The sequence below is a fragment of the Schistocerca nitens genome, chromosome 8 (genome assembly GCF_023898315.1).
Source record: "Schistocerca nitens isolate TAMUIC-IGC-003100 chromosome 8, iqSchNite1.1, whole genome shotgun sequence".
NCBI lineage: Eukaryota > Metazoa > Arthropoda > Insecta > Orthoptera > Acrididae > Schistocerca > Schistocerca nitens.
In genome coordinates, this window is record NC_064621.1 from 448,740,998 (window position 1) to 448,885,176 (window position 144,179).

At 42.2% G+C, this 144,179-nt stretch overlaps 1 protein-coding gene across 1 annotated transcript; it reads right to left on the reverse strand.

Annotated features, from left to right (window-relative positions):
- Positions 1 to 9,575: 9,575 nt before the first annotated feature.
- Positions 9,576 to 112,940, reverse strand: LOC126198690 (myrosinase 1-like). The gene is made up of 11 exons (XM_049935186.1): positions 112,788 to 112,940; positions 78,095 to 78,228; positions 62,696 to 62,830; positions 60,767 to 60,889; positions 58,345 to 58,528; positions 44,487 to 44,581; positions 39,115 to 39,259; positions 26,091 to 26,239; positions 18,113 to 18,247; positions 15,793 to 15,899; positions 9,576 to 9,794 (listed from the first exon to the last, which is right to left on the reverse strand). Exons 1-11 carry the CDS (start codon positions 112,936 to 112,938, stop codon positions 9,668 to 9,670), a joined length of 1,485 nt encoding a protein of 494 aa, XP_049791143.1. The 5' UTR covers positions 112,939 to 112,940; the 3' UTR covers positions 9,576 to 9,667.
- Positions 112,941 to 144,179: the final 31,239 nt, after the last annotated feature.

The window sequence follows — 144,179 nt, forward strand, 5'->3', positions numbered from 1 at the left end:
ACCGAATGGTAGGGTGCGGGTGGCACAACCTCGCCTGTTGTTAGGCTCCCCACCTCGTCGCATACGTCAACATGGGGTCCTCCCAACGGCGGGTGGAGGCCTTATAACACAACCGTACGCCGATTTCCCGGGGGAGGAATGTGGTGTCACCTCCAGACACCACACTTGCTAGGTGGTAGCCTTTAAATCGGCCGCGGTCCGCTAGTATACGTCGGACCCGCGTGTCGCCACTATCCGTGATTCCAGACCGAGCGCCACCACACGGCAGGTCCAGAGAGACTACCTAGCACTCGCCGCAGTTGTACAGCCGACTTTGCTAGCGATGGTTCACTGACCAATTACGCTCTCATTTGCCGAGACGATAGTTAGCATAGCCTTCAGCTACGTCATTTGCTACGACCTAGCAAGGTGCCATTATCATTTGTTATGCATTGATGCATGTACAGTCAGACCGATGTTCACCAATTATGGACTAAAGTTAAGTATTTCACCATCTGCGTCCGTTTTTCTAAGTTCTAATTTCCTTGTCATTTTCTAGACCTCACGCCAGCCTGTGTGAGCTTAAACGCATGCCTTTCGGCTTCCTCCAAACCCCGTGAATTGGCTCCTGCCAATTCACAACATAAATCAGCCATTTCTACTTCTTTTGCTTGTTGAAGACATTATGGACTTTTTTAATTGAAGACGAAGTGTAAAAAGGTTTTTATAAATTGCCCTAAAAGGTTTTGAAACAAGTTCATAATCTGCATTCTTCTCCAAATCTCCCAGCTGAATAGTCTCTTCACAACAGAGAAATCCTATATACAGCCGCCGGTGTAATGAAAGGTAACGTAAACTTGCATTCTCATTGCATTTCTGTAGACGGTGCTGTGTCTCCAATCGTGAATGCAATAGTGCGACTTGCTTCGTCTTTCACAGTGCCTCCAAGGACCGGTTCAATTTTAGACGGTGCGCGCTCCTTCACTTAACGGCAACAGGGGTTGGCAGCCATGGGAATGGCCCTCAGAATTGGCGGCAACTACTGCGACGGCACTGGAATATTCAACTGCTGTCGTGAGAAGCGACAGACTTGTAGAACTGGTTGTAGTTTAATCGTCATAGACAGAAGTAGTAGTGGTCGCTTATCAATGCACTTAAGCCGTGGCGAGCAGGCGCCGGTGTTATTTTGTTCATGTATCATTGAGTTCGACTGTGGTTGAGGTAAGTTATCTTTGCTTTTCGCGTATCTTATCTTCCGGGTCGGCGGGCGAAGTGAGTCGGTTGTTAGCCTTCGACGGGTAACCCTCGAGGTCTCGTGACATTTCTCGGGGAGACGATGGTCAACCGCTGCCGAACGAGCATGATGGCCGTTACACGTTGTGGTGTGAAATTGGTTGGGCGTTTTGCGACATGGGCAGCTTGGAGATACAAGTTCTGTGACTTCGCTGGGAACAAAATTTGATGGGAAGCAGTGAAGCTGTGGAACCCGCTCCCTCGTATTGTGTACCTGATGTGGAGTAAGTCGTCGTAATTGTTCGTTCACCGACGCACTCGGAGACTTTAAACTCCATTGTTATGGTGAGACTTTCATAGTCGCACCTTAAGACGGTGTGGAAGAGTTCAGTTGGCCTAGTCAAATGGTGGCCGCTATTTGAAAATTTTCTCAGAAGTTTTACTAGTGATTTGTGTCTCTTGCAATCAAATTAAAGGTTCTGCTGAGTGTTTCTATGTTTCAGAGTTATTGGAGTGTCTTTGTGATTCGGGCAGAAACTTTTTATTGTGCCAGCGCCTTGGCGGGGCGTGAAATGTCATCCGAGGTCTAGGCCTGCCAGTGTTTAAGAACCTGGCCACAGCCGGAGTTGTTCACTTATCGTCTTCCAAAGTTTAGTATTTATCTTCCTTCCGTCAAGGCGGGTTAAACTGGTAGATACATACATTCTATGTAACCTGTTTGTATACGAATTTGTTTTCTTAAATATTACGGACTAGCAACTGGCTAAACCTTAAATTGCATAGCATCTGTTGAGTTGCTTGTGCAGCTTTTTCTAGTAATTTTTTACTAACACGTCTGAGCACGTGAACATGTATTTTTAAAAGATCAGTGTTTCTGTTGATAGTTTTTTTATTTATTTAAGTGATTCTATCATGTCATGTAATGGCATCTTAGCTTGGCACTAGTGTTCAAGTGTTCAAGTGTTAGTAAGTCACCCTTTACCTGTAACTGTTTTCATTATATCTATTTTGAGGGAAGTCCTATATGAGAGTTTGAAGTTCTCAGGTTTGTCAGTAACCCTGTTTTCTTAATTTGGAGCTGTTTGTTAGACTACTCAGTACGTTGGGATTCTAACTGTATTTCCAAAGTTTTTAATTGTCAATGTTTTTAAAAGGGGTAATGTCAATAAACTGTCTTAATTATAAATCGTGACTCCCAACCATTATTCCAGCCCGCTTCCTCTTTTATGGTATTTAAGATATGGTGTGTAAGTGTGGTACTATTAAGGAATCATGTATCAGCGCTCTCAGCCATACAACCCCACGGATTTAGCATCAAGTAGGTCAGTCAGGTTTTGGGCCGGTAAAACATTTGGACGTAGGACGCTTCACATGTTATCGAGGCTAATTCGGAAGCTGGATAGTATCAGGACGCGATTCTCCACCCGGATGTCCAATAATACAATTTCGGAGACTGAATCATGTGTCCAGATGACGATAAACGTGCACAACGTATCCAGCTCGTAGTGCCCATTCTTGGGTAGACAGCAGTGAACCAAATGGAATGACCTGCGGTGTCTACTGAAGTAAATGCGACTGAGTACGCCTGTGACCAGCTGAAACGTACAGTACGCGGGCACGGGTCGCATCGTCACACACTTAGAAAATACCAAGATGATCGCTGAGGTGCAACACGCTGTTTAGTGGTACTCAGCAGCACACTTTTATTTCACAGACGTACATTTTCGAACAAACTGCCTTTATTTTTGTTATTTCACAAGCAGCTTAAAAAAAAAAAAAAACATTTCGTAAGACTTATTTCTTTTCCTCCGAGTTCCTTGGAACATAATCCCACAAACCCTCGCGAATAGGCAGCAGCTGCACATGAAAATAAATGTGTGTCTACATCTACAGCTACATACATAATCGAAAAGCCACCGTATGGTGTATGGCGGTGGGTAGCCTTCATACGCGCCCTAACTTATGTAGTCCTGTGCGAAATGTACGTTGGCGGCAGTAGTATCGTTGCCCAGTCAACGTCAGATCCCTGGTTCAAATGGCTCTGAGCACTATGGGACTTAACTTCTGAGGTCATCAGTCCCCTAGAACTTAGAACTACTTCAACCTAACGAACCTAAGGACATCACACACATCCATGCCCGAGGCAGGATTCGAACCTGCGACCGTAGCGGTCGCGCGATTCCAGACTGTAGCGCCTAGAACCGCTCGGCCATCAAGGCCGGCTCAGATCCCTGTTCTCAAACTTTTCTCAATAGCGTTTCGAAGAAAGAACATCGTCTTCCCTCCAGGGATTCCGATTTCAGTTCACGAAGTATTTGTGGGGTGCTTGAGTTCTGACCGAAAATACTGGTCACATATCTAGCAATATACCTCTCCACTGCTTCGATGTCTTCCTTCAACCCAATCTGGTGGGGATCCCAAACATTCGAGCAGTACAAAGTGTCGGTCGTCCTAGTGGTGGTTTCCTTTATAGATGAGCTACGCTTACTTAGAATTCTCCCAATAAACCGAAGTCGACCATTCGCCTTTCCTACTACCGTTCTTACATGTTTGTTCTATTGCATATTGCTTTGAAACGTTCGTAGTCGACCTGACACGACACGACCGAATTCCACTTGTTACTACAGAGAGAGTTTTGCCTTCTTCCAGCTCAACCACCATCCCAGTTCCCTGCACTCCATTTTACCTGTTTCACAGCCGAGCACCATTCGTCTTTTTAACCTGGGCAGCGCCATACCGTTCGCCTTGTTGGACCTGCCGGCCAGCAGTCAACCACACAAGTAAATTAATCTCCTATCACCTTCAGAAGGCCATGTAGCTCGTCCACATACGCGTAACGTTAGATTGTGACGGGGGAATTTGGTGCATGTTTCGTGCATTTATATGAGTTTTACATTATGTTAGTTCGATCAGTCACTGCAAGATGGCACCACAGGTAAATACGACAGGATACGAATATGGCAATGTAATGGGTACCAGACCACATGGTGTCTGTAATACTGTGCAGTTCATTGGCTGGTGTTGTTGTTGTTGTTGTTGTGGTCTTCAGTCCTGAGACTGGTTTGATGCAGCCCTCCATGCTACTCTATCCTGCACAAGCTTCTTCATCTCCCAGTGCCTACTGCAACCTACATCCTTCTGAATCTGCTTAGTGTATTCATCTCTTGGTCTCCCTCTACGATTTTACCCTCCACGCTGCCCTCCAATACTAAATTGGTGATCCCTTGATGCCTCAGAACATGTCCTACCAACCGATCCCTTCTTCTAGTCAAGTTGTGCCACAAACTTCTCTTCTCCCCAATCCTATTCAGTACTTCCTCATTAGTTATGTGATCTACCCACCTAATCATAAGCATTCTTCTGTAGTGAAAGCTTCTATTCTCTTCTTGTCCAAACTATTTATCGTCCATGTTCCACTTCCATACATGGCTACACTCCATACACATACTTTCAGAAACGACTTCCTGACACTTAAATCTATACTCGACGTTAACAAATTTCTCTTCTTCAGAAATGCTTTCCTTGCCATTGCAAGTCTATATTTTATATCCTCTCTACTTCGACCATCATCAGCTATTTTGCTCCCCAAATAGCAAAACTCCTTTGCTACTTTAAGTGTCTCATTTCCTAATCTAATTCCTTCAGCACCACCCAACTTAATTCGACTACATTCCATTATCCATGTTTTGCTTTTGTTGGTGTTCATCTTATACCCTCCTTTCAAGACACTATCCATTCCGTTCAACTGCTCTTCCAAGTCCTTTGCTGTCTCTGACAGATTACAATGTCATCGGCGAACCTCAACGTTTTTATTTCTTCTCCATGGATTTTAATACCTACTCCGAATTTTTCTTTTGTTTCCTTCACTGTTTGCTCAATATACAGATTGAATAACATCGGGGAGAGGCTACAACCCCGTCTCACTCCCTTCCCAACCACTGCTTCCCTTTCATGTCCCTCGACTCTTATAACTGCCATCTGGTTTCTGTACAAATTGTAAATAGCTTTTCACTCCCTGTATTTTAGTCCTGCCACCTTCAGAATTTGAAAGAGAGTATTCCAGTCAACATTGTCAAAAGCTTTCTCTCAGTCTACAAATGCTAGAAAAGTAGGTTTGCCTTTCCTTAATCTAGCTTCTAAGATAAGTCGTAGGGTCAGTATTGCCTCACGTGTTCCAACATTTCTACGGAATCCAAACTGATCTTCCCCGAGGTCGGCTTCTACTAGTTTTTCCATTCGTGTGTAAAGAATTCGCGTTAGTATTTGCAGCAGTGACTTATTAAACTGATAGTTCGGTAATTTTCAGGTTTGTAAACCTGTCATTTTCCCAAGAGCTACATTTTTTCATTGTTACACAGTATTATGCCAGCCGTCCGTAGGCACCTGTTGCAGACACATTTCGTGGGAAATATCTTGGTGGTGCATTGAGGAACAGTTCAACAATGACGACATTAGCCGGCCGGAGTAGCCGGGAGGTTCTAGGTGCTACAGCCTGGAACCGCGCGACTGCTACGGTCGCAGGTTCGAATCCAGCCTCGGGCTTGGATGTGTGATGTCCTTAGGTTAGTTAGGATTAAGTAGTTCTAAGTTCTAGGGGACTGATGACCTCAGAAGTTAAGTCCCATAGTGCTCAGAGCCATTTGAACCATTTGACGACATTAATTGCCCGTTTTCGGGAATGTGAATTAGTTACAGACAAGAAGGGAGAACCGAGAGACCGGCGATTTTGACGGACGCTAAACTGCCTGAGGTGAGGGATGCGATGCTGCATTAGCATTCAAACGTTTGAGGAGACTATCTGTCGCGGGTCAGATTTCGTATGGTAGAGCACGGAAAGCAATGCAGAAGTTGAAATTTCGAGGATATTATGTTCACAGTGTGTAGGAATTGAAGGCACCGGATAAAGAAACGCGATTATCGTATTGTAGTCCTATGTGATTTTGGGGATGGAATTTCACAACTGGACCGTGGTTCCTCACTGGTAAGGCGTGGTTTAGGTTAGTGGATACATGAATAGTTTATTTCTAGTTACTTCCAGGTACACGAGGACGTTGATAATTGTCACACATACAATGAAACAGTTCATCTCGATGGCGAACTGTTTAGTGTTCGAATCATCTCGGAAGGATTATTGCCACCGCGTTCTGACGATTTAACGTCTCTGGACTTCCCCCTGCTGGACTGTCTTGAAGGGTCTATAAAAACAGGTCACACATAGTGGCGGAACTAAAAATTAAGATAGCTATGGAGGTTAACTACTTGAGCGCCAACGTACTCCGCAGAGCGGCATGTAACATCATAAAACAAGTACGCGCATGCGTTACTGAGCAGAGTAACCATTTGTAGTATATGATATACACAATGTATGTAAGATTATGAAATAAAAAGTATTATAAATATGTATATATACTTCGGTAATTACGCTGCACGTGACTTTTCAAATACCCTGTAATTTTGAGTAATTTGAATGTCGAACAGCGTCTCTGCTTCACCTTATTATCAGCTTACAGAAATACTGTTTTTGCAGATGAAACTTTTCGGTTTAATATAGGTTGGCTATGTAACAAATACAGTGACGTTAGCGTTTCGTAAATTTTACAAAGGATGATCTCAGTGATTTGTGTTCACATTGGAATGTTTCTATATCGCTTGTGAAATAGTGGAATCACACGAAAGTGGATAACATCCTCAGACAGGTCAAATAGTTCCATGGGTCTTCAGTATGAAGGATTTGTGAGCGATCTCATATTTCTCACTGGTGATGAAAATGAGAGTCACTAAGAAGAGAAGAAAAACCATCCTTACTTTCTCGTTAAAATCTGTTTCATACAAACTTTGAGTCAATAAACTGGGGAGAGGAAGATCAGAGTTTTCTTTGTTCAGTATCTCCTATAACGTTGAAATAGCTGGAATGTCTATCTTCATTTCTAATGATAAGAGTGTCAGATGACGATACGCTCCAAAAAAACAGAAATATAATCGCTGAGAATGTATTGGATAACATAAGGGTAGCGCTTTAGAGAAGTTTTTGTATGCCCTTCCTTCTGATTTAATGTTTGAGGGGCTTCGACCCCTCACTTACGTAATGAAATGGAGCTCTTACAGCCGTCCTTTCCATGTTATTTATTATATGGCTACTGCGATTCCATCAATGGCCAACATCTATGAACTGGTTTCCGTGGACTGTAACTACGTTGTTGTTGATGGTTGGAGACACAACATCATATTTACAGTGTATACAAACCAGTTCGTAGTTGTTGGTTACTGATGGAATCGTATGTAGAATTGTACACTCCTGGAAATTGAAATAAGAACACCGTGAATTCATTGTCCCAGGAAGGGGAAACTTTATTGACACATTCCTGGGGTCAGATACATCACATGATCACACTGACAGAACCACAGGCACATAGACACAGGCAACAGAGCATGCACAATGTCGGCACTAGTACAGTGTATATCCACCTTTCGCAGCAATGCAGGCTGCTATTCTCCCGTGGAGACGATCGTAGAGATGCTGGATGTAGTCCTGTGGAACGGCTTGCCATGCCATTTCCACCTGGCGCCTCAGTTGGACCAGCGTTCGTGCTGGACGTGCAGACCGCGTGAGACGACGCTTCATCCAGTCCCAAACATGCTCAATGGGGGACAGATCCGGAGATCTTGCTGGCCATGGTAGTTGACTTACACCTTCTAGAGCACGTTGGGTGGCACGGGATACATGCGGACGTGCATTGTCCTGTTGGAACAGCAAGTTCCCTTGCCGGTCTAGGAATGGTAGAACGATGGGTTCGATGACGGTTTGGATGTACCGTGCACTATTCAGTGTCCCCTCGACGATCACCAGTGGTGTACGGCCAGTGTAGGAGATCGCTCCCCACACTATGATGCCGGGTGTTGGCCCTGTGTGCCTCGGTCGTATGCAGTCCTGATTGTGGCGCTCACCTGCACGGCGCCAAACACGCATACGACCATCATTGGCACCAAGGCAGAAGCGACTCTCATCGCTGAAGAAGACACGTCTCCATTCGTCCCTCCATTCACGCCTGTCGCGACACCACTGGAGGCGGGCTGCACGATGTTGGGGCGTGAGCGGAAGACGGCCTAACGGTGTGCGGGACCGTAGCCCAGCTTCATGGAGACGGTTGCGAATGGTCCTCGCCGATACCCCAGGAGCAACAGTGTCCCTAATTTGCTGGGAAGTGGCGGTGCGGTCCCCTACGGCACTGCGTAGGACCCTACGGTCTTGGCGTGCATCCGTGCGTCGCTGTGGTCCGGTCCCAGGTCGACGGGCACGTGCACCTTCCGCCGACCACTGGCGACAACATCGATGTACTGTGGAGACCTCACGCCCCACGTGTTGAGCAATTCGGCGGTACGTCCACCCGGCCTCCCGCATGCCCACTATACGCCCTCGCTCAAAGTCCGTCAACTGCACATACGGTTCACGTCCACGCTGTCGCTGCATGCTACCAGTGTTAAAGACTGCGATGGAGCTCCGTATGCCACGGCAAACTGGCTGACACTGACGGCGGCGGTGCACAAATGCTGCGCAGCTAGCGCCATTCGACGGCCAACACCGCGGGTCCTGGTGTGTCCGCTGTGCCGTGCGTGTGATCATTGCTTGTACAGCCCTCTCGCAGTGTCCGGAGCAAGTATGGTGGGTCTGACACACCGGTGTCAATGTGTTCTTTTTTCCATTTCCAGGAGTGTATTTAACCCAACCATCAGTGTCAGTTAAGGTTTGGACATGGTGTACTGAATCATCGAAACTGCTAGCCATATAACAAGTAACACCGCAAGAACTATTGTAGGTGTTCCATTTTATTACAGTTTAGAAAGGAAGTATGCTGGCACGCAATATCTCTTATACAGTGGCTGATATCCTGAGAGAGCGACAGCTCTGTTAACTATCACTGATTCACACGAGATATCCAAATAACAGACAGGAAGTTGAGTAAGATATCAGTAACATAACTGTGATGTTCACATGACAGCTCATGTTCATTTCGTGGAACCTGCTAATGCGGTGTCTGATATTTCAGCCTCTGAAAAGCACCTTAAAGATGCTGACGTTTTATGAAAGACACAAATATGTCCCAAAGTAAATCACAGATAGAAAAATGAGAGGGAACCACAAATAACCCAGTAAAATTTTGTTGGTTGGGTTGCAAATTAAAACGCCGGTGTACAAGAAGGGATTTTCTTCTTTTTTGTCTGGAAAATATATAAGAATAACATTTCGTCTTCAGATGTTGGTGGTGTCATTGTTTTATCGACGAAAAAGAGATTACTCAGGAACGCAGTGACGAGGTAAGGTAGTGCTGCCGATAGTAGTCCTTTTTATAATAGGAACCACGCTATTAACTGTGTGTGTCATTATTTAATTGTAGAAGCACTTAATATTTAGAACATTTTTTTGGAAATTTTTCATGGTTAATTTACATCGAGACAATTACTGGAAGTATTCTTCTGGTACACTCATATTCCTGTAGATGCCAGCAAGAAACCTTGCCGAGGCCTTTGGTGTCCTTGTCCTCTCAGTACTGTTGAAATCCACGTGGTAGATACCGAATTTCACACTACAAACAAGAACAGAAGCATATTAAACATCAACAGTTATTATTTATGTTATTGACGAGTAGCACAGAACAGTAGTGCAAAACCACGTACCACACACACACGAGCACACACACACACACACACATACACATACACACACACACACACACACACACACACACACACACACGCACACGCACACGCACACGCACGCACACAGTATCAGTATCAATAGTCGGATTACTTCAGTCTATATTTCTCAAGACGACAACATGATAGTACAAAAGTGAAGTCATGGACGAAATACTATTCGCTCTCCAGCGAGAAAAAATTTTGGCAGTGTAGTTACGAAGAAATTCGGCCTGATGGTTCAGGTGTAGGCAGTTTGAAAGGTTATATTCTGTGTAATAAGAAAAGCAGGGAAGACGACGTTTAAGGCTTCGACGATATTGGAACATCAAAGAAAGACCACTAGATGCTAACTAGGAGAATGGCTGAAGGAACCAAACATTTTTGTGGTAAAAAAGCCATTCCGAAACTTTCGTTATTTAGTTACGTCTTCCATGGACTATTTACAGAATAAATCGTAATAATGTGGAACGAGTCCTTTTACATTCACATCGCAAATTAAACCTATCTAACCAGAATTATTTCTGGTGGGAAGCAAGTTACTATTTATGCGGTAATGGTCTTAGGTGATTTTTTAATCATTTTAGGTGCAATATTTATACAAAAATTTGTTTTCAAAACATACTTTGTAACTTGGCTTCATTCTATGGACTAAATTAACTAATTACTAAATGTTCTTTATTGTAACAAATGATAAAATTATTTTTCAATTATTATCATCCAAAAGAACAATAACAATAGTCAATTATACTGTGAAATATAGCAAACTCATCACATTCGTGTTTTCTGGCGGTCACGAGTGGCTGCACACTGCCACATTTACTAGCTTATATTTTCATACTCATGACCAACAGCTGGCAGCACTTGCGCATGATGGAAATGGTGAACATTCACAAATGTATACCTCAAGTTCCCAAAGGCAAAAAAGGAAAAATACTTCTGTTGCAGTTAAGACATATTAAAAGTTAATGTACACAAGTGCAGCAAAAGGGTCTCAAAGGGTTAATTTGCAACTGTGGCTACATGCAAAACATTTATATGGTTTTTCTTTCTTTTGTTTTCTGTGGATTCATGAAGGTAAATTCCGTCTTTGCAACTAAATGGGAGGCAGTTTGCTTTTGCGATATGTGTTTCACCTCTTTCATTTATGAAGCAGTTTTTATATACATACAAAAACTAAAAGCATTATGTAGTAGTTAAAAGTAAGTTATATATTACGTTTTCTCTTGATTTTTAGGTTAGAAACAACTTTTGCACCACAAGTTTCATGAAATAAAGATATCGTTTAGTTACTGATTTTTTTTTAAAAGACGCAGATGTATTTTTTTATGTAGTGAAACAGTCCCAAACCCCTAAAGATGTTCATTTATTTACTGCTGACTGGTTTCGACCACTGTTCTGGTATTCATGAGATAGCTTACTACTAGGGAGTCTGCTGAAGCTGGCGAGGACAGGGCGCCAGTTTAGGAAGTGCGGTTGGGACTGTTTTATTAGGGAAAAAATTTAACATTCCAATAGAATCAAGACAAAATGTTTCAAAAAATTTTAAATACAGGTGTATATTTTACACATTACAACAACAGAAATTCTTCTACGGAATAGAAGGAGCTGTCAAGAAGAATTTTTTACACTTTGTTTACAAATTTTACTTTGCTGTCTATCAGACATTTTATATCGCTGGGTAAGTTTTGAAAAATATTAGTTGCCGCATTGTGCATCCCTTTTTGTGCTAAAGATAACCTTAATGATGTGGGGGTAATGAACGTCATTTTTCCTTCTGGTACTGTAATTATGTACATCATTGTTCCTTTTGAGCTAGAGTGGAAAGTGATTTAGGGAAATCGCGGAGAATATAAAATTCTTGTTCACGACATCGTAAGTCTACCAGTTCCGATCACAGACACAAGTAATACGTCATAAAAAACAGGGATTGTTATTCCATTGTCTCTTATCACCCTCCCACACTGGTATCAAGATACAGTTTTCACCAGCTCTCATCCCATTTGTATGTGTCACAATCGTCGCGAAAGACAATGTACCTCCTGCGTCCATATTTTCCAAGCCATATAATGAACATTTGTGGACCAATTGTTGGAACGTTTTTTTGTGCTAAAATATAGCCTCACAAGCACGTTGATGGGAGGACAAGAACTGATGTTCCGAGCTCTTTAGTTCAATGCTGTAGGGAACACAGGCAAATATCACGATGCGACATTTCAGGACATACCCAAACGAAGTCCTGACATTCGTCTGGTGCGAAAATACGTTAATACAACGCATTAACTTATTCATTGAAAATAACTATGGCTAAATCATGACTGATAATGTGATCACTTGTAACTGTCTGCCTTCACATGCCCAGAGAACTATTAGTCCGGTAGTTATGAGGTGCATTGCAGCAGAGACTATTATGTGGTGCACGAAAACCGGTGAACCGGAATTTTCGAACTATATCTCTGCAGAAATCACAGAAGTTGGAGCAGAAGAGGCAAGATAAAGTCTACGAATTTATAAAATGGGCTTATCGCTAGTCAGTGAGTGATCCGTCTCTCTTCACAGATAGTAGGTAAGTGACCCACAGTGATTTCGCATCACCGCAATTTAGCGGAAATTATCTAAGAAACATAGTAATAGCTCTGTGATTCGATGTAACTAACGTTTAAAGCCGATTTTTTATTTGCCACTGCCTCGTAATATGTCTGTAATGCAATAACACAAGCTTTAATCGTGCACTGTGGTACCAACTTCACTCTGAGGTAGTATCCTGAACTACCCATGAACAGATATTTACACCGTTTGCAGTGTTTATATTGAAGTAAAGTGAAGAGAGAGACATTTCATTAAATCCTTTGTATAGAACAGTTTATTACAGTAAGAATTCGCGCAAATGGAGATTGTTTCAAAAGGGAGTGCAGAGGAAATATTAACCTACACAGCTCTTGAACCCCAAAGAATCATTAGTGGACGATGCGGCGATAAATGTAGGCTGGATTTAAACAATAATTATCAAGTCTACTCTTTTCACTTACAATGTCACCTGGAACAAAGAGTTTACAACAGACGAGCAACTACTCCCCACATGCATTTTATTAGAGATAACGTTACAGGTGGCTTCAAAATAACATCGCGCTTAATCGAACTGGAAGTCAAATTATGTTGTTTTCTTTAGGGTGGTTGGGGTCTTCAGTGGAAAATATTTCTGTTTAAAGGTAAAAAATCACCTTTATTTTCTGAGCAATGTGAGAAAAGTCACAAAAATATGTAATCGTATTACTTGCTACATTTGCCGCATACGATTTCTCCCTCCATCTTGTTACACTCTGGTATGGACCATCTTTATCGTATACTGCACAGTTTATTCCTTTGGAAATTTTTCCCACATGCTGGACAGTTTAACACGAGTTTGACTTCAACAAGATTATTTTTAACTTTTCTCTAAATTTCCGCTCTCAGCCTCACACAATACCTCTCAATCTCGGACGTTCCACACTCATTTCATTACTCGTATACAGGATTTCATTTCCAGGAAAAAATGCATGTCGTTTCATTCCTCAAACCTCTTTTTCTTAGAATTGTTTTCCAGCTTATGTATCTCAGAGACGATTATGAGCTCCCATTTTCCCGTACACTCTAAAATTTCATCCCAAAACTCAGTCTTACTTGATTATAATCTGAATTCATGCCTGTACCAGAGAATTCTTCCTTAGTCAGTATTTAGATCCTAGCTGTCTGACTAGCAGAACTATTAATGTGACACCTTCGCAAGTCACCCGACTATTTGCAACAGTATTATTTTCTTTGGTGATTTTGGTACAGGGTGTTTGCTACCGCCAGGTGAAACCAATCACTGAATTAAATAAACACTTCTTGGTTGTAACCCTTCTTCAAGATACTCTGTTTAATTAGGAAAGCAATATGTACAGTCATACACACAGGTTGCCATCACACGTGGATAAGAGTGAGGAAAAGACTTCATCCACTGGTAACGCATCAGTAATCAGTTACCCACCTTCACATTCACAACAATGCAAACATCTGTACCATCATTTAGAGTCTTTGGGACCACTTAGACTAGTCTAACAGGGTACACCAAGAATGTGCAAAGAGAAAGATTAGAATAGTTAAGAGTGTGATGTGAAGCGTATGAAAAGAGAATGTATGAGATCATTTACACTAGCCTAGCAGGGAGTACTGTGTGCATGCAAAAGATGTCGGGGCCAATGGTTACAGGCTTGTTGGAATGGAAACAGCATGTAAGAGAGTTGTTGAAGGACCTTCATGGCAAGCAGCCGTGTAAAGTCGCTGATATGAAAGAAGAACCTGTGTAATAACATTCATCAACAGTCTGTCAGGTAGAAACTATGAATATTATTCGGCTCTCTGCGTATCAGCCCTATAGAGACCGTGCTGATGACATGAGGCAAACAGTCATTATTTGGTCACTCAATTTTTGAATGGAACGGGAAGGCGCGTTAATGGCACAATGAAAAGTACAAACAGCACCACTCTTCAGTTTCGCTAAGTACAGCTGTAGAGGAAGATGCGAAAGACAAAATAGTCATGTTGCGATATTTAGAACTTTCATACGCTGTGCATACACTAATTTTAACTGTCCAGATGTTTTCCTTTCCTTTAGTCTCCTCATGACTGTAATCAGTGAGATCTCTTCCAACACTCTCTTACCTCCAGGGTAACAGACCAAGCTCTCCTCTTATAACCATTATCTGAAAATGCTACTGACAGAATCTTGGAGGCTTACTCTGTAAGCAACTTCGGACCACTGTATCGAACCATGTGTTAGCCAAACATAAGGTATGGCTCGAGTCGAGCTTGTGAGTTATAACTTAAGTAGCAAAAAAACCCAAATAACCACCCTCAGCAACGAAGCACGTAAAATAGGAAAGGGAGAAACAAAAGGCTTGTAGGCTTTTTACGTCTACCTTCAGTATATTAACCCTTTCGCTATGGTGAACTTCTGTAGAAGTCGGGAGTGAATGTGCCGCCCATCCGGTAGACTGCTGTAGCAGTTCCGCCTCGCGTAACATTTCTCCGCTTCCACATGTGTGGAAGTTTGACCTATGCACCATCTAGCGCTTTATTCGAAGTCTCTAGTTAACAACACAGTCACTTGTTAGCAGCTGCATTCAGTTTCAAAGCGTTGGTTTCGCTTGAGTAGCACTGCTCATTTCGCGCCTTGTTTCTAATCTGAAGTGTAGTGTTGTTAACGTCAGTTAATTCCTACTAGAAGTGATATGTCAGATACGCTCTTTCTCTCAAACTGGGTATTGACTGTGAAGATGGAAGCGAATCATCATCCGAATATGAAGATGAACATGAAACACCTATTGTAGCTGCTTTGCAGGACGTACACGTGGTACTCCAGCTGTTCCATTGACATCCCCAGACTTGGATTTGTGCACAGACACGGCACACAATATCAAAAACATGTGTGATTTGTGTAAATATTTTCCCGAATAAATACATAGTGTAAAGTCCAATAATTGAGATAACACTACGAGTGTGAAAGCAGGACAGAATAACATCGCGGCAAGCGCGAAAACTGCGCCGTACTGCGGGCACGGTAGGGTGGGTCTGGCTCTCGTCTACAACGCACGGAACAACAATCACCGCGCCGGCGTGAAAGGGTTAACAATAGCGTGTCTCTACTTGCTGACGATATCGGTACAAATCGGTAGAAATCGGTAGTTTAATACGTTACAAACGTGTAACGTGTCTGTGGAAGCAAGAACTAAGGAGGTGTCATGAAGGACTTCGTAGCCTGATTGTTGGTAGTATGGAAAGACACTGATGTTTCATAAATCGATAGAAACTGAACTTAGAGAACTAATATGTCTCTAATTCATGCCATACGATATAACGTCGTCTTACCGGAAACCAGAATTCCATTCCAAGTTGTCCAGAAGGCTCCACGCTGTATATCCGATTACATTGGCCCCATCTTCGTTAATAGCTTTCAGCATTTCTGCCAGGTATTGCTGAAATAGAGTATGATATTCTGTAAAGTGCATTAAATGGTATCAAACTAATGACGTTAAAACTAATTTGTTCCATGTAACGCAAGCAGTAAAATAAATTGCTGAATCTATTCTGACGTGCCAGATAAAAATAATACGCATATTCTCTCAAAATTACAATCGTACTTCCAGGCAGGTTAAAACTGTAGGAGAGATGTGTTGGCAAGAACATATGTTGTGCAGGCACTTCATGTGACGTTCCTGGAAAGCTCTGAGCAGTTACCCACGAAATGAAAAAAAAATCCAAGTTTGAGACTGGATCTGGTACAGAGCTTCAATGTGACAGGATGTTTCAGCTTCCACCATCAGTTGGCGATTACACAGCCTGCTGGTGTTCAAGTCATGGGGCATCTATCACCTTCTCGACACAGAATCTCGGGAACTAGCACAGAAATAAGTCAATATTTCACTCTTGTCTTCCAAAGAGAGACGCAGCTACTTGTCAGGCAGCAGTGAGAAAGAGTGGCAAATCGCCACGGGGAATACATTCTTATAGTGTAGACGTGGCTCGTTCATGATACGACGGGGCCACAGCAACAGTACTGTTCTGGAAATACAGACTTCTAGTTGTTCGGACATTCTGTTCAGCGCTCATGACCAGTACTTTAGAACTTTATTACAACTACATAACTTATGTAAGACACAAAAATTAAATATCATGTGAGCATTGTGGACACCATTTTTCTCTCAGGAAACATCATGATAACACCGTGTACATCTCCTCTAGCCTTGATAGCGGCCTCAATTCAGCGAGAAACGTTTCTTCAGGCATGACGTGCAGTAGAAGATACTCATAGACGATTAGAGCCTGTAGACGTGCCATGTTGTGGAAACGTTGACTGTCAGTTAATCAGCTGTTCCAAGTAGCTCCCGATAGCTTTTGTGGCATTAAGATGGAGGGCCAGTTGAGGTGCAATAGGATGCCGCAGTGAACGTCAAACAAGAAATGTGTATTTAAAGCCCTATGAACACTGTTTTCTCATCTTGGAAGACAAAAGTGTCTAAAGCACACTCGTAACAGACATGTAAAAAATAGGGCAGAAGTTGGTGGCTGAGAACAAATAATCATCCTAGTTCATGTTTACTGCAATTTGAATGAGAGGACTCAAATAATGGTACAAAAACCAGGCCCAAAACATCACAGAGCAAACATCTCTCTGGAAGAATACCTTGAACACACTATGCGTTAAATGCCTCTTTGGGCTATCAGGGCACTTGGCACTTTGCATCATTTAAAAGAAGTAAAGTCACTACTCATTGGATCACAATGGATGCCTCCAGGCAGTCACTGTCCTGTTTCTGTTTTGGTGGGCCCATTGAAGAGATGTAGCCTTATGTGCCACGGTGAGCAACGCATTTCGCCAGGAATTCTTTGCACTTTTTCATGATGAGTAGTGGATAGCACTTCGGGTTCATCATATTTTCCCAGTATTTCACTTTCGACTAATTTCAGGGAGCATTGACATTTTTTGGGATTTCTGCGACTACCTGTATGTAGTAATTTCCTCAGAGACATGTGAAAGACAGTAATATAATGCATGACGACGTTGTAAGAATTGTTAACAAGACTGTCAGTGAAACACAGTATATATCTTACAGCGTATGGTACTTGTGTTGGATGAGCCTTTCTGGCACTATCCAAACGCACCGCAATTATCTGAACCTATAGATGTACGTAATACTGATCCCACACTTATAAGGAATACTGAGGATTCAGTCAAGCAGGAGTTCTGTAAGCTAATTGCTGCAAGTAAGTTCTCCTTCAATTCTATCTCTGTTCCACAAAATTGAGCCTTATGCCAAATTTAGAGGTTGTGCCCCAAGAAAAGCATCCATAGTAAGGAATAAAACTACAAAAAATTCGCCGAAAACTTGCGCTGCAGGCACAGAAAATCTAAAAACTTTTGATTCCAAACTTCAAAACTCTTTTTCGTAATCGCTCGTTTCATTTTCGTCTGCTGTAATGGCAGGGTAGGACAGACTGCCTCGTGCTCATAGAAGTTTATAGAATACATTTCGACAGAATCATAAATCGCAATTTAAAAAAATCTTATTCCGTACACAATAGGAGAAAATATGATGGAAGAGCGACTGCCTTCCACAATTGTTCCATTGTACATTGATGACAGTACAGACAGACAACTGAGCGTTTGCTGTAAATACAATTCACTTACGCCATAGTAGCTGATACGCTCTTGATCATCCAGGTCTCCATAGTCAGCGTAACCATTCTCTGTAACGATGATTGGGTAGTTCGGGTACCTTGTAGACACCCAGTCCAAAACTCGGCGGAAACCCCATGGCACGACCTAGAATCAGTCATCAAACGAGCAGTATTAGATAAATCAAAGTGTGCTGCTCCTTTTGGTACACCAAACAGTGTTAAGCTGGTATTGTGACTGATGGTAACAAGGAGTAATTTACGTGCTTATTTGGAAAGTATTGGTTAATAAGAATGTCAGCATCTTACTTAATAAATAATTGGCGTTTCATGGTAAATGTTACGGTTCGGAAAAGATGTCCCATTCATGAATGAGACAGGAAATAAGACAAGAAGGAGCGTAGTGCAATATCCTGACAACTGGCCGCTTGCCTTGAGCTTACATTATTTCTAATTACTAACCTGTATTCGCTAAATGCTCTCATAAGTTATGAAACGTATCTGCCGCAAAATTTAAAAGGTTCTACGAATTGCATTCAGCAGTCTCACCTAACAATTTCTTCATAAACTGTAAATATCAATATAGTTACTACAGTTTTCTGCACATATTCCCATCAGATCGGTATTGTCATGTAACTTTCGATAATAATGCTTGTTTACACTTTGCATTAAGACATGTAGCTGCCAAGTGATGTTTTCACAGGCAGACATATGAAGCTTTATGTGTGTGTGTGTGTGTGTGTGTGTGTGTGTGTGTGTGTGTGCTACGGCAGGTACTTCGCTTTTTTGAACATTCGTTTTGTTTTTTGTATTTTTTCTCATAATATTTGTTATATAACGTAGTGGACATAGGTACATAAAATGCGCTAAATAAGTACGCCAAGACCTAAATTACTGTGACCTCGCCTCTTATTAAATAGAAATGAATAAAGAAAAATTGATAAAAATATTGGGCAAGTAAAAATTTCTATTTCACTTCACGCCGCTTTTCGAAATTCGACATTTTTTCAAAAATTTTCACCACGGAGCATTTCGTAATGCTACCGAAAAATAATTTATTAAAAGGGAGATTCCGTACTACGCTCAAGTCTAGCGCCAAGCCTAAAAAAAGACGGTGCCCCCATCCTTCGTTCTGCTAAAATAATAAAAGCGACTTCTGAGGAGTGTTACTTTCTGATAAGCAATCGAAATGGCCTTGCATTTACTTCTGGGAAGCTTAAGCCAGATTCATTCTGGGTAATCCATGCAAATAGTTAACGTGCAAAAAATCAACGGTACTTCAGAATGGATTCTGTTGGTACTAACGACGTAATGGCGCACAAAATCTGCAGATCGCTTGTGGGGAAACCTTGGGGCCCTACTGGACTGGGACACCATGGCAGCTGTACTGGCAGCGAAAAGGACGCTACTGTGAAACACATCCCATCTACTGAACAGGCGCCCATAGCTGTTACAGTACGCATTTTAGATCCGACTTTTACTGGCCTTTTTTCTTGTTTTGGCCCATACTGCCACCTCCAAGACTGTAGTATCCAAAGATCTTGGTGTAGAAGATAAATATTTGACAGTATCGAGGATGAACAAGTGCTCATATCTCTTAAGGTACGCATTTTAGGGCCACGTTTCCTAGCCATTTTTGTTTCTTTTGATCCATACTAGCGCCTATGTAAGTTGCCTACGCTACGATCTTGTCAAGATTAGTAATGGTAGAAATTTTTCACTGTCACAGGTGTTCGAAAGATTTTCTCTTAAAACTTCAGTCTTTTCCGGACCAGGCTCGCTTACGTCAAATTTATATATGTACCCTTATCTATCATAAGGATACAAGCTGAACATCAACAAAAGCAAAACGAGGATAATGGAATGTAGTCGAATTAAGTCGGCTGATGCTGAGGGAATTAGATTAGGAAATGAGACACTTAAAGTAGTAAAAGAGTTTTGCTATTTGGGAAGCAAAATAACTGATGATGGTCGAAGTAGAGAGGATATAAAATGTAGACTGGCAATGGAAAGGAAAGCGTTTCTGAAGAAGATAAATTTGTTAACATCGAGTATAGATTTAAGTGTCAGGAAGTCATTTCTGAAAGTATTTGTATGGAGTGTAGCCATGTTTGGAGTGAGACATGGACGATAAATAGTTTGGACAAGAAGAGAATAGAAGCTTTCTAAATGTGGTGTTGCAGAAGAAGGCTGAAGATTACATGGGTAGATCACGTAACTAATAAGGAGGTAGTGAGTAGGATTGGGGACAAGAGAAGTTAGTGGCACAGCTTGACTAGAAGAAGGGATCGGTTGGTAGGACATGTTTTGAGGCATCAAGGGATCACCAGTTTAGTACTGGAGGGCAGCGTGGGGGTAAAAATCGTAGAGGGAGACCAAGAGATGAAAACACTAAGCAGATTCAGAAGGATGTAAGTTGCAGTAGGTACTGGGAGATGAAGAACCTTGCACAGGATAGAGTAGCATGGAGAGCTGCATCAAACCAGTCTCAGGAGTGAAAATCACAACAACAACAACCTCTATCATCTGTGAGAGTTTGTAACATGGAATCACACTGTGTGCATAAAAGAGATTTTTGAATTTTTATTTAAAAGTAATTAATTATGAAATTAAATTTAATATCGCAAACATGTAATTGGAACAAAAAGTAAGAAACCAGCCTTATCTATTTACATTTTTATCTGTTAAAATAATTCAGTTACATCTGAGGTCTTAGATCCATTAGCATCAACTGCTGCAGCAAGAGATGCAGCTGAGCTATTTCGGTCTGGAAGTAGATTTTAAGGAAAACTTTCATATGCCGGATGGTAATGTTGTTTATCTGTGTTTCAATATTCTTGTGATTGGAGTAGATCATCAGGAACAAGCTGTGAGGACACTGAAGATCGACAATTTCCACTATCTCCAACCACACAGCGTCCGGATAGTGCTTTACTGTATATAGTTTGAATGTGATTGTAAAGTGAAACGGCGTGTTCTTTGGAATGCACTGCATTTACGACGCTCGTGTTTCCCAACACACTTTTCGTCTGTTCACACTTTGAACAGTCCTGAAATGAAGTGTTCCAGATTGCTGGTCTCATTTGAATTCTTTGGTTACAGCCTTCTGCTTGTCGTACGAGAGATTTTAGCTTGTTGGGATAACCTCCTCACAGATTTTGTTGGACTCCGTATCATGATGTCGGAAATGTCGTCAAGCTTTAGTTCTGTTGAAATTGTGGGCCTACAAATTCATTGTGCGTCATGAGCTGAACGTGTTGTCTGAAATTTGTGAATGAAATCATATACTGTATCACTATGTGAACACCACGAAGCAGGAGAACGCAATCTAAACTGCAGCCTCATATGGTCAGAAAAGTTTCCACCTGCACAGAAAATCTCTTCCACTAATACCACTTTCTCTGTAATAGTAAGCATTCTCACTACACTCAGCTTACGGAAGAACTAGACAATAACACAAGTAATAGGCGCAACGCACACGTAACAGTAGAATACTCTCCCACTGCAGGTTCACGGAAGACGAGCAGTGAGACTTGGATGTGTTGACACCCTCACACACTGAACTAGACGAGACAAGCGAGGCTCCGTGTTGCGAAGAGAGTTTGCGGACGCACGGTATATTGCCACAAAAACCCTGTTCTGTGCATCTTAACTCCAGAGGCTTACTTCATATATGGATCTGTAATAATTATATAACAGCACTTCCTGATTTTAAGAGTCTCTATGAGGCAACTCCTTAGCGTTAGATGTTTTGTTAGCGATTTTGATTACTGAAATACAGTGAGAATATTAGAGATGGATAGTGCTAATTAAATAAGTTTTTTTTTGACTATGGAGAAATAGAATGAACTCTATAGATGTAGCAGTCAGGGCGAACAGGCTTAGATGGTGGGGTCATGTTACACGCATGGGAGAAGCAAGGTTACCCAAGAGTCTCATGGGTTCAGCAGTAGAGGGTAGGAGGAGTCGGGGTAGACCAAGGAGAAGGTACCTGGATTCGGTTAAGAATGATTTTGAAGTAATAGGTTTAACATCAGGAGAGGCACCAATGTTAGCACTGAATAGGGGATCGTGGAGGAATTTTATAAGGGGGCTATGCTCCAGACTGAACGCTGAAAGGCATAATCAGTCTTAAATGATGATGGTGATGATGAGAAATAGAAGGAACTGAGTCAAACATTTAATATTGAGCAGAGGAAAGCCTGATTTTTCTTTTGGTCAGAATGTTTTTTCGTTTTATGAAAATCTACAACATAGTTTCATTCACTACAAACGATCTGCGATCTGATCATATAGAAGTCTTAAAATAATATCTGTGATGCATTTGTGGGATATGAAAAGTTCTTAAAATGATATAAAGCTACAAGGGACGCAAACTTTTGAAAATTAGGAAAGCGCCGAGTTTCACATGCGAAAAATGACCAAAGTAAATCATTATATTGGGAAACATTGTAATTAACAAAAGACGTGGATGGTTCAAGAACTGACATTTGTTGCAATGGAAAACATACTGATCAAATGTCCAGATGACAGAATGGTTGTAGAACTCGAACACAGTAAACAGTTTGTAGCTAGCGGCTTAAACAGGCTCATTCTATATAATTCAGACCAAGAAACGTAGACGTGTCGAAGCAATGTTCGTAATCTGGATAAATTCATATGTTTGAGAAAAAGAGAACAACAATTAATTAATGCTTTTAGCAGTGGGAGCACTGTGGAAATTGTATATCAGAACAGTGTTTATAATGTTAAAGATAGTTCCTAACTGTGTGAAAAGGGTGCCTATAAATTTAGACAATGTAATACTGTTACTACACTTGGGCGCGCGAACACACACACACACACACACACACACACGCACATGCGTTCACGTGCATATTTTACACAATACACGCAAGAAAACATTTCCTTATAATAGCTACCCACGCCAAGGAATAATCTGGCAAAGGAGCCCAACAAGATCTGAGAAGATGCAGTAAGCAGCAAGGAAACCAATGACGAGACAGGCTCCCGTCGCTTAGATGTTGTTACAGCTCTTCAAAGAACCTGTAGTAGCGGTGACCACCGAGACACCCTGATAGCTAATGAGCAACACTGTTTGGGCCTCGAGACTGTGGAGGCCTTTTCGTTTTAATATTTTTAGCATAGTGCAGCAGAGTCAGAAACTGTAAAATATAATTATATTACAAGTTGCATAAGCAAATAAAATTTACCTAGGTTTCGCCTATAATAATGTAGCCTTCTTCAGAATGTCACAACATAAAATTAACATTAAAATATGCCAGATACTGGCCTTGTCAAACTTAAAATGTTGGTGCTACATTACATAGTCGCGTCACTTCACTCATGTTTCGTCGATAGGCCACACCAACGGGCCAGACAGGTGGGGAGTCGTAACTCAGCGCCCGCGGCGCCCCTGTCTGGCCCGTTGGTGTGGCCTATCGACGAAACATGAGTGAAGTGACGCGACTATGTAATGTAGCACCAACATTTCAAGTTCGGCAAGGCCAGTATCTGGCATATTTTAATGTTAGTTTTATATTGTGACATTCTGAAGAAGGCTACATTATTATAGCCGAAACCTTGGTAAAGTTTATTTGCTTGTGCAACTGGAGGCTGAAATGTAATATAGTCCGTTTTGTTTCACCATTCATATTAGTCCGCTGGGTGTTTCTCGGTCTACCAACACATGCCCGGGTGACCTGTAGGAACCAGCCCTCACTGTCACCTTGTACAAGACAACTTCCTCGAACAGTTACCAAAGAAGTAGCTACAAGATGCAGAAATTGTGCTAAGCCTCTTGGCTCGAGTATGTTTTGTACATTTTTTATTCTTTTATTCCTTTTTTCCTTTTATGTCAAAATTTGTGTCGTTTCACTCGTGTACAAAGTTTCGGAGCAGCTTTCCCACATTTTCATGCTAGATTACTCTTAACTTAAAAAAAAAAATAATTTAATCTCTGGCTCGTTTAATGGCACGAAAATAGAAGTACGGCACAACTAAGTTTTTTGTGACAAGCTGTTCAGGAAATGTATCATTATTGTACGTAACTGGTCGATATAGTGAAAGCTTTCGTTTTGAGTGTGGCCCTATACGGATATGAAACTTGGGCAATTGGAAGAGAAGAGAGAAGACGGCTAGAGGCCCTGGAGATGTGATGCTATAGAAGTATTATCAGCTGGAGAGACAAAGTAACAAATGGAGAGGTGCTTAGAAGAGTACAGGAAACAAGATCTCTGTGGAGGCACATCCAAACAAGAAGAGATAAACTTGTAGGGCCCATCCTACGACACAACAACATCATTGGAACAATATCAGAAGGAGCTATTGAGGGAAGGAATCGGCGGGGACTACCAAGGATATCATACATGTAACAGATCATGAATGACGTTCTATGTAACACATATGTGCAGATGAAGAGGAAAGCAGACAGAAGAGAGGAATGGCGGTCTGCTGGAAACCAACCTCAGGGTTGAACACCAAAAGGAAAAGAACTGGTCGATTAAAGCTTGCCACTCGAATTTCATTTAATTATTTCATATCAAGGGATTTTTCATGCGCCACAAATTACTTATTTACATAAGTTGTACCTTGTAAAGGAGACGAGAGCAGCTGCAGTCTCCAGAATCCATTTTGTGAACAAAGTGCTAAAACCAATATTAGTCCGGACAGGATGTAAAATGTAGACTGGCAATGGCAAGGAAAGCGTTTCTGAAGAAGAGAAATTTGTTAACATCGAGTATAGATTTAAGTGTCAGGAAGTCGTTTCGGAAATTATTTGTATGAAGTGTTGCCGTGTATGGAAGTGAGACTTGGACGACAAATAGTTTGGACAAGAAGAGAATAGAAGCTTTCGAAATGAAGTGCTACAGAAGAATGATTAAGATTAGATGGGTAGATCACAAAACTAATGAGGAGGTATTGAATAGAATTGGGAAGAAGAGGAGTTTGTGGCACAACTTTACCAGAAGGAAGGATCGGTTGGTAGGACATGTTCTGAGGCATCAAGGGATCACAAATTTAGCATTGTAGGGCAGCATGGAGGGTGAAAATTGTAGAGGGAGACCAAGAGATGAATACACTAAGCAGATTCAGAAGGATGTAGGTTGCAGTAAGTACTGGGAGATGAAGAAGCTTGCACAGGATAGAGTAGCATGGAGAACTGCATCAAACCAGTCTCAGGACTGAAGACCACAACAACAACAACAACAACAACAGGATCGAGACGTGACTGTACGAAGGTCCTGCTTACCAGACTTTGCGCCAATGATCTACATCAAACTCCGACCTTCCTTGCAGTGTCTCATGGAGACAGGCCATGTGCCACGGTGAGTAACTCATCTGTTGGATTGAGACATTGAGCTCGACTGTCCTCTTGGTACCATTGGGGGGCAGTGGACATTTTGCCGGCACTGAGTGTAACGCCCTCAATTGTCTCATCAGCACAAATATGTCACAGACTGCACAACACCATCAGAGTCACTTACTGTCAACAGACACACATAAAACAGAAATCATTCTCATTGTTTACGGAAGAATAATTTTTTTCAAACTGGTCGCGCAATCTACCAATCGGGGTTCCTAGCCAACAACGGCATACGACTCTTTCCTTTTTTTGTAGGTAAGGCTGTAAATCTGCTATCCTTTCTTGCTAACCGAAAAACCACCGCAAGTTCGTGATCAGTTAGAATGCTAAAGAAGAGACGGTGCACTACGGATAATTCTTTACCCTAGCTTTTGAAATGTGTCACATTTCATAGAAAGAATATGTAATAACAATTTATTCATGTTCAGATCCTAGTTTTTATTCTTGACAAGACAGCTTTGAACCACCACCATGTATGATGATGTGGCAAGAATTCATAAGAGATAAAACATCATATACTCGTAGCTCAGCTGTGAAGTAATAACGCATAGATTAAAAGGACTTCCGGGGCAGACTCAAGGTTTCCATGCTGTGAGGGTGCGATAAGCTCAGCATGTTAACTTACCGTGAGCCAGAAGGCGGAGCTGATAGGGTAGGTGTAGTTGGGCATCCCGAAGGCTCCCGAGTCACGGTCCATTGATGGAGAGATACCATACTCTCGAGATGACACCATCATTGTTGTGTACGAATTCAATCCAAGGAAATCCGCAGATCCTGTGACAGACATGCCAAATTTTGAGATATTCTTATGTGAAAGGTAACTTTGACTCAATACATCATAATTTACGAGGTGCATTCAAGTTCTAAGGCCTCCGATTTTTTTTCTCCGGACTGGAAAGAGATAGAAACATGCGCATTGTTTTAAAATGAGGCCGAGTTCATTGTCAATACGTCCCAGAGATGGCAGCACCGTACGGCAGACGGAATTTTACCGCCAGCGGCGAGAGTGAGAACTGTTTTAATTACTTAAAATGGCGACGTTTTCCTAACTTGAACAGCGTGCAACCATTCGTTTTCTGAATTTGCGTGGTGTGACACCAATTGAAATTCATCAACAGTTGAAGGAGACATGTGGTGATGGAGTTATGGATGTGTCGAAAGTGCGTTCGTGGGTTCGACAGTTTAATGAAGGCAGAACGTCATGTGACAACGAACCGAAACAACCTGAGGCTCGCACAAGCCGGTCTGACGGCATGATCGAGAAGGTAGAGAGAATTGTTTTGGGGGATCGCCGAATGACTGTTGAACAGATCGCCTCCAGAGTTGGCATTTCTGTGGGTTCTGTGCACACAATCCTGCATGACGACCTGACAATGCGAAAAGTGTCATCCAGATGGGTGCCACGAATGCTGACGGACGACCACACGGCTGCCCGTGTGGCATGATGCCAATCAATGTTGACGCGCAACAACAGCATGAATGGGACTTTCTTTTCGTCGGTTGTGACAATGGATGAGACGTGGATGCCATTTTTCAATCGAGAAACAAAGCGCCAGTCAGCTCAATGGAAAGCACACAGATTCACCGCCACCAAAATTTCAGGTAACTGCCAGTGCTGAAAAAATGATGGTGTCCATGTTCTGGGACAGCGAGGGCGTAATCCGTACCCATTGCGTTCCAAAGGGCACTATGGTAACAGCTGCATCCTATGAAAATGTTTTGAAGAACATATTGCTTCCTGCACTGCAACAAAATCGTCTGGGAAGGGCTGCGCGTGTGCTGTTTCACCAAGACAACACATCCGCACATCGCGCTAACGTTACGCAACAGTTTCTTCGTGATAACAACTTTGAAGTGATTCCTCATGCTCCCTACTCCCCTGACCTGGCTCCTAATGACTTTTGGCTTCTTCCAACAATGAAAGACACTCTCCGTGGCCGCACATTCACCAGCCGTGCTGCTATTGCCTCAGCGATTTTCCAGTGGTCAAAACAGACTCCTAAAGAAGCATTCGCCGCTGCCATGGAATCATGGCGTCAGCGTTGTGAAGAATGTGTAAGTCTGCAGGGCGATTACGTCGAGAAGTAACGGCAGTTTCATCGATTTCGGGTGAGTAGTTAATTAGAAAAAAAATCGGAGGCCTTAGAACTTGAATGCACCTCGTATTATCACATTCTGAAAGATACAGATATATGTATAAATAGTTATAAATGGGGATCAGACTAAATAGTGCCCATTAAAGAAAACTCGTTACTCAACGCTGTCTGAAGGTATTAGATAGTAATTCCTGGAAGAATGGAATCCTTCATTGTACAGCAATTAAATAACCAAAATATTTGTTTTATATAAAATAGTAATTGTATTCGTATTAGCTTAGTCATATCAGTTTTTGGCTTCTGCTAGTCATTCTCCGACTAATAACATGCGGTTATGACAGTAAGAGCAAAACCTCAAGTCTAGCTACATCAGTAGTTAAGTATTTCACAACAGTTCTCTCTGGATCCAGGGTATCGATGTAATTCCAGTGATTACAGTAAAACACATTGGCAGTAATCCACAAAGTTGTCCAGAGTAGGGGGTGTGACTATAATAGCAGTGACATCGATCCGTGGTATCTGTTGTGTAGCTGTTTTCCCTGGGCGCTACTCTCCATAGATTCTTCAGTCTGATAGGTAAGGAACTAATACGGGATTTAGCAGCGGCATGGTGATTTCATTAAACAACGAAGTCAGGAGGATGTCATGTACATTTAGTGCTTCTGAAAAGAACAAATGGATTTGTGTAACACATCAATAGTCAAGAAGCGTTAACGAAATAATAACGTTCAGAGACACAGAAAACCAAGCACATTAAGCATCTGGTAAACAGCATTCCGCGACACTTTGAGCTTCAGTACGATATATTCAATGTTTTCTGCTGTGTTTTGGTCAAAATTTTTCGCATTAATCTATGGCTAACAGTAATGTGTCTTACCTCTACAATATTTGGAAGTGATTTGATAGAACCCTTCCAGAGTGATCAAAAAATAGTTAATTTTTTAAGGAATTTTATTTTCTTGTAGGGGCGGTGGGGGGCATATGGGAGGGCTTTGGGATTGAGTACTATTAACTTGTCCCTGCTGCAGCAGTTACGCTGATATGCAAAGACTAGCACTGATGGACTGATGTGGAATGCTGCATCGTACTGGGACTGAAAACCAAACCAATGGCACATGAGGCTTTCTTCCCTCGCTGGTGGGACCCTATGGCACCTGCAGTCCACCCACGCCATCTGTCACTCGGCTCGGCTCATTAGCTGGTGAGCGTAGGAGACATCTAGTGTGGCTTGTGTTTTTCTTTATTTTTTTTTATTTTTTATTTTATTTTATTATTTTTTTTTTTTTGACGGGTAGGGGGTCATCAATCTTGTGACTGGTTTGATGGGACCAGCCACGAATTCCTCTCCTGTGCCAAACTCTTCATCTCAGAGTAGCACGTGTAACTGTGTCCTGGATGTACTGGATGTATTCCAGTCTCTGTCTGCCTCTACAGTTTTTACCCTATACACTCCCGCTATTTACATGGAAGTTATTTACTGATGTCTTAACTGACGCCGTATCATCCTGTCCCTTCTTCTTATCAGTGTTTTCTACATATTCCTTACTCTCCGATTCTGCACAGAATCTCTTCATTTATTACCTTACCAGCCCACCTAATATTCAACATTCTTCTGGAACACCTCATCTTTCTCTTATGATCATTTCAGGAGTGTACCATGAACATCAGGAATCCGGTAAAACATGAAATCTCCATCCTGCAAGAATGGGACCAAAGGATGACTGGAGCCTATCGTTCAGTGTGACAGAAGTGCAACCCTTCCCTAAATTGCTGCAGGCTGGACAATCAACAAGTGTCAGCTTGCAAAGCATTCAGTGGAACATCATCGATACGGGGCTTTCAGAGCCAAAAGCTGACTCGTGTGTCCTTGATGGCAGAACGAAACAAAGCTTTATGTCTCGACTGGCCACGTTGACACCGACATTAGACAATTGATTTCTGGAAAGATGTTGTCTGGTCGGACGAGTCTCGTTTCAAATTGTATCGAGCGGATGGACGTGTACAGGTCATGAATCCATGGACCCTGCATATCAACAGGGTACAGTTCAAGCTGGCGGAGGCTGTATGATGGTGTGGGGCGTACGCAGTTGGTGTGATATGGGACTCCTGATACGTCTCTATACGACTCTGACATGTGACACATACATAAGTATCCTGTCTGATCACCTGCATCCATTCATATCCATTGTGCATTCCGACGGACTTGCGCAATTCAGCCGGACAATGCGACACCCACACATCCACAATTGCTACAGAGTGAGTCCAGGAACACGTCCGCTGGCCACCAAACTCCCCAGACATGAACGTTATTGAGCGTATCTGGGAGGCTTTGCAGCGTGCTATTCTGCAGAGATCTCCACCCCGCCGTACTCTTACGGATTTATGGAGTCAGTTCTCTCCAACACCACTTCAGACATTAGCCGAGTCCATGCCACGTCGTGTTGTGGCACTTCTGCATTCTCGCGGGGGTCCTACACGACGCTACGACACCCGTTTCTTTGGCTGTTCAGAGTATTTCTAAGCCTTTCGGGGTTCAGTATTGATCTTGAACTTGTTGTAATACATAAAAATTTCAATGCAATTTCTAAGCCTTCTGGCGCTTGGTGATTGCTGATTTTGATATTGTTGTAAATTTTTTAAATAGAGAATTTTAAAGTGATTATTGATGTTGATCATGTTATAATTTTTTTAAAAAAAGGAGAAAAGTTTCAAAACAAATTTTTAAGCACTGTGGTTATTGGTTGTTAATAACTGACGTTTCCCTTCATTCCGTTGTAAGGGCAGATTTTAAATTTGGTCACGAAATAAATCTAGATGTCGTCATTCACAAGTGATGTTGAACCTTGGGCTTGGCCCTTTCATGAATTCCTGCAGCCACCAATGGCAGAACATTTCCGTAAACAGGTGCTATCATCTAGATCCTTCTTCTTGTCAAATTTTTCCAAGCATGTCTTTCTTCTCCGATTCTGTGGAGAATCTCTTCGTTTCCTGTCATTCTACGTCTGAGGCTCTTCTGTTCTTTTCCGGTTACCCTTCCGTCCACAATTCACTTTCGTACAGTATTATGTTCCAGATATAAATTCTCACAAATTTCTTCCTCAAGTTTTAACAGATGTTTATCACTCTAGAACCTCTTTTGGCCAGGAACAGCTTTTTGTTTTTTGTCCTCTTTGCTTCGCAATGCGTAACTTTACTTCCAAGGAAACACAGTTCCTTCTCCTTGTCTATTTTGTGGTCCACAATTTTAATTGCGTGCTTCTCATTAATCTCAATTTTGCTACTCGCCTTTGTCTTAAGCACTTTAAGTCCCACAATACCCAACACTAGGCAACCCCGAAATACCCACCCACCCACCCACACCCACTCACACACACACACACACACACACACACACACACATATATATATATATATATATATATATATATATATATATATATATATATATACGGATTTATGGACAGCCCTGAAGGGTTCATGGAGTCAGTTCCCTCCAACACCACTTCAGACATTAGCCGAGTCCATGACATATATATATATATAACCCAGCAAATAGTATTGGAGGGCAGCGTGGAGGGTAAAAATCGTAGAGGGAGACCAATAGATGAATACAAGATGTTAAGATGTGTGCCGGCCAGTGTGGCCACGCGGTTACAGGCGCTTCAGTCTGGAACCGCGCGACCGCTACGGTCGCAGGTTCGAATCCTGCCTCGGGCATGGATGTGTGTGATGTCCTTAGGTTAGTTAGGTTTAAGTAGTTGTAAGTTCTAAGGGACTCATGACCTCAGATGTTAAGTCCCATAGTGCTCAGAGCCATTTGTTAAGATGTGTTTGAAATCTTATGAGACTTAACTGCTAAGGTAATCAGTCCCTAACCATACACACTACTTAACCTAAACTGTCCTAAGGACAAACACACACACCCATGCCCGAGGGAGGACTCGAAACTCCGCCAGGACCGCCGCACAGCCCATGTTTGCAGCGCCTAGACCACTCGGCTAATCCTGCGCGAGATGAATACACTAAGCTGATTCAGAAGGATGTAGGTTGCAGTAGGTACTGGGAGATGAAGAAGCTTGCACAGGATAGAGTAGCATGGACAGCTGCATCAAACCAGTCTCTGGACTGAAGACCACAACAACAATCTGCGCCACACAGTTAAAGGGTCTCTTCTTCGTAATTGCCATCTGTCGCGAAGCAGATGTTTAAAATTTGGCTCAAAGGTGCGCACAACTCCCTTCTGTAATGGTGTAAGAATGTGGTGCCCTGCGAATCCACACTCGGTCTCGGCAGTGCTTCAAACAGCAAGATGTTGACACATAAGGGAAAAAAAAGGCCATAGGTCGGAAATTCATGTGTAGTGTAAGTAAGGTAATCATGTGAACTTGGCACAAGAATTTTACCCACTGCCACAGGAAGGTTATAACACTCGCTGTTACCCATATTCTACATCTTTTCTTGACGCCTATGGCATGGGAGCTAGAACCGCTACTCCCAGCGTTAAAATCTCGAGGTTTTACTGTGGACGGATGAGGAAAACAATTCACGCACGCACTCGCTCAGAATCGACACAAAAATGCCCAATGTGTTCGCATAATGGGCGTCAATGAAATCGACCCTTCTCATGCATTTCGTGGTCGTAAACGACAGTTCGCAGTTCGATGAGCAATAGAACGGCACTTTTGACAATATTTGACACTACTGACTCCAGCGGACGATACAAATCTTCTGTAATAAAGTAAAATAGTATGGCATGAATGGCTGGGAGGCCGCTACGAGAAAGTTCAACCATCTAATCGGAAAGGTTTTCCCAATCCTCCGCGCCCGCCGGCACCTTACTTTTTTGAGGCATGAGAACTGGGTGCGTGCAGTTATCTTTTAACTGTAGGTGACTGTAATGGATGTGCGTGTAGTGTAGTGTCATGTTCGTGTCGGAGAGGGTGAAACACGGCGGCGGCAATAGCTTATCTGTTACCGCGCGCCGCGGAATTTGAATCCCCGCCAGATGTCATGGACGTCGAAGACCCCTAAAGGTCTCTGCACCATCACGCCGTAATCTGTGGCGGCGCGCGCCTCCTGGCCCGCTTTTAGTGTGAGGGCGCCACAGTGGAACATGTGGTTCCAGCGGCCAATAGCGGCGCCCCCGGTAGACTACTTAAGCGCCTGCCTCTCGCTCAGCCAGTTGCACCCCTCAACCATCCTCCACACCTACAAATCCTTAATCCGTCCCATCCTCTGTTATGCCAGTCCTGCCTGGATATCTGCCCCCCCCCCCCCCCCACCACCAAATTCTACACTCCTGGAAATTGAAATAAGAACACCGTGAATTCATTGTCCCAGGAAGGGGAAACTTTATTGACACATTCCTGGAGTCAGATACATCACATGATCACACTGACAGAACCACAGGCACATAGACACAGGCAACAGAGCATGCACAATGTCGGCACTAGTACAGTGTATATCCACCTTTCGCAGCAATGCAGGCTGCTATTCTCCCATGGAGACGATCGTAGAGATGCTGGATGTAGTCCTGTGGAACGGCTTGCCATGCCATTTCCACCTGGCGCCTCAGTTGGACCAGCGTTCGTGCTGGACGTGCAGACCGCGTGAGACGACGCTTCATCCAGTCCCAAACATGCTCAATGGGGGACAGATCCGGAGATCTTGCTGGCCAGGGTAGTTGACTTACACCTTCTAGAGCACGTTGGGTGGCACGGGATACATGCGGACGTGCATTGTCCTGTTGGAACAGCAAGTTCCCTTGCCGGTCTAGGAATGGTAGAACGATGGGTTCGATGACGGTTTGGATGTACCGTGCACTATTCAGTGTCCCCTCGACGATCACCAGTGGTGTACGGCCAGTGTAGGAGATCGCTCCCCACACCATGATGCCGGGTGTTGGCCCTGTGTGCCTCGGTCGTATACAGTCCTGATTGTGGCGCTCACCTGCACGGCGCCAAACACGCATACGACCATCATTGGCACCAAGGCAGAAGCCACTCTCATCGCTGAAGACGACACGTCTCCATTCGTCCCTCCATTCACGCCTGTCGCGACACCACTGGAGGCGGGCTGCACGATGTTGGGGTGTGAGCGGAAGACGGCCTAACGGTGTGCGGGACCGTAGCCCAGCTTCATGGAGACGGTTGCGAATGGTCCTCGCCTATACCCCAGGAGCAACAGTGTCCCTAATTTGCTGGGAAGTGGCGGTGCAGTCCCCTACGGCACTGCGTAGGATCCTACGGTCTTGGCGTGAATCCGGGCGTCGCTGCGGTCCGGTCCCAGGTCGACGGGCACGTGCACCTTCCGCCGACCACTGGCGACAACATCGATGTACTGTGGAGACCTAACGCCCCACGTGTTGAGCAATTCGGCGGTACGTCTACCCGGCCTCCCGCATGCCCACTATACGCCCTCGCTCAAAGTCCGTCAACTGCACATACGGTTCACGTCCACGCTGTCGCGGCATGCTGCCAGTGTTAAAGACTGCGATGGAGCTCCGTATGCCACGGCAAACTGGCTGACACTGACGGCGGCGGTGCACAAATGCTGCGCAGCTAGCGCCATTCGACGGCCAACACCGCGGTTCCTGGTGTGTCCGCTGTGCCGTGCGTGTGATCATTGCTTGTACAGCCCTCTCGCAGTGTCCGGAGCAAGTATGGTGGGTCTGACACACCGGTGTCAATGTGTTCTTTTTTCCATTTCCAGGAGTGTATATGTCCCTCCAGATCCTTGAGCGTCATGCACTCCGCCTCGCCTTCCGTATACGCCTCCCGTCCCCCACGTGGATGCTCTATGATCTCATTCCTTTCCCCCATCTGCTCCTATTCCTCGAACATATCCACATTCTCTACACCTCCCGCCGTCTTGAACCCCCTCACTCCCTGGTTGCTCCTCTCCTCTCCAATCCCCGGCCCCTGCCACGTCTTCACCGTTGTGTCCCCCCTAACCTCCATCTCTACACCCTACACCTCCTTATCCAAGGTGGCTTCCATCAACTCCCCGTCCCGGATGATGCCCTCTCTCCCTCCATTTATCCCTCCTATCAACTCTGATCCTCACTCCCCCTCCTTTCCACTATCCTTTTCCCGGGCTCCCTCTCCCCCCCTTCCATCCTCTTTCTTCCCCACCTCCCCTATCTTTGCCCCCTTCTCTCCCCAAGTCCTTTTACATTTCCCTCCTCTGCCTCCTCTCATTCCCTCTCACGTCTGCCCTTCTCCCCCTTTATTAGTCCTCTCCCTCCTTGGTTCCCCCCCCCTTTTTCGTTTCTTCCTCTCCTCCCTCCTTGTTTTTCCCCCTACTCCAGGTCTCCCCCCCGCCTTCTGCCTTGAATCGGGAGTGCCATCTTTGTGCCGCCATTTTCGTGCAGTGTTTTACGGTGTGTTTTTCCAGTGAGTGCTCCGTGTTGTGTCTTTTGGGAGGTGTAGCGAACAGCCATCATACTGTCGCTGGGTGTGCTTTTTTTTTATCTCTTGCAAACAAAAACCAGACTGTCGCCATGTTTTTTAATTGTGTGTCCACTGTGTTACTTGTCTGATTCCTGTGTATTTTAACAACATTGCCAACCCCTTTTGCTTTCTGTTTTAACTTTCCACATTTTTACGCCATTTTACACTTTAAATCACCATTTTATCGCCTGTTTTTCCTTGTTTCTTTCTTCTTCCTTTTTTTTAAAAAAAAAGTCTGTAGGCTGTAGAGCAGCGTAGTAAGCTGCTGCCAGCCCGCCCCCTTCGGGGGCAATTGAAAATCAATAAAGAAAAAATGGACGTGTTTGTTACGTTTCCTTGTGACTCCGTTGTTCGGTCTTGTTGTTGTACGTTCTGTCCTTTGTTGGTCGTGTCCGTCCTCTCACGTTGTGTTGTTGTTCGCGGGCCTCTCCGCGAGTCCCGCCGTGCTTTCCGTCATTTCAACCCCAAGATCGTCCCGGTCGCAGTTACAACAGCTTACTCCTCTCGAAAAGCATCATGGGGGCGGCCGAGTTTAACGTCTCCATCCGACGGACGGATCACCATCAGCAGCGTCATAAGGTCTCAGTTGAACCCAAGACATTGCCGCAAAGTCTAACGATTAGGAACTTTAAATTCTCTCCCTGTTGGCCAAATATTGGCAATGAAAATTTCTTCCGCCACCAGGATTCGAACTGGCTTACCTCAGGGTCAATCACCACCACACAAGCGTGCGTTAGTGAAGTCGGCCAAGAAGGTGGGTGCTCTTCTAAAGACAGTGTGGAGCAGCATCTTAATTGAACGTAATCGCTCCCCTTTGGACTGTAGCGCGACCGCACATTTTGCTCCTGTGTACTGGATGAAACCACTAGTGACAGTTCAAAATCATTCCATGTGATATCAAGCAGCAAAGGGTGCTTATGGTTTTCCGGCTTTCCAGTGTCACACCGTCTTACAGCATGGTCAGGTGGTGGAGGAGTGGTGGGTGGATAGGGGGGGGGGGGGATGGTTGTGCGACATTGACACATGCGTGAATAAAATGTCAAAGTGTCCCTGAATGTTTCAACACCCTCGACGACACTTTAAAAATGTCTCTGTACAGAGGCAGCCATTCACTAATGCCTAAATGCTGAGACAGCCCTTCCTGCACTCATAACATTTCGCATGCGGCCAGTAGACGCTAGCTCAGCGACGCAGAGCCACTCAGCTGAGTATGTCTGTCTCATTGACGTCTAGGAATGAGTCAATTGATGTCTTTTTACAGGGACGATTATAAAGTTCCCAATAAAGGTACTTGGGTGGCATCGTAAATTTGCCGAACTGGGGGTCTTTGTGGGACCCACTATCGTTATTCAGGCATGTGTCAATGTCGCACCCTCCCGCCGTTTCTGTTCCAAAACTAGAATTATATAATAATACCTTCAGCTGCTGGCGGGCGTTGATATATATGAACGGGGACAGGTGAAAATATGTGCCCCAACCGGGAGTCGAACCCAGGATCTCCGGCTTACATGGCAGACGCTCTATCCATATGAGCCACCGAGGGCACAGTGGATAGCGTGACTGCAGGGACTATGGAAATCCGTATAAGTATATAGTTCTGGCAATACCGGCCATGACCGCCCTCTTATGTGCGGATGCACACATATTACCCGAACTATTACGGGACTAGGTAAGAATGTCTTCCACGAGTAATGAGTATATCGGGTGGGGACACTACGAATGTAGTGTGTGGACATATATGATGAGAATATGGGTCACGCGGGAGGCGTGCGCAAGGTAGTCCCTGCAGTCGCACTCTTCTCTGTGCCCTCGGTGGCTCAGATGGGTAGAGCGTCTGCCATGTAAGCAGGAAATTCCGCGTTCGAGTACCGGTTGATATATATCAACGCCCGTCAGCAGCTGAAGGTCCTAATACATAAATCGATTCTAGGCGGCTGCAGGTCATCAATGGTGTCTGTTCTTTCGAACATGTCCGAAAGAACAGACACCATATCCATATAAGTATATAATTCTCTGCCATTCTCTCTCCCTCTCCCGCTTACGAAGTGCCCCCCCCCCCCTTCCACCGACACAATCTCGCGACAGGACACAGGAGGGCACGAAACAGTGGGGTTGAAAATTTATGAACATCCTTTTCTACCTCCGATCCGGTTCCAGCTTCTGTATGATTTTGCGGCTAAAGTTTACAAGGTAGCGAACTGTAATTATGTTGCACTCTCATTAACAACATCCTTCCCAGAGGGACAGTGGGTCCTTGGACATTAACTGTTAAGGAGAGCAGAGAACAACCACGGTTCAGAATTTTGTAATCTTTACCCTAGAACGTGCGACATGACCTATGTTCATCAACTCACCTGCCACAACACCTACTGCCTTTCACAATATCTGGCTCCAGATCCGAATGCCATGAATTATTTAGATAACATTGTCTGACCAAAAGCTTCTTCCTTCCATACAAAGACGGCTCTCATTTGCTCCACTACAAACACAGGCTCGTGCCACACGTGCTTCACTTGCTAACTCGAAAGCAAGTGGCATAATGTCCTGTAGCAAAAGCCCCTCCTTCGCAAACCTGTGTCCACTGTATTCAGTCTGCAGAACACTCGTTGAACCCCTCTAGATTGACACACACGCGTCACTGCTGGCTGAGTGACCCACGCATACGAGGCATGGCCGGAAAATAAGTGTATTAGAATTTTAATTTTTTTAGAAAAATCGTATCTGAAAAAAAGTTAATAGGATACTGTTGATATACGTTTACTATTTTCCCACAAAATACTTGTCAATGCATTGGGTGAGCTGTGGCACAATTTTCTTTATACCCTCCTCGAAGGACTCTCCCACCAGTTCCGTACCCACTTTCGAAAAGATGTTAATCTGAATGCCCCAAGTCAGAAAATAGAATTGTCGGCGGAGGGGGGGGGGGGAGTAACTAAAGTAATTAGTCCAGGAGTGCGTTAGTGGTTAAGACAGTGTGAGCAAGGGCTTTGCCATGCTACAGGGACATTTCTCTCTCCTCCCGTCAGTTTTCCTTACTTTTTGTTTTGAATGACTCCAACAAAATGATGCCTTTTTTTGTCCTAGAACACAGAGAGTAGGAGTTTTTGCCCGAAATTTTGGTTTTGAATTCGTTTGGTAGGTGGGTGACTTGGACGACAGTCTTTTTGTCTCAAGCGTATAATGAGCCACCCACGTTTCATATCCAGTCACAACAAGGCTCAGAAATTCCTCCCTTTGCAATTCAAGTCGCTCCAGAAACTCGTGGTCGCTACTGAGATGTCTTCCTCGTGCTGCTCTGTCAGCTGTATTGGGACGTACTATGTGCACAGTTTCTGCTAACCCACGTTTCTGTGGAAGTCTTGTATCAGAGAATTCTAGAGAGATCTGGAAAAATCGCAGAAATGACAGTCACTGTAAATCGGTGGTCTTAACAAACAGTTCCCTCGATTGTCTGCACCAATTCATCAGTCAAAATGGAAGGTCTTCCACTCCTTTGTTCGTTCATTTGTTCTGTCCCCACTATACTACCTACACCTCTTACCCACACTTACTCTATACATAACATCTTCGCCGTAACCGTTTTGATTCACGAAAAAATTTCGGTAGGTGTTATTTCTTCCGCGAGAAGGAAGCGGAACACAGTATGTGTCTGGCACTTGGCAGAATTTCCTACCGACATCTTTCACACAGCTGGACATTACAACATGGGCTTACGTACTATCGTATTCGTGCAGTGTTTTGTCAGGTGAGCGGATTTTCCTCTAACACAAAGGGTTCCCAACCATCAAAAAACCACATTACACTTACTCTCTGAATATGCATCGTACACTCGACACGTGAGTTCCCTCAGTTTAGCGTACAAGGTGCGGTACGCTCATTCCTAATGACTGTAGTACTAACGTCAGATCTTAGGTGTGTCGGCAACAGGCACAGTAGATAGTAATGTTGATGCAGAAATGATACTTAAGTTGCTGGGTGAAACATTCAATTAAGGATTAATAGATTAATTTGTAGTAGTATGTAATTAAGAGCGCCTTAGCTGACTGAGGGATTGATAAACAGAAAAGATGAGTAATCAAGCCCCTTCTGTTGTTGTCCTGACCGTTGATCATCCGCTTCTCCTCCTCTGTGAAGCTGGGCAGGCGCGACCTGGGTCGACCCTCGACTCTGCTGTTGTTGTCCACACGTTCCCGCACCACGGCCGGGTAGTCGCCGTCCACCAAGATAGGGTTCGCGTACAGGCCCAGCTGTAGTAGGTTAAGAGAGTGCCAGTTACTCAAGACACGGTTGAAGAAACTGTCTTTGTGTCATATGCTAGTGTAAAGAGCAAAAGTGAAAAAAAGGGTGTGTAGCCGTAATAGAAACTAGAATGTACAACTTGTGATATATGGGGTGAGTCTCTAATTATTGCCACCAAGAATCACTCAGAAAGTATGATAGGAGCTAAAAAGTTTGTAGGACAAAAGTTGCGTGGGACAACGGGGGTTTTTTTGCTAGGTGGGGTCGTCGCTTCAGAGGTATGACGGTCAACTTTGATCTTTTAAATGTGATGCTATAGTTTTGTACTTACTTTTTGATAGGGGCTATCAAGACGAATCCAATGATGTGTCACAGTAAGGTCTTTGAAGGTCACAAAGGTGGCATGAACGTCCTTTTACAGAAGGTTTTCGAAGTAGTGACCATTGGTATCAATGCAGTGCTGCAGTCTTCTTATGATGGGTTGAGTGGTATTCCTTATCACTTGGGCACTTATCGACGCACATGCTCTGACAATTCTCTCTCGTATATCTTCAGGTGTAGCTGGAACGTCTTTATAAACGACGTCTATTACGAATCGTCAGAAGAAAAAATCCAGAGGCGTCAAGTCTGGCGAACGAGCCGGCCACGAAACATCTCTTCCGCGTCCAATCCTACGATTTGGGAATTGTCTCTGCAACTCATTTCTAGCCATCAGCGAAAAAATGTGCCTGTCACCCATCGTGGTGACACCACAATATGTTCCTTGTTCCTAAAGGTAATTCTTCCGATAGGATAACTAATGTTTCTTGCAGCAATGTGCTGTACTTCCTACCACTAAGATTTCCTTCGATGAAATAGGGGCCTATAATTCTGTCCTCCAGAATCCCACACCGTACATTCACCGACCACGGTTTTTGGTGTGCAACATGCCGCAGCCAACATCGGTTATCAGTTGATCAATAATGCATGTTACGTAAATTAACATTTCCGTGGTTCGTGAATGTAGCCTCGTCAGTAAATGCAATCAAATGAATAAATGTGTCATCCCTCTGAATCTGAAATTGAGCCCAACGGCAGAATTCAATGCTTCGCGTACAATCCGACCAGTTAATTCTTGGTGGAGGCATATGGTAAGGATGATATTTACGATGCAGAACACGAACAACACCACTCTGGCTCATGACAGTCCCTTGCGATATGACGAGAACTAACACAAGGAATTCAAGCCACAGCGGCAAGAGTACCAATTTCCGTTTCTTCGTTAGTAACTATCCTTTGCCGGATATGTTTCCGATGCGTTAAAGATCCAGTTGATCTCAATTTATTATACACATATTAAATGTACGACTTGTAGCGTGAGTACGTTGAGGATACATTTCAGCACATAAATCTGTAGCTCTCACTGAATTTCGTTGGCATTCTCCGTAAATTAGAAGCATATCGACTTGTTCTTCGAAGGAATACATCATTCACATTCGCTCTGTTCGACGATACTAGTCTTACAGTTGATATTAGTGTTGTATTGCGAAACCCTTCAATGGTGTTTACATGTCAGTGGCACGTTAGATGGATACGGCGCATTTGGCGAATATTGACTATTTGCACGATATACGAGAGATAATTGTCAGAGCATGTGCTTCGATAAGTTCCCAAGTGGTAAGGAATACCACTCAATCCACGACAAGAGGACTGCAGCACTGCACTGATACCGATGGTCATAACTTCGAACACCCTCTGTAAATGGACGTTCATGACGCCTTTCTGACAGTCATTGGCCTTCAAAGACCTTACTGTTACACATCATTACATTTGTCTCGTTAGCCGCTATCAGAAAATGGGTACCAAACTATAGCATCCCATTCAAAAAAACGTTGACCTTCATATCTCTGATGCGACCCCACCTATCAACAAAAAACTAACGTGATCTTATAGCCCCCGTTGTCCCATGCTACATTTGTCCCACAAACTTTTCAGCTCCTATCATACTTTCGGAGCTATTCTTGGTTGCAATAGTTACTGACACACCCTGTATTGTGAATTATCAGAAGCTATTCATGAGCATGTTTCATGTAGTTTATATAACGACTGTGTATGGATAGAGAAGGGTTGTTAAAAGATCTTTTGTGTTCCAGTTTCCTTTCGTAAACGTACAAGTTTTCTTATAAAGCATCTATTCATTTGTTATTACTTGTTATTATTAATTATTTGTAGCTAATATTCATGTTTCATAATGACAGTATTTTTTAAGGAATTTTGTGTTTTAAGAGACATTTCTTTTGGCAGTGTCCAATACATTGCTTTTCACGTTCTCCTGACATCCGCCGAAACCAAACGCTTCCATCGGATTGCTGATGGGTATGGCGTCACTCATCGATCCATATAATTCCTTTCTAGTCCTCCACTGATCAGTGGCGTCGCTCTTTACACCATCTCAAGAAATTCAAAAATGTTCGGGTGATGAAGAAGTACATGGCAATTGCACCCCATTATTTTTGAATCTCTACGTGCAATCGTTGTGCAGATTGGACTGTTGGTAGCACTTACGAACACACAAGTAGTTCCTTCCGCTGCCACATGCAGTTTTTTATAATCACCCTCCGCAATGCTCGACGATCTTTGACCGTCAATACATGAGGTCTGCCTGATTTTGGACTCGCTTTCGGGAGGACGACGGTTCAAGCCCACCTCGGGCGATCCCGATTTAGGTTTTCCGTGATTTCCCTAAATGCAAATGCCAGGACCATTCCTTTGAAAGGGCACGGCCGACTTCCTCTCCAGTCTTTCCTAATCCGATGAGACGGATGACCTCGCTGTTTGGTCTGCTTCCTCAAATCAACCTAAACCAATCTGGTTTTGCTTTAGCTGTGGTTGTTCCTTCGCGCTTGCACTTCAGTCACATCAAGAACAGTGCATTTGGGCAGATTTTTAATGGTTGAAATGTCTCTGCTGGATTTCTTACTCACGTGGCACCCAATGATTAGTCCACGAAAGAAGTCACTGAGAACACCTGATCGACACGTTCTGCTATTATTGCTTCCCTACTGACAACACAATTCTCCCCGCCTCGTTTTATACTGGTCAGTCTGCCTACCATAATATCTAGTTGTCAATTCAACATTACATAATGATGTCACGATGATCTTAGTTCAAGTCCAATAAAGGAGATAGCATGTTTTAGAAATCAAACACAGAGATCCAATTTATTACAGCATGCTTCTTATGATGATGGTCTATATAGACGACTACCCCGACAACTTTCAAATGTACAACAAACGACATCTTTCAGCTACACTGAGTGGGCGACAAGTCCCCATACCCTCTAGTATCGAATGCTAATTGATTTCATTTGATTTATAAATTACAGAGCGCAGCAATCGTCGCGACTGACGCCGGAACAACAGGGAACTGACGTGCATTGAGGCTAGAAAACAGTGCATTGATAATGGCTGGGCACTAGCCGCAATCTGGATTTGCCAAATAAAACCTGCAAAAAAAGGACGACTGATTGCTGCGCTCTATAATTTATAAATGATATCGCAGTAGTTGAGTGCACCTACACTCCTAATTGAAGGTAGTCTGATAATTTGATTTGTTTTAGCACAAATACATACATACGTATTTAGTTTCCAATACAGCGATATGCTGTAAGAACTTTTCGATACGCCTTTGTTTTTCTTGACATATTTTTGAGCATGTCCGGTGTTACAGACCGAAATCATCCTCAGCAGAGCGGCACAGCTTTTCATTTGTAACATAACGACGTATAAATACATTCGCGTTAATGACTCCCCATAATCAGCTGTCAGGTGTGGTGAGGACAGGACTTCTTGGTGGCCATATCAAGGGAGTTGGTGGTACCGCTGAACCTCGGCCTGTGCACCGTCTCGGAACTTGTTCATTTAGGATCTCACGCACTACATGAGTGTAGTGAGTATGCGTTCCGTGTTTCCGCAACCATATGTCTTCTGTGAGGCCTCTTTCCTTCATCTGAGGTATTGACCATTACACTTCCACGTGTAAGTAGCTTTCCCCTTTCTAGCACGTCAGCTGCGATAAATAGCATATTCATCTGTAAAAAAACCGGTACGATTCACTGCATTTCGAAACCGAAACAGTCATCTTCCTTCCTCTCGGAGGCCTACCTTTAACGCAGTCAAAAGCAAAAGCCCGTCTTTCCCAACCCAGAACTACTGCCTTTCGCAGTGGGCCTTATTAAATCTGGAATGCTCCTGTAACCTGTCTCATTGTCTGTCCCGTGTGTTGTCGTTGTTGCACCCACACACTTTTCACAAAGTGAGCGTCCCTCAATAGTGTAACCGCGACCGCTCTCATTTACCATGGCCACAAATTAAAACTCGACGGCAACTGCGACTGTCACTGTGAAAACACATAAAGATAAATTCCAATAATTGATTTCAACAACTGATAAAAAGTAACATAGCTACCAACCTGTATAATAAAGCTGATACTAAACAGGGGTTACGAGGGTACAGGAACTTCTTGTCAACCCTGTACAGGGTTAATCGGAACTCCACTAACATACTTTTAGACATTGTTCTGGGATATATTCTGAGCTTGTGTGAGGTTCCCACGGTCTACGACGACTCATTGCAGAATTATTGCATTTAGTTTAGTTTCTTGCTGCAGCCAGCTTGTATCTGCATTGCACTGAAAACAGTTGACAATAGTTCCATTCACGGAGGAAGCGTCAACTTCATAATGCCTATGAGAATGATACGTAGGCAGCTGGAGTATATTCACCCGTACCGTTGCGAAAACCACCTTCTGGAAAATTCTATAAAAGTTTTCATGAGATGCTGTACAATTCTACGTGTGGTTCCCAACAAGTACTGTTCAGCGGTTCTTTTACGCTCTCTGCTTAGGAAGCAATCTGAGGTTTATCCGCTTTCTTGTTTCCTCTATACGTTTATCTATTACTCCGATTTACCACAAATTACAGATGCTGCAGAAGCATTTTAGTGCAGATCACAGAAATGTTTTGTAAGCAATCTCTGCTGTATAGCAAGGGCAGATTCTAAAATAAAATGACCTTGTAAAAGGTAGATGCCAGTAGAGATTCTCCATAGTATTAGCCGTACAACTTTCCATTACAGTGGCACTATAATTACTATATGGCTTGATTGTAGAACATAGATATAGTCACAGTTTGCATCGCAGACGTGACATTAGGACTCTCAGGAAGTGGACGAGCGACGTAAGGAAAACTAAACCTACCTCAAACTGGAACATTCGCTCCTGTGCTGCCAGCGTCTCCTCTCGGTCGTCCAGAGGTTCGAACCAGCTAGTGCTCAGTGAGATGCCGACTCTGCCTGCAAAAAACAAGAAACAGAACAGGTACAGTATATGACGCCGATATCAAACAGTATCAGGAAAGGGGCTAGTCTCTGACTTTACTCGTATAAGCGTTTTCCTTGGTATGTAGCTCTTAATTGTGTATCCTCAAGTTCTCTTCCTATCCTATAAGTATCTACCACATTCAGAATCTACAAATGGTACCTAGAATATCTGTTCGACAATGCGTGTTTGCTGCTGGCTTCTGTCGGTGCCTAATGGTACAGGAACTTTACGAAACGAGCTTCTCGCCAGGCCATGAACGCCTTGTGGATGTCTATCGCCGCCGTGTCATCCTGTGCCTTGCGGCATGGAGGGCCTTTTCGCAACCTTCCAGGCCAAAGTAACTGTTTTGTGCAATGGAAAAGTGTTCTGCGTAATGGGACGACGTTAGTGTTAGCTTCCACGCTGCAAGTGTCCTAGGAAGCAGACATAGAAGCAGTCACATATCTAATATTGCTCACATCTCGATGAGTGTAACGATTTACTTTGACATTTGTGGACATAATACGCCGTCTGTTCCACCATCGAGCCACAGACAGCTTTGGAAGACATCGTTCATCGCACATCTAAGTGACTTTGAACACTTTCAAAAGTCAGAATCCTCTCGTTCAAGAAAATTTACGAACAGTTTAATTTTCATATCTGGATATAATCGTATTTTAATTGATCTGACGAATTTTAATTCTGTAATAAATGTGCCTTGACAGAAACTAAGTTGAATGGTTGCTCAATAATTAATAGTTCCAGTGTTCATGTCTTCTATATTGAAACATGCTTTACAGTCATTTTACATGATCTTATTTCAAACTATATCGATTAATAATTATTTTATGTTTTTTATATTCAGTGATATATTTTGCAGTTTGAAATTTTTCTCTGATGTGGATGATTGAATGTCACACGGTGTCATCTTATTAACAGATACACAAGATATCTGACTCGCGTTATTTTTGTCTATTGTTTGTCATTATACGTATTTAAATAATTTTTTGTGGTAAGTTCTCTTACATTAGTGAAATTTGCGTATCTTTGTGTTGCATTTAATGAATACAGGTGAGCTGTAGCTTCAACCATTTGAAGTCTGTGCTCTGGCCAATTAGGTACATCAGGTTATTTTTCATTGGCGGAAGTTTAAAACATTGCGGGTAGTTTGAATCTGGCACATAGACTGTGACAGAAACTTCAGTTCCGATACGTGTCGGATTGTGGTTTCCCAAAGTCGTGAAGGACGCGCAGCAAAGAAGGTTGTAGTAAGTATAGGATGCAGTACTCCCATTCCATCGAACGTTATGTAGATAAACACTTGGCGGTTGCTGTTAATGAACATGGTACGTGTCTGCTGGTGGCAACAGATGCGAATGTAAAATCATCTCTGTGCCACAGTAGGCAAACTGTCGTACAGGTTGAGATCTTAGGGGACACATTACAGGAATTGGACCTCATTGTTTTAAATCTAGAAGACCACCTGTGTATAGTCGAGGGACGGGCAGCTGTAGCCACTAACACAGACGTCACTTTGGCAAACCTCAAGCAGCAGCTAAGGTTTATAGTTGGCAAGCAGAGGAAAGCAGGAGTGTGTTGGACATCATGAAATTGGTTTAGGATGCTTTAGTTGCCTACCTTCCAGCATTTCCAATGGAATCGCATCCGGTACTTGTAGACTTGGGTGCGCAGGTACTAACCGAACTTTTGCTAAGAGCGCGGACTTTTATATTCGTAATAATAAGGTAAACAGTCAGGCTACAATCACTTGGAGCCCAGAACATCCCACGATGAGCCGAAGCGTAAGATCGAGAAGAAGAGCTTATCAACGAGCTCTAAGGGATCACAGTGCGCTTCCAGGTTCGTTGACTCTAGGCCAATTAAGAGGCTCTACAAACAATCTTCAGGAAAAAAAAAAAACACTGGGACAAACTCTTACGAAGACAACTGAAATTTAATATATGGGGAAGACCTACAAATTATTTACTGAAAAGTTGTGTGTGTGTGTGTTTGAGGTTTACGGGCGCTAAACAGCGGGGTCATCAGCGCCCAAACGCATAAAAACAGAAACACATGCAGTGAAGGGACTAAGACGGACAGCGAACAAGGAGTACGGCTAAAAGAGACAGACCTGACGCAGTTTCAAATCCTCACATACAGAGGCAAAACAAGAGGAGAAGGAACACACGAAAAAGGAAGGGAAACAAGGAAAAGAGAACAGAAACCGAAGGGAAACAAGGAGGTAATCGTGACTGGCTGACCTCTGAGGAGAACCTCATCCCGCCTGGATGACTGGTAGGACGTACGCCATGGCCGCGTGGTGGCCTTGACCAGACGCAGCTTATTTTCACCGACTGCCAGCCACTCCTCTTCCCACTGACGCAGAACGCGAAAACGCAGGAGGGAGGTAACAGCATGGAGGGGGACGGCACATGCAACAACATGAGGGAGGGAACACGCATCTTTGGCAGCCACATCCGCCAGTTCGTTTCCCCTAATACCCACGTGCCCCGGCACCCAGCAGAAGGAAACCTCCTTCCCCTGCCGTTGCAGGTGGAGTAGGGCATCATGGATGTTCTGGACGACCGTATCCGCTGGGTACAAGTGTTGCATGGTCTGAAGGGCACTCAGGGAGTCAGAACAGATGAGGAACTTACGACTGGGAACACATCTCATCTGCTCCAATGCCCGCAGGATCGCAAACAATTCGGCATCAAAGATGGTAAACGCCGCAGGAAGCCGTAACTTCACGACTCGATCAGGGAAAACAACAGCACAACCAACAGAGTCCCCCTGTTTAGAGCCATCCGTAAATACTGGTACATGGTCGGGATGCTGGTTTAAAATGTCATAAAATAAGGAGGTAAAAACAAACGCAGGAGTGCAGCTCCTCCGGTACTCCGACAAGTCTAAAAGGACGCTGGGCCTCTGGAGCAACCAGGGAGGCAGGCGAGTAAAACCTTGTCGTTGGGGGCCCACACGCTCGACACCAAGGGACTCAAGCAAATGCTTGGCACGAATCCCAAATGGTCTCGTTGCCCGGGGACGACTGGAAAAGAGACGTTCCATAGGCGGTCGGGCAATGGTAGGGTACGCAGGGGAGGTAGGACAGGCAAGGAATTGACACACCCGTCGCACCATGAGGAGTTTCCGCCGGATGGCGAGCGGCGGTTCCCCTGCCTCAGCACACAGGCTGGGGATGGGACTGGTACGGAAGGCACCAGTGGCCAGCCTGATACCCTCATGGTGTACTGCGTCAAGGATCTTCAGATACGAAGGCCGTGCGGACCCATACACGGTGCAACCATACTCAAGACGCGATCGGACGAAAGCCCTATAAAACTACAGCAGACGCGCCCGATCTGCTCCCCAGGACCGATGGCTCAGACACTTCAAAATATTCAGCGCCTTCAGGGCCCGCACCTTGAGGTCTTTAAGGTGAGGCAACCACGACACTTGGAATCAAAAGTGAGGCCCAGGAACCTCACAGTGTCTCTAAAAGGAAGAATGGTGTCCCTCAGACGCAATTCAGGGGAGGTAAAGAGACGTCGAGAACGATTAAAATGAACACACACACATTTGTCTGCAGAAAAGGTAAAACCCGTCTTCGCAGTCCATGCCTCTAATCGCTGTATCGTAAGCTGCAACTGCCGACTAGCAGTGACAAGACTGGAGGAAGAACAGAAAACAGCAAAATCGTCCACAAACAACGAGCATTGGGCAGGACTCCGGACAGTGGACGTGATACTGATAATGGCGACGGCAAAGAGGGTGACACTTAAAACGCTTCCCTGAGGAACACATACAAATCAGATAGCACATTACCAACCCTATATCGAAAGAGGCGGTGGGAAAGAAAGGACCGAATGAAGATGGGGAGACGGCCACGAAAGCCCCACTCATGGAGTTGATTGAGGATATGGCGGCGCCAAGTAGTGTCATACGCATTATGAATGTCAAAGAAGACACCTAGACAATGCTGGTTACGCAGGAAGGCCTGCTGGATGGCCGCCTCAAGCAGGGTCAAGTTGTCGATAGTGGAACGACATCTCCGAAAGCCACACTGAGAGGGGCTAAGGAGCTGCCTGGTCTCGAGCAGCCAAACCAGGCGACGGTGGACCATGCGTTCCAACGTCTTCCCGACACAGCTCGTCAAAGCAATACTCCGATAACTACTGGGATGCGTTCGGTCCTTCCCCGGTTTGAGGAGGGGGATCAAAATCGCCTCCCTCCACGAGTCAGGGTACGTGCCAGATAACCATATCATATTAAAAAAAATTCAGGAGAACTTCCTTGGAAGGCAGTAACAAGTGCTGCAGCATGCTGTACCGGATTTGATCATGGCCAGGCGCAGTATCATGAGCCTCAGACAGCGCCGAATCCAGTTCCCACATTGTGAAGGGGCGGTTGTAGGGTTCAGAATTTGGAGACCGGAAGTCCAAGTGACCCCTCTCGATGGCAGTGCGGTAGCGGCAGAAAGCTGGATCACAGTGAATAGTAGCGGTAGATTCCGCAAAATGCATATCCAGTGTCTGGGCAATGTCTCTTGGCGCCGTGAGGAGACTTCCCTGATGCAGCAATGCCGTGACAGGTAGCTGGCCGAGTTTCCCGGAAATCCTCCTGATGGCTTCCCATACTTTCGTAGAATTAGTGGAACGGGAGATGGAGTTCAAGAACGATTGCCATGACCGTCGTTTGCTCTCTTTAATTACTCGCCGCGCTTGGGTCCTTGCCACCCGAAAGGCCGCAAGATTGTCAGCTGAGGGACGGCACTTGAAGCGGCGCAGAGCTGCACGGCGGGCTCGGATGGCTGTGCGGCACTCAGTGGTCCACCAAGGGACAGGACGCCTCTTGGGATGACCGGATGACCGTGGGATTGACAATTCAGCAGCATGGGAGATCACGGCTGTAACATGGTCTACCCATTCGTAGACGCTGGCACGGTGTTGCAAAACAGCCAGTTGGCTGAGAAGTGTCCAGTCAGCTCTGCAGAGGTGCCACCGGGGCGGCACTGGTAATGCCATAGCCTCAGCCAGGAGGCGAATCCAAAAGGGGAAGTGGTCACTAGAATGGAGGTCTGCAGCAACCTCCCACAGAGCAGAATCCGCGAGTGCTGGAGAGCAAAAGGAAAGGTCAATGGCTGATGACGACCCTGAAGCAGTACAGAAATGAGTGGGAGCACCAGAGTTGAGGATGCACAGTTCTTCAGACATCATGAGGTTTTCCAGAATGCGACCCCTGGGGCAAGTAGTCATAGAGCCCCATAAGACATTATGAGCATTGAAGTCCCCCAGAAGAAGAAATGGGCGGGGGAGTTGGCTAATAAGGTCTGTGAGAGCCTCAGAGTCTATCGCATCCTGAGGTGGTAAGTAAAGTGAACAGACTGTGAGCCTCCGACCCACAAGAAGATCAACTGCAACTGCTTGCAAGTCTGTAACGAGAGGGAGCTCAGATGAGGGGTGCATGTCACGGACAAAAACCGCTACACCACCCTTTGCCCTTTCCCCCGTCAGATCATCTTTCCGATATACGGTATAGCCCCGTAAAGAAGGAGCATCAGTGGCCCGAAAATGTGTCTCTTGGAGACATAAGCACAAAGGTCACTCTCGTACAAGGAGTTGTAATTCGGCCACATGCGTCCTGAACCCGTTCAGGTTCCACTGTAATATGGGAGCCAGTGATCAGGGTGGCTGAACTTTCACCCTGCTCCTAGTTTTGGAGGAGAGCCCGTACTGGCCGGAGATTTATTCCTGGGGCGAGAAGATCGCCCCCGGTCGACATCAATGTCCATCAGCTCCGATGACGACCCACGGGAGATGTCAGTACGATGGCCTCGTCATCGGACCGACCCTGACCAGTCTCCTCAGGTGGCAAAACCTTCACCTTCGGCGTCTTTGTCTTGGGGGGCTTAGAAGGCAGAGCCTTGGCAGCAGGTGGAGCTGTACCCGCCTGGGCAGAAGGCGCGATATGGGAAGAGGCAGGAAGTACCCCAATGTCAGCAACCACGGCCTTGTCCGACGTTGCGGGGAGAGCCGCAGGTTTCAAAGCAACCGCAGCAGCACAAGTGCACTGGCAAACGCAGGTATTAGTGCTAACACTAGCAACCTCCGTTTGCGTAGCAACAGTGGCCATTTGTACCGGTTTTTTCAGAGCGGAAGCGAAAGATGTCGTAAACACAGGAGGTTGCATGGTCTTAAAGAGCTTCTTGGCCTCACCATAGGGGATGTGCTTAGATGTTTTGATCTCCTGGATCTTCCGTTCAAATGGTTCAAATGGCTCTGAGCACTATGGGACTTAACATCTGTGGTCATCAGTCCCCTAGAACTTAGAACTACTTAAACCTAACTAACCTAAGGACATCATCACACACATCCATGCCCGAGGCAGGATTCGAACCTGCGACCGTAGCAGTCGCGCGGTTCCGGACTGCGCGCCTAGAACCGCTAGACCACCGCGGCCGGCGATGTTCCGTTCGTCGAGATAGATGGGGCAGACCCGGCTCCAGACAGGGTGACTCCCAGAGCAATTCACGCACTTCACAGGCGATGAACAATCGGCTCCTTCATGGGTAGGCTGACCACATTTACCACAAGTGGCTATCCCATTGCACCCCAACGTAGTATGCCCAAAGCGCTGACATTTAAAACAGCGCATTGGGTTGGGGAAATATGGCCTTACTGGTAAACGTAAGAACCCCGATTTAACATGCTCTGGGAGTCGTGGGCAACTGAACGTGAGAATAAACGAGTCGGATTTGACTAGGTTCCCATCGACTCGTTTCATAATGTGCTGCACGTCAACAATACCTTCATCAGCCCATTCAGATTTTAACTCGTCTGTGGGGATATCCACCAAGTCCCGACATGTCACAACACCCTTACTGTAGTTCAGAGTGGAGTGGAGCTCGGTCTCGATAGCGTACTCACCGAGACAGGTTGCCTTCCGAAGAGAAGTGACTTGACGGGAACTAGATGTCTCAACTAACAGAGTCCCATTGCGCAGTCGCTTCACAGATTTAAGTGTTCCTACAATTCCCTCAAGACCCTTGTGGATATAAAAGGGAGAAACCCTCTCAAAGCTACCCTCCTTCCGTTTAATAATCAAAAACACATTCTGATTATCAGCATGTGCTCTGTTACGACAGTCTGATAAATCTCGATCAACACTAGGCGCTGGAGGACTCGCAGCACGAAGTCGCTTCTTCGATGGGGTGTGTTTTCCTACCAGTGGCCCACCCAAGCCACTGGTAGGGGGAAATGTAGAGGTCGAAGGATCCATTGCGGTCCCACGAGCAGCTAGGGAACTAAAGGTCCGCTCAGACAGAGCCCCGCGTGCCTGAGTAAGCCGTATACAACTGGGGTGCGGCAGGTGCCCCAGAGGTTGCCCGCTTGCGACTGTTCCACCCCAACAGCCATGCATCTCATAGGCGCGGAGCACACCGTAAGATTGAGGGGTTTTTATAGAGGTTGGCCTTCCTCGCAATCCAGGCGGTCAAGCCAAGATTACCATTCCCCGCAGCACACAACATTCCACCGCCGCGCCATACGGTGGTCGCTGAAGCATGTCCGGGGGTTACGGTGACAGGAGACCGGCGGCGCCGACCAGTCCCCAGCTCAGGACCCCGGGGTCGCCATGCCCGTACTCAGCAAATGAATGCTGAGCCCCTGGGGGGTACTGAAAAGTTAAAGGGACCTACTATGATACGACAGCTGGTTGGAGGGTGTCAGCAAAATGTCTGTTAATCGCCCTACTTCCTGATGACAACACAGACACAGACACTGAAACTCAAGCACAACGTAGAAGTGAACTAGGTAACGAGTACGACAATCAAATGTTGGTGATACATTTCGCTCAAGAAGAAGTTGCTGTCGGAATTTCCAAGCTCAAACTTGGAAAGGTTCCTCGTCCGGACTGCGTCTACTGAGCGCTTGTGCGAATGATAGGTCCACAGACAGTGCGATATTTGATAGCATTACTAAACGAGGCGTTGCGAATAGGTAAGATCCCGTCGCTGTGGTAAAAAGTTAGAGCAGTAGTGATTAAAGTGGCAAAAAAAGAACCGGCGTTACATACCTTTTGTTTATTAAACGTCTTGAGCAAAGTCTAGGAAACTTCTCTGCGATCGGCTGCAGGCGCACAGAGAGCTGTTGGGTCTAAACTAGGGTCAATATGGATTCAAAAAAGGGAATTCTATAGATGATGCGGTCAATATAACTTTCCAGACTGTAGAAAATTCAACAACAAAGTATGCAGTCACGCTCATGATTAACATCACAGGCGCTTTCGACAATCATTGGTGGCCTGCGATGCCTGCAAGCCTTCTATTACTTAAGGCCCCCAGATCTCTCTATAAGAAGTTTGAGTAAAGTAACCAAAAAGGTTACCAAGGGCTGCCCTCTAGGCTCCATAAGTACTCCACTGTTCTGGGATCTTAGTATCGAACCCCTGTTACATCTATCAGAGAGGGCTGACGCTTCTGAAGGTGTTTTCGCAGATGCGGATGACATTCTAGCAGTTTGTAAGGTGTCAGGCAAATCCAACATCTTCCATGAAAACCCTGACATGATAAGCAAATCCAGCAGTATGTCACATAGCTCCGAATAAATCGTGACATTCAATTAACCAAAGTAATACGATTAACGAGTGAGCAAATGGAATACCACAGTCTAACACAAGAATGGCTAAATGCATGTCATACCTTCCCACCGTGAAACAGACGCAGTTCCGAGGGGAGAAACGAAAACAGAATCCGAGAGCAGAACCGTGTTAAGCTAGAAGGCGCTACGATAAGGGACGGAGACCCACGTCGCCAGCCGACCGCCAAGAACCCTCCAGCCCTCCAGATAGAGCCCTCCAGAAAAACAGTATAGATCATACAATAACACTAAAAGGGCCACACCAGCGGCAAGTTTTAGCGTGAGACTTTTTCGCGTCTCTGTTATGTTGCAAACGTTAAAAACATTGTCCACCACGAAAAGTATAACGTTTCTCATTGGATAGACAGAATTTTTGTAGGCGTAGCTTAACGTTAACATTGAGACCCTGATTGGTCAGATGAAAACACAGCCAGATATTTTTTTTTTTTTTTTTTTACAAACCAACTTCGGTAAATTGTAGTAGGGAGAAGTCAGGAGAGAGTTGCTTCCGAGATGGCGAGCTGTATGGAACTGCGCCGCCCGCCGCCCCCTGACGCTGCCTAACCAACGACAAGGTAATGAAAGCACGCGAAGCCGCATAACAGCGCATAAAGCTTCACACAGAACTGCAGAAGTCTCATATGTTACACCCCCTTTTTACATAATACTAGTGTCGATCGTCAATTAAATCTCATGGTGTTCACATTTGCTACTTGAAGTAAAAATCTGAACCGCGATGAATTTTCTCTTATATAATTATTGAGAAGCCACATCAGCCACTGTAATTTACGACAAGTTAGATAAGTAATTAAGGATAATTGAGGGTCACTGTAAACCATTTTGATAGTTTTCTCTTTAATGAAACTGAACTTAAATCTAGATTATAGATGTGATGTGGCATAGGTCATCCTTCGATCCATTGTAGAACTTGGAAACCCATTCAGGGAATATTCGTTCACATTTTTGTTGAACACAGTTGGATTTTATCGTCCTGTATTAAAATACTTCCTTTTATCAATAGTGCAATTTATAAACAATGTTTTGTTAGTAGAATAAAATTTCCAATGGTAAACTTAACTGCTTTTTCGACGTTATTTTACCAGCTAACTGAAAATAGGAAAGCCTTGAACCCCTTCCACTAAATTTAGTTAGTATTAAGATTTTTTTACAGGGAGTGCAGTGGAGCTGACGCTGAAATCATTAAATATTTGGTTATATCATCGCTAGTCTCATTGAACTCTTCTGAACTCTACATGTCATGTGTCGTCTGGCGTCTCCTTATCAACAACCCTAAAAAACACGCTCAGAGCGTCGTTGCGCTAAAGTGGCAGGGAGACACGACTTAGAACAAACAGACACCACGCAGAATGTTAGAAGTTGTGTCTGCAGACTCCAGGATGAGACTTGAGGAAAAGGCGAATGATGTGCTTGATGAGATGCAGCATTGGTGCAAGAGCAAGAAACTGACTGTAGCTGTTCATAAAGCCATATACATACCTCTGAAGGGAAGATTTTCTCTTGCCAGAAATCCTTTCCTGTGGCTTGATGGAATACCTGTAAAACCTGGAACTGTTTACAGATACTTAGGCATTCTTCCTGACGAGGAAAGAATCTTTCTAGAACCCGTTGAATCTGTTACTCAGAAAGTGGCCAAAGTTATGTATAAGACTGCCCGCAGTGGCACTGCTGACTATAAATTACCCTTGCATGTGGTGCGGTCATACCAGGAAGCTATCTTCAACGCAATTGTGGGTTTCGCTGCAAGCATCTGGGCCCATCGCGTTAGACTAGACAGCTACAAAACAATACTGCGACGAATTCAGCGGAGCGTACTTCTGAGGCTCACCGATGGGTTTCTCACTACACCTGTAGAAGGTTTACCCTCGGGATAGTCCGACGGATATCGTAGTAGGTTACAGGGCAGCGCTGTGTTGGTTGGGGCGTGAGCAATATGATCGTGTCTGCGAGATCAGAGGAACGCATATTACTGATAAGACGTTTAGAAGCCTGGAGGTTAGGTGAATGGCAAGATGACTGGTTCACTAGGAGCACTTCAAGGCGTGTTTACAGCATATTCCCAAGTATGAGGACGCTTCATAGCCCTACTCGAGGTATGGTCCATCTTTTAATAGGTCACGGTCCTTATCCCACATATCTGCAATGAGTGGGACGCAGTGACACATCAGTCTGTGAGTGCGGAGATGAAGGTTCCGCTGACCATGTCGTTCTCAGATGCCCCTTTTATCACGTAGACTGCAGGCAACTAGACAGTCTGTGAGTGCGCGGAGGAAGGGCCCGCTGATCATCTCGTTCTCAGATGCCCCTTTTTCCAGGTAGACTGCAGGCAACTAGACACCGGTCTGCAAACAATTGTAAGTGACCAAAACTTGCGACTAAAGTCAGTATGATATCACTTCAGATATCTTAAAGGCAACTGCTTAACTTTCAACCTATAAGATCAAGAGGACGCTCTGAGTATCAAATTAATGTCAACAGATCTCAAGAATCGTTTCCTCAATCATTATTCCACTTAGAGAAACTGCAAATACTTATGCATAAATTAGGAGAAAAGAGGAATAAAATAAAAAGAAAAGAAATAATGATATGGTCACCCACAGGGGTATCTGTAGACTCCAGGATTACCCAGGGATGCACGTACCATTGTGGGTGATGTAGAATAGAATAGGAACGACAGGTTTAGAGGTAGGCGTAGTTCTGTTGGTCGGTAAACCTCGAGTTCTTCCGAGGCTGACAGTGCATATCTAGTAAAGTAAAATGGAAGTTATTCACTTGGAACTTGCGGTAATTTCCTTTATTTTACATTTCTGAATTGAATTGAAATTTACAAAGCCGTTGTTGAACCCATTTGCTCTTTCAGGTTTGTTACTACGGTTCATGTCGGTTTACGTTGTAAAAGTTCTTATGTCGTTTACGCAATTACTCTTTTGAGGTCGCTTCTTAATAGGGAATGTGACTTTCAATAACGAAAGCGACACAGAGGTAGGTTTTTCCCACTCCTAAAATAATTCATGTTACTTTATTAGTAATAAGTGCAAATGTTATGGCTTATTTCTGTAAACAAGGTTGAAATTAAAATAAATCCATTAAGTACAATCTTAAAGTGAGTCGATATTGTATGTGGGTATCCGCTGTCACAAAAAAATGAGATTTCTTCATTCCTCTACAGGCTAGCAGGTTACTAGAAATAGGTATGAGTAAGATATTTATCCATAAAATCATCAACACTACTGACTAAAAGAGAAACTTACATTCATTTGTTACACACATTAAGTTAATGGAACGTAGCTATTGGGTAATATACGAGGGTCGTTGAATAAGTAATGCCCCAAATTAAAAAGACAAGCCATTAATATACATAAACAAACGTCCTTGTTGGTGTTTGACATTTTATGTTTGTTGTGTGCGCCTATTAAGTTTCTAACCGTTCTGGCAGATGGCAGAGCTGTAGTATAGCGTCAAAATGGCGTCTACATACGATTCACGTTACAGGCAGCGTGCTGTTACTGAATTCTTGTAAAGAAACCGTGGTGAACATCCATAAGCGTTTGTGTGCAGCTTATGGCGATGCTACAGTTGATAGGCGTACAGCTAAGCGATGGGCAAAGTAAGATACAGCCTCAGGAAATGCAGAAACAGAGCTTCATAATCAGCCACGCTCCGCATGTCCTGTCAGAGCCACTGCTCCACACATGCTGAATAATGCCTTTGACATTATATTCCTGGCGATCGGCGCATCAAAACCCGACAATTGGTTCTACAGTTGTCGGTCAGCATTGGAAGTGCGTCTGCAATGATCGAGGCTCGCGGATATTGAAAGGGCTCCCACGAATGCTCACAACGGACCACAAGATTCAAAGAAAGGCCATTTCATCTGAATTGTTGGATCGTTTCGAGACTGACGGAGAGGACTTTCTGTCACGAGGGACGAATGCTGGGTGCATCACTTTGCGCCGGAAACAAAAGGGCAGTCTATAGGTGGCATCATCCTCTTTCACCACAAAAAATGAAATTGAAGACAACCCCCTCTGCCGGAAAAGTCATGGTGACAGTCTTCTGGGGTTGTGATGGCGTCATTCTCGTGGATGTGATGCCAAGAGAGTCAACCATCAATTCAGAGGCATACGTGAAGACTCAAGAACCGTTTCCGACGTGTTCGATCGAACAAGAATCCAGCAGATATCTTGCTCCAACACGGTAATGCACGCCCACACACAAGTCAGAGAACCCGGGAACAGATCGCCAAATTGGGTTGGACATTATTGCCTCATCCACCCTTCAGTCCAGATCTGGCACCCTCGGAATTCCATCTCTCTGGGCCGCTTAGAAATTCTCTACGGGGAACACTCTTTGAAGATGGCGAGAATGTCAGTCATGCAGTGAAAACATGGCTACGCCTACAGGACTAGAGCTTTTGCCAGCAGGGAATACATGCTCTTCCACAATGTTGGTGCACGACCATAGAACGTGATAGACATTACGTAGAAAAAGAGGACATGTGCAGGACATGTTGATGTATATTGTCACCAAATTCTGACTCTTAACAATAAATGTGTTCTAAGAAAATGTGGGGCATTATTTATTGAACGACCCACGTACGAGCGAATTATCATCATTATAATAAGACTTTCTGTAACCGCTTCAGGATGGAATTCTCTCCAGACCTGGGTTCATACAGTTCGTTTTTAGCTGTGTGTTGGTCCAGCATTGTTCCGTCGCTTCTTCGCCATAGCCTTTGTTGTGTCTAGAAACCCATCGAAGAATTTCCTTAGTTCTAATGCAATCCATTTTCCTCACTGAATATCCTGCCCACCTCTATTTCTTTTTCATTATTGTGAATTATCCTGTTCCCTGATATTCAATTTTTGAAAGATTTTCGTGTTAAAATTCCATGTCTCACTGTGTTAATCAAAACAATACACGTACGGTATAAAGTACCCTCCACCACATGCTTCAAAATGAAGTACAGACTAATGATGTAGGTGTTTATTTTCTTTTTGTCTTCTTATGATAATAACTTTCTGCACACCTTTTTAACTTGCCTTGTAGTTGTTGCTAGCTAACTATATTTAAGTGAGCTTCAGTGTACGGTCTGGACTCACCGTTCTGCGTGGAGCGGTACTGCTCGTCGTAGAGGCGGTAGACCATGGCGTGCGCCCTGATGACGGTGTGCGACGCCAGGTAGTCGCCGATACCAGAAGCGTTCTGCGACGGGGCCTTCCCGCCGCTGCTAGCGTAGCCGCCAGTAAATGTGATGGGCTCGTTGAATGTCGTCCACACTTTCACCTGCGAAAGGAACGTGTTCCCACTGGACTGTCAGATGCTGGTGGTTTTACAGGGCTCTCTGAGAAAATGTGGCTGGATGGTAAACCGTCGCACCTCGTATTAACTTTCTGGGATCTATTCTTCATGACAATAGTTTCGACGGTGAGCATCAGTACTGTATTCAGTAGCCATTCTATTTTAAATTTAAACCTTTCATGCGTGTGTGTTCGATATGAGAACTGTCATGTCCGCTGCGAATTAATATATTATGGCATGCTCTTGGCCCCTATTTCACTTGAGAATGGCTCGTAAGGCCGAAATTGGCCAATGGTACGAAACGAATTACGTGTTAATGGAACAACAGTTTGAATCGCTCCAGTGTCCTTAAGTGTTGTTTGTTAACGAGACATCTGGCGAATGACGAAGTCAGGAGAAAGTCACACGTTGCCAACAAAAGGATTTGAGCTCTTCAAATATCACGTATTGGAGAAATATCTAACTGCAATATGGGGCCGTGAGAAAGAGTTATCATTTTATGATTAGAGTCTAGTTCAAAGTTGGTACTTGATGATTCACGACGTTCAGAGTTTCTAAAAAAAATAGTCACGCAAGGATACGCAACTGCCTCTCACTGGGTTTCATCTCGTCTAGTCTAAAATTTCGAAAATACCACGCACAATTTGTCTTTAACAACATCTAATGCAAGTACTACCGTCGTAACTGCAATTCATTAGTAAACTACTGCTTCTATGGCCTTAACGTTTCCTACTGTTTCTGGTGTTGCTTCTTTGTGTCATCCACTTGGTATTCCCTCATTGAAACCAGCAAAGTTCTTCGTAAGTCCTTCTAACATTGATTTGTTTCGCTAAATACTCCATTTCATTTACACTGCTGTACAATTACGGCTTCCATCCCAGTTGCTCTATGTTCCATAAGCTTGTGTTCCTGTTGGTCCCAGTAATTGAAGATCAGCACCTCTCCATTTGTCGCTTAGTGACATTCAGTTTTTCAATGAATTCCTCAGGTCACTTTCTCACTGTCAGAAGTCAGAACGCGTAATAGGCACTGAATGTCAATTATCCTTTTCAGAAACGCCAGAAGCTTAACACTGAAATTGACAATTATGTTACGAAAAGTAATCAATGCTAATTTCAGTCTTAAATCTATTCCATTTGCTGTTCGTCGTGCACGTGTCACCCACTTCCTATATAGAAATAAACGTCACTTGGTTCTTCATTATTTTGTTTTAGACCTACTGTTATAGATTATTGCAACATTGCGCATTTACTTTTCAAGCCACCTCTCAAAACTGCGCTAGCAAGCCCATAAATGAAGTCTGTTTGCGCTAGCGGAAAATACTAGACAATTATTCACGCTAATGATTGTGAGTAATCACCATATACATCAACTACTACGAAACTGTAATCCCACGATTAAGAAATCATGCCCCTGAATGAGATTTTCACTCTGCAGCGGTGTGTGCGCTGATATGAAACTTCCTGGCACATGAAAACTGTGCGCCGGACCGAGACACGAACTCGGGACCTTTGCCTTTCGCGGGCAAGTGCTCTACCAACTGAGCTACCCAAGCACGACTCACGCCCCCTCCTCACAGCTTTACTTCCGTCAGTACCTCGTCTCCTATGTTCCAATCATTACAGAAGCTCTCCTGCGGATAGAGCGTAAAAAAAATGAAAATGTGGTAAACATCACGCAGTGTATATGCAGTCTCTTGAGTTCCAATCAGTCCACTCATTTTTTTTTTAAAGAAAAAGAACAAAGATGGCGGAGCACTTGCCCGGGAAGGGCAAAGGTCCCGAGTTCGAGTCTCGGTCCGGCACACAGTTTTAATCTGCCAGGAAGTTTCATAGCAGTGCACACACCGCTGCAGAGTGAAAATCTCTTTCTGGAAACATCCCCTAGGCTGTGGCTAAGCCATGTCTCCGCAATATCCTTTCTTGCAGGAGTGCTAGTTCTGCAAGGACCAACGTTTCTCCCTTTCGACCCGAACAGAAAATCTGTTCGATCTCCACTTGACAGTATCTTTAATTCCTCACTGGTGTAAGACAGGGGACAGTAGCTTGCTTCGGAAACTACATCGATGGTTAAAAATATTGAGATCATGAGAAGATGTTACCGTATTTCACTTTACATATTCATTACTGTAGAACAAAATCCTACAAACCTTAGTTGTAGTTAAATTATCCTTACTAAGTATCATCAATAATAAGGGAAATATCAGTATACAAAGTAACTTACCCTGTCGCCGAAGTTGTCAAAGAGCACCCTGGCGTACTCGAGGAAGTAGTCCGCAAGGATGGGATTAGGCCAGCCACCTATGTACTGCAGAGCTTGCGGCAAGTCCCAGTGGAACATCGTCACCTGTAAGGTGGGAGACGTTGGCTATGAACATTACATATGATACATTTTCATGACGAAAATACCAAGATTGTCATTTATTTTATTTCCTTCAATTCCGTAGAAAATTACGGAGTATCAAGTGAATGTCACTGTGTCACAGTGACTGGAAAGGATAACATGACTGTAGGGAAAGAATTTCAGACGACATAGTTTGACAGGGATGCTAGGAAAAAAGATGATTTAATGTTTCGAAGTTATTTTAAGGACTGCCTCCACTTAGTTGAGCGGTTTACATAGGCCTCAAGAGAAGTCGAGAAATGAGTGAACAGGAAATTAAATGTAAAAGCGGGAAAAATGTAAGAGATAGATAGTGAACACCGATTTCAAATAAAACCGTAGCTGAATCTTTTGCAATAAGTGATTCAAGCCGTCGTACAATACAATGTAATATTCCAGTTAATCATTAAAACCAATTGTTAAAATTCTGTACTATGGTAGTGGTGCTAACAGTGTATTCGAGTGTGGATATGCCTGTTCTTGGATTTTAAATAGTAAAACTGTAAATTGCTTTTGAAACCTTTGTGGTTAGTTCATTCAATTACAGATACAAGTGTTTTCAACCATCTTATTTTCAGTCGGACTGTACCAATAGCCTTGGCAGTAATGATGTTGTAATTGGAGCCTAGTTAGGAGAGTATTTCTGTGTAAGCCGATATAAATACGTTTTATTACTTTCGTGGGGCGGCAATAAACTGGATAGTATGATGAAAAGCTGCTTATGCGCTACAAAATGATCTCATAACGTACGGATTTTTTTCGCTAGAGAGGAACTAAGTGACTGAAGATGCTTATGTTTTTCTGAAAAAAATCCCGTAAAAGTAACATAACAATTGGGTATAATGAAAGAAAGGAATTCTGAATGTTACGTAAGAAGCCACGTCAATACACATATACGAAACAGTAACAGCAGGCATATGGAACAAATCTGTAAACCGGCATCAAGAAACAATGTAAATGCATCAATGTCGTATACACACCTCGATTACATTTTAATTAATTTGAGCAAATTGTGTAACAGTATTTGGCACCGTCATGTACATGCAAAGAAACACAAAAAACCTAAAACTGAATCTTTTCTTTACACATAATACATATCACATTAGTCATAATTTATTTGTATGTTGGTGGTGATGGTGTTTTTACATGTATTTCTTTTTCTAAGGACTCAACTTTATCGTCATCACTGCCATTATAACTGCGATGCTTCATCAGTGGTTACAGCTTTATCAGAGTACCTTTAAATCATAGTTTTATTGGCAGTGTAAAACTAGTGTAAAAATATGTGAGTAGAACGAATCGGTCAAGAGCTGATATCTTGGGAACTTACATAGGCATACAGAAGTGAGTTGTACTCTGGAGGGAGTCAGAGGAGCAGCCCGTGACCGATCCCGATAAATAAAATTAAACTGTTTCCGCAGCGGGTGGTTCTATAGGCGTACTGAGTCCAAGATAGATCCGCGGATCCTTCCCTTTTATTTATACTGACAGGGTATTCACCCCTTCATTCTTGTTGGTATGTATTGTGTAAATGTTTCTTCACTTGCTAATATAAGGGGCCGAGAGGAATTTATGAGCAGCTTCCTCCTCAGATTGACTAGTAAGTTCCACAGACTGAAGACATTTTTACACTAACGTCTATAGGTTACATTAACGCTAGGATGGACATTTATGCTGCAGAAGAATGCTATGTGGAGCAGTGAATGGTCCAAGCATACTGTGCACCCCTCAATGGATTCCTCCAGAGAACAGACATTATAGCCTTCTTACCAGTGGCTGGATATCGTTCTCCAGTAATAGGTTGATGAGATTGTTGTAGTAGTCGATTCCCGGCTGGTTGATCACGTCCAGGTCCCCATTAGGCAGTATGCGAGGCCAAGAGATAGAGAAACGGTATACTTTAGCCTGAAACAAACAATGCAGTGTCACACTAGAATCTATACTGCTAGCGATGGTCAGCAGCGCAATAGTTACTGTACTGTGGAAGAATATTCAGCAAACGTCTCTGAAAACTAACAGCAAAAGGTGTTGAAACGCGGAAAGTAAACGTATGTCATTAATTAGACTTCGCAGGTGTCAAGCAATGTCGATCGCTATGTAGCTGACAAATGTCGAAATTTGCAGAATTTATCCAAGTTGAAGTGGCTGACTAATTGACAGTATTTTGTTCAGGTGTGTCACCTTCGAACACCTGGTGGACATATTAATTTCAACAGATGATGTATTTAAAAGAAGCCGTAAATGGTATTGTTGGTTGTGAATCTGTATTTTGTAACAGAACCCCCGTGAAGCTTACATTTCGTATTTGCTGGACCAACAAACAATTATCTCCATGCACGCTAATCGAGGGAAAACGTTATGTAATTCGACTCCAATATCTGCAATTCACGGAGACAGTATTTATCTAAGTTGGCTTTCGGTCTTTTGACAAACGTCAGACGGCTGTTTTCCCAGCTGATTCTGAGGAGCGGTTATGAACGAATAAGAGATTATTGAGGTTGGTCAGAACTGGCAATAGTTTTGGTGATACATGTTTGAAATCATAGCTATGTCAGTATGACTGTAAGAAGTAGGAAGCGTGTAGAAAATCATTATCACTCATAGTGGATGTTTCTGATTATCAACAGTTCAGTAAAGTTATTTCCAGTCTATACTGAGAAACGGTCCTCAGTTCACGTGGAAAAAGTTGTTTTGAAAATGATGGTTGTGACGTTACAGATGATGCTGAGGAAATTTACAAGCCCTTTTTACACTACAATATTATCGTACCTTCTGCGATGCTGCGATGCAACACCAGATTGTCGATGGTGTATTGGAAGTATGGAAAATATGCATAATCGTTAGAAATTTGACACGCTATGCTAAACAAAGGCCTCCGACACACTCTTCCATCTATTACAGTATTTTATACGCTTCCGTGGTTCTCTTGCTTGTTTCATAATGCCATCCACCAGGTTTCCATTTCATTGTGGTCCCAGCTTTTATTTATCCCTTGGAATAGAATGACATATCGACTTGCTCTGTCGACCATCTGTTCGACGACTTATATGTCCCAGATATAATTTTTAATACGGGCTTCATTACATTTATTCTTATCCGAGGAATTCCCATTGTTCTCTAAGCGGCTTTCTTGCGTTTAGAATACCTGCTTTGCAAACTTCAAGTTTTTGTTGCTCTGTAGGTGGTACTTTCAAACTTTCACTGTTGAGCTGTTCTATTTGTTGAAAGTTTTATATACTCGGAAAAAATACTACGTTATTTGCAAAACACAGGCAGTTCAAGTAATTTTGAATAACACGTATTTTTTCTCTGTGTCCAGAGTTTAATCATCTGCAAATATCCTCTAAGGCTGCTGACAATAGTTTTTTGTAATACAAAATGTCTTTGGCACCCCTTTATTATTCCTGTTTTCATCTTAAGTCCTATACGATCGTTGTAAAATCTATTTACTATTTGATTTCTGCTCAAAATATGTATAAGGACAAAATGCCATCTCATCCGATTCTACTAATGTATTCCGTCTGTCTTTTTTTGCGCCATTATTGTTCAGTTTTTATTCTGAAACTTGATCAAAATTGATATTTTTAAGAATTTACTGAAACCGCTAATAGAAACCTCTTCTTCTTCACCACAATGTGAACATGGTCATTCACAAATGATTCAGTATATGACGATTCTGAACTCACACTAGGAGCACCTTGTTGGAACATAGTCACTCACATAAATTACTTTGAGCTAGTGTAATAGGTGTATCAACACAAAGTGCGGTATCACGCGAGTATGTTATGCTCGAATTACACCCTGTTAAATGTCCCAATATTGGAACCATGCCGTAAAGAAATAACATGGGATGCGTTTCATTGACATTGTTGCAGTTTCGGTTAGATATTCATCACTCCAGATGATGATGTGCACCCTCTGTTCCTGGAACGTGAATATATAGGGAAACTGTGACGGAAGTTGTCCGTAAAGAATAAGGGATAGCCGTAGTGCCTTTTCTCTATCTTTGACGGTGGTCGTGTGTCGGCTCTTCCATTTGGCTTGACTGCGCTATCGCGCGATTATTGCACGAAGTTTTAATAGAGCGGGCTCAGAGAGTCATGTGGTCGGTGGGTTTGCAGTGAGGTCTGAGAGTTACGGGGACAACCCGGAGAGTACTGTATGCCCATTTGCTGAATGGTGAAGCGATTTTGGTCGGAACCGACAGGCAGCAATGACGCCTGAGATGGGGTCGCTGTTGGCCTGGCGCGACGCAGAGTGGCGGCACAGCTGACAAGGGGAGGCCGCCAATTGTGAAATTCAGATTCGATTCATACTGCGCATAATAAAAGCTCATGGCCAGAGGTGTAATGTGGCAAAGCACCAAGATGCACTTCTTAGCCGTTGTCGAGAAAATCGACAGTTAAAAGAAGCCGTTGCGGTGAAATACTCTCTACGATTATTTATTTTGTACAGCGTCGTGGCGCAGCGGTAAGCGCTCATGTTCGTAGTCCGAAAATCGCCGGATCGAATCTCGCGCCATGCAATTTTTTTATTATTAGTTTTTTGTAATATATATATATATATATATATATATATATATATATATATATATATATATATATATATATATATATATATGCATGTTGGTGAAGGCGGATCGCTCTCCAATTGTACCGCCTCCATTTTTCCCTTTTTTTAACAGGGTTTACCAAAGCTCACCCGTCCGCACTGATTTTCGACGATGTTATAAGTTGCGCTAGGGACCGCATCTACTTTCTTTCGAAGTTAGCACGCAACTACACTGTTATGCGGCGGCTCGTTTCGGCCCATTCAACATCTGTCCTTCAAGTGTAACGAGCGAGTAACGGAGTTTATATATCATACCTGCCACAGCAAATTTGTGTTCGTGGGGTCTCTATTCTAATTCGAACGTTTGACTTACGCTATACGTATTCGTTTCGGAATATCGTTTCTACGTCTTCCGTTAACTATACGTGGATAATATTATGAAGATAATTAATAACATTTGTGAAATACAACTTTCTTTGCGGAAAACATAATGATGTTCGAAGGCACCAGTTTTTCCACGACAGACGACTTTCAACAACTTATTATATGCATAATTGTGGCAACTGATTGCCGGAAATGTTACATATATATATATATATATATATATATATATATATATATTTGAATTACAAAAAACAAATAATAAAAAAAAAGTTGCATGGCGCGAGATTCGATCCGCCGACCTTCGGATTACGAACCCGAGCGCTTACCGCTGCGCCACGACGCTGTAGAAAATTATTAATCGTAGAGAGTATTTCTCAGCAACGGTTTCTTTTAACTGTCGATTTTCTCGACAACGGCTGAGAAGTGCATCTTGGTGCTTTGCCACATTACACCTCTGGCCATGAGCTTTTATTATGCGCAGTATGAATCGAATCTGAATTTCACAATTGGCGGCCTCCCATTGTGAGTGGGACTACGCGGCGCGAGGCCTCCTTGGCGCAGCGGAACTGGGGCTGTCAGTGACCACAGGCCTGGGTGCAGGCGTGTCCCGCTCTGTGGCAGCGCACGGTGTCTTCGGCACTCTCGCTGCTACTACCGACTGCACCCTATCTTGAGGGTTAGCTGTTTGCTGCTATAAGTACTGTGCTCCGAACTATGAAGTTGTTTTTGGTCCATTTCTATTTAAAAATCGTACCGTGCTGTGACTGCACTGCCTTACTTTTATGCTGAAACAGTGTATGAATTCCGCGCCTCCTATAGTGCTACATATGCATAAACCAGTAGGTGGTGCCTGTTGATGAGGCTAGTGTTTATGATGGTGCCTTTTAAGTGGTTTGGCAATTGTTGTGGAAGGTAAGTACTACTTAAAGCGTTCTTGCGTAAAAACAGTGCCATTCGGGAGGACACCGGTTAAAAACAGCGTTTCTGTGGCCGAGCGGTTCTAGGCGATTCAGTTTGGAACCGCGCGACCGCTACGGTCACAGGTTCGAATCCTGCCTCGGGCATGGATGTGTGTGATGTTCTTAGGTTAGTTAGGTTTAAGTAGCTCTAAGTTCTAGGCGACTGATGACCTCAGATGATAAGTCCCATAGTGCTCAGAGCCATTTGAACCGTTTGAAACAAACTCGCGTCCAGCCATACTGATGTAGGTTTTCTGTGATTTCCCTAAATCGCTTCAGGAAAATGCCGGGATGGTTCCTTTCAAAGGGATTGTCCGACGTTCTTCCCCATCCTTCCCTAATCCGATGGGACCGATGACCTCACTGTCTGGCCCACTTCCCCAAAACCAACCAACCAAGTAACTGCAAAACTGATTTTAATTCTGAAATGTCATTATAACCACTGTAAGACTCCGAAGCTGTCCGCTTCACCATTCCGCAAATTTGGTGTCGCTTAGGTTCATTTGGTTTCCTGTTACCTAGTGCTTCCGTGAATTATCTTGTGTAATTAAGCATAGATGCGCTGCCGGTTTTTGTTGTGGTTACTTAAGGAAAGCAGAGTAGTTCTTTCATTAATTTACACTTTCCTGTGTGACAGTTTGAAGACAGAATTATGTTGTCCATACGAATCCCAAAAACTGGCACTGTTTAGCTTCATTAAAAAAAAAATCCTCGCTTTTAGTAGATGGTTAGCTGTAAATTTTACTGTCTTATATTCATCAAGGTTGGTGCCTCGACAAGTACCATCATACTTGGCGGTGAATTTTTTTTTGTATATACTGTAGAGTGAGATTTATTTTTTCTTTGTAGAGGCGAGCGCTGCCTCAGGGGTTGTCATCGTCCAGTGCAGTCTGAAGGGTGCCACAGCGAAATAGCGCCTCATTGATGCACTCGTATATTGTTAAGAAAGCGTTTTCTGTTTAAATTACAGTTTGTAAGTCATACTACTAATATAAAAGAGTTCTGATTCGATTGAGTCCAACGGGATGGAGGTTTGATAAATTAACCTTCCGTCTGAATAATTATCTCCAGAGTAATTTTCGATTAAACAAAATTTGTTGAATGGCCTTTTTCTTAAAGTTCCCTTTCCGGAGGGATTGAGTGAGTCTTTGATACCTCTTCTACTTAGGATTCAAGTAATTATTGTTATTGGAATTAGATTCTAAATTTAGTTTCGAAATATCACTCTACTTGCGATCCCTCCTAGTTCGTATCAGGCACTTAATAACTCATTTTTTCATGCAATGTATTTTTTTGAGGGGGCGGGGGGCTTAACTCCGGATGTTGTAATCTGGATGTTGATGTTTTGGTGAAAAAAGAGTATTGTGATATTGTCTCCTCAATTGGGCTTGGGCATTGCGTTCCAGCAGCCCTCTGGCCTGGTAACACCTCTTCAGCATTCTGTACTGTCAGCTGTTTGAACTATATTGCGATAGAGAAATGCTTGCTTAAACATAAACGAAGCTGCTAGCCGAGGTTGTGTTTGACCTCGAGCAGCACCTGTCCAGGGTCCTCAATACCTTAAAAGTGTCAGTCGCGGTCAGCATAGTGTACTGTGTAGTTGTCAGTGTATTTTGTCAGCGCTAAGTGACTTCGAATGTGGGAAAATTGTTGGTTCTCATGTGATGAGTACTTCCATAACCGCAGTAAACGAAGTAACTGGTATTTCAAGAGACACCATATCGAACATTTACGCTGCATCCAATGAAAACAGAAAAGCGTCATCTGCTAAAGTGGAAAGCGAACGAAAGTGCGTGTTGGGTGATTGTGACAGACGGTCACTAAAGAGGATTGTGACGAAAAATATGAGGACGACAGCTTGTAGGGAAGCAGCCTACTCACGCTGTAGTAAATTCACATCAGTCTTTCCATTGTGTGCCAGCCAGTCTGCTGTAACTATCTCTGACGTCATAAATGTTGCGCAATACCTTAAAAATCAAGAAAATAACCTAAAACATTTCTAGCATGTAAGGAGTAATACTAAATTAATGTGTGTTGAATATCAGTTCGATAACTTTAGCCATTTTCGAAATTTGGACGTTTTTCTGTAAAAAATCATTGGCGCAACACAAAAGAGCTAGAGAGTTAAAAATTTATAATTACATTCATTTTTCATAATTATTTAATAAAAACAGTACTTTGGATTTCACAAATTAAAATTTTAGTGGAAATTCATGATTTTCTGGTTTTCGTCTTAAAACTTAAGGAAGCAAGATAGATTAAGTAGGCAAATAAATAAGGCTAGGATGTTTATATTTAAGTAGAATGGAGATCCGCTATCACCATAAGGATGTGAGAAGTTTCATTTGAATACCTATAAAACTATAGCGATAGCGTATCTCCAAAGGGCCAGTTCAGAGCTCGTCTACTGCGTGCAGTGTAATTAAATTAATTCTCTCGCCCAAAATATTTAACTTAGCCACGTCAAAATTTTATTATGATTACTTACCTGTGTGCTGAATGCACATTTAAATTGAGAGCTTCATCGGCCATCAGCAAAAGAAGCTATGATTTATTTGGTAACCTAATGTGGTGCATTACTAGCCCAGCGGCTAGTTGGGAGAGCCGATTTGATCAGGCGTTCCCTTAGCCGTCCGCACCGCGGCTTTATATATAAGAACGCTGCGCGAGGAAGCAAGGCCCCAGTTCTCTCCAGATGCTGAATAGCACGCCATTTGTGTCGGGAGTCGCGTCGCGTCGGTATCATTGCTACAAATAGCCTCGGATGCCGTATTAAGTTACTCGGGCTACGTGTAACCATGAAATCATTTTCGAGTGAAGTGTCAATTCTGGGATGATTTTCATTATCTAGCTTCAGTTTGCGTATTGTCGTATTTTCACGTGCCGCCGTGGAACAAACATTCTACCATTATTTAGCGTGGCGTTTGATGAAACTAATCATCAAATTATGGCGAGCATTCATTTAAATATTTAACTTGGACAGTTATAGTGGCATCAGCGCATTAGACTCTGAACTGCTCTGTTAGTTAGATGGTGTGGATTCTTTTGTTTTTCATCTGTGACCTTCAGAATATACTCAACTATTTTAGAAAATCGTTTTTGATTATAAATCCCAGACAATCTCCTAATTCTTCAGAGCTATAAGCTGTAACTATAAGTGTATTCTCAGATGAAGTGGCCACTAGGAATTCTAATTACAGGCTTCACGTTTTGCTAATCACTTTCTGGTATCCAATATTGTAGTTAGAGAGCCAGTGTTGAGAACGGCAAAACAACAGCATAAATAATAGGAACATTTTAACAACAATAATTCCCCCCGCCACCGCACATATGGTTAATCGGCCAGGAAATGCAGTGTTTCTACATTCAAACATAGTATACAAAAATAAATTCCACCCGCCGCCCCACATATGGTGCATCGGCCGGGAAGAAACTGAGTAAAAGTGAAAGTGATTATTAACTATTCGGATTCGCGAGTGAAATGCGACACGCAGCTGAGTAATAGAAGAGTGAAAGTGTTACGTGTGCATGTGGACGACGGAATTGGATTAACAATATGAAGTATTGTCTCCTGACAGTAGTGTGCAAAGGGGCAATGATTCTATAATAGAGACCCCTGTAGTAAAGCAGAAATTAGAAATTGTTAATTTGTTAGATGATAGTTTATCTGATGAGTTAAAAACGAAACCGCCATCAGAGGTGGTAGGGTTTAAACAGGAGACGTTAGATACGACTAATCAATCAGAAGTTTCGTTTAGTTTTGATGATTCTGGTGTTGGAGCTAGTTTTTCGTCACCTGAGTGTGATAAAAAGCCAGCTAGTGAGCAACCCAAAGATGCTGGGGCTATTGATTTAAATGTTATATTACAAGCAGTAGCTGCCAGTAATGTAAAAATGTCGGCCAGTAATGCTAGAATGACAGCTGAATTAAAGTCTGAGATTGTGGCCAGCCAAACCAATTCTAATAAACGGTTTGAGGCAATGGACAATAAATTAGAATCCAATAAAGCTGAATTAGAAAATTCTTTCAAGGCTAGTTGCAATAAGTTGAAAGAGGATCTGGACAGTTTGAATTATAAAATTGATTACAACCATGAGGATATTAAGAAAAAGGTTACTCAACAATTTTCTGAAATGTATAAAACAGTAAAATCCGAAGTTGCTGAGGTTCGCAAAGACTTCCAAATGGAAGATGCGAAGCTGGAGCACAAGTTAACAGAAAAGATCGAGGCGGAATCTGAACTGTGCTCAGATAGGTTTAAAGATGTTAACATAAAAGTAAATATATGTCAAGCAGAAGTAGATGCAATCAAAACTGATACTACTCATATTGTGCAAAGAGTAGATATTGTTGAAATAAGAGTAGAAAATATTAGTACTAACATTGCTAACATTGAGAGTAAAGTAGCTTCAGTTACTTCTGGTAATGGTAGTATACAACAAGTTGCAGCTGCAAACGCCGCTTTTATCGGGTGTCGGCAGTTCTTGCGGTTCGATCCAGATAAAAATATCCACCCGCTAGAGTTCTGGAACGATTTTGAAGATGTGATTCCACCAACTTGGTCTGAACGAGAGAAAATCTCATTTATTAGAAGCCATTTGGCAGGTGACGCCATGCGCTGGTCAGCGGATGTTATGTTGAAGTGTAAAACATTAGCAGAATTTAAAACAGCTTTCATTAATGAGTATTGGTCTAGTAATAAGCAAAATGAAGTGTTGAGAGAATTTTGGAGTGGAAAACGCTTCAATGCAGGCAAGGAATCTATTAAAGAGTTTGCTAGGTCATGGATTTCACGTTTGTCACATTTGGACGAAAAGCTGAAACCTGAAATGATAATACTAGGTCTTGAAGCCAAACTGCCATGGTATTGGCAAACTAGACTTATATCTGCCCCTAGAGACAATCTGGATCGTTTCATTGAATATTTGGGACGTGTAGAACGTGTTGCTGCCAATGAGGAGCAAGCACGTAATAACAGAAATGCTAATAACAATAGTAGTAATTTTAAGAACGAGCAGAATGGCAATGTAAACATCAGAACCGTAGGTGTTCGTCATCCTAAGAGAGGTAGGAATTGGAGATATAATTATCAGAACCAACAATGGCATCCAAATGATAATAATTTTGTTCCAAACAAAATTATGCATGTAAACAACAGTACGGAAAGCAATGCTATGCCAGTTAACTATAATGAAAATAAGGGAAACAGTAGTAGGCCGAGGCAGGAAAGCTAGTTCCCGTCTATGAGGACACTGGCGCTCACCAGGCGGTTACTTTTCCTAAGCCAGTAGTTACGGGAATTGGTAAGACAGATCAGAATACTCAGACTGAACATGTGGATGAAGAGTCTGTAGCACCTAAGAATACAGCAGAAATATTAGATCACTCACAGTATTTGATAGATACCGTGTTAGAGACGCTTTCTAAGTGGGAAGAGAATGAGAAGGCGCAGCAGTGTAACGATAGGGAGGAGCTACAAAATACTGAATTGTCAGGTGAAGAAGCAGAAGAAATTCATGCTTATATTTACGATGAGGATGATGTGCTCTTATCTAAAGTGCCTGTGCAGGATGTTGATACTGTACTAATAGATTTAGGACAGGAGGTAAGTGAGAATGTAGAGGGTAGCCTGTTGGGGGTCGATGAACCCAGTAGCTGTGACCAGTTGTCACTTGAGAAGGAACCCGACGATAATAGTGAAAGTGGTTTAGCTGTAACTAGTGTTATGCCCGGTCTGGAGGCGCAGAATCGCTCAGACTACAGTAATTTGGGTCATGTTCAGCAAACTAAATGTAATGAAGTCGTGCGGTGTTTCGATTTGAAATTAATAGACTGACTGGAAAAGGCAGCTGAAAATGTAATTCAGGAAACCCATACACACTTTGACCTAAATGTAATGAAGACAGATGTCGATCACTTTAGTTGGAGACAAATCCAAAAGGAGCTATTGGATGAGTTTGAGGAACCACCTGTACAACCTAGAATAAGCCACCCTATAATAATAGTGAATATGTTGGGTATCAATGTACGTTGTCTCTTAGACAGTGGAAGTGAGGTGAGTGCGATATCTCAGTCCTTTGATGCATTACCTGGTAAAGACAAGCTTACAGTAATGAGCGTATCAGGACTAAGAATAATTGGTGCTACTGGCAAGGTGTCAAAAACGGTAAAGCAAGAAGCTTTGCTGCCCTTTAACGTTAATGGTAATTTAATTTATCATCCATGTTTAATTGTAAACAATGTCAGTATTGAAATTTTAATTGGCATAGATTTCTTGTCAAAATATCAGAGTGTTGTTGACTTTGAAAGAAGCCAGTTAAAAATGGTCTTGCCGATAACTGGAGTAATTACGGTACCTTTTATTGATAAACATGTAGTAACTAATGATGAAACTTGGGAGCTGCCTATACGAGTTCTGAAAAACAGGAGATATTGGGACGAAGGTGTTAATCTTAGTACAAGTAAGCTAAACACAGAAGAAGAAGAAGCAATTATTTTGGACAAAATTGAAGCTAAATTGCAGGAAATCGATAAGATTTCAGCTAATCAGAAGGAAGAACTGAGACAGGTTCTAAAAAGGCATCATAAGGTATTTTCAGGTCGACCTGGCGTGGTCAAAGGTTATGAATGTCAATTAAAGGTGAAACCTGGCCAAGTGTTTGCCAGGAAGCCATACCAAATGAATTCTGTAGGAAGGAGGTTGTTCTGTAACATCTACACAGTGTGGCAGCTGTGCAGTCCCAGCTGTGTGAGATCTTCTTTCCATTTCAGGTCTCACTCATTCTTCATCTTTCCTATCTACAAAAATTTCGACCTCTTCTTTCCAACACATAAAATTTTCCATTATGATTATCAAGCCAATGATAAGCTAATTAATGCTGTAGGGAGGAGGTTGTTCTGTAACCTCTACACAGTGTGGCAGCTGTGCAGTCCCAGCTGTGTGAGATCTTCTTTCACTTTTCAGATTTCACTCACTCTTCATCTTTTCTATCCACAAAAATTTCGGCTCTTACTCTCAAATACGAAAATTTTCTGTCATGGCTATCAAGCCATGAGTTCTGTAACCATTCTATCCACCGATTAGTGAAAAAAAAAACTAATGTGACAAACCTAACAGTAACATAAACAACAGAGAAGTATGACGTAAATAAGATACAAATGTATTTGAGTAACAGTTATGTATAGAACCCTGGTAATATTATAAGTACAAAATGTTGTTTTATTGGAAACGGTGCCACAATAATATTTTAAAAAGATGTACAAATTCGTGTTCAAGCAGGATCTGAAGTGGCAGTGAAACCTATTGTATGCATTAGAGCTAACTAATAGATAGTAAAAGACATTGCTTAGTGTTATGAAAAAAAATATGCAGATAATTGCAAGAATAAACTCACCTTGTGTAGCAAGGAATGGTAGTGTAATAGAAATGAATAGTGTTTGTGGTTGAGACGTGAAGGACACGTCCCTGAAGTATTTATAAGGTTGGAGCGGGCCATTATTTTGGTGTAGTGTGTGACCAACATGTATTGAGGTTATGAGTTGGAGGCGTGAATGCGACCACAGGTACCCTTATGTTAGATGAGACAGAGCAGCTCATGGTGTCCTGTAGGTTTAAGGAATTTAGCATTACGCTCGTCCATAATTACTTGATGCATTTTAGTGGTAGGTCGAGAGAGACTACCTGTGGTTTCAGCGTCCCATCGAGTGGAAATGGATTGCCACGTGAGCAAACTAATCAGCTGCAATACACTATAGATATGAAATAAATGTGCTATCCTATGCTTTAAAATATTACTGGAGTGAGTATTACTTAAGTTCATACACTAGCAAAGTAAATAAGTAACATAATGATAGACGTGAAACATTATTGATAGCTCAGCATAAATACACTTCAAAGTAAGTAAGTACCTAATTGCAGATGTGGAACTGACACAGCAGGCAGAGGACCAATAAGTGGATTTTGTAGTCAACTAAACGTAGTGTGTTTTGAACACTCAGAACTGTACTACTACCAAAAGTTACTCCCATGTACAAAGAAGCTGAGAATACAACCACTAATCAAATATACTCATACTATCTCTAAGAATAAGGTAATCAAAGATGAGTCAGCTAAGTGAATAAAATATAGATTTATCAGGAATGTACCGAGCATTGGTTCAGTGTTCCTGCCCAGAAATAATAAATTGATGTTAAATAGGATTCATGATTGTATGCCTTGAGCATAAATTTTCTCTAGTACGTGACTAACGGCGTTTTAAGCCATTTGTTTACCGATTTTATGGCAATTAAGTAACCGTGAGAGTAAAATTGAAAAAGTTCTGTTAAATTTGTTCCAGTAATATATTGAAAGATAAAATGTATATATCCCCATTTCATTGTGGCCCACCCTTAGATAATAAGTGAATAGAGTCTGAGGCACTCTTTTTGTTTGTTCTACAGGACAAACCAGATAATGGCAGCCTGGTAGCTGCGTGAAAGCGTGGAGTGACTTGGACACAACTCACAGTGACCCCTCCCATTTCCCCATGTAATTTAGAGTGAACGTGAAGGACGCACACCATAGCAACTTCCCCTCCTCTGCCCTTGTGAATGGAAGTGTAGGGCGCCAGCCAAAGCGGCTACAACCCCGTGTGTAATAATTATTTGTGAAATTTTCTTTCAGGTTTAGAAAAGACTGCTAAGAGATAATCATCTGTTTATGTATCATGTTATTTTCTTTGAATTTGTGTATGTAAAAATGTATTTAATGGATTTAAGATTTTCATAATTTGACAATTTTTATCTGTTTGTTTGTCTAAGGCAATATGTATGCCAAAGTGTTTCATTGACTTTGCTTAAATTTTGAGTAATAATGTTGCTTAAGAGGCAGTGAACATGCCTGCAATTTAAATAATTAATGTAGGTAATCAGTTTTCTTTTAATGTTTCTATATGTTTACATTTCAATTTTAAATTTTCATAGGAAGTTAAGCTGTACTCTTGCTTCCCTTTTTGTAATTAAATTTTTTTTCATTCATTAACATTCATAAACAAAAAAATTTAAGTAGAGGGTGATGTAGGGAAGCAGCCTACTCACGCTGTAGTAAATTCACATCAGTCTTTCCATTGTGTGCCAGCCAGTCTGCTGTAACTAGCTCTGACGTCATAAATGTTGCGCAATACTTTAAAAATCAAGCAAATAACCTAAAACATTTCTAGCATGTCAGGAGTAATACTAAATTAATGTGTGTTGAATATCAGTTCGATAACTTTAGCCATTTTCGAAATTTGGACGTTTTTCTGTAAAAATCATTGGCGCAACACAAAAGAGCTAGAGAGTTAAATATTTATAATTACATTCATTTTTCATAATTATTTAATAAAAACAGTACTTTGGATTTCACAAATTAAAATTTTAGTGGAAATTCATGATTTTCTGGTTTTCGTCTTAAAACTTAAGGAAGCAAGATAGATTAAGTAGGCAAATAAATAAGGCTAGGATGTTTATATTTAAGTAGAATGGAGATCCGCTATCACCATAAGGATGTGAGAAGTTTTATTTGAATACCTATAAAACTATAGCGATAGCGTATCTCCAAAGGGCCAGTTCAGAGCTCGTCTACTGCGTGCAGTGTAATTAAATTAATTCTCTCGCCCAAAATATTTAACTTAGCCACGTCAAAATTTTATTATGATTACTTACCTGTGTGCTGAATGCACATTTAAATTGAGAGCTTCATCGGCCATCAGCAAAAGAAGCTATGATTTATTTGGTAATCTAATGTGGTGCATTACTAGCCCAGCGGCTGGTCGGGAGAGCCGATTTGATCAGGCGTTCCCTTAGCCGTCCGCACCGCGGCTTTATATATAAGAACGCTGCGCGAGGAAGCAAGGCCCCAGTTCTCTCCAGATGCTGAATAGCACGCCATATGTGTCGGGAGTCGCGTCGCGTCGGTATCATCGCTACAAATAGCCTCGGATGCCGTATTAAGTTACTCGGGCTACGTGTAACCATGAAATCATTTTCGAATGAAGTGTCAATTCTGGGATGATTTTCATTATCTAGCTTCAGTTTGCGTATTGTCGTATTTTCACGTGCCGCCGTGGAACAAACATTCTACCATTATTTAGCGTGGCGTTTGATGAAACTAATCATCAAATTATGGCGAGCATTCATTTAAATATTTAACTTGGACAGTTATAGTGACATCAGCGCATTAGACCCTGAACTGCTCTGTTAGGTAGATGGTGTGGATTCTTTTGTTTTTCATCTGTGACCTTCAGAATATACTCAACTATTTTAGAAAATCGGTTTTGATTATAAATCCCGGACAATCTCCTAATTCTTCAGAGCTATAAGCTGTAACTATAAGTGTATTCACAGATGAAGTGGCCACTAGGAATTCTAATTACAGGCTTCACGTTTTGCTAATCACTTTCTGGTAGCCAATATTGTAGTTAGAAAGCCAGTGTTGAGAACGGCAAAACAACAGCATAAATAATAGGAACATTTTAACAACAATAATTCCACCCGCCACCGCACATATGGTTAATCGGCCGGGAAATGCAGTGTTTCTACATTCAAACATAGTATACAAAAATAAATCCCACCCGCCGCCCCACAAGCTGCGAAACGCAAATGTCCTTAACAGGAAAACGCGATGGCAAAGCCGTAGAACCTGAAGTATGGAGCAAAGGAAATATGTCATTTGCTCGGATGAGTCTTGCTGCACACAGTTTCCAACGTAGGCCGAGTTTACGGCCCATGAGTGAAACATGGCGGGGTTTGATGATTTGGGCAGACACATCTTGGTTTTTCATGGCACATGGGTCAAGGAGTATTTTAACATTTTGGCTGTTCAGGTCCCACCACTGGTTAATGTTTGTTCCCCAATGATAATGCTGTGTTACAAAATGGCAGGGCCACAGTTCATATAGCTCGCATCGTCCAGGTTTGGTTTTGCAAGCACAAGGATGAATTCTCGTAACTCCCCTGGCCACCACACATGCCATATGTCAGTATTATTGATCCTTTTCATTCTGCTTTGGAGAAAAGTATGGGTAATCGCTATCTACATCTACCAAAGTTAAAAGGACATGCCACTATTTTGCAGGAAGAATAGTATAAGATTTTATTTGAGAGCAGACATAACCCGTATTTATCCATTCCGAGACAGCTGCAAGCTGGTTTGATTACCAGTGGTCTTTCGACATCATCGTAGGCACGGTAATGTCTTGTGCTTCTGGTGTTGCCCTACAGTTGTCCACTCCCTGTACATTTGCTGAGTGTACTCACCCCCAGGTCCTTGAGCGCCTGCACGTCCTCAGCATACTTGTGGTAAGAGTCACAGGCCACGTCTCCATTCTCCCCGTTGTGGCCGTATTCTGGATGCTCGTGCAGCATGTGGTCCCAGATGCTTTCTCCTTTGCCTGTTAGGTAAAAGGGAGTCTTGCTATAGATAACAAGGATTTTATTTTGTACATGTAGCAAACCCGACAATGCTTCACAATTGCTAAGAATGCATGGGAATTGGATATACATCCTAATCTGCATCTCTCTCCCTTCTTTACCTCCTCCTCATCTGCTCTTCATCCATGTACTCCACCTTCTCCTGCCCCTCTGTCCGTCCGACTCCTCCTTCCCCCACAGCTTGTAATTCTCCTCTTCCCACCCCTATCTGACACTGAGTCTTGTTTATGTTTGTCACAAATTAGTATTCTGCAGTGTTCTAAGCATAAGCCGATAAGCCAAAAACTCAACTTTTCTATTATCTGTGAAATCCGACTGTAAGGAAGAAAACAATTTAACTTGAGAGAATTTATATTGGAAAATCGATTCGTCTGTCTGCAAGAAAGAAAACAAAACACCAAATTTTCACAGTAGACTAAGCACAGTTTTTTTTGTCACAGTCGGTTTTAACAGGAAATCTGTATACTGTTATTTAAGATTATATATACATTTGTGTGGGTGTGTGTATAGCCTATAGCCTATGACTGTCCGAATATTCATTTCACTATCGTCTAAGAGTATGAAGTAAATCGGTCGTGGACGTTTTCAGATTTTTGGTAATAACTTCTCTCCTTTCCATATTACATATACACTGTATATATTAAAAATATGAAGCCTGTGGCCGTCCTATTAGAGTATCCTGTAAAAATCTGGAGTAAATCGTCAAAGTACTTTCCGAAATTTTGGGCAACAAATTTTCCCTTAATGTGTTACATATGTATGTATATATTAAAAAAAAACATGTAGTCTACACTGAGAGATAAAATTCGCAACATCAAAGAGTAATTAATTTAGAGTGATGAAATTTCGGTAATATATTAGTCTAGCTATCACGTTTAAGTGATTAACATGACAAGATCACAGGTTAACGAAAGAGGAAGATAAGCCATTGTAAATGTTAAATGCTGGTATATTAATACCCTGTGTAGCAGCCAGAATGTTGAATGCATGCATGAAAACGTGCATGCATTGTGTTGTATAGGTGCCGAATGTCAGTCTGTGGGATGGAGTTCCATACTTGTGGCATTTGGTCAGTTAATACAGGGACTGTTAATGCTTGTAGTGGGTGATGCTGAAAGTGTCGCCCGTTGACGTCCCACATGTGTTCGATTGGAGACAAATATGGTGATTGAGCAGGCAAAAGTAACATGCCGACATCCTATAGAGCATGTTGGATTATAACAGTGGGATACAGGCAAGTATTACCCGCTGGAATACTGTTCACGATGAATGATGGCATAACATTCGAATCACCAGACTGATGTACAAATTTACGGTCAGGTTGGGCGAGATAGCCACGAGACTGCTCCTTCAGTCATACGAAATCTCGCCCCAGGCCATAGCTCCAGGTGTAAGTCCAGTGTGTCTAGCAAACAGACACGTAGGCTGCAGGCCGTCAACTGTCCTCTTTCTAATCAACACATGGCCATCACTCGCACCGAGGCAGAATCTGCTTTCATCAGAAAACGCAACAGACCATCCTATCGTCCTATGAGCTCTCCCTTGACACCACTGAAGTCGAAAATCGAGGTGGTTTGGGACCAGTGGAATGCACACTACAGGGCGTATCGCTCTTAGCTGTCGTTGAAGTAAACGGTTTGTGATAGTTCCAACAGAAATTATAAAATCATTGGAGGAAGTGGCACAAAAGACTGTTATCGTCGGTGTGCAGAATTGAGTCTGGCGACATACCACCTGATTTTGGGAAAAATGTCATCCACACAATTCCGAAGAGTGCAAGAACTGACAAGCGCGAGAATTATCGCACAAGCAGCTTAACAGCTCTTGCATCCGACTTACCGAGAAGAATAACACGCAGAAGAATAGAAAAGAAAATTGAGGACGTGTCAGATAAAGATCAGTTTGGCCTTAGGGAAGTCAAAGGCACCAGGGAGACAGTCTTGATGTTTCGGTTTGTAATTGAAGCAAGACTGGAGATACATCAAGACTTGTTCGTAGCGTTCGACAATGTCAAATGGTGCAAGATACTCGAAATTCTGAAGAAAATGTGGATAAGATGGACATTTGTGTAGTCTTTAGCCCCTACTGTTAAATCTGTACACAGAAGAAGTAGTGATGGAAATAAAAGAAAGGTTCAGGAGTGGCATTAAACTTCAAGGCGAAATAATATCAATGATAAAATTCGCTGATGGCATTTTTATCCTCAGTGAAAGTGAAAAAGAACTACATGATCTGCTAAATGGATTGAGCAGTGTATTGAGTACAGCATTTGGATTGAGAGTAAATCGAAGAAAGACAAAAATAATGAGAAGGAGCAGAAAATACAACAGTGTGTACGGTAACTCAAAATCAGAACTGATGGTCACAAAGCAGATGAAGTTAGTGCAAGAACGACAGCAAAAGCACACTAACACTGGCAAAAAGGGAATTTCCGACCAAGAGAAGTCTACTAATATCAGGTATAGGCCTTAATTCGAGAAAAAAATTTCTGGGAAATTACGTTTTGAGAACAGCATTGTATGGTACTGAAACATATGTAAAGTGTCAGGCAAATCCAACACCTTCCATGAAAACCCTGACATGATAGCAAAGCCGGCAGTATGTCACATAGCTCCGAATAAATCCTGACACTAAATTAATCAAAGTAATAAAATCAATGAGTGAGCAAATGGAATACCACAGACTAACACAAGAACGCCTAAATGCATGGCATACCTTCCCACCGTGAAACAGACGCAGTTCTGAGGGAAGAAACGGGAACAGAAGCTGAGAGCAGAACCGTGTTAAGCTAGAGGGCCCTACGGTAAGGGACGGACACCCACATCCCATGTAGCCGGCTGACCGCCAAAACCACCCCCCAGCCCATGTTAAAAGATAGAGCCCTCCAGAAGAAAGGGCCACACCAGCTGCAAGTTTTAGCGTGAGACTTTTTCGCGTCTCTGTTACGTTGCAAACATTAAAAACATAGCCCATCACGAAAAGTATAACGTTTCTCATTGGATAGACAGAATTTTTGTAGGTGGACCTTAAGGTTAACATTGAGAACCTGATTGGTCAGTTGAAAACACAGCCAGATAGCTTTTCTTAAACCAACTTCGGTAAATTGTAGTAAGGAGAAGTTAGGAGAGAGTTCCTTCCGAGATGGCGAGCTGTATGGAGCTGCGCCGTCCGCCGCCCCCTGACGCTGCCTAACCAACAACAAGGCTGTTTAGGTTTTTTTGGTAACGCCACCTCTGTATGAAAATCACTGGCTGTGCTGTGTGCAGTCTGTGGCTGCTTTGCATTGTTGTAATACTCGCCATTGTAGTGTTATGCAGCTGGCTGTGAACAGCGCGTAGCGTTGCGCAGTTGGAGGTGAGCCGCCAGCAGTGGTGGATGTGGGGAGAGAGATGGCGAAGTTTTGAAATTTGTCATGAACTGCTATATTTATATATGATGATATCAAGGTAAATACATTGTTTGTTCTCTATTAATATCTTTCATTTGCTAACTATGCCTATCAGTAGTTAGTGCCTTCCATAGTTTGAATCTTTTATTAAGCTGGCAGTAGTGGCGCTTGCTGTATTGCAGTAGTGGGAGAAACGAAGATTATTGTGAGGTAAGTGATTTAGTGATTTGTGAAAGGTATAGTTTAATGTTAGTCAGGGCTATTCTTTTGTAGAGATTTTTGAAAGTCAGATTGCGTTGCGCTAAAAATATTGTGTGTCAGTTTAAGCACAGTCCTGTATAAATGTTCTAAGGGGACGTTTCATATGTCGACCCTTAGCCTAGGATACCTCACTGGAATCTTCTGATTTTTTCTTGTAGTTTGTGTAATTGTAGAGAGAATCTCCTTTGTAGTTACAGTCTTTCATTGTTGTACAGTAAAACAGGTGTGGCACGCATGTAGATTTGCACCAAGTATTTCGCAGCTGCAATTAACTAGATATTATTTTAAGTGCTATGTTAATGTGTTCCCCTATTTTTGCTCTTCAAATTGTGTTTTTCTGTGTTGTCGTGTGAAATATTGTGACAATAATGGCGTGTGAAAAACGTAACACTAGGCTCCAAAGTAAATTGAGAAATGACAGCGAAGACGAAAGCAGTGTGTTAGCGCCACCGTGTAATGAATTAACTAATATTCAAAGTAGTAATTTGGTAACTGTGCATAGGGAAATGGAGCGGGTGGCAAACAATGGCGTGAACAGTGAAACAATTAGTGAAGAGGGAAGCATTATCGATCGATCGGTCGGCAATAGCTCACCTCAGGAATCGGGAATGACAGGACACAATATTGCAAATACTGTAGATTCAGGTTTTGGGTCCCCACCGTTTTCTCAAATAAGTCAAGACACAATTTCTGCTTGTCAAAATGTGAATGTTGCCGGTGCAAATGCACTGCCGAAAAGCATAGAGGAACAGATTCCAGACACTAATACATTATTATTGCAATTAATGCAACAAATGAAACAAAATCAGAGACAAACACAGCAACAGCTAGACACAATGGGACAAAATCTTCGAAAGTTAGACACAGTGGAACAAAATCAGAGACAAACACAGCAAAAGCTTCAATAGTTAGACGCAATGGAACAAAATCTTCAAAAGTTAGACTCATTGGAGCAAACTCTTGAACAAACACGTGAGGATTTAACTAATGAGTTACATCACATTGAATCGAAATGTCAAAAAGTCTGTAATGACGTAAAAACACAAATTTGTGAGCATTTCCAACCTATTTTTTCGCGGCATGAAAATGCACTACAGAATCACGAAGCAGCCATAAAAGAACTGCAAACTACTGTTCACGAAAATCATGAGACCTTGCAAGCTAAATTTGACTCAGTTGCATCTACCGATTCGGTTACGCAACTTGCAAAAACTCAGGAAAACTTAAAGGACACAGTAGATACTCTGAAACTTGGTTCAGAAAAACACACTGAGGAAATAAGTACACTATCAGATAAAGTAGCCGAACTTTCAGATCAGTTCACTAACTTATCTACAAAGGTAGATGATGATCTGAATGACACAACACTTGTAGCCTTTACTGACACTGAAGAGTATGAAGAAATTAGAAAATTCAAACAAAATCAAAATCAAATCAATACACAGTACAAAAGAGAAATCCGCGAAGTACAAGATCAGCTGACACAGGTAATACAAGAATTACGTATTTCAGAGGACACTCGCGCCCCAATACGGGAAGAGAGACATAGAAATACGGAACAACCACAAAATAATAACACAGGCCACTTCGGAAATTATGAAAGAAATTGGCAAGGCACACCGAATTTTGAGATGGAACCGCCGACACGACGTAACAATGACCGATATGCGACTCGCCGACATGATGATTTTGACTATAAGCTGTTCATTACTACACGTAAATTAAAAACATTTAAGAATTCTGGCAACGACATTCATCCACAAGCGTGGCTCCATCAATTCTCTCATTGTTTTCCGCCCAACTGGTCATTAGAACACAGATTAGAATTTATGTGTGGCTACTTGGAGAATGAACCAGCCGTAAGAATGCGATCGGTCATTCACGATTGTCACAGTGAAGGAGAATTTTATCATGCCTTCCTCTCAGCGTATTGGTCTCAAGCTACACAAGACCGAGTAAAACATAGCATCATAATGATGAAACGTTTCGAACAATCTGAATTTTCCAGTCTTATGAAATATTTTGAAGACATGTTGCATAAGAATCAGTATCTTACAAACCCATACAGCCCCTCAGAACTCATCCGCATTTGCTTAATCAAATTACCTGAACATTTACGAAATATTATTTTGGCAGGACGTTGCAAAGACGACATTGAAGCTTTTCAGGGACTCTTACAAGAATTAGAAATTGACACAGACAGTCGCGGGATGCGAAAACAGGAAAACAATCACTACAGGTCACATCCGTCACAATTCTGTGACGACAGAAATAATAACTGGACACGACAAGGCTATTCTTACAACGCAAATCGTGAACAAAACAGACACCACCCATATGACAACCACTGGCAGAGTAACAATAGTTACAGAGAAAGATCGCATTTTCGTAGTAATGAATATGACAGCGATTACCTTAGAGACAGACAATATGGGAACCAAAACAATTATTATCAAGGGAGACAGAATAACTTCAGACGCAACAGTTCAGCGCGCAGTTACGATTCAGGAAGAAATTCTCCACCACATAACCGACAAGAAAGAAATTATGAAATCTACCGACATGACGACAGACGAGATAATCATAACGACAGACTTGAATTTCATCAGAACTGGCGGGATTCAAACAGAGCAGGGCACTTTCGACAATGTGAATTTGTAGAAGCTAGGTCTCCTAATCCTAATAACGGCGCGCGCCAACAAAGAGACAGACAATGACTCGCACAGAAGGCAGCCGCGTGCGCAAGCTGGCTCAGGGAAAAATAACATAGACGCTAACCTTGAGAAAAATTCCAGTATTCTTTACTAACGTATACCACTTGATAATTGCGTTAAAGTTGAAACTCTGCGTACTAGGAAGAGCAAAGGGTTACACCATATTTCACATGTAAAACCATTTATTGAGAGATAATCTGCTTTTTAACTTTGCCTTTGCCATAAAACTTTTCACTTCACATTTCTAGTATGCTTTCTAAGACTTAAGAAACTGTTAACATGCAACAATGTTTGAAGTTAAATATCCAGTCAAGAACCAAGAGAACTTATTTAAACAGAAATTACGAATGCATTGTTATTGTGAACAGACGACACAGTGTTATTGTGTGTGTGCATTCTTGCTTGTTTGTTACACGATTACGTAACGACTATAAGGCTCACATACTTCGAGCATATACAGGTACTGCTAATGAGATTTTAATGCAACATTTTGGTTTGCTTGAAAATACTCCTTTATTTGAAGTACTTTCTGTGGGATTAAAGATGACTTAGCATTTGGTTTCTTTGACAGCTACACCATTATATCACGACGCTACTAATGAGTGACAATTTACAATGTTGCTTTTTCAGTGTTTCTGTTTTATATCTGCACAGTTTTTCTGAATTCTTCTGTAAAGTAAAACATGTTTTAGTAGTAACTTTTGTGGTATAGCTACAATGAGACAGCCTTTTCTGTAGCACAACAATACGTAACAGCACAGTACTTTCTTAATCACGGCAATAAGCGTAATAACTAAGATATCTATTCGCAAGGCATTTCATTTTTGTGTATCGTGAGGTAAGTACATTGACTTCTGCAGAACTTAGCTTTCGGAGGACGATAACTACGACACTTCCACAGAGATTATCTTGCAACAAGACGCACATTTAGCGCTACAGTACATGTATTTGAGTGATTTATCTTATACTTAAAACATTTATTTTTAAAGATTTTTGAATTACAAAGAAAGTTTTCCGTGATACATTTCATTCCATTGCTGTAATTTGTAACACCTGAGGGTACAATTACATTTATCCTCAGGGGGGTACACGTTTACTTTGTGTACCATGTGTTTGGCAAGCACAAGGAACCCTAGCTAATGTGGTATTTGCTTATACAACTTTACACATCGGTACCATATTTGTCTAACACACAAATTACACAGCTATCTGATTATTTACCTGAGAGAAACAAACATTTTTTTTACTATATTAGTGACAGATGTTTACGTAATTACACAGTTGAATAATTTTACACTTATGAAATTGTATTTTGTCAGTACTTTGTGAACTGTTCATATTTTTTCGGAGCCATTGTGGTACTATGAGAGCTTTGAATGATGTATTTGGTATGGGATCATGATTTTTAAAGTACGTTTGAGGTTGATGACACTATTGAAATGAGCAGAGAATTATTTTAGGTTTTGAAACTATTGGAGGAAGCTACGACGATTTTGAGAGTTGACTGAGGTGTTATGATGTTATTTTTACGACGACGATGTGTATTATGCTGCTGAGGTATGTTTATGGTCAAGAAGCTGATGCTATATGAGGAATTTGATTATGCTACATATTTCATATAATGAAATATTAAAGAAGCGTCGACGAATATATAAATGTGTAATAAGGTAAGGAGTAATGAGTAGCGGTTAGGGACACTGACTTGTGAAAAAGGATGTTGGAAACCAAGAATCGTACTTTAAGAGGTAGGAAATGTTTGTAAATGCGTGAATGTATCACAATGCCGGCGAAAAATTTTTGGACACTGTTATATTTATAGGATTTTGTTTCTACACATTTGTAACGCAAATTTTCGACCTGTGAATTTCTTATATGAGACTGTCGCTGTAGCGAAAACTGCTGTCGCAAATATTTCGTTAAGAAAGGTAAGTGACCGTGAAGTAATTCTTTGTGAGCGGCCAGGTGTGTCAGACACCTGGAGAAAAAGCCATTATTGCGAGCCCTTTTCAGCGGCACAGGCAGAAAAAAAAAGGGGAGGCCATTATCCTCGCTATTGACGTTCCTTGTAGAGAGCATCGCAAAAATGACACGGTCGAACTTGAAAACATATGTTGACACTGTGGAGCTCTTAATTTATGATATTTACAGAAATGCCTAATGAAATGACGAGAAATATTTTTACATCTGCACACCTGATTATGACAAGCGTCTTTCTACGAGAGTTGAGTGAATGTCTACTAACTTATGAAATGTCACATGACTATTGAATGATATTTTTATGCTTTGGTTTGCGTAATTGCTTATTTCATTTGATATCTGGTTTCCAGCTGTCTTGCAGCATTGGTTTCATAAAATAAAATTAAATGCATTTGCTAATGTGAACACTTTCTGTCAACAGATCTATTAAATAATTACTTCATGATCCACATTCTTCGAAAAAGGAGCTCTTGGAATGGAAAGAACAATAAGAAGGGACTAGTAACAGGAACTGCATACATAATTTTCTTTTCAACTACTTGGTAATTCCCAGAATGAGATTTTCACTCTGCAGCGGAGTGTGCGCTGATATGAAACTTCCTGGCAGATTAAAACTGTGTGCCCGACCGAGACTCGAACTCGGGACCTTTGCCTTCCGCGGGCAAGTGCTCTACCAACTGAGCTACCAAAGCACGACTCACGCCCGGTACCCACAGCTTTACTTCTGCCAGTCAAAGGTCCCGAGTTCGAGTCTCGGTCGGGCACACAGTTTTAATCTGCCAGGAAGTTTTACTTGGTAATTTTTTTGGTAGAGTAAGTTATCGTGATGCATCACTCTAGTGTTAAGATGTGACATAGGTATTAGACAGGGCCATTTTTAGTGTAATACTTTTTCTGCTTGAACTTTGTCATGTTTAGGTATAAGTTATGCTGTTTGCCAGGCATAGTGCTACTGAATTTTAATTTGTGTTACTCTGCTAAGCCAGATTTATTTTTCTTGTTTGCTGCTCATTGCCTTATGTTAGTTGTAATTCATGTTGCTTGCTTCGCCATTTGTATTTTTGATCATTGCTGTTTGTGTTAATTGTTTTGTGCTACTGCATTGCCTCGTCCCTTAGTTTAGCATCTGAGCTCAGTAGATTTAAGTTAGCTTAAGAGGGGGTAGACTATATAAGAAACTAACTATGATGAATTGGAAGCAATGCATTGACAAGGTATATAAAAAAATATTTGGGCCAAAATGAGTATTGTACAATGAGCCATAATTATTTTGAAAGAAATATGGTTAGAATACAGAAAACAGGTGTAGATAGGACTTTTTGGAAATAGGAACGAAGGGAGATCTCCGAGAAGTAAAGAAAGTTTTGTTTGCAAAATACTGCAGTAAAAGAAACCCTGTCCTTTCCTTGTGTTATCCCACTATGTGTTTGTGTTCCCTTGTGTATTTATGTTTTTCCTGTATTTATATGTTTATCTGATAAGACTTATGTTGTAGAATTTTTCTAATACTAAGCTACATTCACTATGATGAGGAATACTGTTATCCTCAAATATAATTGGCATTAATAATATGTTATTTACCTTGTAAATATGCTTAGACATTATTTATTCTGTTTTGTTTTAATGCTCATGTGTGAAGTTGATATTCCAAAAGTTATTCTGATCTTTCATGTATGTACTTATGTCATAATTCCTGTGACACTGATGTATATGTTATTTCGATTCTTTTGTAAAGCCTGTATTACAAATGTTCTCTGTATTGTTATGTTCTTTAATGATGTATTTTGTACCTTTGTAATTGTATTCTCATGTTATAAAATTGTAATTGTCACCAGTTCATCATATTATTAACTTGTAAGTTACATTTCACTGCACACGTTTCTGTTGGTCATAGTATATGGACAATATGTGAGAAGTAGGGACTGTTAGTGTTTGCACGTGTGTTAATAATTCAGCAAGGGACTGGTTAACAGCATTGTTGATTCTAAGGACAATTCCAAAAACTTTGTGAGTGCACAAGTGGTGGTTATGGACTTGCTATATTATCCGCAAGACTCTTCAATGGTGATTGTGCACCTGCACAGTCACAACAGATGGCTGCTGGCCATCTCTACAAGGACTGCAGTGGGTCTGCACCTCTGGTGGCCCACCAGTACCATTATCTCTACAAGGACTACAGTGGGTCTACGTCTTTGCTGACTCACCAGTACCATTATCTCTACAAGGACTACAGTGGGTCTACGTCTTTGCTGACTCACCAGTACCATTATCTCTACAAGGACTACAGTGGGTCTGCGTCTTTGCTGACTCACCAGCACCATTATTTCTACAAGGACTGCAGTGGGTCTGCACCTCTGGTGGCCCACCAATACCGTAATCTCTACCAGGACTACAGTGGGTCTGCTCTGTGATGACCTACCCACCAATACTCTTCAAAACTTCGACTGACTCCGCTGTGGGTTTGCTCGGTTGTGGCCCATTACCTGTCAGCATGTCAAGAGTCAGCACTGTCTTTCCGTTGCAAGGACAACGCTACTTCTTCAAGACTGCATGGAAATCCACTACTTCCGTGTGCATTTTCTTTTACTGCTCAGACTTTGAGAAAAACACTGCAATTTGATGAATGATCAGGGCTGTCTTTATGGACTGTGAGAAAATTTTAGCTTTTGACCAACATTGTATCAATAAGTGTGTGCATTTGATTTCGTTGTTATTGTAATTACGATTATGAAAAATTTTAACAAATATGTATTGCCCACTGCCCAAAACCATTTGTAAAATTTTTTGTGGGGAGCATGGGGGCTATGTAAGTAGGCTGTTTAGGTTTTTTTGGTAACGCCACCTCTGTATGAAAATCACTGGCTGTGCTGTGTGCAGTCTGTGGCTGCTTTGCATTGTTGTAATACTCGCCATTGTAGTGTTAGGCAGCTGGCTGTGAACAGCGCGTGGCGTTGCGCAGTTGGAGGTGAGCCGCCAGCAGTGGTGGATGTGGGGAGAGAGATGGCGGAGTTTTGAAATTTGTCATGAACTGCTATATTTATATATGATGATATCAAGGTAAATACATTGTTTGTTCTCTATTAATATCTTTCATTTGCTAACTATGCCTATCAGTAGTTAGTGCCTTCCATAGTTTGAATCTTTTATTAAGCTGGCAGTAGTGGCGCTTGCTGTATTGCAGTAGTGGGAGAAACGAAGATTATTGTGAGGTAAGTGATTTAGTGATTTGTGAAAGGTATAGTTTAATGTTAGTCAGGGCTATTCTTTTGTAGAGATTTTTGAAAGTCAGATTGCGTTGCGCTAAAAATATTGTGTGTCAGTTTAAGCACAGTCCTGTATAAATGTTCTGAGGGGACGTTTCAAAGGTAATGAAAGCACGCGATGCCGCATAACAGCGCATAAAGCTTCACTCAGAACTGCAGAAGTCTCATATGTTACATCCCCTTTTTACGTAATACTAGTGTCGATCATCAATTAAATCTCATGGTGTTCACATTTGCTACTTGAAGTAAAAATCTGAACCGCGATGAATTTTCTCTTATATAATTATTGAGTAGCCACATCAGCCACTGTAATTTACGACAAGTTAGATAAGTAATTAAGGATAATTGAGGGTCACTGTAAACCATTTTGATAGTTTTCTCTTTAATGAAACTGAACTTAAATCTAGATTATAGATGTGATGTGGCATAGGTCATCCTTCGATCCATTGTAGAACTTGGAAAGCCATTCAGGGAATATTCGTTCACATTTTTGTTGAACACAGTTGGTTTTTATCGTCCTGTATTAAAATACTTCCTTTTATCAATAGAGCAATTTATAAACAATGTTTTGTTAGTAGAATAAAATTTCCAATTGTAAACTTAACTGATTTTTCGACGTTATTTTACCAGCTAACTAAAAATAGGAAAGCTTTGAACCCCTTCCACTAAATTTAGTTAGTATTACGATTCTTTTACAGGGGGTGCAGTGGAGCTGACGCTGAAATCATTAGGTATTTGGTTATATCATCGCTAGTCTCACTGAACTCTTCTGAACTCTACATGTCATGTGTGGTCTGGCGTCTCCTTACCAGCAACAGGTCCCAGGTTGAAACTAGTCAATTCCCTAAAAAACACGCTCAGAGCGTCGTTGCGCGAAAGTGGCAGGGAGACACGACTTAGAACAAACAGACACCACGCAGAATGTTAGACATAGACTGTGGGAAAACCGGAACGGAAGGGAATCGGAACATTTGAGATGTTGTGCTACAGACGAATGTTGAAAATTAGGTGCACTTATAAGGTAAGGAATGAGGAGGTTCCGTGCAGAATCGGAGAGGAAACGACTATGTGGAAAACAGTGATAAGGAGGAGGGACAGGATGGTAGGGCATCTGTTAAGACGCCAGGAATAACATCCATGGTACTAGAGGAAGCTCTAGAGAGTAAAAACTGTAGAAAAATACAGAGATTAGGATACATGCAGCAAATAATTGAGGACGTTGCTTGGAAGTGCTACTCTGAGATGAAGTGTCTGGCACAGGGGAGGAATTCATTTCGGGCCGAATCAACCCAGTAAGAAGACTGATGACCCAACATAAAATACACAAATAAAAAATAGAGAAACGTTCTTTGTGTCACTGTGGTACCAACTGCTGCTGAAAATGCTGCTGCAGATGCAGTACGATGTGCCAGATCCATATGCTGAACACGATGATCTTCTCTCTCGGTTGAGCCACGTGTTATCCGGAACCTGGTCTTGCGACCATGCATTCTCGTGATCATAGCTCCCAGCAATTATATTTAGTGGCTGCTTTTCTACTAAGTCTTTCTGCATTAACGCAGAAGGAACATGTAGATTTTTGTAGCCCTATTACACGACCTCGTTCAAACTCAGTGAAATGTTTATAATCTTTGTCTCCTTAAAGGCAAGGTTCAAGTGGTTCAAGTGGCTCTGAGCACTATGGGACTTAACTTCTGAGGTCATCAGTCCCCTAGAACTTAGAACTACTTAAACCTAACGAACCTAAGGACATCACACACATCCATGACCGAGGCAGGATTCGAACCTGCGACCGTACGGTCGTGCGGTTCCAGACTGTAGCGCCTACAGCCGCTCGGCCACTCCGGCCGGCCCTTAAAGGCCTTCTTGACTAAAATCAACACACCACTTCCAATCTGAACGGTTACTAATCCTCACGACCGTTACAGTGTGTATTTAAAGGAAACCTGATTTTCATCCTCATAGTGGTGCTACTCTTATGCGATTGGTGCGAAATCTGAATAGGCATCATCTTGCAAATGTAGAAACTCGCCTACCAACTTTAGTTTATGATGCTCGACTCCTTGTCGGTGTTGTGATTTTTTCCCAGCTGTGTGTGACGGTCTGAATGATATATAGAATAACTTTTGAAAATATGAAGTAAATGGGTCAAGAAGTTCTCGAAATTTTTGATAATAATATTGTCCTGTTATATAGTGTATATACACTTACATAATACATACGTTACAATAAAATGAAGCCTATGTCCGTCCTGACGATTACTAGAGCTTCATGTAAAAAGATGAAGGAAATCGATCAAGAACATTTCGAAATTTTTGATAACGACGTTAAACGATGACATGCCTTAATATAGTAGTATGGATATCCACGAAAGTAAGCAGTCAAATAAATACAGATGTTACTTACTACTATTACGATCACATATATTATCATCAGGTATCAAAAAATGGAAATACTGTGAAGTGTCGAGTCAACATACATGAGGGAAAATACTAGGTTGAACTGAATTTTGTGTGGTTTGGTGGTAGTATACGTAGACGTGTATTCACTTCTGAAACTGGTACCATGTCAGTACAATAGTTGAGATGCCGTATGATGCGTTATAGTCGTATCGACGAATATTCACCTAGGCCTTATACTTCTTTTATGAAAGATCTTACATTTTCTAATTTAAGAATTCCGATTTAACAATTTATGACCTACACAATCGTATCTGTAATTACAAAACCAATGAACAGAAAACATACACACAGACGAAATAATCAGTAAATGGAAGGTAGTGAATAAAATTGAATGCTTTTAGACTTTGACACTAGACTAAATGCAGTCCTATATCCAGACGATCTAAGACTAATTTGCAGTGAATGAAGAAAGCCACAGAATAAAAGCTAAATTGTCTGTGCATAAAGAGAAATTTATGACATATAGTGGCTTTCAGCCATTAAGATCAACAATAAACGTTAGGAGCCAGATACACGTTTTAAATATCTGTGATGAGACATCACATACGACCGCAACCGTGATGGGGACCAAAAATTAAATACATTTAGTTTCATATGTAAACCGATGCAAAACTATTTACAGAATAAAATCAGGAAAGTATCCATCTGAGGTGTTCGAAAACGATAGCAGCGTAAACCCTTACTCATGGAAGTGAAACTTGGGCAAAACAGCACGACAGCAAAAAAGAAATGAGGTTTCTAGGAAGTGTCGAAAGATATACCAGAGAATGCAGTAAAATAAATGAGTATATAGGGTAAGTTTTGGGAGTATATAACCTAAACTAAAAGGTCAAAGGAGATAGCAGAAAACGGAAGGAAAATGTAGACTGTATGGCTGGAGAAAGACTCGCCGTAAGGGCTCTTATAATATATACGCATTGGAAGACGAAACGTGGGAAGGGTATATAGAAGAGAGGGAGTACGTAACGGACGATATATCTAATACACGAACCAAAAAATTCAACTGGTAGTTAGTATGCAAAAAAGTAAATTGCACCAATTTCTTTTGGTGCCAAGAAGCCAGTCAGTTTTTCCGAGTGTCACCAATAATTTTGGAAAAAGTGATTGTCTATAAAACTGTCAAATTACCTGCTTGCCATATGGCCGATGGTGATCTGCATGTACAGAGTGGAAATGTTCTGATTTCATTCTTAAAGATGTATTTTAATGGATAATATGACTGAATAGAAAAATTTTTCCAGCCCTGAAATCCGCCTTCCATACCTCGCACTACAGCATGATAACACTCATTTGTTCGAGGTAATTCAAGAAAATAAATTTGCAACAGCCAAGGACGAACTCTATACAGTGTCACGACTAAATTGTGATGGGAGATAAGACTCTAGTGTGTTGTGAACAGGAGAAACTACTTTTGTCCCGCCATAGCCGTGGGTCCTTTGATGGTTCTGGAAGAAAGCTCGTCAAACTAGAACACATGAAATATTGATTAACTTTATTACATAACTGAATAAAAGATTTTCTAAACATTGACACACTTCTTTTCAACAGGAGTAGTGCATGATTTACAAATTTAATTGACTAGCGAAGTATCGCTTGATGCACTTGTTTACAACGGTTCTCTTACTGAACAAAATGTAACCATAAGGAAATTATATTTCATTAATAACTTTAAGAAATCGTTGATCTTGTTCTATTATGTTGACTCCTTCGAATGAGGTCACGTAGTGGCCAGAGTGCCTGCATGCTCGATACTACACTGATGTGGCAAAAGTCATTGGACAGTGATATGCACATATACAGACGGCGTTAGTACGGCGTACACAAGATTTTAGAGGACGTGCATTGGCAGAGCTGTCATTTGTATCCAGATGATTGATGTGAAAGAGTGCCCTACTTGATTATGAGTGCACCACCGGAAGTAACAGACACTGTGCACGGAATGATAGTTGGAGCTAAATGCATGGCGCATTTCTTTTCTGGAATCTTTACTGAATTCAACATTCCGACATCCACAATGTCAAGAGTGCACCGTGAATACCAAATTTCAGGCATTACTTCTCACCACGGACAACGCAGTGGCCGGTAGCCTTGACTTAATGACCGAGACCAGAGGCGTTGTCAATGCTAACAGACACGCAACACTGCGTAAAATAACCACAGAAATCGATATCGGACGTTCAGTGAACGTCTCAGTTAGGAACGTGCGGCAATATTTAGGGTTAACAGGATATGGCAGCAGATGAATCACGCAAGTGCCTTTGCTAACAACACGACATCGCCGGCAGCGCCTCTCCTGGGCTCCTGACGATATTGGTTGGACCCTAGACGACTGGAAAACCGTGGTCTGATGAAATGAGTCCCGATTTCAGTTGGTAAGAGCTAAAGATAGTGTGGCACAGACCTGACGAAGCCATGGACCCTGTTTGTCGACAAGGCACTGAGCAAGTTAGTGGTGTGTCCATAACGGTATGGGCTGCGTTTACGTGGAATGGATTGGTTCCTCTGTTTCAACTGAAGCGATCATTGACTGAAGATGGCCATTTGATGCCATTCCTGTATTTAATATTCCCAAACAATGATGAAATTTTTATGGATGGCAGTGCTCTATGTCACCAGGCCACAATTGTTCCCGATTGGTTTAAACAACGTTCTGAAAAATTCGAGCGAATATTTGACCACCCATCGACATTTATGGGACAGAATCAGGAGGTCAGTTTGTGAAAAAAATTCTGCACTGGCAACAATTTCGCAATAATGAACGGCTCTAGAGGCAGCATGACTCAATATTTCTGAAGCAGGTCGAATCACCAAACTGACGTACAAATTAGCAGTCATGGTGCATGGGATAACCACGAGTGTGCTCCCGCTGTGGTAACATCAACGCACTACGTCCACTTTCAACGGTAACTACCGCCCACGACTGTTACAGGGTGTACTGGAACCACCCCTTGAAACACGTATGTTGTGCGGCAGCGATGCTGAGGCATTGTAGAATCTCTGACCAGAGCAGTTGCGCTCGAAGCGCAGTGCAGTACAGTAGTCTGTTGGGAGCAGTCGCGTAAAGTTGTGTGTCGCGAGCAGTCGCGTAAGGTAGTCTGTTGGTAGCTGCCGCGGAGAGCAGTATGTCTGTAGCAGTTGCGTCGGCGGGCGTCGGCACAGCGATGGTCAAGATTCAGGACAAGGTATAATTTTATTAAATAAATGTTTATGCAGCTTTGCGCTTATCAGATAATGTAAGGTCCACTCATTGTAATTTAACTTTCAAAAATCGCCCCCAATAATAATTTGGATTTAAAAAAAAAAAAAAAAAAACAATTTTACAAACAATCATTCAAATTCCCTCCATTTCCCTTTAACAAAATTTTTCAAAAAAAAAAAGGCAATTGCAATGTTTTTCCTCCAAGCCGCAGCCAACAATAAGAGCAGAATTTTGACATGCAGTTTTAATAAGGTAAGAAATTTATTCTGAATTCGCACAGGGCAAAGACCGACATTTCGGTTAAATTGATTTTTGATTATCACTGTAGTTTCATTGTCATGGGATTCTCGTTCATTATTTTATGGGAACTTGCACTTGAGTCAGATAGCGAGCTTTCATTTAATTGTCTTTGTCATTAATAGTTTTGTCGGGAACCTACAGTTAGCTCTGGCTCCATTTCCATTAAGTATTGTCCTTTTAAATTTTCCGTGGGGAGGTTACACTTGGCGACACCCAGTCCAGGATCGTATTTCGTGAGAATCTTTTGAAAAAAAGTCAGATATCTGCTCTTAATTGCTTAGATATAATTAGAATTGGCGCAACGCTTTTACTAATTTGTGACTTTCTTTCTTCAGATCATCGGCAATTAGTTGCTCTGTTGAATTTGTGTGTTGTTTTTGCATTGTGATTATTTCTTTTGTGAATATTTTGTCTATTGTTAAAATGCCGCGAAAGACTGTGAATAGTGTATCGCGAGGTATTTTGAATGAAAATTCCGATTTAAACATGACCGATAGCAATTGTGACGCGCAGAGTAGTGACGACAATGCTATGTTCATTAACAGTCAGTGCGTTCCAACCAATAATGATGATTTTCAGCTTAATGATGAACAAATGAACTCAATTGTCTCCTGTGTTAATTTGACGACAATTGATGACGCGGGGCGTTCTGTTGGAATGAGCGCTGCCCAACTTAACACACCCAGTTTGGAAAATTCAAATAACGAACAGACAAATTTGTCTAATGAAAATGGACAGTGTACTGAAAGTACGACGGATCCATTTAATTCAGAAATAGTGACCGACAGTGAAAATTTAACTGACAAACCTTTGTGTAAATCTCAGAATAACCAAATGATTACAGAAAGCGAAACAGTTCCAGATCCACCATTAAACAGCACGGAGAATAGAGTAGGTAATAATGGGTTGGAACAACTTATGGCAAGATTGCTACAACAACAGAGTGAAAACCTTAAACAACACTTAAATGAAAAATTAGATAACAATTCCAGACAGTTAAATGAAAAATTAGATAACAATTCCAGACAGTTCAATGAAAAATTAGATAACAATTCCAGACAGTTAAATGAAAAATTAGATAACAATTCCAGACAGTTAAGTGAACAAATTAGAGCCGTTGCCGCGCAGTGCCATGACACTAAGGAACAGTTACGCGAAGAAATTGAGGCTTGTTCACGAAAAAGTAGCGAAGAAATTAGGTCTGTTGCTCAAGAATTAAGGGAAATGCAAACAGCCACAACAGAAACACTCAGAGACGAAATTAGCGGAGTCGCTAAACAATGCTCTGAAAAAACTACACAATTACGCGACGAGTTTAAAGCAATGACGGTAGAACTTTCGCGCAAAATGGATGAAAAGATTGATGCGAAATTCGAGCAACAGAACTCTCAAATTAACGAACGTCTTAGTCTTCACATAGAAAACAGTGATACGCGTTTCCGCAAATTTATTCAGGATCAAAATAAAGTGAAACGACAAGTAATGGAAACAATCACAGCTCAGAGACAAGAAGACAAACGTAAAATGTTTGCAAAAGCAAAAACATACGTAGACAATAATATTGCCACAGTGTCCGAGGAAATTAATTCCATCAAACAGTTGAACGCGGAATTACGTGATGAAATTTCTGATCTTAAATCAAAAACAGATACACACGCAGTAGATATTCAGGCAGTGACAGACAGATTTGAAGAATTAGAAATAACACAGGATTCCGATGTCGTGAAAGTTGACGTTAAAAAACTGAACGAAATTACACGTAAGTTGCAAAAACAGATTAATGCGTCCGATTCTAAAAACGATGATCAGGCAAAAACACTGACTGAAAAATATGATGAATTGGCCAGTCGTATTGATGCTATTGAAAGTACTAATGACAGCAAATCAGACGACATTTCACCGGTTTCATTTAGTCAAACAACTGAATTTCAAAATTTACAGCAAACAATTAATGAAATCGATTCGTCTAATAACACGTTGCGTAGAAAACTGTCAAGTTTACAGCAGGAAGTAACAGAGATGAAAAATATTTCGGTTAATAACGCATCACAGCAGACGCCACTTTGCGAACATTTGTCAGATTCGCGCAACGCGTGCAATTTGGGTAATCTACAAAGAGCACCCGACTTTGATTCCGAACAATCACAGTTCAACAGATTCTCTTACAACCATGAACCTGTTCCATCACACAGAGACGATAATTTCGATTACAAACATTTTCTGTCAGTGAGAAAGTTTAAAGTATTTAAAAACGACAGAGCACAGATTCACCCGCTAGATTGGATACAACAATTTAGCTTTGCTTTTCCACCGACTTGGCCTGTAACACACAAACTTGAATTTATTTGCAGCTTTTTGGAAGGCGAACCGGCAACTCGTATGAGGCCGATCGCGAGACAATGTTATTCAGTAGAGGAATTTCAGAATGCTTTTCTGTCAGCGTACTGGTCGAAGACGACACAGCGCGGAATTAAAGATCAGCTAATTAGTTTGCCAAATTATGAGAACACAAATTTTCCCAGTGTCATGCAATTTTTTGAGCACATGGTGCAACAGAACCAGTATTTAAGTGAGCCTTATAGTGAATCTGCACTTATACAATTATGCATTTCTAAGTTACCACGGTCATTAAGAGTTTCACTTCTAACGGGTCAGCAAAAGGAAAATATTTCAGCATTCAGAGATCTGTTACAACTCTTAGAAGTACAACAATCTGATTATTCTTTTGTAAATAAAAACTTTTCGTATAATAACCAAGGTCAACAAACTTACAGTAATTATGATCAGGGACGTAATTTCAATAGGAAAAATAACAGACGCTTTAGGAACGACAACTACCAGAACTTTAACAGCAGACAAAATTCTCATTATCAACATAATCAAAATTTTCAGCAACAGGAACCACCTTTTAGTAACAATAAACGTTTTCCACCACAACAGCGTGAAAGTCAACCGGTTAACATACCTAACCAACAATGGAATGGACAAGGTCAACCCAACTTTAATGTTTCGCCGCGTGAACGTATAGTCCCAGATCCAACAAATAGTAACGCACGGCAGCAAGGAAACAACTATGTACAAAGAAGACAGTATTTCAATTCCTATCGCAATACACCGTATAGGAATGACTATTACGACAGGCGTAAAAATAATGACGAGAATTTTCAGCGTACATCTAACAACAGTCGATCTTACCAACAGCAAAATCATCCGCAAGAACATATTCTCATGAATGAACCCGATAGTAGGTACCATCCAGAGCGTAACACGTCTGGAAGAAGTAATAGAACTGTTCAAATTGTAGAAATGCCACGACATCCTCCTGATAATAATAACACGTCAGATAGAATCTGACTAGATACTGTACAGGACGCATCTTTCAGTAATACAAACACTACTTTAGACACGCAGAAAGTTGTTCACGAGAATGTAATTACCTTTGACGATATTAGAGACACTCTTTTACAGGAAAGACCAGTTGTTCAGAAAACTATTTCACACCCTGTCATCGAAATTAAAATAGGTTCATCGAAATTTTCAGCGGTAATTGATTCCGGATCACCTATGTCAGTTATTAATGAGGAAACTTTTAACGAGTGCAACAAAGAGAATACTTATCCTACATTACCTTTAGGCAAAACGAAAGTAAAAGGAGCAGTATCGAGTAAAGGAGTAGACGTTAAATTACAGACGCATTTATCATTTTGTATTGGAGGTCATACTTTTCATTCAAATTTTTGGATTGTTCCTTTATTGACAACAGACGTAATTTTAGGTACTAATTTTCTCGTACAACACGACGCAGTGGTTGATTTTCAAAATTCTTATTTAATGTTGAAGGACGAAAATGTACAATTGGCTTTAGAATTTCAGCACTCATTATCATCAGAAGAGGAAACAATTAATTGTACAGAGGTCATTTCAGTATTGCGTAACATAGACTGTAATCCCACATTGTTCACGGATACGTACGTACACAACTATAATACTCCAGACGAAACTGACTACGACGTAATGCAGATGATTTCCGATAAGGTTAAACAAAGCAGTGCAAATACAGACGACGAACGAACGCAATTACATAAAATTCTTTTACAACAAGCTCCAGTTTTCGATAACATTCCTGGTACTATGTCCGGCTTTATGTACGAATTTCGAGTCAAACAGCACGACACATTTAAAGCAAAGCATTATCCCATTCCATATATCCACAGAGAACAAGTTAAAAAAGAATTGCAGGATATGCTCGATCAAGGAATTATTGAACCAGCAGTTAGCCCGTACATAAACCCGCTGCATATTGTTAAGAAAAAAGATGGCTCACTTCGCCTCGTACTTGATTCACGTCACATTAATGACATTATTATTAATGAAACAGATCGACCACAGACATTAGAAGAACTACTACAGAAATTTCACGGTACAGCTATTTATTCCACATTAGATTTGAAATCGGGATTTTGGCAAATACAACTTCATCCGAATTGCAGAAAATATACAGCTTTTCTCTGTTTCGGCGACTGTTATCAATTTTGTAAATTACCGTTCGGCTTAACTATTTCTTCTGCTGCTTTTATTCGCGGTTTGAACACAATACTTCCGACAGAACTTAAAGACAGAATTACGACGTACGTAGACGACATTCTTATTGCAGAAGCTAACTGGTCTGAACATAATCTGATTTTAGAACGACTATTGCAAACTTTCCATGCACAAGGACTCACAGTTAACCTCAGTAAATCGCATTTTGGTAAAACTTCTATAAAATTTCTTGGACACGTAATTTCAGCTGAAGGCATTGCGCCTGATCCAGAAAAACTTCAAGCTCTACGTGACATTACTGTTCCTACAACGAAGAAACAATTACGCAGTTTTTTGGGCTTAATTAACTTTTTTCGTAAATTTATTCATCACTCTGCTTTAGACACGCCTAGATTATGCCAATTAACAGGTAAAAACACTATTTGGTCATGGGATAAGCAAGCACACTCTGAATTCGTGAACCTGAAACATGCTTTGTTGAATGCTCCACTTTTATCGCACCCAGACCTTACTAGAAATTTTTCTATTGCCACCGACAGTTCCAACACAGCTTTAGGCGTACACATTTTTCAGGAAATTGAAGAAGATGGTTCTACAGTAATTAAAAACATCGCATTTGCAAGCCGCATTCTGTCACCTGCTGAACGAAATTATTCCGTCACAGAACTAGAAACATTATGTATTGTATGGGCTTTTACGAGATTTCGGCACTTTCTTTATGGCAGACATACCACCGTTTACACAGATCACAGAGCTATACAATTTTTACTTTCAGCTAAATTTACTCATGATAGATTAAGCAGATGGAAACTGTATTTACAAGAATTTAATTTTACGATTGTTCACATTCCCGGCACACAAAATGTTATAGCAGACGCACTTTCTCGTTCTCTCAGCAACAATCAGCAAGACGTAGCAACCAACTTCTGCAGAGCAAATTTCAGCGTCATGTACATTCAACAAGTTGCATTTGAAAATTTTATTTCATCGTCATTACAGGACATAGCAAAAGAGCAAAGTAAAGACAATGTATGGAAAGAAATTAAACACCTTTGGCAAGATAAGAATAATGTTACGATTAGAAACCATTACACTGTACGCAATGACATTCTGTTTCGCCGCTCTCATCCAGACAGTAACAATTGGTTATTATGCATTCCTGACGAACTGGTTAACAAATTAATCTGGTACACGCATTTAAGCTACGCACATTATGGAGCAAGAAAATGTTTTCTTATATTGAGACAGAACTGTTATTTTTCAAACATGGAAAAACGTATACGACGAGTTTTAGCGTCATGTAAAATTTGCCAGAAAGCTAAATCAGACACCACTTCACACATTCCTCCATTATATCCCATTGTACCTGTTAAATTAAGACATATGGCCGCAGTAGACATTTTTGGTCCAATTCCGAGAACTAATAGAGGTTTTTGCTACATCTTTGTCGCTGTTGAACTCACTTCAAAATTTGTTACCTTCACTCCGTTACGCAAAGCTACTGCTAAAACTGTTTCGAAAGCATTTGTAAAGCATTTCTTATTTCATGTAGGGCATGTGATGAAAGTAATTTCTGACAATGGATCACAATTTCGTTCTGTCATATGGACACGCATGTTACGAGCTAGAAACATTTCTCCGATTTATATATCCAAGTACCACGCCTCTTCGAACCCTTGTGAACGATTAATGAAAGAAATTGGTAAATTGTGTAGAATATACTGCCACAAAAGACATGTTAATTGGGACACACACGTACACTCATTCCAAGATGTAATTAATTCCATTCCAAATGAATCCACTATGCTACCTCCGTCTGTTATACTGAAAAACGTTGAACCACCCAACAAAATCAAAGAGTTAGTAAATTTTCCTACATCTCGTCGATTACGACACCACGAAATAGTTGACATTGCGCTGAACAACATCAAACGTACCGCAGAGCGCCGGAGAAGACAGCAAAAACAGATTTGTAGACACCGAGACTTTCACGTTGGACAGAAGATATTAGTACGTACACACTATTTATCCAGCAAATTAAAAGGTAAGTGCAGTAAATTTGAACTTCTATACGCAGGTCCATATCGGATTCGCAGCATTCCTCACCCCAATGTTGTACACGTCGAAACTCTGAGAACCAGAAAATCGAAAGGCAACCATCATGTGTCAAACATTAAACCCTTTATCGAATGAAACCACTTTACGATGTAACATGCTATGAGGCCGTTTACACATTTTATGACCACTTATGCAATTATATTGACATTACTAATTACTGATGATTATCGTATTTTTTCTTGGCAAGTGCCCGGCAAGGTAAGGTTAGCAGGTCGCTTTTCTTGTCGTTACACATCAGACCGTGCATATTTTCCAGATGAACTTACACATTTTGTGACCACTTATGCAATTACATTTATGTGACTACCTATTGATGATTATCGTATTTTTTCTTGGCAAGTGCCCGGCAAGGTAAGGTTAGCAGGTCGCTCTTCTTGTCGTTACACACTAGACCGTGCATTTTTTTTTCAGATGAACTTACGCATTTTATGAATAATTATGCAATTCTCTATAATGACGCATTAATTTTATCAAATTCTCTCTCCATTGAAGTCTCTAATTATCGCATCTATTAACTACACTACATATAAGCTGAACACAACGAATGTCACATTTTGTCTTTCTTATGTATGTACGATTGTTTTCATGTTTTGTTTGTATGCACTGTGAACTAGTTAAGGTATAACACACACCATTTGACTTTGACATTTTGCTTTGTGATATCTCAACATCGTGACTGTTTTACATTTTCCTTTTTTGCTGCTGCATTACGATATTCTCTGTACACTTTTTGCCTTTAAACACTGTCTGTGTTTTGAGATATTACGTTTTCTGTCATGTTATGTTGTATGCTTAATTGAGTCACCATTAACCAGTCACTATTTAATGGGTATATGATTTAAATGCAAGACATTAATCTTTGTTCATCAATTTCAGAAATAAATGATGCGTACAGGAAATGAATTAAACAGAAGTGGGAATTTCACCTATGGAATAAACGAAAGAAGATGCAATAAGCTAATGAGGACGAGTAAATGGATCAGAATTAACAAGCATTAACCAGAATATATTATACACATCGCAGAATAGCAGTCTTAACTAATTTTTTCTTTCAGAATACAAAGCGATTGATGCAAGCTGTCAGACAGAACTACACATTTTAGTTTTAAGTGATGAAATATGCTAGGGATTAGGAATAGTTGTGTGATGAATAATGAAATGATTTTTGCAGATGATAATGAATGCTGATAATGAACAATGATGAAGAATATGGTACTATGAATAATGAAGTTTTTGTTTACAGGTGATGATAATGATGGAGTTATGATGATATGAATAATGAAGTTTTTCTTTACAGATGAGGATAATGTTGAAGTTATGTATTTATGCTATGTAGTTATTTAAGTATTTGTTGCAGTTTATTTTGACAGCAGGTGTTATATTGCGTAGTAGGATGACTGAAGGTTTTGGAAAGGACAGCTATGGAACACATTTTTTATACACATTTCACTACCTGTTAATTCGAAGTTCACTACTTTTCAGCATAGTCTGCATTTCTTCTTTCAGCTCAATAATCCATTTTGTATTTTTCTTTCAGGAGAAGCTTTTTATGATACTTACTAAACCTGTTACTTATTATACCTGTTCTAGTACTTGCATTTTTCTTACCCACTTGTGTCTATCATTTATAAATGTGATAACCTTGCTACAGCTGACTCATGACGAATGACGTTACACAATCTTTTCATTTATAGGAACAACCTAGAAGCAATTTTTTCTCTTATTTCTTCTTGCTTTCCCTTATAATTACCCAAAGCAATGCATTGCTAGCAGAAAAAACAAAATGTATTAACAGTCCCAGATAATGTCACTAGTTTATGATAATTCTGAATAACACTGATCAGCTCTGAATAGTATGTCACTTGAATAATGACTTCTTAATGATACCAAAACATAATTGCCACTATCTATTGTAATGAGAGTACTTATTATGCCCATGCTTATTAATGCTACTAATGTTTTGTACTATTCAATACTTGCTGGCCACTGAGTGCCCATAATTAATGTAACTTATAATGCCCATGCTTATTAATGCTACTAATGTTTTGTACTATTCAATACTTGCTGGCCACTGAGTGCCCATAATTAATGTAACTTATAATGCCCATGCTTATTAATGCTACTAATGTTTTATACTATTCAATACTTGCTGGCCACTGAGTGCCCATAATTAATGTAACTTATAATGCCCATGCTTATTAATGCTATGACTGTAATTAACTGATTTTTCTAATAATGATTTCTTAATGATATGAAGAATACCGAATGATGAATAATGTTTTATACTATTCAATACTTGCTGGCCACTGAGTGCCAATAATTAATGTAACTTAACGTTTTGTTAGTGTTTTCAATGATGACTTCCCATATTAATACTGAATGATGATAAATATTTTGTACTAATCGAAAGTTGCTAGGCCACTGAATGTTAATAGTTACTTGTAAATATGTCATTTGAATGAGGAAAAATGTTTTGTAATACTCAATGGCGATTGATTACCACTCTTGTCTTTAAATTAATTAATGAACATTTTTCTGTAATACTACATTCATGGTACAGAAATGTTCAATGACTAGAGTATGGATACCGCAAACTACTTATGTAATCACTAATCAAGACTTGTGTGTTAGTTAATGTCCTTCACCTTCTGACCTAACTACCTGAAATTATTGTAACATCCATTTGTCTTGTCCATCCTCATTATCATGGAGCACTATATTTGGTTTTTGCACTAATTCTACGTTGGTGTGCCGCCTCTTAAAAGCGTGGTGTTGACACGACATGCTGTCCACCACTGTAGGCGAAGAAACTACTTATGTAATCACTAATCAAGACTTTGTTATGGAGCACTGTGTGCCGCCTCTTAAGAGCGTGGTGTTGACACGACATGCTGTCCACCACCGTAACCGATGAAGACGTTATTCTGGTCGCACTGTTTGATGTACCTGGTATACTGCCAAATGATAGTATGGAATACTACTACGACGTTTCACTGTCTTGATAAGCTGATAAATACTTCTGGGAACGGAACTGCAGATTGTATCACTTAGTTGTGATTCTGTGGAAAGATATGGACTTTCAGTGCAGCTATGTGCAAACTAAAGTGCTACAACCATGATGCAATCCTTTCTTTTCCTATCCTAATAGTGAAAATCAATTTTTACTAACACCATTTATGTTAATGGCCTATATATTTTTTCTCGATTTGTTGAACTCTAGTGCGAGTACACTTGTGTCACTTGTCGACATGATTTTTGCCATTTGTTGTCAAAATACTAAAGACATTTTCGATTTGTTTTGAAATGCAGTATGTGTGCACTCTTGTCATCTATATTGTATATACTTTCGTGATTTGATGATTTTTCTACCCTTGCATTTATTTGTTATAAAAATGTTCAAAAGTTTTCAGTGCATGTGCACTTATGTGAATATGTTTTCAACTGAACTCCAGTGCCTGTGCACTCTTCTCATTTTCAACATGATTTGTGTTTTTCTGTACAATTTTATGATTTATGTCATTTGTTACTCATTGTATATATATTTCGTCTTTGCACTTTGTTATCTGTCAAATAATTTGTATATACATTTTTCGGATTTGCTGATATGCTCAGTACTTATATTTTCTCTTGTCTGTAATGTTTTGTAATCAGTGCATGCGCACAACATTTAATTCATGTATTACACCCAAATAATTTGTAAATGTTAATTAATTAAATAAAAAATTTGTTACGATGGCAAGTCCAAATGACTCACCATCGCTGCCAAATTTTTTGCCCCCCCAGTGGAGGGTTATGAAACACGTATGTTGTGCGGCAGCGATGCTGAGGCATTGTAGAATCTCTGACCAGAGCAGTTGCGCTCGAAGCGCAGTGCAGTACAGTAGTCTGTTGGGAGCAGTCGCGTAAAGTTGTGTGTCGCGAGCAGTCGCGTAAGGTAGTCTGTTGGTAGCTGCCGCGGAGAGCAGTATGTCTGTAGCAGTTGCGTCGGCGGGCGTCGGCACAGCGATGGTCAAGATTCAGGACAAGGTATAATTTTATTAAATAAATGTTTATGCAGCTTTGCGCTTATCAGATAATGTAAGGTCCACTCATTGTAATTTAACTTTCAAAAATCGCCCCCAATAATAATTTGGATTTAAAAAAAAAAAAAAAAAACAATTTTACAAACAATCATTCAAATTCCCTCCATTTCCCTTTAACAAAATTTTTCAAAAAAAAAAAGGCAATTGCAATGTTTTTCCTCCAAGCCGCAGCCAACAATAAGAGCAGAATTTTGACATGCAGTTTTAATAAGGTAAGAAATTTATTCTGAATTCGCACAGGGCAAAGACCGACATTTCGGTTAAATTGATTTTTGATTATCACTGTAGTTTCATTGTCATGGGATTCTCGTTCATTATTTTATGGGAACTTGCACTTGAGTCAGATAGCGAGCTTTCATTTAATTGTCTTTGTCATTAATAGTTTTGTCGGGAACCTACAGTTAGCTCTGGCTCCATTTCCATTAAGTATTGTCCTTTTAAATTTTCCGTGGGGAGGTTACACCCTTCAGGACTGGTGCGAAATTTGAATAGACGCCACCTTGCAGATGTAGAAACACCCCTACCAACTTTGTCACATAACTCCTTTCTTGGTGTTGCGACTTTTTTTCGTCAGTTTATTCTTATTATCAGAATACCAAAACCAGCTGCAAGATGATACTGAGATCTGCATCGTACGAAAAGTGGCAACTGGCTCTAAACAATGCAAAGCGTCGGTGGTCCAAGAAATCTTTAATTTTGGTTGCTAAACACATCACACTAATTGAAAGGATGCCAATTCAACTAAATAACTTGAGATTATAATTGCGAACAATAAATAACAGACCTATTGCATGGAAAATGTTGTGAGGGGAAGCGAACCAAAGACTGTGTGTTACTGACAGAATAGAATATGCAACAAATCTCCAATGAGGCTGTTTATATTAAAATTGTGTCTCCTCTCCTGCTGTACTGCTTCGCGATGTGGGATCCTTACCAGATAGGATTGACGAGGACCATCAGGGAACGACAGCTCATTTTGTGTTGTGAGAAAGGGAAGACAGCGTTACGCATATGAAACTCGAGTTCGGGTGGCAATTACTACAACAAAGGCTTTTACGTTCCGATGATGCCTTTTCACGAAATTTCAATCATCAACTTTCTCCTTCTCAATAAAGTAGGTGCTATCAAGTGTACTTTTGTCCCACGTACTATTCAAGAGTGGAACGGTGGAGAAATAGTCTGTAAGTGGTTCGATGAATCCTCTGCAAAGCACTTGAGCTTGATAGTCATGTATTATTAAATATAGATTCAGTAATGTCAATTCGCTAGCACCTCCCCCTCCCCCCTCCGAAATAACCATCCTGTATCCTGTATAACTCTGCAGTACGCAACATTCTTTTTTAAATTTTTTTTCAGGTACGGGCATTGTATAGCCCCACTCATAATGACTATAAAAAATGCTAGATGAAAGTGAAGGAAATCAGTGGTTCTGGAAGGTTGGGAAAACATGTAACGAAATATGTGGAAAACAGGTTGACTACAATCAATCGTAGTGGTCTTTGGGAGTAAGCAGGTGATTTATCGACAGCGTAAAAAGTATTAACCGAAGTTAACAATAAAATGAAATGCTGCTGTATCTGTAAGGACAGGATAAGACATCTATGTTTCAGATAACAAACTGGAGTGTAAGACAAAAATGAACTGTAATAAAAATGAAATGTTGCGTGAGATATATATCTAGGCGAATGGATGGTAGATGGTCCAAGGAAGTTCTTCACTGGTTTCACGATACAGAACAAGCTTATGACCACAAAACAGCATGCATTTAAAAACCATAGCTCGTCCGAAACTCAGCTTGCCATTTTCTCGCACGATAACCTGCGAACAACGGACGAAGGACAACAGGCAAGATTGGATATTCCTGGGCTTCAGTAAACAGTGCCACTCTTAAGACTGTTAACGAAGCATCATAACAAAATTTCAGATATATGAGTTACTCGAAGAGATATTGCGTAATATAACCCAGTACTGTAATCGACATAATCGTCTTGAGAGATTCAGCACATGTATAGATATTTAAGGTAATTCTCTTCCATTGTTCCGTCTAAGTTACACATTTTTAATTAAATTACATGCTTCGATGGCTATGGATCATATTTGGGTTGGCTCTGAGCACTATGGGACTCAACATCTTAGGTCATAAGTCCCCTAGAACTTAGAACGACTTAAACCTAACTAACCTAAGGACATCACACACACCCATGCCCGAGGCAGGATTCGAACCTGCGACCGTAGCAGTCCCGCGGTTCCGGACTGCAGCGCCAGAACCGCTAGACCACCGCAGCCGGCGATCATATTTGGGTATAAGTGGTTATCTACTTAGGCACGTGATTCTGAGCAGATAGGACGGTTTGCTTACGCAACTACTTAGATTCGAAGATGATCCAACGTGCTCGAAACAAGTAGTCTGATTAAAAATGTGCAATTGAGACGTAACAAAAAATCTGAATCATCTTACAGAACGCAGACTCGCGTGTTTATCAGAGAAAAGGGCAGCGTCTTGAGTGCGTAGGTTCAAAAATGGCTCTGAGCACTATGGGACTTAACATCTGAGGTAATCAGTCGCCTAGAACTTAGAACTACTTAAACCTAACTAACCTAAGGACATCACACACATCCATGCCCGAGACAGGATTCGAACCTGCGACCGTAGCGCTCGCGCGGTTCCAGACTGTAGCGCCTAGAGCCGCTCGGCCATCACGGCCGGCCTGAGTGCGTAGGGAAGGTTGATAAGATCTCTTTATAAATAAGCTAATTGACGGACAGGGCGATCAGCAATCTGTTTGCCGATGTCGCTGTTGTGTACGAGAAGGCGTCGTAGTTGGGTGACACAAGAAGGATAGGGGATCACTTGGACAGAATTTCTATTTAATGTGATTAATTGCAGCCTGCTCCAAATGTGAAAAAAATGTAAATTATACAGATAAGAGGGAGACTAGTCCAGTAATACTTGTATAAAAAACTGTATGTGCTTGTTTCTTGGCACAGTCACGTTCTTTAAAATTCTTATACATAATAAATCAAAGCGTCATGAAACGGAATAATCACATGACATCATTTTCACGGTAGGGGAATGGTCTTTAGTGTATTTGATGAACTATAGGAAAGTGTAGCTCATCTATAACGGTAACGGCCTACAGAACTCCTATGCGTGCCAGTCTTGAACAGAAGCGTCATTGAAAACAGAACTAATCCGTATTAAAAGAAGACAAGGAAACAACTCAGACGCGAGCTACTAGATTCCTTTACCTCTAGGTTCAAAAAACACGCGAATATTATGGAAATGCTCCATGAACTCAAATGGGATTCCTAATGCCACTAAAAGTCATCTCATGCAAATACGTCGAAGACAAGAGAAATGAGGTCTCGATCGGGAACAAATAGACAGTCGCTTTCCATTTACATTCATTTGAGAGTGTAACTGGAAAGGAAATGACGACCATCGGCAGAATACAACTTCCATTATGCATCGTACCGTGACCTGCGAAGTGTGTATGAGTTTATACAGATACAGATGTAGACCTAATTGAATATAGACGAATTACGTTGACAAACAAGTACTCGTGTAGCTAAAAACAGCAATACAAGGAAGTCTGCAGGACCCTTTTACCAGCATTTGGTACCAAATGGCGTGGTACCCTAGACTTTAGGCCCTGATGACACCATGCGCAACGTATTATTCGTTCTTGTTGCAGCGAGCCCAGTTGCTACAGCGTATACGACACGGAACTCCAGCAAATCTGGAACTCCGCGACCAGACCAACAGAGGACGTCAACAGCACTTCGGCCAGGTCATCAGGTGGCGTACGCGCCGACTGTAGACGTCACTACGTCGCGCCTCTTCATGTACCCGCCATGTCACGTGACAAAAATAGACCCGCGCGTATCCCTCTGCGAGGCGGCCTTTATGCCAGAACACTAGCTCCGGAGAGCAGTTCCGTAGCAGCCAGCAACCTGAACATCTCCACTACGCCACGCCATGGATTGTGTCATCGTCTTCTTAACAACACGCTGCCCCCTCAGCTGGGACTCATCAGTAATCAGCGACATGCTCGTAGAGACTTAGTAATAACTGTACTGTTCTTCTTCTAATTGGTAAGACTGTGTCAGGCTAGACGTTTCTACCCTTGTCGCACGTAGATACTATATTACGGATGCCTCTCAATGCTTCTTCAGCGAAGTACACTGTAAGAGTTTTTAAGTGTTTATTCTCCTTGACTCAAGCTTGGGTTTCGACTTTGGTTTTACACATGAAGTGAAAAATTTTTTTTTTCCCGTTGTAACTTGTTAGCAAGACTTCAGGACTCTGCTCATTAAAGAGCGTGTGACTACAGAAGCTTAATTCACAGTTCTAACTTAAAGCTCTTAAAAATTTAAGACTGTGTTCAAAGGAGCTTGTGTAGCTCTTTGAAGTACCATGACAATTATTTATTTACTTGTGTCCACCAGCGGTGTACACATCACCATATAAATGATGATGGTGGTGGTGGTGGTTAAAATCGCTCAAAAGAGGGAAGGCCGCTGGACCTGATGGGATACCAGTTCGATTTTACACAGAGTACGCGAAGGAACCTGCCCCCCTTCTTGCAGCGGTGTACCGTAGGTCTCTAGAAGAGCGTAGCGTTCCAAAGGACTGGAAAAGGGCACAGGTCATCCCCGTTTTCAAGAAGGGGCGTCGAACAGATATGCAGAACTATAAACCTATATCTCTAACGTCGATCAGTTGTAGAATTTTGGAACACGTATTGTGTTCGAGTATAATATCTTTTCTGGAGTATAGAAATCTACTCTGTAGGAATCAGCATGGGTTTCGAGGAAGACGGTCGTGTGAAACCCAGCTCGCGCTATTCGTCCACGAGACTCAGAGGGCCATAGACACGGGTTCCCAGGTAGATGCCGTGTTTCTCGACTTCCGCAAGGCGTTTGATACAGTTTCCCACAGTCGTTTAACGAACAAAGTAAGAGAATATGGGCTATCAGACCAATTGTGTGATTGGATTGAAGAGTTCCTCGATAACAGAACGCAGCATGTCATTCTCAATGGAGAGAAGTCTTCCGAAGTAAGAGTGATTTCAGGTGTGCCGCAGTGGAGTGTCGTAGGACCGTTGCTATTCACAATATACATAAATGACCTTATGGATGACATCGGATGTTCACTGAGGCTTTTTGCGGATGATGCTGTGGTATATCGAGAGGCTGTAACAATGGAAAATTGTACTGAAATGCAGGAGGATCTGTAGCGAATTGATGCATGGTGCAGGGAATGGCAATTGAATCTTAATGTAGACAAGTGTAATTTGCTACGAATACATAGAAAGAATGATCCCTTATCATTCAGCTACAATATAGCAGGTCAGCAACTGGAAGCAGTTAATTCCATAAATTATCTGGGAGTACGCATTAGGAGTGTTTTAAAATGGAATGATCATATAAAGTTGATCGTTGGTAAAGCAGATGCTAGACTGAGATTCATTGGAAGAATCCTAAGGAAATGCAATCCGGAAACAAAGGAAGTAGGTTACAGTACGCTTGTTCGCGCACGCTTGAATACTGCTCAGCAGTGGGGGATCCGTACCAGATAGGGTTGATAGAAGAGATAGAGAAGATGCAGCGCAAAGCAGCGCGCTTCGTTACAGGATCATTTAGTAATCGCGAAAGCGTTACGGAGATGATAGATAAACTCCAGTGGAAGACTGCAGGAGAGACGCTCAGTAGCTGGGTACGGGCTTTTATTTAAGTTTCGAGAACATACCTTCACCAAAGAGTCAAGCAGTATATTGCTCCCTCCTACGTATATCTCGCGAAGAGACCATGAGTATAAAATCAGAGAGATTAGAGCCCACACAGAAGCATACCGAGAATCCGTCTTTCCACGAACAATACGAGAGTGGAATAGAAGGGAAAACCGATAGAGGTACTCTCGGTACCCTCCGCCACACACCGTGAGGTGTCTTGCGAAGTATGGATGTAGATGTAGATGATTTTGATGGTGGTGATGGTGGTGGTGGTGATTGGGGGGGGGGGGTCACTAACCCGAACGTGCGCTGAAGACCTTGCTGTTGAGCGCCCAAAAACCCCTCTACTATTACTACTGCTGTTTCTACTATTAACCCGAATTATCTTTGTTGCATTGTCTTTTCCAGATCTTCAGGAACCTAATCGTCCTGAAATTCACGAAAGTCGCTAGATAAAATAGAAAAGTGTGTCGCTTACCATCCTCGTTCCAGGCGCCTTCAATCTGGTAGGAGGCGGTGGCGGCTCCAAGCAGGAAGCCCTCTGGGAACTGGTTGACCTCTCTGCTGGTGGCTGTCGCCAGTAGACACACAATTCCCAACAGCTCCAGACGTAAAGTCACAGGTGCCATCATGTTGGTATCTATTGCTCTAGAGGTACTCGTTGTCAGCTTATAAACTGTCGCACATATCGGATAACACTCAAGTGCCACTAAATGATCGTATCTAGCAGCCTATCATGCGTATGATCTCGTGATAAGCGTGCTGTAATCTGATGATTACTTCCTGTACATCCACTCTCATACGTGTTGCGACATTTGCTGTAGAACTAGCAATAGGGTCAACCTGAGGAATATATCAACCATAGTAATATATACCGACTTTAGAGTGGACGTAAAGGGTGCAACACCAAGGTGCTCTCCCTACGCAATGGGAAGTTGCGGTGTATCGACTGGAAGCGACAGATGGTCGACTGATAAAACATTGACAGGCTTCCATAATTAAACGGTGTCGTTGCACGATCTGAAAGCTTAACTATTACAACAGCTGTGTGTAGTTGTCAACACTTAGACAAATTCATAGATAATTTTATCGCGTCATTTTTCAGAATATTCCGACAGGAATTATTTGGCTTTTTGCTGAGATTCGCTTCCTGTAGCTGTCCGTAGATCCGTTCCTAGTAGCAATAATTCCTAAAGAAGGACGAAAAAGTCGGAATGGTAGCTTTTTTAATAATGACAACACCCATGAACATTTATTATAGGTGGTGGCCCCGAAACCCTACGTTCTTAAGTGGCCCAGAAAATTTTGAAACAGAAACCACTGAACTTACTGCAAATTCCCATGCAATTAACACTCGGAATGTTCGGTCTTCGATCGAGGAAAAGTCTTTGAAACTTTTTAATGCAATCTATGGACTCTTTTGTTGTTCTTGCCTGACCACATCGATTTCAGTGAAACTTTGCAAAGCATTAGCTACACGGTTTTGTTTGCGTAAAATATTGTTCGAATTTAATTAACGAAGAGTTCTCAGTTTAACTAGATATTGCTGTTTGCTGCACATTCTCTATTTCTGATCAGTAGTCTTATTTTTATGCAGACCATTACGACTTCTTTTCTTCTGCCAACCCATCTTGTCTGCCATCCAACATCCTCACTATTTTTTATTGACTCATCGGTCTTCAGACAGTTTTGACGCACCCACCACGAATTTCTCTCTTGTGTCAACCTTTTCATCTCAAAGTAGCACTTGCAACTTACGTCCACAATCATTTACTGGATGTATTCCAGTCTCTGTCTTCCTCTACACTTTTTACTCTCTACAGCTCCCTCTAGTGTTATTACCTGATGTCTTAACAGATTTCCTGTCATCGTTTCCCTTCTTGTCAGTGTTACCCACACAATCCTTTATTCGTCAGTTCTGCGGAGAACCTCGTCAATCCTTACCCTGTCAGTCCACCTAATTTTCAACATCTTCTGTAGCACCACATCTCTGTTTTGGTTTACCCCTAGACCATGTCTCACTACCACGCAATGCTGTGCTCCAAACGAATATTCTCAGAAATTTCTCACTCAAGACCCATGTTTAAATCTAGGAGACTTCTCTTGGCCTGAAATGCCCTTTTGCCAGCACTAGTCCGCCTTTTATGTCCTCCTTGCTCCTTCTGTCGTAGTTCATTTTGCTACCTAGGTAACAGAATTCTGAAAGGTGAGCACATCTTTTATATACGAAGTAAACCGGTTTTTACGAAAAATGACGTGCTCCCACTATTATTTACTGATATTTGTACAATACGATGATTTTACATCTGGCAGTTCGTGGGGAGCCAATATGTTTTTGAATTTATGGCCAATTGTGAGCTTGATGTCCTATAATATGTGTTAATGAGGTAAAATCAGTCACTTGAAGATGACATAAAAGACCGAAATCTAGATCGTAATTAAATAATCAATAATACAGTCAAATGGTGGTTTGTTCATTTAAAAACTAGTACATGACTGTTGCTCAGCAACATCAGAAACTGTTAACAGATTATATTCGCAGCAGGTAGACCATTTCTTGACAAAGTTATGGGTTGCTACCAAGACAAAGCGTTGCGGTAAACTGTCCAAGGCTAAACAATACCGTTCCAGCTCTTTCTGCACCAGAAACGGTCACACCTGATGCTTTTTTGGAGTCTCAAATTTCAGCTGTCGATGCGTTACCTGACGTGGCAAACAGTGACTGTTTCCTCCTTCCTCGGATGAAGAAACCATTACGAGTCTCGTTATTCCAGAAAGATGGTCGTTTCCTGCACAGCCAACATGAAGACTTGTACAATAAAGGTCTCCACCAGGTCATTACGAAAAAAAGTACTGAAAGGCGGAGGACTAACATCATTACCATATTGTTTAGTCACACCTTGATTATTTTGGAGGTGATGGTTCCGCAACTTTGTTAGTACTGCTGGTACACTCACCAGAAAATTAATCAGAGACAGATGTGGTGTTGGCTTGGGATCACATCTGACACCACAGGTATTGGAAGTGTTGGGCGTCTCACTTCGTGCCTTACGAACTTTTTGTTGTAAGCCAGCATGGCTGCTGGTGTTCGAAGTGCCCAACGTCAGCGTGTGTAATGGGACCAGATCGTCACTGCCGGACATATGGGACCAACTTACGTCATCGTTGGACAGGCACTGAGGCTCTCACCTATCACTTTGTGAAGGGCATGTAGTGAGTACCAAGATTCGGAAAAAAACCAGAGCTGCTAATCATTTATGATTGGCAGTCACGTGTGGATGACAAGAGCAACTGATAGCTAGAGATAATAGTAGCAGCACGTAGACTGGGAAACTTGCCTCAAATCACTTTCCGTGTCAGTGCCAGATAACAACATAGGTACCGTGCAGAGCAATCCGCTTCCTTCAGCTTGCTGGAGTTACTGCCTACGCGTGGAACGGTTGTTGCCGTCTGTCATTGACCAGAGAAATCAGTACGGGTACAGGAACTCGCCATAATGCAGTCCACCCAAGGAATAAAGTATCCTGCACAGGTTATTCGAAGTAGATGCTGGTACACGCTGATTGCAGGGTAAGGACACCTAGAAAACCTCAATCGTTGTCTCCCTCTTTGATCGGAGCTTATTGTTAAGGTTACAAATCTCTTTCTACAGTGAGGTGACAAAATGTCATAGGATAGCGATATGCACATATACAGATGGAGGTAGTATCGCGTATACAAGTTATAAACGGTCCGCAGCTCGTGGACGTGCGGTAGCGTTCTCGCTTCCCGCGCCAGGGTTCCCAGGTTCGATTCCCGGCGGGGTCAGGGATTTTCCCTGCCTCGTGATGACTGGGTGTTGCTTGCTGCCCTTAGGTTAGTTAGGTTTAAGTAGTTCTAAGTTCTAGGGGACTGATGACCATAGATGTTAAGTCCCATGGTGCTCAGAGCCATGTGAACCATGTTATAAACGGGCAGGGCATTGACGGAGCTGTTCAATAACGACAGAAATCAATGTCAGACATTCGATGAATGTACCCATTAGGACAGTGCGGTGCAATTTGGCGTAGTAGGCTACGGCAGTAGATGACCGTCGCAAGTGGCTTTGCTGACAACACATCGTCTGCAGCTCCTCTCCTGGGCTCCTGACAAAAAGTAGATTTCAGAGTATTTGACGGCTGAACACAAAAGTTTTGACTCAAGTACAGATAGTGTGGAGGATCGGTGGACAAAGTTTAAAACCATCGTACAATATGCATTAGATGAGTATGTGCCAAGCAAGATCGTAAGAGATTCAAAAGAGCCACCGTGGTACAACAACCGAGTCAGAAAACTGCTGCGGAAGCAAAGGGAACTTCACAGCAAACATAAACATAGCCAAAGCCTTGCAACAAACAAAAATTACACGAAGCGAAATGTAGTGCGAGGAGGGCTATGCGAAGAGGCGTTCAATGAATTCGAAAGTAAAGTTCTATGTACTGACTTGGAAGAAAATCCTAAAAAATTTTGGTCCTATGTCAAAGCGGTAGGTGGATCAAAACAAAATGTCGAGACACTCTGTGACCAAAATGGTACTGAAACAAAGAATGACTGACTAAAGGCCGAAGTACTAAATGCCTTTTTCCAAAGCTGTTTCACAGAGGAAGACTGCACTGTAGTTCCTTCTCTAGATTGTCGCACAGATGACAAAATGGTAGATATCGAAATAGACGACAGAGGGGTAGTGAAACTGTGATGTCACCGCCAGACACCACACTTGCTAGGTGATAGCCTTTAAATCGGCCGCGGTCCGTTAGTATACGTCGGACCCGCGTGTCGCCACTATCAGTGATTGCAGACCGAGCGCCGCCACACGGCAGGTCTAGAGAGACTTCCTAGCACTCGCCCCAGTTGTACAACCGACTTTGCTAGCGATGGTTCACTGACAAGATACGCTCTCATTTGCCGAGACGATAGTTTAACATAGCCTTCAGCTACGTCATTTGCTACGACCTAGCAAGGCGCCATTATCAGTTACTATTGATATTGTGAATCCTGTACCGTCAAGAAAGACGTTCACCATTAATGGATTAAAGTTAAGTATTCCACCAGCTATGTCCGTTTTTCTAAATTCTAATTTCCTTGTCCTGTTCCAGACCTCACATCAGCCTGCGTAGCTAAAACGCGTGCCTTTCGGCCTCCTCTAGTAACACGGTGTTGGCTCTCCTGCCAACCAAAACAGAAACAATTAAAATCGCTTAAAATAGGAAAGGCCGCTGAACCTGATGGGATACCAGTTCGATTTTACACATAGTACGCGAAGGAACTTGCCCCCCTTCTTGCAGCGGTGTACCGTAGGTCTCTAGAAGAGCGTAGCGTTCCAAAAGATTGGAAAAGGGCACAGGTCATCTCCGTTTTCAAGAAGGGACGTCGAACAAATGTGCATGGCTGTGTAAAACATGCAGTTGCCTCGAATTAAATTAAATGCTGCTGCCTCGTAATATAGAGGCACTACAAGTCGTCAAAACATTGCTCAGCTTGCTGCAAGTACAGATAAGAGCAGCGCCATACGTCACACTTCCTCCAGATAATGAGCAGCTAGCTGGGCGCGGCAGGAAGTAGCGCCACGATAAACCGCAATGGCGGCGCCGGAAGCAGGTCTTTCCAGCGGATCGCGCTTAGTTAAAACTATAGCGCGATCCCCCCACCAACTTCCCCTCCAGCGGCTGGCGTGCCTCCCCGACGTCGTTACGTAGCTGCAGCGGCTAAGTCAACACAGCCATGCATAAACACCCACCCACCTCCCCAGGGGTCGGAACCCCTGCAACCCATAGATTTTAATAATGAATAATAAATTGATGAATAGATCTAACAGATAACATTTTTTGGTGAACTTGTAAGTAAGCTTTTTAAAAAAAATCTCACTAGATAGATAAGGATGATTAGCAACTTTAAAAACAAAAATAAAAAAATTAAAAACAAAGGGATATAAAAAAGTGAGCAAGAGTGAATCCAAAAGTGCAACAGAGAGGTTCCCAGAGTCCACCAGGGAGCATCCCAGAGTGCCCCTGAGAGCATCCCAGAGTGCCCCAGAGAGCTAAAACACTAAGAAGAATCGCTTCTCGGCTTTTGGCAAGATCAATGTGTAGAAGTAAATATCAAATAATAAACTAAAAGACCAAGAAGAATCGCTTCTCGGCTTTTGGCAAGATCAATGTGTAGCAGTCTCTATCACATAACAAAGTAAATAATTGAAAATGTAACAACTGTCTTGTACACTGGCATTCTGCTCCTTCGTCTATACATTCTCCTCCTGTACGGCATGGCTGTGTGTATCGTGCGGCTGCCTCGAGTCGAATGAGCCTGCAGCTGCCTCAGTAGCGGATGTTGTTACTGATAAGAACTGGGCGCGGCAGGAAGTAGCGTCACGATAAACCACAATGGCGGCGCCGGAAGCAGACCTTTCCAGCGGATCGCGCTTAGTTAAACCTATAGCGCGATCCCCCCACCAACTTACCCTCCAGCGCCTCATGTACCTCCCCGACGTCATTACGTAGCAGCAGCTCCTAAGTCAACACAGCCATACATAAATCTACTCTGTAGGAATCAGCATGCGTTTCGAAAAAGACGATCGTGTGAAACCCAGCTCGCGCTATTCGTCCACGAGACTCAGAGGGCCATAAACACGGGTTCCCAGGTAGATGCCGTGTTTCTTGACTTCCGCAAGGCGTTTGATACAGTTTCCCACAGTCGTTTAATGAACAAAGTAAGAGAATATGGACTATCACACCAATTGTGTGACTGGATTGAAGAGTTCCTAGATAACAGAACGCAGCATGTCATTCTCAATGGTGAGAAGTCTTCTGAAGTAAGGGTGATTTCAGGTGTGCCACAGGGGAGTGTCTTAGGACCGTTGCTATTCACAATACATATAAATGACCTTGTGGATAACATCGGAAGTTTACTGAGGCTTTTTGTGAATGATGCTGTAGTATATCGTGAGGTTGTAACAATGGAAAATGCAGGAGGATCTGCAACGAATTGACGCATGGTGCAGGGAATGGCAATTGAATCTCAATGTAGACAAGCGTAATGTGCTGCGAATTCATAGAAAGAAAGATCCTTTATCATTTAGATACAATAAGCAGGTCAGCAGCTGGAAGCAGTCGATTCCATATATTATCTGGGAGTAGGCATTAGGAATGATTTAAAATGGAATGACATTATAAAATTAATCGTCGGTAAAGCAAATGCCAGACTGAGATTCATTGGAAGAATCCTAAGGAAATGCAATCCGAAAACAAAGGAAGTAGGTTACAGTACACTTATTCGCGCACTACTTGAATATTGCTCACCGGTGTGGGATCCGTACCAGATAGGGTTGATAGAAGACATAGAGAAGATCCAACGGAGAGCAGCGCGCTTCGCTACAGGATAATTTAATAATCGCGAAAGTGTTACGGAGATGATAGGTTAACTGCAGTGGAAGACTTTGCAATAGCTCGGTATGGACTTTTGTTGAATTTTCGAGAACATACCTTCACCGAGGAGTCAAGCAGTATATTGCTCCCTCCTACGTATATCTCGCGAAGAGACCAGGAGGATAAAATCAGAGGACTAGAGCCCACACAGAGGCATACCGACAATCTTTCTTTCCACGAACAATACGAGACTGGAATAGAAGGAGAACCGATAGAGGTACTGAGAGTACGCTCCGCCACACACCGTCAGATGGCTTGCGGAGTGTGGACATAGATGTAGATGTAGATGGAGATCCTAGACGACCTATGACATGGTCAGATGAGTACCGATTTTAGTTGATAAGAGCTGATGGTAACGTCTAAGTTGGGGCAGACCGCAGAAAGCCGTGGACTCAAGTTGTCAACAAGGCACTGTGCAAGGTGATGGTGGCTCCATAATGGTGTGGGCTGCGTTTATATCTAATGGCCTGAGTCCTCTGGTCCAACTGTGCCGATCGTTGACTGGAAATGGTTATGTTCGGATACCTGGAGTCCATTTACAGCTATTGATAGGCTTCATGTTCCCAAGAGATGGCATTTTTATGGATGACAAGGCGCCAATTCACCGTGCCACAGTTTGGGATTGGTCTGAAGAACTTTCTGGACAATTCTAACGAATGATTTGACCACCTAGATCGCCACCGGCACACGCTGTTCACGAAAATCAGCCATTTCAAAAACAACAACAACCCAAAACAGTTCCTACTCTAATCCTGACCACCTTCAGCGATGGCACTTGGTTTACTAACGCTGGAGCTTTCGCGGTGTGCGATCCTACAGGAAAAACGCGGTACTGCCAAATCTCTGCCGACAAAAAAATTTGTTCGGTTTGTTTGGGATGCCCCCTTGTACAAAATTATTTGGGACGGGCTATGTAGGCTGTGGAAATGGAGGGAGGAGGACATGTTGGTATCTGTACAGGAACAGTCAAGTGCTGAAGCACATAGGTTTCATCTTTTTGTTGATGAGATGTAAGACGTTTAACCACTTGAAAATTGTGTGCGAGGAATTTAGTCAGATGACAGATAAATATGCGAGACGGAGACGGATATGGAAAGTAAGGTTCAATTCCCCGCATTCTAGAAGCTGCAAGGGGAAATTTTTGCTTGGCGGAAATCTAGATAGACTGGTACAGGTAAGCTTGATGTAGATAAGGCTTTTGTGAGCGTAGAAGACGAAGGAACAGAGTAATCATTATGGATGGATTTTGTAGTTTCAAAAAGTTTTCTTTACTGTCGACTTTTTGTTGATTGGTTAGTAGACCTGGGCTCCATGTTAATCTGGTTTCAAGGGTTTGTCCAAGATATTTGAATGTGCTTGTAAGATAGATGAGATGGTTACTAATGATGTGGTGGAAAACAAAGGAAAGGGAAACGATGTATAATAACTTCTACTGCTTGAGATTGACGAGATTTAGATTCAGGTATCTGGAGCTAAATTGGAGGTGAAGTAATTGGGTTGGATCTGGAGGGCCCATTGGAAAGTCTTCACATTTGGGTGAAGTAGAAGGAAGACAACGTTATTTGCAACTGGTGCCTAAGGACGGAGAGCTTTTTGTCACCTCGATATCAATCACAGGTAAAATTCCAAACATCTTATATCTCGATACCACAAAAGTACTTCGGTAATTTTGGTTAAATGTTGGGTACTTACTAATCGAGGTGGTAATTAATATCTTTAATTAGAGTAAATAATGGGTTACTGAGTGTTTACAGATATTGTAATTTACGGGTATCTGAACTAGGCAATTATTTTAGTTCAAAATTGCACACCATCTGCCTTGGTTTTTACGGTAGTCAGAACAGAACAACAGTTCACGGTTAATTCTGATCAACATGGAATCGACCTATAATTCCACAGAGGTAAGAATGATACATAATTCAGTTGTCAGTTAACATGTATTTCTAGGAACCTAATAGAAACAAGGGGAATTAATAGTTATCGTTACGATTTAAAAATGGTTACTGCTGACATGAGGAAACTGAAAATTGGCCATCTCGACTTATTTTGCAATAATTTAGTTCGTTCGGTTTCTCAACTTCTTGTTGCGCGTCATTTACCTGCTAATTACCAACTGATTTAAAGAGATCTGTAACGTAGGACCCTTATTTTAATTCCTATACATACACTCATAATTTTATTTTATTGGAAGTTTGGATTTTTATCGTTTCCTTTTTCACAGATTTTACTAATAAGCTCATGAAATGTGACCTAATATGTCAAACCTTTTGCCGAAGCTTCTATACTACATTCGAATGTTACCTCTAATTTTATACTTCAACAATTTTACTCTTGTATTCTTATCACAAATATATCATGAGATTTAGTTGAAATGTACTAGAAGATCATCTGACAATAGAAGACGAAACGTGATGGATATTTCTATGAATGATGCACAGATCTCTTCCAGTAGTTAATAGTGGCAGTAAAACTATGCTAGTGTGCTAAACTATAATATTAAAATTTACTAATGACATATTCTGTAACATGGTATCATTCCACAACAGATGTTAGGTAACAACGTGTTACTTTCTGTCATTTTATTTTCAGAAATTGCGCAAAACATCTTGAGAAACGCCGTGTGTGTGTGTGTGTGTGTGTGTGTGTGTGTGTGTGTGTGTGTCAGATCTGAAGCAACTTGACCTACTGATAGATAGAGAGCACTACTTGAAATTCAAATACTTATTGAAGTTACGACACGGAATTAATTTGAACGCGGTTTGACAGTAAAGTGGCATTACTATCGAACTCTAATTACAACATTTCCATAATTTTTAAACTAATTAATCTCATGAGAGGCACCTACTATTTACTAAATTAAATACATAACACAGAAAATCCAAATATTACTACAACTTGTTATTCGTGCACTTATTAACAGAGAACGTCACAACATTTAATTACACACAAATCAAGAAAATTTAACTGAAACATGAAATCAACTGCAAGAGAAAGAACACTACCTGACTAGGATGACTAATTAATAAGGTGTGCTTGACACTGATAAACTACTTCTTAATAGATATCAAACATTATGTAGCCATATGAAGGCAGTGACTGCATGACCGAAAGAAAGAAGATGAACTACACGTGGACTAAGCTTGTGAACTCAATCAGGGTCAGCTTGTATGAGTTTACTTAAGTATAGAAAATCCTAACTTTGTTGCGATCTAATCAGCCGAACCTGCTGTATGATGTTGACATAATTGTGAGACTGGAGACTTGTAAGTAAAGGCCACCAGAACTGTAGATATTGCCTTTGGCTGTCTCCAAGTCCAAGACCGTCCTACGGCCTCACGAAGGGAATGGAACTGACACTGCCTGCCCCGTAACAGAAAGGCGAAGTAAAGTGACCACCGTACTCCAAGGATCTGCTCTGCGCGGTTTTTCGCGCGAAATCCTTTTCTACCAATGACAAGAGTTTTCCTAACTTGCGCTAATAGTGTTGTTGTTAGTTCGGAGTGTTAGTCCCACCAAGGAGTGCACAAAACCGAGCTCCCGATCAGGTGTCTGTCAGTCCATTAGGGTTCTGAGAGATATGGGCTTTGGATCTACGGCATGAATCAACTTTTTTCGTTGACCAATGACAGGTCATTTCACATGGAAAAATACTGCAAAATAGCTCTTTATTTTTCAAGAGTTGTCACGACGCTACTTTATGTCTTTAGGTACGAAATTCCTTCCTAGACAGTGGCCTCTACAACTGTTGGTTAACACGACATGTGGGAAATCCGTAGGAATGTTATATTCGCTTTCAGACTAAGAGTAAAGACAGACTTCTGTTGAAATAAGTCTCTCTACTCCCGTCTTCCATGAATTCGCTGAATATGCAACAAAGCTCAATAGAAAAACCGTGTTTCGGCAGGAGGAGAGCCGAACGGTAAAGACGGTCTCTCCTCTGTTGGGATGGTTCTCTATAGTGCCGTTTTAATGGGGGCGAGCCTATTCATATTGTTAATTAGCTGGGAAATGCTGGACCAAGCCGTCACGGTCACGCTACACCGGAATACATTCGGTGGGAGCTGTATGGTGTGATCACTAGCCACTGTCCTTTGCCGGCTCTTCCTTGAGCTGTGGGTCCACCCAACTGTGTATCCACAGGCCTGGGGGGGTCTTACCTGCCCGTTATTCGTTCGCGTTTCGCTCTCGCCATTCCACCGAGACTGCGTTTCACAAGCGAAACAACAGCTCTATGGAAGCCGATATTGCTGATTAGAGAAGGAGGTGTCTGGCCTAACAGTCACTGCTATTACTCTTACCAAATCTGATAACATTTGATCGATCTGAATATGAGTTACCGAGTTATTAACTGGATTTCAGTATCAAAAACTAATGAGAAGAGGCAGGCCAGGGATGGCCTGAAGCTTCTCAATCTCTCATTGCTCTTTCAGCAGTAATAACAGCGTTTTGCCGTTATAGCAGAGAAACACCGTCAAATAAGCTCACCACCAGCTGAGGCAACATGGTGTACCGCTTACTCGTCTTGGGGTAGGCCACAAACCCTGACTCATTGCTTCCTGCTGATTGGTTTGACAGCTGATATGCCCGCTATTTTAGCTGACAATGAGACGATCGTGGTGCGACATTTAAGATATTGTGAGATGTCTGACTTGCTTCCAAATGTTTTAGGGAGAAGGGGTTAATGTAATACTAGCTTGACTGTCTCATCAAGGTTTTGCGAAATCAAATATTGCTCCTGAACAGTCTGTTCTCTGACATCTGATCACAGTACTGATTTGTTGCTGGTACTGACGGTGGTTCAAAGTAAATGATTCAAATAATAACTCTGATAACTATTACTGCAAAACGTAACTCTTAAGACTATCTCTTAGTTAACAAACTACGACTACGATTCGTGCTGAGTTTTCGGAATGAGCAGTGTAAGAAGAAATCGTTCAGGAATGACTATCGTTTTCTGCTGTGGAGGGTCAGGAATCCTCTGCCACTTGACTTCTTCAACCTTCACTAACAACGTCAATTCTTCTCCCTGGTAGGTCAAGTTACCTCCGATTACCACAGTCCAGAATATTTCAGGCATTTTCATTTCTGGGTTAGAGTTTGGCATGTTGACCCTTGCACAAGAAGATAACGTGCTTCCTGTGACCATTAAGAAGCTGATACAGAATATCTTGTGTAACAGATATCTCACTTGTAAGATAAGAACACTTCCGCTGTCCAAGTGGCATCACCACTTAAAATGCCCTTATAGCTTTCCGGAGATATACGATCCCCTGAGATTTCAAGTGACTCACTGATATCGACCACCCACTCCATCAAAGAAAGCTTTTTGCTTTTAACGACATCCTCAAATCGGTCAGGCCAATATCATTCACAGGCCGTCACCAACGAAGAAAATGTAATAATTTGGAACTTCTTCTCAGTCACCTATTATTAGTTTATTCTACTTTTTACTTTGTTCTCTTCTTCTACCTTCCAAGAACTTTTTCTGTTTCAGTGCAAATATATCATCAAAAAAATTTTGACTAAAGTTTCTGGTATTTTTCTGTGTCGTTATCAATCTTGAAACGAGGTAGCACCTCACGGCGTCTTACGAAACTACGCATTTCAGAAAAGCGGACTTGCAGCCATACAAACAATGCTGTTTTCTTTTTCCGAGTTGAAGGCGGGCATTGTCGTTTAAACTCAGTACACTGTGGTGACAAAAATCATGTATAGCGATATACATGGCAGTAGTATCGCGTAAGAGTGCGCCGAAAATAACCAGTTTCAGAAATTACCTCTCACCACGGACAACGTAGTAGCCACCGGCTTCTCTTAACGACCGAGGGCAGCGGTGTTTGAGTAGAGATGACAGAGCTAACAGACGAGCAACATTGAATGAAATAACCGCAGAAATCACTGTCGGTCGTACGCCGAACGTATCCGTTAGGACAGTGGGGCGAAACCTGGAGTTAATGGGCTATGGCAGCAGAGGACCTACGGAGTGCCTTTGCTAACAGCACAAGCACCTCTCCTGGGCTCACGACCATATTGATTGGACCCTGCCTTGGTAACATGATCCCCTACTTCAGTTGCTAAGGGCTGATGGTACGGTTTGAGTGTGGCGCAGACCCGTTGGAGCCATAGACCCAAGTTGCCAATTAGGCACTGGGCAAGCTCGTAGTGGTTCCATAATGGTGTGGTCTCTGTTTACACATAATGTACTCGGTCCTCTCGTCCAACCCAACGCAAACTATCATGAACTGAAAATGTTTATGTTCGGCTACTTGTAGGCCATTTGTGGCCATTCATGGACTACATGATCTCAAACACCAATTTCATGTTACCAGGCCACAAGTGTTCGTGAATGGTTTGAAGAATATTCTGGTCAATCTGAGTTAATGATTTGGCGATTCAGATCGCCTGGCATGATTCCCATCGAACATTTATGGGATATAATGCAGAGGTCAGTTCGTGCATAAAATCCTGCACCGGCCACACTTTCGGAATTATGGACGGCTGTAAAGGCAGCATGACACTATATTTCTGCAGGACACTTCCAGCGATTTGTTGAGTCCATGCCACATCGAGTTGGTGCACTATGCCGGGAATAAGGAAGTCCAACATGATATTAGGCTGTATCCCATGACATTTATGACCTCAATGTATTTGAGATGACGTCTGTCAGTATGGCTTCCTGTCTCTTATTACGGCTCCTATCTACTTTTGCCACTTTCTTTCCGAACATATGGAACAAATTACAGCATTAAACTACTCCATAAGTGTAAATATTTACCAAACGGATTGTACCCAGTGAAGCCCAATAAGATTTCAGCTGTGGCTTGAAAGAATCCGCACAACCATATAAGATTGTAAGAATTTTTGGCATCATTCTGAAATGGCATCTTTTGCACTTAATATAAATAAAATGTATCAGTCTAAATACCATCAGAGTGAACAGAAATTCCAGTTACAAACTTATAGGACTTGTAAAGGGGAGTGAGTACATAACGTGATGACGTTACATACTTTCTATGATGACGAACAAGATAAATGTATCAATTTGAGATGAGGATCCCTGTAAGGGAAACAAACTTCTTCTTCTTCGCTGTTGTGAAAACCCCTCTTCTACTGAACAAGCTCTCATAGCTCTTCAGCTATGCATTGTAGAGCTCACGTTTACTGTAAATTTTTTCCTTGTTTTAATCCATGTTACCACCTCTGTAAGTTGCGTACCCTACTATCTTAGTAACAACGTTAACTACACGTGTTATGCAGTCAGAGGTATCAGAACGGTTTTCGCTTATAACTTCGACTCCTTTCTTTCTGATACAGGGACCCTAGCCCTAGCCTCAAATTGACACATTTATCCTTCCCCATCTTCATACAACATTTGTAACTTCATTACAGAATCACCCGGTATATACAGGCACTTACAGGCGACAGCACCTACAACTATGACACTCTTAAGCGTCGTTGGATGTCGTTTCTGGACACGGTTATATATTTAAAATGTTGTTTACTTACCCCTGTCTACAAATCCTAGAAGCTTGTAAAGGGAATTTCCGAACACCCTGTACTCTGGCAGTCTGCATCTTGTAGCCTAGTGATGGTAAAAATCAACAGTGTGGCGCAAGTGATAAGCATTAGCCGGCCATGTGGCCGTGCGGTTCTAGGCGCTACAGTCTGGAGCCGAGCGACCGCTACGGTCGCAGGTTCGAATCCTGCCTCGGGCAGGGGGTGGTCGATAAGTGAGGGGGATGTTACACGTGCCACGTCGAGTGCTGCACTATGCCGGGCAAAAGGGAATCCGACACGATATTAGGATGCATTCCGTGACCACGAAGTATCACCTCACTAGGTTAGTTAGGTTAACTAGTTCTACGTTCTAGGCGACTGATGACCTGCGAAGTTAAGTCGCATAGTGCTCAGAGACACTTGAACCATTTGATAAGCATCCCTTGAGACGCAACTATCAGAACTACATCGGCCTTAGGTAGTATTGGCACAACAGGCGTATGGGAACCCACTGCATTGTTGCGTCGTGTAGACTTCCCAACAGCCCATGACGTCATCCAAGATGGTGGCTGTGACGCGGTTGAAGATGGCGGATTTAGGTAGGAAGTTTGAATTTTGGCAGGAAAGTGCCACGCCGCCCTCCCTCCCCCTGAAAAATGGTGTGAAATTCAAATTCCAACAGGATCATGCACAACGCCCCTGTTATCCCTACTAAGCAAAGAAACTCTCAGGAAGATAGCTCACTTGGCCTATTTCCACTAACCTAAATCAACAGACCGCCACTTCCTCCTACGAATGGTGCCAAGTTTCAATTTTGGCATTAAGAAAGCTCACTTGGTTTTTCGCTACCAACCTAAGAAAATTCCGTAAAACATAGATCACTGGTACTAACCCGTCACGCGACCGCCTCTTCCTCCTATGTACTGGTGCCAAGTTTGAATTCCAACAGGATAATACATCACACCCTAGTTATCTCTACTAAGCAAAGAAAATCGCGGGAACATAGGTCACTTGGGCTACCTCCACCAACCTGTCACTCGACCGCCACCTCTTCCTACAAAATGACTCCATATTTGTATTTTGGTGGTAAATGAAGGTCTATTTGCGTATCTCTACTAATCTAAGAAAATGGCGCGAAATAAAGCACACTTGTACTAACCTCAGTCACCCGACCGCCACCTCCTCCTAAGAATTTGTGGGAGAAAGCACTTGGAGGTAAGTCTTTAGTATTTAACTGATTTCATGCAGGAGTGTTCACCACGTGTTTCGGACTCCAACTCACTTAGTACACACGGCCACCATCAGAAAGTTGTCAGGCAGAAGGTAGCGAGTATAAAAAGATCTGTTGTCAAATAAATTACACTAGCAATTTTCTAAACCCAAATGATGTTTCGTACCCAGTCACAAAATGCAGTTCTGTGAACTAAATCGAAGGACATACAGTACACGATATACTGACATAGGGAAACAAAACAAAGGAAGATATCTGGGTGTATATCACCAAGCACCATCATAACTTACGGAAAACAAAAAAATATAAAGAAACGTTCACAAATTTCTTAAAACTTATGATTACGGAACAAAAAAGTAATTCGTTTAAGACGGATAGAAGAAAGAACACTAAATAAAAGTTTGTAAAGTTTCAAAACGTATTCACATATCTGATAGCTTATCGCCCATGGATATACATTAAAAGTTGATGACATTTTTCAAGCACAGATCTCACTGAAACAAGCAGGAAGTGTACTCTTAGAACTATCCATATTTAAATCTCAAGTGTGAATATGTTACAATATCTGCGCAACGAATTAAATAAACTGATTATTTTGTTATTATGTTACTGCGATGTGGTTGTCTAACTTTATTTTGTGAAATGAAGTTTTGGGAGAAAGTGGTCAGCGTGGTGGCACGTCGTTCGTGGGGTCCTGTGTCCAGTTTCTGGTCACGACGGAATTTTTATCCAATTGGGGGTTGGGTGTCGCGTCGCCCACGTCATCATTTCATCATCGATGTGCAGGCCGAAGTGGCGTCAAATGAAGAGATTTGCAACAGGCATCCAAACAACCGCAAATGCGATCTCCCGGCCAAAAACACCATACCATCTGTTCGATTAGTTTGTATTGTTGGTCATTAATAAGCATCATCAGACCAAATACTACTAACAAAGTAAAAGCGCTTTAGACTGATACCTTATATTTAATATTACAAGTTTATGACAATCACATCAGCAGGTTAAGTTTGTTTAATTTATGCGCAGTGAGCCAATAAAATAGGTCGAAAATATGAAAAAGAACAAAATAACCAGAAAATAATTATTATACAAAGCGAATAAAAATTAAGTTCGGAGGTATTCTGCAGTTATACATCATCTAATCATTCGATTACTGCTCTTGAAATGCCAGTAAATAGCTGCAGTACTTAATCACTGAGTATTCACTATTACAGTAATAACTGGGTAGTGGTAGTGGACAGCAAGTTTAATACCTGCCTACATTACGTACCATCTGTTCACTGATGTGTTCATGTCTCATGCATTATTCGTACTTCTAAGTTAATAACCGATTGGTATACATGTAATTAAGCGTTAACTCTACAGAAGCAAAATTAAATTGTAGCCTTCGGAAAGAACTAAATCTTGAAATTGTTAATATTCCCATTTCACTTCTCCAAGCTGCATGCTCCCGAATGAAAGGACTGTAGGCCAGCTATCAATAGATCTGTTACATGTTCAGATTCGTTTCTTGCAACAAAATGTAAATCATTAACATAATAAATTTCTAGCCCTTCTCAAAATGATTTATGAGTACTGATCGCTTACTAACGATTTGTTGTCAGTATATTGCACTCGATATTGATATTCTCTAATTACCTTGTGAAGAAATCGTGGATTTTATTTTCCTAAAACCCAAATTCAATTGAGCGGATTCAGAAGGAATGATGACAAAATTATTGTAAAGTTCCGATGAACTGCAACTGCCATGGGCGATAAATTTCCTGGTGTCCTTAACGTGTTGTGCTGACTGCATCAATTGATCTGCTGCAAACATTCAGTTTTTACACCACTCACAAAACCGAGCATAACACAACATTACGTGCTCAACAAATTTTTCGCGAGTGCGCTGAATGGTGTATTGTATTGTGTGTATTGAAACCTGTTGACCTAGAAACGACGGAGAGGCATCGTCCTGCCGTTGCCCTCAGTGGTTCACAACCCCACAATAGCCCACAGCAGTCCACCCACTCCACCGCCGCCCCACACCGCAACCAGGGTTATTGTGACCCCCCCCCCCCTCGCCCTTCGGAAAGTCTCATACCAGGTGAGCGTGACCCCAAATATTTGCGTGGTAGAGTAATTATGGTGTACGCCTACGTGGAGGCAGTGTTTGCGCAGCAATCGCCGACATAGTGTAACTGAGGCGGAATAAAGTGAACCAGCCCGCATTCGTCGAGGTAGATGGGAAACCGCCTTGAAAACCATCCACAGACTGGCCGGCACACCGGTCCTCGACACCAATCCTCCGAGTGGATTCGCGCTAGGGACCGGCACGCCTTCTCACAGCGGAAGCAGCAAATTAGACAGCGCGGCTAGCCGGGCGGGCATGTTCTGAATGGTACTCCACGGCATGTGATGTTCGTACAGGATTTTTAGGCGAATAAAAATCTGATGAAACAGGAAGTTTAGCTTTATTTCGCATTAACACTGTGTACAGTGTTCTGAAGTTGCTCCATTTTGACAGGTGCGATTCAGTCACCACTGTTCGCTGTGATTTTCGTCGTGTGTACGACCTTATACCTTACGACCTTGTACCTCCTGCAGTTCAAAGCATTCGTCGACAACACTATCGGTGTGCTGCGTTGAGTCATTCCGGGCATTCAGCAGATTTCTGCACTTAGTTCACAGAAGTATAGTCGTGCCAGGAGAGAATTATCCATTCCTCATGTACCTGTAGGTCGCGTTTTGCGACGATATTTCGGGTTGAGACCATACAGGTTTCACTTGATAGAAGCCCTTAATGACTGTGATTAACAATGTGCAGAATTTTGTTAATTCACTCTGGACGTACGTATGGCATGTGTGTGTTTTCACTTTCAATGTTTCATATACGTTGGTTCAGTGACTAAAGATGCATAAGGTTGGCATTTTATCTCTTATACATATACACTTCAGATTTACACAAATTATCATTTAAAGTGTCCCTAAGCGTTTTCTGTTTGTATGTGAAGGCAAATCTCAGGAGCTACTGTAGGCATTTTAATGCAGGTTTCACTAACATACAAATGTGCGACGAAGGTTTGTTCGTACTGGGAGGAACAAAAAGGTATGGCCAAACTTTTATGTAACATTCTTGCCATGTAGGGGAAGAAAATGCTGTAGGGACATGGCTCCGGAAACGCTTTATTTCCATATTAGAGCTCTGTTTCTACAACTCTACGACATGTTAATCACAAGAAACACGCAGGAAAAGAAACCATATCAGCACATTATGAAACACTTTTCTAAATGAAGTGTTCAAAACGCCCTCTGTTGGCGACGAACAATGCATCAACCGACTGTCACGTTTAATCCCCGATGAGCTGATGTACCTCTCGTGAAGAGCCTTCCATAGCACTGGCACGTAGACTCTGTACACCTCATACCAGGGTTCAGTAAGTAGAGCTTTCAACTGCCCCCACAAAAAATAGTTTAGTGTGTATAGCCCCGGAGAGAGTGGAGGCCAAGGAATTGGTTCACTTCTACCTGTCAATCTGTCACAGAATCTGTTACTTAGAAGGCTCGAAACATTAACACGGAAATCAGGAGCGGCTGCATTGAGTACATCGTTTGTGAAGCCCATGCTGTCTCGCAGTGGTGAGGGGACATCTAGCACAACAGGTAGACTATCCTCTCAGAAAGCATGGTAAGTTTCTCCGTTGAGCCCATATGGAAGGACGTGATGCCCCAGCAACCAGTTGTGAATAGTTATAGCACAGACGTTAACAGAAAATTTTTGTTGATAACGTGATTGCACAATTTCATGCGGATTCTTAACAGCCCATACACGCTGTTTGTGAAAATTTACAATTTACTTTGAAACGAAGCATCAAGTATTAACAGCACGTTTGCACTAAAGTCAGGGCTGACATATTTCTGAATGAAGTATTCGCAAGACGCGGATCCATGCAGGAAAATCATCTGCTGATAGGGCACGCTGTACAAGCTGCGGATACAGCAGGTACATATGTTAGAAGCCTCCAGACAGTCAGCTGGTCAACATTACTGGTTGAAGCTAATAGTCTTATTCTGACAGGAGGGCTGTCGTCAGTTGCACGAAGAAGTTGTTGAGATGTCTTCGTCCTTCATGGCCTTCCCTACTGGCGAGTGGTAGGCTTAAACGCCATCTACTCCCTAGACAACGATCAGTTGCTTCAAACTTTCTCCTGTCGGGGCACCATCTTCCTGGAAACTTCTTCCGAAACAAATTTTAAGCATCACTGCTATTACCGTCTGCTAGTTAGTACAGCGAAAGGAAATCTGCCGACTCCACATTTGAGTACACTTCCATTTTACTATCCCGGAAACAAGACCCTTGATGAATTCTAAGCGGTTAATGCTACGTGCTTGCACATTCCGTGGTGAACACTTAACAGCTGATGCTACGTGCCTGATGCTAGTAGAGCAGTGAGGTTAGTCGCACTTCAAGACAAGCAGTGTTTTGAGGCGCATGTCGACATTACCTTCCTTGCACTGCAGCAACAAACGCTGATGGTGAATTCAGTACTTTTTCTGAATAAAAATAAATAATAAGTTGAAAATCGCGAACTATGACTGTGCTGCAATGGAAAAGTTTCCTACTTAAACATGCAAAAATTTTGAAATTTTCAATTTTAGGTTTTTTCATCGATCATAATCTCCGAAATTTCCTCCTTCCAATGATTATTACACAAGAATCTGTGTGGGTGTGACCATGTACATTTGACAGATCTCAGACTGAAATTTGACTTTTTGAATCCTCTTCCTTCGAGGGCAATTATTTAGGAAATAGGAATTCAAAGACTTTCAGATTAGCTGAGGAAGAGAAATCATACGGAGAAAATGTAGCCACCGCCCATATGTAGTTGATGAGATGAATAGAACACATTTTTCTTGTAGCAAACTATTGGCAGTTTATTTAAGAACTACATATATCAGTTACAGCTGCTTAACACTTAATACAAACTTTAGACGCCAAGAAATGTGAGACCTTGCTCGTGTGTACTCTTAGCCACATCCTCTTGTAAGATTACACAACATGTAGTCAAAGAGTACACACTAACATAATTCATAAGAAAATGTCCTTCATAACGAGTGAATTCATCATGCCATCATTGGGAGCAATTATCGCATTTAATTCAGCCTTCCGTGACAGGTTACTTGTGGACTTCACCACACCCTGGGCATTCCAAAACACATTAGATCCTTCCTTGAATTTGGACCTGGTTGTTCCTGAAGATGATGGCGCGGTTAAGTACAGATTAGCCCTGCAGACGCTGCATTGCTTCTTGTTGGTGTTTTGTCTCTTCTTGGTTATGTCTGGTTTAGCTTATTTTTCTAACAATGCATATTTGTACGGAGACCCAGACAAGATTTAGGACTTTTGCTATTTTCTTCTCTTTTGTGGGTCGATCACTGGAAGTGGATAAATGCTGTATAGGCATACAGCTTTTCGTGCATTAGCACTCTGAACTTCATTTGTGTCCCGTTCTTGGTTTTTTCCTGGTGACTACACAGGCAAAACTTCTGTAATTGAGGAGTTGTTGCTGAATTGCTGTGCCTTTTTCACTTACTTGTAATTAGGCTGTCTCAGTGATTTCTGATGGAGCCAGGACTTCTGCTGTGAAGATGTCGTGATTGAACTGCAATATTTCCCCCCCCCCCCCCCCCCCCAACAAAGGTCTGCTGCCTGATGGGTCTTCCTGGATCAGTAACCGTTACAAACAAGGAGGGAGGGTGGGGGGGGGGGCGGAGTAGAGTACGGTCGTAATCTTTCCCACTATCCTACAGCGCACTCTCAACAGGTGTGCCACTCAAATATCACAAATGGCGGTCACTGTTCCGTTCCGATGTTTGTCGTGCCGTGGTTTCTTCCTCACAGAACGATTTCTTTTGGCGAATAGTTTTGTTTTCCAGTGCATAGTTAGATAGTGCTCATTGCTTACGACATAAAGCTTAAAGATTACATAATTACAAACAAAAATTTATATTTACCTGCTATGTCCAATAAATCTGACAGCGTTCCTCAAGATTACTTGAATGTAGTCTTCCACCATCGGCCAGTGCTGCCAATGTAGAGAAAACGGAACTGCGAGCCCTTACCAGACACCTACTCTTACCCGAGCTTACCCTGTACCTCATGTACAAAATCGAAGGGGTACGTGGCTGTGACAAGTGAAATCTGCAGACCAGAGGAACGAAATTGGGTTTTGGCACATGATTAGGTGGTAAGAATAGATTCACAGAATTTATCGCAGATAAAATCCGAAATTATTATGGCGTGGCCACCATGTAAAATGTCAGTAGTGCAGGAGATATGAGAAAAACTATATCGGCAGTTTTGTTTCATCTCTCTTCAACACACGATAAACACATTGATGGCCTATACCCTCGCCGGCCGGTGTGGCCGTTGGTTCTAGGCGCTACAGTCTGGAACCGAGCGACCGCTACGGTCGCAGGTTCGAATCCTGCCTCGGGCATGGATGTGTGTGATGTCTTTAGGTTAGTTACGTTTAATTAGTTCTAAGTTCTAGGCGACTGATGACCTCAGAAGTTAAGTCGCATAGTGCTCAGAGCCATTTGAACCATTTTTGACCCATACCCTCCAGAGAGTCATTCATGGTCCAAATACAAAAGAGCACAGCAAAATGGTGACAAATTTATTCACAAATTAATTATTCCTTGTGAAAATTGAGATCTTGAGATAAAGCTTTCAAAGAATTGTCAGGTGTAAGTCTGCTTAAGAAATGTTTTTGCAGATCCAGAATCCTAATGAGTCAATCATCAGCATAATCTGAGACAGAATTTCCAGTACAGTATTTGTGGTAATTAATATTCTGCATTTAGTGTCTCAGATGCAGTGTCAATTTCAGTGAAGGAAATGATCTAAGTTTTGGAGTCCTGAATAGAATGTTGCAAACTGTTGGTCGTTTCAAGCTAAACAACCGTTAAAATTAAAGAAAGAGTTATGTCATGAGGGAGAGCTGTTAGAGTTCTTGAAACAAGGCCAAGACAGCGCAGACAAGGAGGAAAAAAGTTTTGCAAGATGAGGTGGAAGGAAATGCAGACAATCCATCATTGGAGCTGGGATGCAATGACAACTTTATTGGGTGTTTCCCGTAAGTTGTATTTTTTAAGACTAAAGTGTACTTTTTCTCAGCTTCTACCAGCCAGAATATGTTCAAAATCACCGGGTATACTCATTGGAGTATTTTTCATATTTTAACGCAAAGTTTTTCTTATTTCGTTAATCTCAAAGAAGTTATAGCCTTACATACAAAGAAAATTGTAGACAGTTTCTTATTAATATGTCCACCTTTTATAAAAATAATTATTATCTTCAAACTAGTGTAGCGGCAGCAGTCAAGCTGAGAGGACGCGCAGCAGCATCAGCAGCAGCGGCACTTGTCTGATAAACAGTAAACTAGTTTAGCCTTTGTTTTTTTTTTTTTTGTTTTTTTTTTGCTGTTGTCCGTAACAATAAAGTTTAGTCACAGCGCCTTTGGCGCTGGTCGTTATTTAGCTTTTCCATTTGGCTTCACTTCAATGTCACGTGATTGCTGCGTAGAGCTTTAACAGAGCGTGCTATGACGGTCAAGTGGTCGATCGGTTAGCAGCGAGCACGGCTGATTACGTGAAAGACCCTTATGCTGAATGGTTGGTTGTTTTGGGGGAAGAGACCAAACAGCGAGGTTATCGGTCTCATAGGGTTAGGGAAGGATGGGGAAGGAAGTCGGTCGTGCCCTTTCAAAGGAACCATCCCGGCATTTGCCTGGAGCGATTTAGGGAAATCACGCAAAACCTAAATCAGGACGGCCGGACGCGGGATTGAACCGTCGTCCTTCCGAATACGAGTCCAGTGTGCTAACCACTGCGCCACCTCGCTCGGTTTATGCTGAATGGCCGGCACGGAGTCGCTGTCGGCTTTGTAAGACGCAGAGTGGCGGCACAGCTGAATGGGACTGCGCAGAGCAAGGCCTCCTTGTCGCAGCGGAGCTGGGGTTAGCAGTGTCCGCAGTGGACTCGTTGCTGTCCGAGGGAGGCTTACACCTGGGTCAGGCCATGTCCTGTCCTGTTGCATAGTACGGTGTCTTCGGCACTCTCGATGCTGCTGCCGACTGCACCCTACCTTGTGGATTAGCTGTTTGCTGCTATAAGTACTATGCCCCGAACTATTAACCTGTCGCTGGTCCATTTATTTTTAGAAACCGTGACGTGCTGTGATTGCACTTACTTCTCAGCAGTGTACGAATTCCGCCCCTCCTATACCGATGCATATGCATTACCCAATTGGTTGTGCCTGTAGATGAGGACAGTGTTTACGGATGTACCTTTTAAGTGGTTTGGCTTTTAAGTGGAAGCCACGTACTACACTCCTGGAAATGGAAAAAGAACACATTGACACCGGTGTGTCAGACCCACCATACTTGCTCCGGACACTGCGAGAGGGCTGTACAAGCAATGATCACACGCACGGCACAGCGGACACACCAGGACCCGCGGTGTTGGCCGTCGAATGGCGCTAGCTGCGCAGCATTTGTGCACCGCCGCCGTCAGTGTCAGCCAGTTTGCCGTGGCATACGGAGCTCCATCGCAGTCTTTAACACTGGTAGCATGCCGCGACAGCGTGGACGTGAACCGTATGTGCAGTTGACGGACTTTGAGCGAGGGCGTATAGTGGGCATGCGGGAGGCCGGGTGGACGTACCGCCGAATTGCTCAACACGTGGGGCGTGAGGTCTCCACAGTACATCGATGTTGTCGCCAGTGGTCGGCGGAAGGTGCACGTGCCCGTCGACCTGGGACCGGACCGCAGCGACGCACGGATGCACGCCAAGACCGTAGGATCCTACGCAGTGCCGTAGGGCACCGCACCGCCACTTCCCAGCAAATTAGGGACACTGTTGCTCCTGGGGTATCGACGAGGACCATTCGCAACCGTCTCCATGAAGCTGGGCTACGGTCCCGCACACCGTTAGGCCGTCTTCCGCTCACGCCCCAACATCGTGCAGCCCGCCTCCAGTGGTGTCGCGACAGGCGTGAATGGAGGGACGAATGGAGACGTGTCGTCTTCAGCGATGAGAGTCGCTTCTGCCTTGGTGCCAATGATGGTCGTATGCGTGTTTGGCACCGTGCAGGTGAGCGCCACAATCAGGACTGCATACGACCGTGGCACACAGGGCCAACACCCGGCATCATGGTGTGGGGAGCGATCTCCTACACTGGCCGTACACCACTGGTGATCGTCGAGGGACACTGAATAGTGCACGGTACATCCAAACCGTCATCGAACCCATCGTTCTACCATTCCTAGACCGGCAAGGGAACTTGCTGTTCCAACAGGACAATGCACGTCCGCATGTATCCCGTGCCACCCAACATGCTCTAGAAGGTGTAAGTCAACTACCCTGGCCAGCACGATCTCCGGATCTGTCCCCCATTGAGCATGTTTGGGATTGGATGAAGCGTCGTCTCACGCGGTCTGCACGTCCAGCACGAACGCTGGTCCAACTGAGGCGCCAGGTGGAAATGGCATGGCAAGCCGTTCCACAGGACTACATCCAGCATCTCTACGATCGTCTCCATGGGAGAATAGCAGCCTGCATTGCTGCGAAAGGTGGATATACACTGTACTAGTGCCGACATTGTGCATGCTCTGTTGCCTGTGTCTATGTGCCTGTGGTTCTGTCAGTGTGATCATGTGATGTATCTGACCCCAGGAATGTGTCAATAAAGTTTCCCCTTCCTGGGACAATGAATTCACGGTGTTCTTATTTCAATTTCCAGGAGTGTAATACCTATTATGACTGCTGTGCACACAATTTCATTTTAACTATATATAATGAGAAATAATTTTTACGGGACAAACAACTTGCCTGACTGCGAGAAAGAAAACAAAACGCCGAATTTTCACAGCAGATTGCAGCACTGTATTTTCATTGTCACTGTCTGTTTTAACAGGAAACATGTACGCCTTTATTGAAAAAAATGTGTACATAGCTTACGTCGGTCTGTGTGTCTACAATGGAAAAATATAAAGTACACTGGTCAAGAACTTTTTAAGAATTATGTGAACAATGTTTCCTGTCCATCTACTGCATATATACATTTTAATATTTAAAAAATATATGGCCTATGACAGTCCGAATTTCATTAGACTATCGTCTAATGATATGAAGTAAATCGGACGAGAACTTTTCAGATTTTTGGTAACAACTTCTCCCCTTTCTTTGTTACATATATATGCCATATATATTAAAAAATATAAAGCTTATGATCGTCCGATTGTCCATTAGAGTATCGTGTACAAATCTGGAGTAAACAGAAGAAGTAATTTTTGGTAACAAATTTTCACCTGTGACAGACTCCAATGTAAATGCGTACACGTATCGAATTTCCTCTTTGTAAATAAGTGAACCATTGAGGCAGACGTATAGCATACACAGACAATGAATATGTGGATATGCTTCTGGCCTTTGGTCCAACTGATAACCGGACTGGCGTTGCCGCCCGTGTATATGCTACTAGATATCCTAGTCGACGCCATCCAGATAAAAATGTGTTTCGTCGTCTGGAGCTGCGCCTTCGGGTGTCTCCTTCCACCATCGCCTGACAGAGGGCGTCCACAGGCTCGCTGTACTCCAACTAATGGCGAAGCTATTCTGGAGGTCGTACACCAAGAACCTCATCGAAGAACACGTAGCGTAGCAAGGCAGCTGCGTGTCTCGCAATACACGGTCATTAACGTGCTGCATGAGCATGGGCTGCACCCACATCATTATGCTTTCAGGCAATGCCTGCATCCTGCAGATCGCCATCAGCGGATACAATTCTGTAAATGGTTCCAATAACAACAGGAAACCAACGATGACTTCGTGAACACAGTAATATGGTTGGATGAAGCAGCATTCACTTATGAGGGTGTCTTCAATATGCACAATGCCCACCGTTGGAGTGAGGTTAACCCGCACGTCACCCACGACCGTGGATCGCTTTGGTATCAACGTCTGGGCCGGAACATTGAGCGACAGGTGTTTGGGCCCCTCTATTTGCCTGACCGGTTGCCTGCAAGAAGGTATCATGCATTCGTCTCAAAATGTATGCCTGATGCACTGGAAGATGTTCCGCTACATGTCCGGCAGAGGATTTGGTTCCATCATGTTGGTGCAGCTCCAAACTCTGTAATTAATGTGCAACTGTATTTGGACCGATAATTTCCAGGGAAATGTCCTGTGGGGACACCTGAAGGAGCACATGTACTCTACTCCGCCGACGAATGTGGAAGAATTGGTAGTGCGTGTTCATGCTGCTCTTGTTACTGTGGATGCAGCTTTGCTGCGAAGGGTCCAGAGCTGTGTGATTCCGTCGGTTGCGCAATGTTTGAATGTGCAGGGAGGTCACTTTGAGCATCTGGTGTTCTGAGGACAACATAATCTGTAGTGAAGGTCGTGTGGTCATTAATATGGACATATTATTATCACTGGTTGCTACTGTGCGACATATGAAAGCTCATGTTACTTGTAGTATAAATGACAAGTAGATGTTGTGTTATTGTACTGCGCTATCATCTTTACCATCTCGAAACTGATATTGTTTGTGTAGTAATTCTGTCCTATGACAGATTATTTCTTTGAACTGTCTGTTTCTTATTTGTCGAACCAGGTGTTTGTTATGTTCAGCATTACAAAATGTTGTAAATTTATGATACATATGACCTAAGAAACTGTGTATATAAGAGTATCAAATCTCAGAATGAAATTAGTAAATAAAAAAATATTATATGCCCTGACCCCAGCTCGAACCCTCGACCTCCTCCACCATACCAATCGCACAACACAAGCAGCATCTGCTGACAGAGGTAGTTACCATGTATATAGTTACAGTGTTGCCAGATTGCCCCTCTTTTAATGCCCTTTTTCTGCTGGATGTTCTCGCTGGACGAAATTTTGTGACAGACTTTTTTTTTAATCTCTGGCATGTGAGGAGTCGCGCTGCGGAGCCCGAGTGCGCGAATCTCTCTTCACCCTGTATAATACACTCATATTCAGAAAAAAATAGCACACCTTAAAAGACTGGACATACGACGTTCATATTCACAGGATATGTACATTAATATGACCTGCAGAAATTATTAGCATTCGAACCATGTCGGCCCGCGGGTTGAAGATCAACATCGAGACCACGGCGCGGCTCTACTAACCGGTAAACTGTACCTGCGGCTCTCTTGTAGTTACAGACCGAAGGTAATGGATAACAGTGACTTGAGCAGACGTGCAGGATGCCTCGAGAACGTCTGCGCTAGCCGTACCGTTAAACCAATGAATTTGAAAGAGGGCGCATTATTGGCATGAGAGAATGTGATGCATCCATCGACGAAATTGCTGCTCGTGTAGGGCGTTAGTGCTTAGAAAGTGTAACGTGTGTGTGCAGAGGTGGGTCGCGTCGCACCACACAGACCCCCCACTCCTGAGAAGGTCGACACCCCATGTGAATGGCATTGTAGGACAGATCTGCGTCCTTCAGGGGTCTGGCGCAACAGTGGAACGGAGTAACACATCATACACTATTAGGGGTGACAGTTTGCCCTCATTTATCACGACTTGGGTAACGTCTGCGTAGTCCACTTCTATGGCTATATTTGATAAATGTGCAAAAATATGCTGCACGGCAGTGGTGCATGGAAAGACGTCACTAGGGACAGAAATAGCATCAGATAGTATTTTAGGATGAATCCAGGTACTGTTTGTTTGAAAATGATAGCCGCATTTTGTTTCGCCGCAGGCAGGGGGAACGGCATCACCGTGACTGCATTTGCACAACACATACAGTCTATATCCGACCCGTCGTCATACCGTTTCTGCACAACACTCCAGACGCCATTTTTCAGCAAGACAGTGCACGACCACATGTTGCTGTACGGATGTGTGCCTTCTTTATGTCTCAGGATTTCAGCCTTTTGCCCTGGCCCGCCAGATCACCGTGCTTGTCCCCAGTCGAAAATGTATGGGATATGGTGAAACGGCGGGTGCAGCGCTGTGACCCAGTGCCAACCGCCACAGATGAACTTTGGTACCAGGTGAATGCAGCATAGCTGGGGAAGCCACAGGACACCATTAATGCCTTACATGCGTCAATGTCACATGGAACAAGTTATCTGGGCCCGTGACGGAAACTATGCCAACGAGGCACAGGACACGTGATGCGCCTAGGTGACTGAAAGGCTAATCATTTCTGCAGAACATAGTAATGTACCTTTCCTGTAAACGGGAACGTCCTACCTCTACTCTGAATGTGAGTGTATATATATATATATATATATATATATATATATATATATATATATATATATATATATATAGCCTATGCCCGTTCGACCATTTATTAGAGCTTCGTGTAAAAATTTGAAGGAAATCGGTCATGTACTTTTCGAGATTTTGGTAATAAGGTTAAACGATGACTTGCGTTAATATAATAGTGTAGATAGTCACTAAAGTAAGCAGTTAAAGTAATAGAAATATTATTTACTACCAGTTCGATGACATAGATTATCATCAGTTATCAAAAAATGCAGCTACTGTAATGTGCCAAGTCAATATACATGAGAGAAAAAACTACCTTGTTAATAACTGAACTTTGTTTGTTTGGTTTGCTGATAGTATACGTAGACATGGATTCAGTTTTGGAATTGGCACCATGTGACTTCAATAGCTGCGATGTCGTATGATGAGTTATCGTAATATCGACTAACTGAAACCGATATCTTAAACTTTTATTAGAAGATTTGATAATTTCTAAATTAAAAATTCCGATTTGACACTTTATGACCTACACAATTGAAACTGGTAGTTTGTGAAATACTTTGTCAGTTGAAAATGAACTCCTTCTAGTCCGCAGCTAGTGGTCGTGCGGTAGCGTTCTCGCTTCCCACGCCCGGGTACCCGGGTTCGATTCCCGGCGGGGTCAGGGATTTTCTCTGCCTCGTGATGACTGGATGCTGTGTGATGTCCTTAGGTTAGTTAGGTTTAAGTAGTTCTAAGTTCTAGGGGACTGATGACCATAGATGTTAAGTCCCATAGTGCTCAGAGCCATTTGAACCATTTGAACTCCTTGTAACATTTAGAAGCTGGCGTTAGAGCCTATGCAAAATTAACATAGTATTTGTCAAACTTTTCTACATCGTGATCTTCATAAAATGATACAACTTTTCCTTGCAAATCTATTTTTGGTCACAAAAATCCCAAAACCAATGAACATAAACGCACAAACAAACTGATGCTATTTGTAAACGATCTGAAACTGATTACAGAGAATGAAGATGATCTTCAAACTGCAGTCAATGTGTGGCATCAAATAACCCCAGAAAAAAAACCAAAATGTCTCCAGATAAAATGAAATTTGTTGCCTATCACACGTACAATCAGTAAGATTAAAAACAGTCGTGGATAATAAAATAGTGGAGCTAGTTAAGATTTTTAAATATCTAGAATGGAACTTCACATATGAATACAAGCGTGATGGGGACCAAAAATTAAACAAATTTACTTTCATATGTGCAGCGATAGTAAAATATTTACAGATTGAAGTCAAGGAAGTTTCCAGTTCAGGTTTTACAAACCCTTAATCATGGAAGTGAAATGTGGGTAACAGCATGACACCAAAAAAGAAATGAGATTTCTAAGAAGAGTCGAAAGATATACGGGATAGTAAAATAAACTAGGGTACAAGGAAAGGTGTAGGAACATATAACCTAAACTAAAAGCTCAAAGAAGGTAGTAGAAAATGGAAGGAAAATGTAAACTTTGTGGCTGTCAGTTATATTGCATATGCATTGAAAGACGGAATTTAGGAAGAATATGCAAGAGTTGGAATACATAAAAACACGATTTGTCTTGTACATGAAGTGAAAAATGCGACTGGTAGGTAGTAGGCAAATAAGCAAAATCTACCAATTTATTTTGGTGCCAAGAAGTTCTAGTAACATTTCGAACCTTACTGATTCCGAGTATCACCAATAATTTTGGCAAAAGTGTTTGTCTATGAAACTGTGTAGTTATTTACTTGCCATACCACCCTGATGGTAATCTGCACACATAGATTGAAAATTTTTCCATTCACATCCATTCTTGTACATTGCATTTTAATAGATAATACGACTCAAAAATTTGTTCCTGCTCTGCAATCCACCTTCCATAGCACGCACTACAATTTTATAAACCTCATCCCTTCGAAGTAATTCAAGATAAAAAATTTCTAACAGAAAGACAAACCTTATACCGTGTCATGACTAAATTGTGATGAAGAATACAATTGTGTTGTGACCAGACGAAGATACTTTTAAGTATGTTTTTCAGGTGGGGATATTCAGCCACGAAATAACTGTTAATATTTATTGTGAATCCTTCAGCTGTCATTTGCTTTGTACCGAAACTAGTAGCAAACTGTGCTAAAGAAATGACAGGTGAAGGTGTCACCATGAATTTTAGATAAGAATTTCCTCTAGTGTGGCCCTAACTGTGGGTTCTTTGATGGCTCTTGGAGAAGGTTCATAACACTAGAACACACGAAATATTGTATGAATTTATTGAGATGATGATGAGGTCCCATACTCCAAGGAGCGAAGGGGTCGCTGCGGGAGACCCGCACCTCCGACTAGCAAGGTCCAAGCGGAAGTGGTTCGCCATTGCCTTCCTCCGACCGATGACTTT

Bases quoted from the DNA above. Each gene is read 5' to 3' on its own strand.
- LOC126198690 (XM_049935186.1), bottom strand. From the start codon at position 112,938: ATGGCACCTGTGACTTTACGTCTGGAGCTGTTGGGAATTGTGTGTCTA. The intron at 60,890-62,695 runs GTAAGAAGGCTA...CCCACCTTACAG, and splicing joins AGAACGATATCCAGCCACTG to GTGACGATGTTCCACTGGGA. The intron at 58,529-60,766 runs GTAAGTTACTTT...TTCCTTTCGCAG, and splicing joins TTGACAACTTCGGCGACAGG to GTGAAAGTGTGGACGACATT.